The sequence below is a fragment of the Macrotis lagotis genome, chromosome 4, assembly GCF_037893015.1.
Source record: "Macrotis lagotis isolate mMagLag1 chromosome 4, bilby.v1.9.chrom.fasta, whole genome shotgun sequence".
Lineage (NCBI taxonomy): Eukaryota > Metazoa > Chordata > Mammalia > Peramelemorphia > Peramelidae > Macrotis > Macrotis lagotis.
Window position 1 is genome coordinate 191939741 of NC_133661.1, and position 144179 is coordinate 192083919.

Below are 144179 nucleotides of genomic sequence, written 5' to 3' on the forward strand. Positions count from 1 at the left end.
AGATTAAAAGAGAAATATAGGGGTGGCTAAGTGGCGCAGTGGATAGAGCACCAGCCCTGGAGTTAGGAGTACCTGAGTTCAAATCCGGTCTCAGACACTAGCTGTGTGGCCTTGGGCAAGCCACTTAACCCCATTTGCCTTGCAAAAAAAAAGAGAGAAAGAGAGAAATATAGCACAGATCTAGCTGTTAAGGGTTTTGGGGGATGAAATGGCATATAAACAAGAGATAGTGACATAAACTAGAGTGTGATTAATGACCAAGAACAGGTAAAGGAAGATTACCCTGGGAAATCTGAGGAGAAAGCTATCATTTTCAGCTGGGCAGTGAGGGTGATAGCAAGAGCAGAGTAGTGTAAGAAAGTGATGTCAAACTCAAGTGGAAAAGGGACACACTCTAAACTACACATAAGATCGTTGTAGCTGTTTATTTACTTTAAAAAAACAACACTTATAATGCAATTGGAAAAATAAATTTATTTTTAAAAACACATACTTTTCTGTGTTCTATTGTATTTTTATTTATTTTTTCCAGTATTTTCTAATTGCATTTTAATCTGATTCAGATCATACTGAGGAATATTGCTGGCTGCAATTTGGTCAGGGTTTTGTTTGGCAGCTCTGGTATAAGGAAAGCTTTCATGGCAGAGGTGAAAGTTGTGTTTGGGCTTTAAAGAAAAAATTTGATAGATGAAAATTGGGGCAGGTAGGGATCAAAAGAAAAGGCATAGAGCAAAGGAAGATATACTACTGAGTTCATGGAGGTGAATGTTCTGAAATAAACTCCACAATAATATATAATCAGAGTGGAGCCAAGATGAAGGCATGAGAACAGCCTTTCCTAGGAGCTCTCTCAAAAATATACCAAAAACTTTAAAATTATGGCTCTAACTAAATTTTTGAGAGATAGAACCCACAGAAAGTTCCAGTGAGGCAATTCTCCAGCCCAAGGTAACCTGGAACATCATGGAAAAGCTCTGTTCCACAGGGGTGGAGGCAGCAGTAGCACAGTCAGGATCCTGTAAGAGAAAAGGAGCTCTAGTCTTCTGGGAACAGCCCATTAGGAGCCTAGGTGCCTGTGTCCCAGGGAGCATCAGCTCTGGCAGCAGAAGTCATTTCCTTACTCTCAGGGAACACCAAGTACAACTTGGAAGATCTGTAGGGCAACCTCTGTCAGAGTGAGTGGCAGCCAGTGTGGCCCTCAGCAAAGCCATCCCAGAAAACGGAAGCAGGCACACAGAACTGCCTGGCAGCTGCTCCCAGAGCATTCAGCACATGGAAGGTAAGGGGGTGGGGGGAGTCTGTTGAGGTCTCTCCTCTGTCCCTGGGCCAGGACTCTTGTGCTTTGTCCATATTCAGACACTGGTTGCAGTCTGGGCCCCCCATTGCCATAGAGCAGGGACCCTCCTCACAGCTCCAGGGCAGAGGGGAGGGCTTATGGTCATCCACAGACCAAAACAAAGGCCAGGAGAGTAGTCAGTGACTTTCATAAAACCTTGAAGGGACTGAGGTCCTTGCAGGGTGTCCCAATAATACTCAAAAGCTCAGGGAGCACCCCAAAACTAAACATAGACTGGGGAAATGAGAAAACAGAAAAAAGGAACCTGACCACAGACAATTACTTTGATCCCATGGAGTACCAAAACACACACTCAGAAGATGAGAAAGTTCCAGCTTCTGCAGACAAATATTCCAAGAAATACAGAAGTTGGTTGCAGGTTATGACAGAGATCAAAAAAGATTTTGAAAATCAAATAAGGGAAGCAGAGGAAAAATTGAGAAGAAAAATGAGGGAGATGCAGGAAAAAACATGAAAACGAAATCAGCAATTTAGTCAAGGAGATCCAAAAAAAATGCTGAAGAAAATAACATATTAAAAATCAGTTTAGGTCAAATAGAAAAAAACAAAAAAGTTAATGAAGAGAAAAATACCTTAAAAAGCAGAATTGGCCAGATAGAAAAGGAGATAAGAAAACTCTCTAAAGAAACCAAATCCTTCAAATGTAGAATGGAGCTAAAGGAAGCTGATGACTTTGTAAGGAATCAAGACACAATATCAAGTGATAACATGAAATATCTCATTGAAAAAACAAGGAGTTGGAAAAACAAATCCAGAAGAGACAATTTAAAAATTATTGGACTACCTGAAAGTCATGATCAGGAAAAGAGCCTTGACTTCATTTTTTAAAGAATCTCTACAGGAAAGTTATCCTGATAGAAATTGAGAGAATCCACCAATCTCCTCCTGAAAGAGATCCAAAGTTCCAGAACTCCCAAGTCAAAGAGAAAATATTACAAGCAGCCAAAACAAAACAATTCAAATATTGTGGTACTGTAGTCAGGATTACCCAGGACTTAGCAGTATCTTCATCAAGGGCTCACAAGGTTTGGAATATGATGTTCCAGAAGGCAAAGGAGCTTGGAATGCAACTGAAAATCAACTACCCAGAAAAACTGAATATCCTCTTCCAGGGGTAAAAATGAAATAGGGGAATTTCAAATGTTCTCATTGAAATGACCAGAGTGGAACAGAAAGTTTGATCTCCAATACCAGACTCAGGTGGACCATAAAGTGGACAAGAATGGTAAATTATGAGGAATTTAATGATGATGAACTGTATGTATTCCTGAAAGGGAAGACAATACTGATAATACTCATATGAACCTTCTCATTTAACAGAGCAGGTAGGAGCTTTTATAGTCAAGGCACAGGAGAGAGCCTAATTTGAAGGTATAATATATTTTAAAATTGGAGTCAATGGGTAAAAAGGAAATGTACTGGGAGAAAGTAAAGGAGAGGTAGAATAGACTAAGATATTTCATGTAAAAGAGTCAAGAAATAGCTTTTGCAATGGTATGGAAGAGGGAAAGTGGGGGGAATGAGGGCATCCTCATTCTCATTGGAAATAGGTCAGAAAGGAAACAACATATATACTTAATAGGTTATAGACATCTCGAAGAAAACGGAGAGAAAGGGGACAGGGAAAGGGAGTGGGGGAGGTAGGGGATAAAGGAGAGGGTAGATCATGGGAGAGGATAGTCAGATATAACACATTTTATTTTTTACTTTTTGCAGGGTGGTGGGATTGGATGACCTGTCCAGGACCATGGGGCCGGGTACTTGCTGGGATTCTGGGGTGGGATGTAGGCTTGGGGCATTTTGGCCCCAGGGCCGGTACTCTGTCCACTGTGCCACTTGGCTGCCCCACAACAAGCTTTTGAAGAGGGACAGAGTGAAAGGAGAAAGAAAAAATAATAATTGGTAGTGGACAGAAATGGATGGAGGGAATTACAATCAGCAACATTAACTGAAGAAAAATATGGAAGTAACTTCTCTGATGGATTTATGATAAAGAATGTGATTCACCCAAGACAAAGTTGATGGTATCAGAGCACAGAATGAAGCACATTTGTTTCTCTTTCTTTCATTTTATTTCTCATGAGATTTTTTATTTTTGTGGGGGGAGGAGGGATATGCTTACTCTTACAACAAGATTATTTTAATAAAGTATAAATAAATAAAAATGTAAATAAAAAATAATATATGAGAATCAAATAATGGAAAAACTTAAATGTTAAAATCAGGAATTTGTTCTTTATTTGATTGGTAATAGGGAGTTACTGAAGATTTTTTACTTATGTTTTATGATCAAAGAGGTGTGAGGTAGCAGAATGAGATTGGAAATGGAATAGATTGGTGGTCAGGAAAAAAAGAAAGATAGCTATTAAAATAGTCCAGAAAAAGAGTTACTAAGAGTTTAAATGTATGCTCAAAGAGCAATACCTTTTGATCTAGCAATTCCAATACTAGGCCAATATAGAAAAGAAAAAAAAATGGGAAAAGTCCCACTTTACAAAATATTCAAGTTGCTCTTTTTTGTAGTGGCAAAGAGCTGGAAATTGAGGAGTTACCCATCAAGTGGGGAGTGGTTTAACAAGTTATGGTATATAAATTTTATGGAATACTATTGTTCTCTAAGAAATCATAAATGGTTAGACTCTAGAGAAGCATCAAATGAATTACAGTATCTGATGCTGGGTGAAGAGAGCAGAACCAAGAGAACACTCTACACATTAACAACACTGTGAGTTGATCAATCTTGATGGATGCAGCTCCTCCCAGCAGTTCAAAGAGCTAGGATAATCCTATTAGACCAGCTATGGTCAATGCTATCCCCATCCAGAGAAAGAAAAATAAAACAAAACAAGCAAAAAACCCTCAGGATCTGTTATATATATATAGATGTATATAGTAATGTATACTATATTCACTTAATTTTTTTTTCTTATGTATTCCTTTCCCCTAATCCTAATTCCTCATACCGAAAATGACTAACCTATAGACATGTTTAACACTAATTTATATATACAATATTCACCTGACCGCCACTGAGGGGAGGTGGATGGGAAAGGAGGATGGAAGTAAATTATGTAACTTAAATATATATATATATATATATATATATATATATATATATATATATACATATAAATATGCATATGGATGAATGTTGAAAAACTTTCAAAATGTATTTTGAAAAATAAAATATCAATTAAAAAATAAGAGCTTAAATGAGGATGATTATAGAGTAAATAGAAATAAAGGGAATGTATCTTTCCTCTTTTTTTAATTCTTTCTGATCTTTCTATAATATTTGAAGCCATTACCTATCACCTGCCATCTTTCCTCTATAGGTTCTTTCCCTATTCTCCTGCCTCAGACTTCTACTTCTCTATGTCTTTTTTAAAGCTTCATCTTTCTTCTGATGTCATAGGTGAAAAAGAAACAAAAGTAATTTTTATAGATGATATGGTAGTCTACCTAGTGAACCCTAGAAATTAAAAATTATTAAAACATTTAATAATCAGCACAGCACAATAATTCACAAATAATAAACTTTTCTATACATTACTAACAAAACGCAGCAGGAGATGTAATTGAAAAAGGCAGGCCAAAAAAAAAAAGAAAAAAAAGGCAGGCCTCAGAGTCAGGTAGATATAAATTCAGGATCTCACCTGGTACATATTATCTGCATAACTCTGGAAAAATTATATAACCTTTTTTAATCCCAAACAACTCTCTAAGGCTGTAAATTACAGATTAATTCATGATTGTATTGATGGAGGGATTTTCCTTCCTAAGATTACCTATACTGAAGAAATTACAGATCAGTACAAAAAACAAAACAGAAATACAAACCTGTAGGAAGAAAAAAAATAAATTCCATTTAAAATTGGTAAAAAATGTATTAAATATTTGGGATCAAGACTTACACAGAAATTACATGAATGGAAACTAAAAAAATTCTTTTCAGACATAAAGACACACCTGGAAGGATATTCATTGTTTATGGTTGGACTATTCCAATATTACAAAAATGACAAAAATATCTAAATTAGTTTGCTTTTTCAGTAGCATAGCAAACAGCCATAGTAGGGTAGAATCAAACCTTATCACTTGCGTTGCAATAGTACTCAGTCAACACATATATTCTGTCCAATGTGGGGCACCTTAGAGGTTCAAAGTACCTTTACCACTGGTAAGGTATTCAGTAGGCGCAGATCAGGACTCTAATAAAGTGACCTAATGATAGAGAATAGGAGGGCACAGTTGTGGGTCTCAGAGGATTAGATGGCAGACTGGGGCAAGTGAAGTGAAACCTGGACCCCACTAGGAGCAGAAAGAGATCTCAACAGTAGAAGACATTAAGTACTGGGCAGTCCTCAGTGGCAGTGAACAGCAGATCAGTTTCCAGCAGCAGCAGTGTCAACCCAATGGCAAAATAGTGGGTGCTGGCATATGCCATAGCAAAAAAAAAAACAGACCACTCAATCTCATTGACTACTGTAATGTAAAATTGATTTACCTCTCTACATTACTGTTAACATAACACCTAGTGGTTGTTGTATTTCTTTGGTAAGAAGGGCTTAGAGAACTAAGGACTGGTAATATAGGGAAGAAGTTTGCTTTAATGCAACAGGGAGGAGGTCAAGGTATCTAACCAGTATCTACAAAAGAAAAGGAACAGTTTGCTAAAGACTTTTAACAAGGATGAGAATTTCCCTATCCCTCTATACCCAGGGAAGTAGTGGACCTAGTTGGTGGGCTGAACACAGTAAATAACATCAGAGGGCAATTCCCTCTGACCAAAGAGGATTAATGATTTGGCATAAAGTGACAGCAACTTTGCCATGGTTCCAATTTTCCTGGTGCCGTTTCTGTTTCTGGTCACTTCTTTTACAATGAAAGTCCCTCTATGAAGTGCAAAGATTTGACATTATGTTCCATATGACCCCGATCAGTATTGATCCTGCTTGGTACTCCTCCATTTTTACTCCATCCTTCAGAGGACTTAAATAGTTTTTTTTTTAAATTTGTATTTCTGTTTTGGGTTTTCTTTTCTACCTTTTATTTTGCTTGTATCAGACTTCTTGAACACCAGAGTTCAAAGTTGGCCACTAATAACCTTAAAGTTTACCTTAAAGTAGGTGGTTAAAAGATGCTCTGTATAACCTTAAGGATCTTACAGTCAAGGGGTGGATTGTAATGGGAACTAACTAACCCTTTTTCTTTGAAAATTTTGAGATGTTCCTTAAGACTTGATTGGTTCAGTGGAATAAAGGTTCACATTGTTTGAAGTAATTTCTTTATCACCCCTTATCAACAGAACACAAACAACTCCAAAGAATTAGAGGGCCTTTCAGTTACTTGGTTGGTGAATTGGAATGGAAGTTTCATCCATACCAATCAATTCAAGGGATCTCAATGCTTATTGTTGTTGAATTACTTCCATGGACAACTAAGCAGATCTTTTGTTAATACTGAATGGCCTATGAGTGTCTCATTTTGTTCCACTATAAAACCTAAATTACCAGGGTTTTGGCCAGGGTCAGATCTAGCCTGGGAACAGTATGTGTCCAACAAAGCAAAAGAGGGAGGCAGCAAGAAGCAGAGATTCAATGAGATGCTGCAATGGGGTAGGCCCAATGGAAAGCAATAGGATGATATTACTAGATGTCATTATCATTCTTATTGTCAGAGGGAATTTTGAAACTGTAACCCAGAACTTCAGTTCCTTTGTTTTAAATCTCTGCCTTTCTCATACCGTATTGAGGGAACAACCTCTTCAAGCATAATCCTGGAAACCTAACCCTGGCTTTAAGACCTCTCTCTCTCTCTCTCTCTCTCTCTCTCTCTCTCTCTCTCTCTCTCTCTCTCTCTCTCTCTCTCTCTCTCTCCTTCTATATTGTCCTTCATCCAAAATGTTTTCACTCACTTCAGCTGCTCTGAGAAAGAGAAATAATACATTGCACCATTATTACCCCTACATTTGGGACAATCAAAATGGATCTCACCAAAGCATATTGTTTGTATTCTAATTTTATAGATAATTAAAATACTTTGGCAATTATTGGAGAAATAACTACTAAAGATATATCTGCACCAGTAGTTATAGCACTGGAGGGATCACATATGAAGGTAAAAAAGATTGGAGAAAAGAATCTGGATTCAAATCTGCTTAGGTGACAGCCTTCACAGACTGTTGTGGTGCTGCCAACAGATGGTGCATTCATGGCATCCTTGTACCTCTTGTAGAGGATTAATTGCTTGAGATCTGAGTGGAGCTCCATCTCTGTGAAGCTACAATGCCCTATCTAGCTAGTGCTTAAAATGCCATCTGTTACCTTTTGACAGTTTATTTTTTTTTCCTTTTTTTAATCAAGGCCACTCATTACTTGGTGCTTCCTTCTACCCTAATGGATATGACAAAGATACCATTCATCCCTTCCTGATAAGGGCTGCTTATGGAAATAGGAAGGTGAGAAGATGGCAGTGATTTATAGCACAGTGGGGTGGAGTAATGGGTATTAGCTTCATTCTTTTTCACTCCATCTTCAATGTGACTTTTCCATTTTGCAGCTCCTCTAGATTTAACCCAGGAAAACTGAAAGGCACAGTCCAGTTCTGCCAGGGAAAGGGAAAAGGTCATTCCATTTCCAAGGATTTTATTTTAGTGTTGGCTCATCCAGCCTTGTGGACAGAAGCCCCAGCCATTTCTACAGTTGCTGACCCCATGATTTACGTGCTGAAAATCCTTGGGTAAAGACATAGCATGACAAATGGGACCAAACATGAAAGGATGTATGCTTAGTATGCCCAATAGATATTTCAGAAGTCTTTGTGTATATTCTGGGATTAATGATACATCGGGATCCCTCAGGACAGCTAACTAGGCAGCCAAGACAGTCCAAGTTTAGAAGGACTAAAGATGGTTTAGGCCAAGAGAAAGAGATGAAAATTTATTAATTGTTTCAGGCATTGACTATGTCTGGAAGTTGTTGATCTTGAATGTTCTAGGATTTTTCTGGTGCTTTTCTTCAGTTGACGTTGGGCAAAGACCCTTTCTTAAAATTTAAATGAGAGAAAAGTAGTCATGAGTTTGCCCTAAAGAATTAAAAAACTCCTTATAAGTAAGAGACGGAATAGAAGTAACAACATCTAACCCCTAAGTCAGATCTTATTAGCCTATAGTTTTTGGGTTGCTGTGATCACTGAATTTCTTCAAGAATTGGATTACTTTATCTCATAAATTTGTGAGCAGAAATCAAACAGCTAGTTATCATATCAAAGTAATAAAAAATGGTAAACTTCATAATATATCTCTATAGGCATTTAGAAAAGAAATAATGATCACTAAGTGTTCATCAAGTATGGGTCATATTGTGCTAACTTAATTTCCTTTTTTTGATAGACAAACTAGACTGGTAATTCAATTCTAAATCTATGTATAAAGCTATATAAATCTATATATCTAGATTTTAGCAAGATATTTGACAAGATTTCTTATGATATTCTGTTGGACAAAAATAGAAGATTTTAATTAGTTGAACTAGTTAGATAGATTCAGAAATGGTTGAATGATTAGACTAAAAAATTTGTGACATCTTGGAAGCTCTTCAATGGAGTGTCATGGGATTCTGTCCTTGGCCCTGTTCTTTTCTATGCTTATTTAAGTGATTTGGATGAAAGTATAGGTGTCATGTTTATGACATTTACAGATGAATGAAGCTTAGAGGAAAAGATAAAATACTGGATAGCCGGGTCAAGTTTTAGTATTGAATCAATTTGACCTTTTAAAGAGAGATTTCTTTATCCTTTTCTTACTTTCTTCAGATAGTGACATCTCTATCCTACAACTTCAAGGACAATTTACTTTTTGGATAATGTCTAAAGTATCCAAAAAGTGATGGGAGGGTGAAAAGTATTCTGATATGAATCAGGTATGGGACAGTTATTTATTTTCTATATATATAAATGAAATGTAAACTCAAAAGATAAGCACACATTGACAGAAAACAAGATTCAGTAACTTAATATAATCCTAGTTATACTGTCCCCTGAAGAAAGCTATTGAAATATTATCAGAATATCAAACATCAGTTTATGAAAAGGCTGAACAAGTATGGTTATATTTAATCTCATTTCTGTACAACTTTCTTCATGGTAGATGTCTTCTAGCAAGATGGAAGAGACCTTAATTCACAAGTGGTCAATAGGTTAATGTTTTACTTCCTCCCAGATATATATTTAGATTTTGATAAGTAACTTCAATGCCTCCATCATAAGAATAGACTAGTGATGGGAATTTTAAACCCTATGGCATATATGTAAAAGATATGTATTGATGGGGTAGGATGATTTTTGATGTGACTTAAATCCCCCCATATAGGCACCTGCCCAATTACCCTACCCAATGAACCTTTTCTATACAGGTTTACCTGCTATATTTCTGTACTGGCACTAGTATTTAGCTATAATATAACATTAATTAAATTAAGCAAGGCTGTTTATGTCCAAACTCCACTAGGCATCTGTTTTTCCCCCTAGAAACATATAACAAGATGTACTCTCAGAGTGTGCTTGACTGACCACAGGACTGAGAACAATTAATGAAATCCCTGAGGTCCTATTCTCCATGCTCTTGCCAGGATCTGGATCACTTCCAGGTGCAGGTATCCCTCACTCTACAGAAGAGATGATTTTCCTCTAAGAGAGTTCCTATGATGTAGGGATTGATTTCAATGTGAAACTAGAGAAATGTCCCCAGGAAAGCATAAAAAAAAATCCCAACTTCCTTCAATAGCCTGAGAGGTCTGAGAAATAGAAAAAAACTGTCTTACATTACTGTAAAAGTAAACAAGAAACTAGCAGTATCCTATTGGGTAAAATGAGTGAAATAATTTGCTTCACTTGTGAGAAAAGGTTGTGATGTAGTACAAAGGAAGAATTTTTAAGAAGAAATAGTATAAAGGGCATCACAAGAAAAATGTATGACAAAATAAAAAGGGGAGTCTATGTACTTCATTGGTATAAATAAAGTGTCAAGAGAATATGAATAAAGTTCATATTGAATAGGACTCTTGGAACTGATTTCCAGAGGCACATAAACAAGATTGTCTCAAGATGGGACAGGTCACTGATAGATGCAATATCTTTTCTCAGTGATTAGGTTGAAAGACTGGATAATATGCTCAGTTTTTGTTGTATTGTTGAAAATGCCAACTTTTCATAAGTCATATTTCTTTGTGTCATTATACTATAGAGGTAATACTTGGTTCTTGAAGGCTATGACAGCAGAGTGCAACCTTTGACAGGGCCTGCCATGCTGGAAAGCCTTTGAATATAGGCTGAATGACGTAATCACTGTATACTTGCTGTCCAAAGAGCAAACAGCCTAGCTAAATTTAGAGAAGCTCATCAATAGCTGGGCTTCAAGTTGGTCACTTTTTTTGATGGGGAAGGGGCATATCAACTCTCAAACTACATCTAAGAGAGAGTGAGAGAAATTGTGTAAGTAGAGGGAACACTATTTTGATGAACCAGAACTGATTCAGTGTTATAGATCACAGAATCAGAGAATCTTGAGTTATAAGGGATTCCAGAGGCTACCTAATTCTACCTATAACTGAACAACTTCTCCATTATTCAGCCTCTACCAGAAGAAGTTAAGTGATATGGGATATTTATTACATCCTCAGGCAATCTATTTTAGTTTGGGATAGCTCTCTTTCATAAGAATGATTAAGAAGAAAAAAAATGTTACTCTCCCCAGAGAATGAAGATGACAGAGTAAAAGGAAGAAGTGTGGCAAGTTCCCCTACCAAAACTTCTCCAAGCATCTAGAAACTACACTAGATTGACTCTTGTTGTGGAAAGTCAAGGGAAATAAATCACAGTAAGATATTTTTTCCAGCTTAGGTCACATAAGGAGATATATAGAGATGTTTATGGACATTGGAATGAGATCTGGCCATGAGCATGTTGAGTACCCTAGTGTAGGGAGAGATTACGCTCCAGGGAAAGAAGAGGGTCAAAACCCATACTGGGGCATGAAACCACATGAAGAAACCTGGAAGAGATGTATGTCAACTGTCAGTTTTTTAGTTCACTAGACAACTCAATGTCAAAGATCTAAGGTGAGCATAGGTAACCTTCATCACTGAGTGACATTTCTGATTAAAGAGTAGTCATAGATACTAGGCATCCAAGAGAAAAGTTAGAAATAAATAGAAACCTCCTAACTTGGACACAAGGAGCAGAGCAGGATACTGGGTCCAACATCTGGCCTAGTCTGAAGCCTGAGACAGATCAGAAATCTCATAAGATACTTGAAGTTCTCTTACTGAACCAATAGCTTCCCAACTGACTGATGAGTGGCTAAGTCTAGTCTAGAGCTGAAGGCATGTCAGGAACTTAAATAATTTAAACCAAAGGAGCAGTGATCCAATTTTGCTTTGGATCAACTTCCATAGGGAGTACTGATAACTTATAGGTCCCCAGTCTGAGCCTTCTCTGAGAGGCTAGAATAAAATATTACTCAATATCCCAAGAAAGCAACAAAAGGATGAAACCAGAAATTCCTTCCAGAACTGTCCAGGGTCTGGCCCTCTGTCTAAAGTCAGGAAGTAAGCTGAAAGAATGAGCAAATATAAAAGAATAATACCACATAAAGTTTTTTGTGGTAATAGTGATTCTCAAAGCACAAACCCAAAAGAAAGAATGATACCAAAACATCTGTAAGCAAAACTTCAAAGAAACAGCATTGGAAAAAATTTCAACTAGAATTCTTGGAAGATATGAAGTAATAATTAAAAATCATTTTATGAATAATACTAGAGTAAAAATGGGAAAAGAAATGATGGTGGGAAGAAGACAGGAGGCAGTGATAGGAAGCAATATACTGAGTTCCTCTGTATGAACTTTCCCTTACAACTCTAGAAAATAAGTCAGACTGAATTCTAGTGGGGAAATCTAGGAGGAAAAAGTCACAGTGGATCCTTTGTTCAGTCAAATTCAGCATAGGAAGAAAAAAGGGTAAGTCTGTGAACCCCGGGGAGTGGTATGGGGCCAGAAGCTTAATGTGGAATGGTGAACTCCAATGCTGAGGGAGAAGCTATGCATCAGCACAAGAGAAGCTCTCAGATCCATTCCAGGGCAGCCCCAGACCCATATAACATCCTTAGATGGGGTACAGGTGGCAACTGGAAGTTTTGTCACCCATCAGTTTTGGGTTGATGATCAAGGGCAGCATGAGAAGCATTGATGTGTGATGAGGTTCACAGTATCAGAGTAAGGATTTGCACTGTAGGTGCCTAGCACAAGTATGATCTCATTAGATGTGCTCAACCCAATTTGTGAGAGATTATGTAGCTCCACCTCCTCTGCCTTCCCTCATCACATGTCCCTGCATTGAAGTAGTGTTCCTGAGTAAGAAGACCCTAAGAGGGGGTCTCCTTTTGTGGAGAAATGAGGAAGTTAAGAAAACCAGAAGTAGCTGCAGAAGAAGTGGTCTGTTTTCGACCTCAGGTCCAAAGTAGGGCCTCATTTCCAATGTCTAACACAAGTTGCATAAGAACAACTAGGTCAGGGCGCTAGGTGGCGCAGTGGATAAAGCACCGGCCCTGGAGTCAGTAGTACCTGGGTTCAAATCCTGTCTCAGACACTTAATACTTACCTAGCTGTGTGGCCTTGGGCAAGCCACTTTAACCCCATTTGCTTGCAAAAACCTAAAAAAAAAAAAAAAAGAACAACTAGGTCAAGAATCCTAAATCAACAGGCCTTGACCTAATTCTGCTACTCTGAGCCAACAGAGCTTTCCTGTTGGTTGATAGAGGTGAAGTTCAGAAGTAGTCTACTTTTGCTCAGATCCAAACTGAGGTCAAGAATTTCAAAACTCAGACCAAAGGACTAACATATCAAACCACTTGAGGAGTCCTGAAAACTTGCAGCAACCTAACCCATTCCTGAGATCCTAATCTAAACTAAAAACTCTAATAAAGCAACAAGACTAGTGAAGATCTTCTTTTGAAAAGTAACATCATGCAAGACCAAAGTCAGGAAGAAGGCTTGACAAATGAGGTGGGGGGAAAACTCCATCATAACAAACTATTATGTTGCAAAGATGTTCAAGATACAGATGCAGAAGAGAATGAATTCAAAGTATCACAAGAATTGTCTCAGAAAAACACATTTGGGCACAAACTCCACTAGAATTTCTGGGAGAGATTAAACAAGAGTTAATTTTTATAATAAATGAAATAAGAGGACTTGGAAAAAATGAAGAAGAAAAGAGATCTATGGAAGGAAGATTTAGAATGAGAATTAACAACTTAACACAAAATTAGCAAAATCTTGTCCAAATAACAGCCTCCTAGAAAATTCTAATTGCCTAGAAATTAATGACTTCAGGAGGCAGGAAGTCAAAAGTCAAAGTCAAAAGTCAAAAGACTGAAAAAAATAGGAGAAAACTTGCAGTATCTCACAGATAAAAATCAAAGAAACAAGTTGACCTATTTTACAAGTCAAGAAGAAAAAATTTAAGATTATCTAAATATCATGACTAAAAAAAAAGAACCTAGACATCATATTACAAGAAATCTTAAAAGAAAACCTCCCAGATTCTCTTAGAACTAGAAGAGAAAGTAAAAATATGATCTACCAGTTGCTTCCAGTAAGAAAACTGAAAAGAAAACTTCCCAGGGACAACATAGCCAAAATTTTAATTGACTTCCAAGTCAATTAAAAAAAACCACAAGCAGCCAAAAAGAAAGTAATAGTTAAGCACTGAGAGTCAAGCACATCAAGATCACATTCAACTTAGCAGTCATCATTTTGTGGAGAGGAGAACTTAGAATATGATATTCCAGAAAGCAAAAACTATGGACTTACAGTGAATAATAATTCATTAAGCAAAACTGATTATCATGTTACATGGGGGTAAAAGTCATTTTATGAAAAAGACTTCTACATTTATAATGAAAAAACTATAAGGACTACATAGAAACTGTGAATTGTAAACAGAGAAAAAAAGAATTAAAAAGATAGTCATGAATGAAAAAGAAAAGAACTACTTACGTTTAAATATGGAAAAATGATATATGGTGTCGTCTCTAAACACTATACTTATTAGAGTTCATAGAGTACCATTAGACAAGGAATGGTAGTTATTCTGTTATGTCTTGAGGATCTTAAGAAAAGATTGGAAAGAGGGAAACACTATGGGAAGTGGGGAGAAAGAAAAGAAAGGTAAGGGAATTATTTCGTACAATGCAGGTGCACAAGTAGACATTTCTGCAAATAAGGAGTCATTTGATGACTGACACTTGAACATCATTCTTATATGAACTTGTCCATAGAAGGATGATGTGTGATGAGTTGAGTACAGAAGTATATTCCATTGAACATGAAAACAGGAATTAGAGGAAGGGTAGATTAGAATTTGGCCTAAATAAAATAAATCCTAACTAAGGAAGTACAAAAATATTTTTTAGGACTTATCCAGGTGGCAAAGAATGGGAACTTGTGGGAGTGTCCACTAACTAGGGAATGGTTGAACATTATATGGCAAATAGATATGTTGAAATTCTATCATGCTATAGTAAAAGTCATGTTTTCAGAGAAACCTGGGAAGATATGTATGAACTAATTCAGGATGAAGTGAATAGAACCAGGGGAACAATTTAAATAATTATAAATATTAATAAAGTTAAGCAGTTTTGAAAGATTTAGTAACTCTGATCAGGTTAATATCAACCACAGAGAGCTAACTAATGATGAAAACTTCTATTCACCCCTGATAGAAAAGTGAACAGCTTAAGAGTTCAGAATTATAATATATATATATATGCACCTATATATGTAAATATATAAATGTCATATGTTCATGCATATACATGCATATATTCTTCTTCATATTGCCAACAAAGAAATATATTTTGCTTGACTACATGTTTTTAACAGTGTTGTTGTTATTATTGTTTTCAATTGGTTAGGAATAGTAGGGAGAGAAGGAAGATTTTTACTGATCTATAAAAATAAAATTTCATTTATATAATGACATCTTCCTTGTCAAGAGATTCAGAAGAAATAAATAGATTTAATCTCTACCTTCTTTCTGTTTTCATCAGAACTTTAAGACACAAGGATTGACATAACAGGGTAGAATGCCTCATAGAATCCCTCATTTCTGTGCAGATTCAACTCAGGCTCTACCTTCAATGAGAAGTCTTTCCTGATATTCCCTTCCTAAGTGAATTGTATTCATTTTGTATGCAAACATATTGTCTTCTTCTGTGGAATGTAAACTCCCTGAGAGTAGGAGTTCTTTTGTTTTTGTCTTTGTATCCCCAGCACCCAGCATAGTGTCTGATGCATAACAAATCTTTGACAAATATTGATTAACAAGGTGAATTAACTGAAGATGCTCAAACTGAGCAGAAATCAAAGTGTTGCTTCCCTGGTCCTCTACTCTGAGTGACTGAAACAAACCTCTTTTCAGTCTAATGAAGCCTTGCCTGTGCTATGGTATGAAGGTCATCACACTAGCTTGGTGTTATGTTTGTTTGCTGTGGGTCCTGGTGCCAATGGTCTGGCTGAGGGACAGACTTGGCTTTTAGGCTGGAAGCCAGGAAAACGTACTTCTTAATGCCCACATATTCCCAGCATGACACATGCTTTTAGAGTTTGTCACACAGATCACCATGGATGCCTCATTTATCTCCCAGGAAAGATTGTCTTCATGGGATATTATTAGAGGATGAATGTTGTCTGTTGTGGATATGGAATGCATCTGGCTTCAAGAGCCTTCTTTTAGGATCCAGGGATGGGAAGGCAGGGAGGAGAGATTGAGTTTTTTTAAGATTCTTAATCCCAAAGGAATGTTTGAAAATAGTGCCCACTTTTAAAATGATGCATTTGAGAAAAAACTTGGGCCCATGTGCTGATGGAAGGAAATGATTTGTTTGGAATGCAAGGAGACAGGAAAAGATATGTTTTTCATGGCATCCATTTACTGAGTCAATACAAAGCAACATGGATTCAAAATTCATGGATTACTTTGTGGGTTGACTTGGGGGAGTGGGAGTAGTGACCATATATTAAAAAATAACCCCAGGGGCCGCTAGGTGGTATAGTGGATAAAGCACCAGCCTTGGATTCAGGAGTACCTGGGTTCAAATCCGGTCTCAGACACTTAATAATTACCTAGCTGTGTGGCCTTGGGCAAGCCACTTAACCCCATTTGCCTTGCAAAAACCTAAAAAAAAAATAACCCCACTTCTACCAGGCCAAGGGTTTGCCACTTGTCATTCTGGTGCCAACAGGTAGACACATGAATTAGAGTTTAGGCTAAGGAGACATATGTAGAAGAGTTTAGGATAAGAGATTGTCTTAGTTGAACATGTAGGATAGTAAAATAACTAAGCTCTTCATCTTTAAATGGATCTTTCCTTAACAAAAAAAAATATCTATCTAATCTCAAGAGTCAACATTATTTATTTATTGTACTCCTCACTAGCATTTTTGCAAGGCAAATGGGGTTAAGTGGTTTGCCCAAGGCCACACAGCTAGGTAATTATTAAGTCTGAGGTCAGATTTGAACTCAGGTACTCCTGACTCCAGGGCCAGTGACCTATCCACTGTCACCTAGCCACCCCTCTCATAAACTTTTTAAAAGCTAAGGTGTCTATTGAATTACAGGAATTAACATCAGGGTTATCCCTAGATCCCTGAAGAGGAATAATGGACAAACTCTGGAAAACTGATTCATACAAGTGAGTGAAAATCAATGTAGTTACTTCAAAGTACATACTACAGGTGACTTAGATATAAAAGGTCACATCCTATACAAATTAGAGAAACAACACAAAAATATCTTTCAAAAATATGGATAGGGAAGAGTTTATAACCAAATAAGAAATAGAGAGGATCACAAAGAAGAAACATATAGTATCAACTACATAAAATTAAAAATATTTTTGCAAAACCAAAAACAATACAGTATAAATTTGAAGGGAAAACAGGTTGGGTGTGAGGGGAGTGGAATCTTGAAGTATGTTTCTCTGATAAAGGTTTCATACCCATGATATTTAAGGAACTGATACAAATCTAAAAGGCTAAAATCCATTCCCCACTAATAAATGATCAAAGGACACGAACAGGAAATTATCAAAGGAAGAAATCTAAATTCACAATACCATCTGAAAAATTCTTCCAAATCACTAATAATTTGAAAAATGTAAATTAATTATTAAAAAGCTTCCATATATTATATATATTTGTTATAAAACAGATTATCAAGATGATAGTAAAAGAAAATGACAATTGATGGAGATGCCAAGAAAATAAGTAAATTAATGACTTGTTGTTGGGGTTATATATTGGTTCAGATAGTCTAGAAAGCAATTTGGTACTATGCCCCAAAAGTTACTAAACTGTGATCCAGTTATTCTACTACTTATTTTAGGCCTCAAAGAGATTAAAGAAGAGGGACAAGATCTACATTTACAAAGCCATTCATAGCAAAGAACGCTAAGTTAATGGAATGCCCATCAATTGGGAAATAACCAAATATATTATCGTATGTGATTGAAGTGGAATATTATCATACTATACAAGAAATTACTGAAGGGATAATTTTAGAGAAAACCAGGAAGACTTATGTGAACTGGTACAGAGTGAAGTGAGCAAAATCAAAACAATAAAAACAATAATACAATTTTGTAAAGATAAACAACTTAGAAAGACTTAAGAACTCTGCTTAATGCAATGACCAGAGTCCTTGACAACCTGTTATAAAGCAGGTTACCCACTTTCTAACACAGAGAGATGATTGACTCAAGTTACATAATGAGACCTATATATTTGCACAAAGTCTTTGTTGAAGTTTTCTTTGTCTGATTATTAATATTTTAACAAAGTTTCTTTTATTCTGTTTTTTAGGTAGAATGAAAAGGGAAAAGGGATCTAATGATAGGGTTCCCTAAAATAAAGAAAAGAGGATTATTGAGCAAGTTTTTGAAATATACCAGAGAGAACAGAAGGAAGAACAGAAGGAATCCTGGCTAACTCTGAAAGCAACATTCTGAATTTATTAGACTCTTAAAAGCAAAAAGCAAGCAGTACATATGAAATTCATTTTCATGTTCTACATTTTATTTGATGTTTGTTAATTTCTGAATTCTTAAAAATGGCAAAAAAAGAAGACTGCAATACAATTAAATTAGAGGCAGACCAGGGAAGAAGCTGGTTAGAAAGACAGACTAAATATCATCATAGCTGTAACTATCTGACTGATTAGTCTTTATTTCAAAAGAACTTTGTTTCTAGAAATAACGTTCCATATTTATAGTGTCTCTTTTAGTGGTGAGAAAGAACTGGAAATTGTGGGCACGCTCATCAATTGGAAACTGACTAAATAAGTTGTAGTATATGATCACATCTGAATACCTTTGTGCTGTGAAAAATGATGAGCACAAAGATCTTTAAAAAGCAAGGATAGACGTGTACAAAACAAAGAAAAATGAATTGAGCAAAACCAGGAGAACATTGTATATAGCAATACAATATTTATTTAAGAAGTTTTGAGTGAATAAGTCATTTTGACTATTATAAATACCCAAATTAAGAGACATGAAGGCAGGTGCTATCTGCATCCAGAGAAGGCATTGATAAATAGAATTATGTTTAGAATGATTTACTTTCATATATATTGTCAAATGATAACCCTCTCTAGGGTGGGGAGGGGAGACAAAAAGGGGAAAAAGTTTATAAGATAACTTTATTACAGATTTAAAATGAATAGCAAGTTTAATAGAATAGATTTGGAATTTCAGTGTAATCATCTATTATTTTTATTATTGTACTATATCATGGAAATTTTTGTTTTATTTTTATGAATTTAATACATTTATTATTATGATAAAAATGAATGCTTTAAATTAATTTTTTTTAAATTCTAAGATTTAAAAGACTTCTTTCCTTGTGAATAGAAAGCTATACACTTAAATTCCATGCCCCTCCCTCCAGGTGACTAGATTTCTGAAGACACACCTTGCTCACTCAATGAGCTAAAGTTTGGTCTCCAGTTTATAAGCTAAGCAAAGAGGTGGCAGCTAATTCCTTTGGTAACACCTCAGATGATGACTAAAGCAAAGGGTAGAGGAAGAACATCCCATGGTGGTGTGGAGTAGATATAGAAAGGAGAGAGGAAGAGAGGAGGGAAGGAATAGGGAAGGAGAAATAGATGAAGAGAGAATGAGGGAGGGAAAAAGTGATAGAAGAACCAGAACTGGCAGTAGCAGCAGAACAACAACAACAAAAACCAAAGCAAGATGATGATGATGATGATGATGAGAGACAGGGAGAGAGAGAGAGAGAGAGAGAGAGAGAGAGAGAGAGAGAGAGAGAGAGAGAGAGAGAGAGAGAGAGAGATCATCCCTGAAGAGTTTTGGATGACTTCCCCAACATTCTTTTAGAAGTATTTGGATCTATTACTTGCTACTCCACACATCTGCAATCTTTGCCTCATTTATTCCCATGTGTATATACTTTCATGTCTGTATTCACTCCATATATGTGATTTCCATTCATGATTCCTATTTAAGTCCATTCTTTTATCTGATGATATTTGCTAATATTGCTACAGATTTGGAAGTGGGTAAGGTGGGTGGGGAGAAAGGATGCTCCATTGCTACTTAATTATACACTGTTATGCATGTTTGACACAGTGTCCTCTAATTGTGCAAATGAGAATATTAGTAGAGAATCTTGATTCATGGTTTGGAGGGAATGTAGTTACCCTGAAGTTCCACAGAGTATTTGGGAAAGTTTACTATGTGATCCATGAAGAAATGAAGTGCCCCTGGAATTACATTTAAAAACAGGATACTTATTAACTTATAAACAGGGCTGTCTTAAATATCATTTTAAAGGAAGGAGTCTTTTCTCATTCAGCAAGGAATGGCAGGAAGGGCAGTAAAAACACTGGAAAATAACTAACCTAAGGAGCAGAAAATGAGTCCAGAATTGGGTTTTATAACAGAATAATGTAGGATCTCTATGAGAAAGAGAAAGCTTTCTGATCATTGAAATCCCTCCTGTGCCCTGCTCATGTTTCTAAGGGTAACAAATAATATTCCCTTCTAACTAGTGATTAGTTTTCCACTATATCAGCACTACCTCTTCCCTATACCCCAAAGCTTCTTGTCCTATTAATTATTCCATTTCCTTTTCCTTTTAGAAAACCTTGTCCCTACATTTCAGGTTTATATGTGGGTCTGTGTGTGTGTGTGTGTGTGTGTGTGTGTGTGTGTGTGTGTGTGTGTGTGTTGTGGGAGTGGGGGGAGGAATGAAAAAGAAGACAATGTTTTTAGGGAAATAATGTGCTAGACTTGCAATTGGAGTTGTTGGCTTCCAGTTCCATCTCTGTGTAACCTTACTCTTGTGTCATCCCTGGTCTTCAGTTCCTAACCTCTGTAAGTAGACAAGTGAACTGGATAATCTCTGGGAGTGCCTTCATCTCTAAATCTATAATCCCCAAAATTGAATTTGTATGCCAAAAATCTACAGAGACTTTTCAGCTATTACTTCAGAAAGCAGAGATTTGAGAGCAGTAATTAAAAAAAAAACAATTTTTCTTATGAAGGAAAGGTCAAGATTTGTTTACCTCCTCTCACCAAATAAGCCTAACTCATTAATACAAGAACAAGGGACTATAAGGAAGATAATTTGGAGAAAGTTGTAAGGGTGAGTGGGTGGATTGAAGTGAGGGGATGAGAATGTGGCAGGGGACTCTGAAGGCTTATATTTCCTCAACTGCAGTCATATCCCCAATGATTCCCGACCCACCCTACTCCCCATTTAGACACAGCGCTCCTAGTCATCTTTCATGAGACAAATATTTCTTCAAAGATTAGGTCACATCGCCCTCTGGTGGAATAAAAGGAAAAATTGATAGGTGTTAAATGATAGAATAAACAACTCTCACTTTCAGGAAATGGGATATTTTAGTGAATAAGTAACCTGATAAATAATGTGTTCAAGACTGATCTTCACCCAATGCCTACACTTCCTTCCCACTCATTCTTTCCTTCAACTTTTGTGATTTGGCTTCTATCACTGCCCACATCCTCATTCTCCTGAATGCTCTCTCAAAGGTCACCAAGGATCTCCCAATTATCAAAGACAAAACAGCTTTCCTTAGTTCTTCTCCTTTCAGCATTAAATTTGGCACTGGTGTGCATCTCCTCTTTTGGATGTTGTCTGCTTACCTTGGCTTCAGTTTTCTCATTTTATTTGTTTCTCTATGCCTTTGTCTTCTTTTCTAGGTCAATCAATCCACAGGATTTACCAAATGAACCTCATATCAATGAATTAAGTTATAAGGATAAAAAGAAATAAAAATGAAATAAAACAAGCCCTACTCACAAAGAATTTACAATCTAGCCAGGAAAGATAGTCAGTACCTATATGGGTTTATACAAAGTAGATAAAAGGTGATTTGGAGGAAAAGCATAAGCAGCTCTGTGAAGACTCTGTAAAAGGTCATGTTGTAGGTGTCACTTTAATAAAACCAAATGAAATGAGCAATTTTAAGAAATAAAGGAAAGAAGATGTGGCATTCCAGGCTTGGGTGACAGTCAGAGCAAAAGGATGGAAGCAAGAGATGGCATTCCATGTGTATAAGCATAGCCATTTTAGTCAGATCATTTTCTGTATGGAAGGGACCAATGTGCAATAAAGGTGGAGGGATAGGTTGGGAAAGGTTGCAAAAGACTTTAAAAACAAATAGAGCAATTTTTATTTGATGCTGAATAGATTAAGGAGACATTGGTATTCATAGAATAGAAGAGTGACATGGTTAGATCTGTGCTTTAGGAAAATTAATTTGGCAGCTGTGTAAAGGATGGAATGGAGGGAGGAGAGACTTAAGGATGGGAAAAACAGATTAGGAGACTTGTAATAGTTTAGATCAGAAATGACCAGAATATATCTATCCATATGTCTCACTGGCAACTTAAATCCATCCCGTCCAAATGGAGCTTATGAACTTTCTTCTAAAACTTAGTCCTGTATGACCTTAGGTAAGTTAGTAACTTCTCTGAGTTTTAAGTTTCCTCATCTGTAAAGAGGAAGAATTGGATTAAATGATTTTTCTTAAAGGTAAATTGGATGACGACTTTTCTCAAAGGACACTTCTTGCCCTCACCTTCTGAAGGAAAAACTCGGTTATTGAATTGTAAACCCAATTATCTGTGAGATAACTAGAAAGTCAAGTATGAGGTATCTTTTTACTTTAAAAATACTCATTTCTTGGTTGTGGTAACTTGCAATCTCTTAGTGATCAAGGAAATCTAAGTGATTGTCCAATGACACATTTAAGCCCTAGTGTGTATGTTTTAGTAACCATGATGATGACTGGAAGGGAAGGTTAGATATCTTATATTTAGCATTTTGAGTTCAAGGCAGTGTAATGAAGACCATTTTTTGTAATTAATATGGTCTACCCCATGCCACTGAAAGGTTTTATGACATTTTAAAGATATCTCATAAGGAATATAGCATAATAAAACAAAAATTAATTCAACAGATAAAAACACTACTGGAGCTTAAATGCTTGACATAAAATTCAATAACTAGAAAAAAAGTTGGATTTAATAAAAAAGAGTTTCAGATAGGAGTAACTGGCATTAATTGTGGGTGCCATTTCATTATGACAGTACTGTTCCTTTACCCAATTTTTTTGTTTCTTTCACACTTTTAAAAATCTTGATTGTGTATACCTTCTAATAGGAGTGGTAGATGGAAGAGGGGGTTACTGAATTAAGTTCTCTACAAATGTTCTGGCCAAACTGGACTACATGATATATTTCAAACAAGTCACATGTTTTCTACTTCACAGTCTTTGATCATGCCATCTCTTCTCACTGGAATCAGTCTCTTTCCCTCTGGCCACCTCCATCAACACCTCAAAATCCTGCCCCAAATGGTGCCTTTCAAGAAGCCTTTTCTGATTCCCTGAAGTGGTACCCCTGGGGCACAAGTCTGGGATAAATGGAATTTATAGGAACTGGCACAAAAGAACCAAAGCACTTCACTATTGCTAGTTGCCTGGATCTGTAAGAATGAGGAACTTTTGCCAGTAGGTTATGACTTTCCAAGTCATTCCTCCAATGATCTGCGGCCTTACTACTCCAGGATATGATAACCTTTGCCACCACCACCACCACCTTATCACACTGTTCTTCCAATTCTTATACCACAGTATTTATTATTCAAGAGGACTTTCCCAGATCAACCCTGAATACAAATGACTTCCCTTCTCAAATGACCTTTCAATTATTATGTATATAGCTTATATGCATAATTTTTGACATATTTTCTCCATTATATTGTAAATTCCTTGATGGCAGGGGTTCTTTTTCACTTTTTTCTTAATCCCAGCATTTATCCAGGGTCTATATACTGCTTAATGCACTATAACTACTTAATAAATGCTTATTGATTTGACTTAAGGTCTCTCACATAAAAATTATCATATATTGACTTGTCATGGTTTGAATGTTTCATTTTTGTTTCACTTCCTCATATCCTTTAAAAAAAGTACAACTTCCTCGAGGACAGAGTGCATATATTTTTTAAAAAGCATATTTCTTCAAGTACCTAACAAATATCCTACATGTAGGATGTATTTCATAAATATAAATTAACTGAGTGAATTCATAATAATAATAGCTAGCATTTATATATTTATATGTATATGTTATTTCATTTGATCCTTACAATCCTGTAAGGTAGGTGCCATTATTCCTCTCATTTTAGAGCATAGAAAATATGACTTAGATAAATTAAATGACTTGCCCATGGTCAATCAGTCAAAAAACTCCAGCTGACTATCATTTACTATATTAATGGAACCATCAAAAGAAAAGTTCTGTTGAACCATGCAAACAATCTAACCTAAGGATTCTCTCTCAGGAAAGTCATCAAAGTCCATATGATCTCAGGGAAGCATTCCAAAATCTCACTAACTGGGAATCCCATTCTGAAAATCCCCGAGTCTAAACAATTCAAGACTATACCAGTTACCTGGCCACCTGCCAACTCTTTTCTGCCTCATATTTGGTATTTCAATGCTGTATCTTGTATCAAGTATCTACAATGCTAATACCATAAATAAAAAAGATATCAATTTTTGGGAAAGGTTGCAAAAGACTTTAAAAACAATTAGAGCAATTCTTATTTGATCCTGAAGAGATCCAAGTATCTGTGTTTAAATGTATGTGTGCATCTACCCTTAGGCTCAAATGAAGTGAAACATATAAAATCCAAATTTACAAATCCTATATTAGCTATTATATTGTTATTATCATTGTTAAAATTATATTGTTATTATCATTATTAAGATAACATTTAGAAGTAGTTTGGTAATTTTATATTTTTTATTAAACAAAAAATTTCTCAGAAAGTCAATTGAACTTTCCATTTCTCGTTAAATATCCATCTTTCTTCAGAGGAAAGTTTTGTATGTTTTTAAAAAATAAATCTTATGTATAGCATTTGTTTTTTACCCTACCTAAATTTTCCTCTGTATCCCTTCCCATAACTAATTCTAGCAATCCATTTCATATAACAACAAAATAATTTGTGTCTTTTTTTAAAAGCAGAACTCACTGTACTATGCTGCTCTATGTGCCTTTTGCTTTATGTTTTTGAAAATTGCTGAATAGGGAAGAGATCCCTCCCTGAAGTGGTGTTCATAACATTTTCTTAGAAATAGGAAATAAAAGATATTGTCTTGTGACCTATTGTGTGTAGAGTCAGCAAACTGAAGCTTTATAAACTGAAAATTCCATGAATATACTTGTTTTATAAAAAAAGAACTGCAGAGAATGAGATGGATAGATACTATCACAGAAACATGAGCTTTGACTGACTTCAAGAAACAGTGGAGGATAGAAGGACCTGGTGTTCTATGGTCAATGGTGTCATGAAGAGTCAGGTATGACTAAATGATTGAACAGCAAGCAACAAATAGTAATTTTTAGATGGGAAATCCTTATTAGTCTGACTGGTCTTAGGTCTGCTTTCCTTATTTGCCTCTACCCAGAGATCCTAAAATCTCACTAAATTAAATGAGAAGAGAGGTTGACTCAAGACCTAGTTACACTCCAAAAGTATGTGTAGTTGAAATAGAATAGATGACAAATGAATATGAAATAAAGGCAAAATATAAACTCTTTAAAAGTTGGGATGAGAAGCTTTTTCCTGAATCCCCAGCACTTAACACAGGGTATCTATTTAACCTAATCAAGTTGAAATCTAAAATCTATTCTTAACAGGAATAACTAGAAACACCTTCATTTTTTAACTTTATTAAGACAGTCCCACCTATTGTACAATTTTAAGGAATGATGAAGAAGACATTAGGAAAGCATCTGGAACTAACCAAATATATTCTGAAGATATCTCCACTGAAGGAAATAAAAATCTAAAGCCATAGTACGATTAATATTTAAGATATTCCAAAAAGAGGAAGATTCAAAAAGACGTATAGTATTTTTTAAAAAATCTGAAAGGACCTTGGAAACTACCAACTCTTAAACTTAATTTCTTATTTCTATAAAGCATTTATGAGATTGGTCTATTGAGGATATCCTTGATGAAAATGTGAGATTGGAATAGATAAGCTTTCATAGGCAATTTTCTTAAGCCAACCACCTATTGATATTTATGTTAATGACTAAGAGGAATAGAGACTATATAAGATCCTGTTTTCTTTTATTTTGTTAATCACAAACACACAAAATGCCTCTGACTACAAAGAATAAGTTTTAGTTTTTAAGGTTGTTCTGAAACACACATACACACACACACACACACACACACACACACACACACACACACACACGCACTTATATATTAAGTTCATATTTCAACTCAAAGCCTGCATTCAATTGGAGACTTTCTTAAACCTCAGTTTTTAACAAATGACTTCTCCACTGAGATTGCCTCCCATCTCCCCAATATATATTTTGTATATGCCTAGTTATTTCTGTGTTGTCTTTCCCATTAAACTAAGAGCTCTTTGAGAGCAAGATATATTTTTATATTCAGTGCTTAAAGTATAGTGTATATACTATATAGAAAGTACTGAATAAATGTTTCTGTTTGAGTGAAGATTCTTCCAAAGAAAGAGCAGCTTAATTGTAGTTTTGAATCAAAATGCCAAAGAGAAGACACTTTAGACTGAAAAGGTCTAAAGATGACTGATATGGAATTGATATGAAAAATAAATAAAAATATATATGTATCCAAGATAAAAAAAGAGGTACATGATTGTCTTTAACGCTATATTACCTGACCCAGAAGTGTCTTTGGCACTGAAAGGATTCATAGATGTTATTGCTACAGTTAATAATGTTTCAAAGGTTGTCAAAAACAGGAGGCATGGCACTGAATTTGGAAAACTCAGGCATTGTGCTAAACCAGCGGTGGGGCAGACTAAGAAAGGCAAGAGACAGTCCCACCTATTGAAGACTTCATAGTCTAATTGGGAAAAGTTGCATATATATTAATTTTAATCATAAAAGAAAGAGATTAGAATATGCAAACTATTGGCCATTGAACTTTTGTCAATTCTTAAAATCATAGCATGAAGGTGATGCTGGCTATCACACATGGATAACTTAGTTTTATCAAGAATAAGTCACTCCAGAGTAACCTTATTTTCTTTTTTTTAGATCAGTATTATTAGACCAATAGATTAGGAGAATGCTATAAATTTATCCTCCAAATGAAGAGAATAGATGGATTCACACTTAATGGAAAGGGGAGACCTAAAGAATAGTCATTAATAATTTTCTTCAGACTTGAAAGGATATCTCCATTTGGACCTCTGCTCTGTCCTATGCTATTTAACGTTTTTATTACTGATTTGGAGATAAAAATGTCATTCTTATGAAATTAGCAGGTAACAAATTTGGGATTCAGAAATTGCAGCTGACAATCAAGATCCAAAAATATTTTTATAGGTTAGAATATTGGCATGAATATAATTAGATGAAGTTTAATAAGGATTAATGTTAAGTGAGAGGAGAATATAGAAATATATTGTGGTGTGGCCACCAGTTCCTTGGGTTCGATTCTGCCTATGAGGAATCATTATTCAGACTCAGGAAAGCATGGGTGGAAATAAAACAAAATTTATTAAAAAGGTTACAAGACATAGGAAGGCCTAGGGAGAAAGAGAGAGATAAAAAGTCCAGCCAAGTAACCTTGGTTGGGCCGAGGTCAGAGAAGACTGCCAGCCCTGAACCAGGGTCCAAACCAGGTTTTTTAAGTCTTGCCTCTCATCCAGAGGGCAAAAGGTGAACTCCCTTTCTTTATACTGCAACCGGAATTAGGTAGAAGGTAAAGCCTAAGAAGATAAGGATACAAATCAAGAATGGGGGAGAGTCTCCATCCAAAGATTTTTTTAAGATTACAATTATTTCTGTTACAATCATAATTCTCTACTTCAAGTCAATTTACATCTCAAGAGTCAATCTCCACCCAAATTCTTTCTGTTACATTCACAATTCTCTTTATCTTTTCCCCTGCACCAGTGGAACCATGTGAGTTTGTGCTCATACCTTCACTGATCAAGACAGTGGCAGTTCCAAAGCTAAGTGGGTTAAGTGCATCAAAAAAAAATAGGCTATCACATGAAAGAGCGATTATATTTAGTCTATTTAGAAGAACAAATAATAATGAATAGAAGTTACAAAGAGGAGAATTTATTTAATTTTGTTAAAAAATACTTAACAATTTTGTTGTTGTTCAGTTGTGTCCAACTCTTTGTGACCCCATTTCAGTTTTTCTTGGCAAAATCCTAGAGTGGTTTGCTATTTTCTTCCTTTTGGGGAACTAAGGTCAGATTTGATCTCAGAAAGATGAGGCCCTGATTGTAAGCTCTATCCAATATACCACCTAGCTACCATTATTAACCGTTAGTTATGCAAAAGTATATTGGACTGACTTGAGAGGTAGTAGATTCTTTACAGATCTTCTAACAAAGGCTGATCTCAAATATTTTGTAGAGGGATTTCTTGCTCAGATATATGTGGTTACAATAGAAGATCTAGGTGAACTCCTCAAGTCCTTTTTCCAACTATGAAATTCTGTGATTTGACAGACATTGAAATTGGAAATGAGAGAAATGTTTATTAAATAACCAGTTGTTAATCTGGAGAGATCCAGGACTTTTTTGCTTTCCTCATTTGGAGATTAGGTCAATGTCTCAATCTCTGAAAGCTTAGTTCTTAGATGAGATGAAATCATGGAATTGTTATCCCACCCAAATAGAAAAGGAGAAGATCCCCACCCAAATAGAAAAGAAGAAAATCTAACTTTGAATAAATTTTAGTCCATTATGTTCCACTCAGGTAGACTTGGGTGGAGATAGATCCATTGTCTAGATTATCCAGGCTAAAGATGATCTGGTTGTAGAAGAGTGATTGGCTGCTCTCTCCCCAACCCCTCATTGGAATGGACCCACCTGTGATTCAGTTCCTCATCTATTGTTAACTGATCAGAGCTGATTTGTGCCTGTGAGTTAATACCTACTCATCCAAAGGTATATTAGCATAGATTCTTCTTTGTTTTATATATATTATATATATATATATCCCTTTTATTAATTATTCACCAGAAATGATTAATAAAATGATTGTTCAGAAACTAGTTTTTTAATACATCTCAAGAAATTAAGAGGTAAGATCTAGAGGGAGCAATTTCTGACCTAAAGAAAGACCTAGCTTTAAAAACCAAGATCTTCCACTGCATTCAGGACCATCTTTAGTTCTCTCTCTCTCTCTCTCTCTCTCTCTCTCTCTCTCTCTCTCTCTCTCTCTGTCTCTCTCTCTCTTTCTCTCCCTCTCTCTCATATGCCCATATTTGGTCACTGGACCCTAATAAGGTTGGCGACTTTGCACAGCACCTCCTCACTTAAATCCAATTTTACCCACATGTCATGGCATCACCTCCCTGATGTCATAGTCTTCTTTGAGAACAAAGGAGGAACAACAAATAGAGGGAAGGAGATAGGAAGAAGAGAAGGTTAAAGAGTTAATGGATAAAAAAACCCCAAGGGGCAGCTAGGTGGCGCGTAGTGGATAAAGCACTGGCCCTAAGGTCAGGTACCTGGGTTCAAATCTGGTCTCAGACACTTAATAATTACCTAGCTGTGTGGCCTTGGGCAAGCCACTTAACCCCATTTGCCTTGAAAAAAAAAACCTAACAAAAAGGAGTTAAAGGATTAAGAATTTAAGGGTTTAAGAAATAAAGAACTATCTATATTAAAGAAAGATATTTTTAGGATATTGGAAAATTGAACATTTGGAGGAAATTGGTCTCAGATCTAGAAAGCCAGTGATATCCAGTTTTTAAGTCTCAAACTTAAAAAAAGAAAAAATAACATAAAATTAGGGCACAAAAAAACAATGTTAAACTTGTATTTTTATTTAATAAATGCTTTTTTTGGTCTTTTTTTCCCCCTGTGTAACTATATTGGGAAAAATCTAAACTTTGTAATGTCACATTTGATATTAATCATGGTTAAGTCTCTCACATACTTTTATTTCTCAGCTGAGGAATAAAATCACACAGTGATAGTTTCTTACCTACTGAATTTGAGGGCAATTTTCAATTTGAACTAAGGTCAAAAGACACAACACACATACACACACACATAGGTATGTAACCTGCTACCCAGACCAGATTATCAAACTTCTAAGATCCTTTTGATGCAGGAGAAGATGAAGAGAATTTGAATGTAACAGAAAGAATTTGGGTAGAGATGTAAATCAACTCTTGAGATGTAAATTGACTTGAAGTAGAGAATTATGATAGTAACAGAAACAATTGTAATTTTAAAAGCTGCTTGGGGTGGAGACCCTCCCAATTCTTAAGGTACCCTTGATTAAATTTATATCCTGATCCCCTTAGGCTTTACTCTCTACCTAAGTCTAGGTCCAGTATTTGCCCTCTGGGTGACAGGCAAGACATAAAAACCTGGGCTGGGGGCTGGTTCAGGGCCTGAAGTCTTCAGCTGCTTGGCTGGGCTTCTCTCTCTCTCTCTCTCTCTCTCTCTCTCTCTCCTCTCTCTCTCTCTCTCTCTCTCTCTCTCTCTCTCTCTCTAGCTAGTGACTAGCAATAGTTGTTTGCCTTAGTTTCCTCATCTGTAAAATAAATGAAAGAGGAAATGGCAAACCACTCCAAAATTCTTGCCAAAAAACTTCAGTCAGACATGACTGAACAAAAAACAACAGCATTATAGTGCAATTTACCAAAGGATTAATAATAAACAGTTTTAAAGTCAGATACAACTAAACCACAATTTAACAACAACAAAGTGCTCACATGCTAGATTTGGGGAAGAGGAAATGCAAAACTAGGCTAAATTGAAAAAAAAACAGACCCTACCCTTACAATTAGGGATATTAAAATAAAAAGGCTTCTTGTAAAAGTTAACTGGTGAACTGAGTCTTGCTAATGATAGGGATTCTAAGAGAGATAAGAAAATAGTGTATTCCACAAAAACACACATGGAAAATCAAGCATATTATTCTTTCTTCATCATCACCATAACTATAATAAAGACAGTATCATTAACTTACTTTTTTTGTTTTTCTTGTAAGGCAATGGGGTTAAGAGTCTTGCCCAAGGTCACACAGCTAGGCCATTATTAAGTGTCTCAGGCCAAATTTGAACTCAGGTACCTCCTGATTCCAGCATGGGTGCTCTATCCACTGCACCACCTAGCCACCCTATTAACTTACTTTAAAAAAAAAAGAATTAGCTTTGATATTGCCAGTGCAAATGGGGTCCTAATTCAAATTTTTCTTACTTGGGATGATAGCTACTTATTCAGTATTTAGCAGTGACAAGCTTTTAATATTTATCTTTACCAACAGTGGAGGAAAAAATATGACTAACTCTCCCTTATTCAGTAAATGATTATGAATTATTCAGCATAATGGCTTCATTTTTCTGTTAATTAGCACCTCCATCAAAGACAGGAATAGGAAGGGTAAAGAACCAGAATTCAAATGAGTCAATTTGGATCCCAATTTGTGCCCTTCATTCTTGGTTTGATCTAGCTATGTGTCTGCTCCCTCTATGTTTTGGAGAACCGCAGATATTTCTACTTTGGTGACAGAGATACCCCTGGGAAAGTATTGAGGAGTAAAGAATTCCTTATAAGAAAGGTTGAATGGAAAAAATTTCAAATGAGAATGGAGATTCTGTACTGAACTATTTAGTAAAAAGAGGTAGTACAGCTGAAGACTTCAGGCCCTGAACCAGCATCCAGAGGTAATACTTTAGGACAAAAATCTTTTATACTTGGGTTACAAAACTTACTATTGTTGATACTTTCCAGAAAAGCTGCTCAAGCTGACAGGTTTTACCATGAGGCAAATACCTTAACTTTCTTGAGTCTCAGTTTCCTCATCTGTAAAATGGAGGAATTGGACTAGATGACTTCTGAGATTCTAACTCCTGATCTTTGACTCTATTTATGATCCTACTGTAATAATAGATATTTATTCAAACTTTAAGATTTACAAAATATTTCACATATATACTAATTCAAAACTTATAATGACCCTGCGTAGGAGGTGAATACAAAAAGTCTCATACCCATTTCATAAATGTTATGAGATTTTTGTGCAAATGATGACATGGTTTGAGAGGTCATGCTAGAACAGAGAAGAGAAGAGAAACTAGTCTGAAACAAATTCAGAGCAGTTGAAATTGGGATAAATAGGGGGAAACCCCCCACTTATTTTAGATGAGTGGTTTGGGAAACATAAGGGAAATGTTCTTGATGGCCTGAATGATTTTTATATCTGATTTTATTTTGTTCTGGACTGATTTTATTGGTATGAATAACTTTGAGCCAGGAAACTCAGTCTACCAGTGTTAAGTAATCAACTGTTTAGCAATTTACACTCAGATTGTTGGGTAGGGAAAGTGAAATGACTTTCCAACATCACACAGACAATCTGTCAGAGGTAGACCAGTTCTGACCTTCAGCACAGTCAGCTCTGCTGTCACCATCATTTAATTCTATTACCTAATCAAATAGTCAATATACATTATGTACCACCTGTATACCAGGAATTATTCAAAGTGCTAAGAATACAAAGGAAAATGCAAAAATTTATATTCTCAAGGAACTTACTTTCTATTAAGAGAAATTATATAAATACATAAAAATTTCAAGGTAAAATCTGAATCACTTTAGTTGTTACTAATATCTAGGGAATCAGAAAAGGTATCATGTGCCTATGGCATTTGAGCTGGGCTGTAAAAGAAGTTAGGAATTCCTAGAGACTGAGATGAAGATGATGGTACATGTCACACAGAGGAGAAAACCTGTACAAATTGTAGAATTTGTCTTGAAGGAATAGCATGTAAGACAATTTGTTGGGAACATGAAATGATGAAGGGAAATAACGTGTAATAATCTTGGGAAGATAGGTTGAAGTCAGGTTGTGAATGGTTTTAATGCCACACAGAGGCATTTATAAAATAAATTGTGTGTAATTATAAATTGTAGCTAAATGATCTGTTATAGTTTTTCATTTTTCATCCTATCATCATGGGATGATGATTTGTAAGTGAATACAATTTAATTCAGGCAGATTTGCAGAGTCTTCAAAACCCAGTGGCAAGACAAAATCAGGTACATTAAGTCAGGGGAGGCAGAAGAAGCACAGTGTCCCCTGACATCATGAAAAGTAAAAAAATAATGATAAAATAAAATATCAATACTTTCTAACTGATCTGTGTTATATATAGAATTTCTGCATGATTCCAGTCATTTTCCATAAATAAAAACAGCTGAATTTGCATATTTTAACCTCAAATATGAGGAAGGATGCATGGTAGGTAGCAGAAATTGCGCCTCACTTTGGATTGTGCAATTCCTCACAAACTGGATTGAATGTGCACACTGTGTGTACCCATTGGTATTTCTCTGTATATCACCATGATATTTGTAGGCCCTTTTATTATATAAGGTCATTTTTTCATAGTCTAGATGATGCATTTCACATAGGTATATACGAAATTTAGTATTGCTGATTTAGATTTTAAGCATCAAAAAAATAACACTGGGTGAGGCAGTCGGTCATCTGCCTCACTGAAATGGGGGTGCTATCTCTATTAAGTTCATATAATGCAAATCCTGATTCTGATACTGTTTTTGGACTACACCACATACCACTGGTTAATCAGGATGCCTGGTGATGCCTGGGAAGCAGGGGGTGACCTCGACATCTTCAATGTCTAACCAAATGACTTGTTTCAAGTGAATTTATGTCTATTGGAACAAATTGTTCTCATCTGCCTATTCTGCTGGGTGAAATCTTCACATGCTTGGGCTAGACATCCCCCTAACTCACTGACATGTTTGAGGTTTGTCAGTTGCCCAAAACCTAGTTTAGCCCATCTACCTGGACAGTTTTACTGAACTGTGATCACTGTGCTCCCTACAGCTTCTTGTGGGTGTCAGTGAACATCAAAAGTAGATGAGCAGTCCTGAAAAGAACTTGGTAATCCCTCATTCCAGAGGTGCTAGTCCTCCCCAAATACCCCATATATCCCAAAAGTTATCTATTATATAGCACTGCTAAAAGAGAAAGTGGTGTCCGTAGAAATAACAGTTCCTTGAGCAGAGTCCAGATTTGACCCAACATAGTTCATATTTTACTCTAAATTTTATGCCAGCATTCTTAACTTATTTGTATCCTGGACTCCTTTAATAGTCTAGTGAGACTAAAGGATCCCTTCTTAGAATAATGTTTTTAAATAATTGAAAAAAACTAAAACTAAATTTCAGTTAAAGATCAGTGAAAATGAGGACATAATTTTTCCTACTCAAGCTCAAAGACCCTTGGAAATCTATTCCCCAAGATCTGGGTAATCTATGGATCCCATATAAACCCTAGTTCTATGTAATTCTCTCATCACAGTACTTCAATTAGAATGTCTCAGACTTTTTATGAATATTAACTACCATTTAAAACTATCTGAATGTTCTTCACTAGATCTTTCTGTCTCTCTGTCTCTCTGTCTCTCTGTCTGTCTGTCTCTCTCTCTCTCTCTCTCCCCACCCCTCCAGCTTGCCATCAAAAATTATCATGGGCTTGATCATCACATCACTACTTACTGATTGAATTGAGATAACAATGGCTTTGTACTCCTTACATATGTCTCACTTTGCAATATAATATTTCATCAATAAATGCCAATTTATAACATAAATGTATTTTAACTTTAGTCAAACTACCCTTAATTCTCTATTGATCAAGTTCTTTAATTTTTAAAGAGGCAGCATGGAGTAGGTGATACAGTGTAGGACTTCAAGTCAAGGTGAGTTGGGTTCAAATCTCCCTTCAAATATATACTAACTGGATGGCCCTCATCAGATGACTTAACCTCTTTCAATTTCAGTTGTCCATAAAATGTGGATGAAAATACTACCTAACTCATAGGATTATTGTGTGAATGGAATAAATTAACAAAGTACTTTTTAAATCTTAAAGCATTCAATAAATGTTAGTATATATCATCATCATCATCATAGGCCTGCAAACCTTTTAGGACAACATTCTGCAATTTAGTCATCCCTATTGAAGCTAGATTTGGAGAATTGACTCAGAGTTATGGAATGTATTTACTTCCACTGATAATACTCTTTGTGGAAATCTCATTTTCATTGCTGCTATACTAGCCTGTGCCAGAAGCTCTCTTCCTTTGAATCATAGATCAGCTTGGTCCCATCTGTAGGAATCACTATAGCTTCTGAGGCATGAGGATGGAACAAAACATCTGAGCTCACTCTCTTCCTAGCCTGGACTATCAACTGGCCTGAAAGCAAACAATTTGGCAGTCTAGAATATGTCAATAGATTATTTTCTGTCAACAGTTGGATCCATGCTTCATCTCAAAACTTTATAGTAGTAGCCCAGCTTATGACTCCAAATTTTAGCTTGAAAATATCCATCTGGCAAATGCAGCAGGAATTTCTTAGTCATCTGGTACAAAACAATATCTAACTAGACTGTCATTTGTATATAATATAAAGAACTTTACATTTACAGAAAACAACAATAGGGTTTGTATGTGCATGTGATAATTCATAGGACCATAAATCCAGGGTTGAAAGGTCTTCAAAGTTCCCTGATTGTATGAAAGAGGAAGCTGTGGTCTAGGTACGCGATTTGTTTAAGGTCATACTGAGAATGAAGATCAGAACTGGAATTTGAGTCTATTTTCTCTGACTTTAAAATAAGTGCTCTTGACATTGTATCATTCTGCTTCCATATTAAGGATCATTCTGGTCATTGAAGTATAGTCCTTGAATCTGGTCTCACTTCTTATTCAGGGATGGAAACCCAAAGCATACCAAAAGATGATATCGATATTGTTCCCTTTGGTGAGAACATAATTTCTAAGCTTCCCCTCATTGGCTTTTGATTCTGTCCAACAAACTATACTTGCTGAAGTCCTTAAGGGGCTCTGCAATGATGGCAGAGTTTTTCATAAATTTTGAATAATGACAATTGAACCCCAGAAGTATCTTCAGTATGTGACAATTCTTTGCATATGTCCAAGTAATAGGTACTACTTTTTTTATTTAGGATGAGTAATCTCTCCTTGTTAAGATATTATGGAGGCAGCTAGGTGGTGCAGTGGATAAAGCACCAGCCCTGGAGTAAGGAGTACCTGGGTTCAAATCTGGTCTCAGACACTTAATAATTACCTAGCTGTGTGGCCTTGGGCAAGCCACTTAACCCCATTTGCCTTGCAAAAAAACCTAAAAGAAATATGTAAGACTTACATATTTGATAGATGCTCTGTAAAATTCATGCCTGTAAACAGAAGACTAGAAGTCGAGTCATATAATACAATTTTTCTCTTTATCTTGAAGGACAGGATGGTTCAGTGGAAAGAATGCTAGATTCAGAATCAGAGAATCTGGGTTCAAATTCTATCTCTAACTCTTATTGCTTGCTTGATAAGCAAGTCATTTAACCTCTTGGGGACTCAGGTTCCCTATCTACAAAAGGAAGAGGAATGAATTAAATGATCCCCAAAGTCTCTTCCAATTCTACATTCATTATTCTCTAATTCTATGAATACACCAAGTAGTGAGTGGTAAGAACCTTTGTAGAATATGCTCAGATTGGAAAAATTCATTGTATAAATGAAAACTGTCTTTTCCTCATCTTCCATTGCCATGGAAGTTTCCAATCCAAGCCAATCCAATACTTCTTTTTTAATTCTTAATTATTCAAGGCATTAAAGAAATAAAGGAAAAAGGAAAATCTCTGCTCTCAAAGAGAATCTCTTTAATGATACAAATAAATAGGTGAAGGATGGTTTGAGGAAGAAGTCATTCACAACTAGGAGAACAAGGAAAGACTTTTCTTTAAAAGGTAACCACTTTACTGATGCTTGAAAAAACTCAGGAATTTTAAGATGTAGAAGCAAGGAGGAAAAACATTTCAAGCATGAAGAAAAACCTTTGCAAAGTCATTTATTTGGAATATGAAATGCTTAATTCAGGGCATAGCAATCTGTCTAGAATATGTAACAGAGGTATATATTATGCAATAAGCCTGGAGAAGTAGCCTAGAGCCTACTGAGATGTTTTTATTTTATACTAGGAGAAATAGTGAGCCATTGAAATTGCCTGAATGGTAGATTCAAGGCCCATTTCAGGAGGCCCATGAACTTGAATGGGGAAAAATCACATCATTATTTTCAATAACCTCTAACTGACTTTTAGTGTTTCCTTCAGTTATTATAAACATTATTTAAGAAGGTGGCCAAAGGTTTCACCAGATACATGAAAGGGATTATGACATTCAAAAAAGTTATGAACTCTTTTTTTTAGGAAGATTTTTTTTGTGGGGGTAATGCTTGACTTGGAACTTGGAGACCTGAGTTCCAAGCCTGTCTTGAATATCTATTAACTATTGAAACCCTGGGAAAGTCATATAACCTTAATTTCCTCATATGTAAATTCAGGATAATAATTGCATTTTTTGCACAGAGTTTTGTGAGTATTAAATGAGTTAATATATGCAAATCACTTTGAAGACCTTAGAGAGCTATGAAAATATTAGTGAGGATGATGATGGTCATGATAATGATGATGATATTGTGGACTCTGCAGGTAGGAAATAAGGTATATAGTTAGGATAGATATAAAGGTACTGAATACCAATTTTGTCTAGTTCACAATTTTGCCCAGGACAGCATTGACCCAAGGAAACAGATCATGTAAGTTGAAAAATAACATTAATAAATATTTTCATTTTCTCTGTGAAAGAGCTTTATACCCAAACTATTAATAAAACAATAAAACTTCAATAATTTAGGTTAAGGTTAATGTCTATTTGTATTAGCAACACATTATCAGATTAATTGAACTTTTTCCTAATAATAGCTTAATTTAGAATCTCTCCTTATGATACCTAATTTTTAACAGGACATTCCTGAAAAATATGAAGCTATGACTAAAAGAATGAGTGTAATTTTAAACATTGAAACAGGCTAAAATTTTGGAGGCAGAGAGGAACTTTTTACTAATTATTAAATGATTTCATGTTGACAACTACTCCAGGTTAAATTTTTACCTCACAAACATAATCAAAAAGCTATATCCCTTTATTATATACTATTATTTATTAAGTTTTTGATATTTTGTTATCTAGAATTACTGAAACCATATTTTCATCAAACTTTTATAATAGATCCTAAGAAAGAGTCTCACTTCTTTGAATGTTATCATATACTCTAAAGAGGAGTTTCTTTAACCATACAGTTTAAAAAAAAAACCTGATACTTTATCCAGCTTTTTTATCTCTATGAAAAGGAATTTATCGCTATTCTTCTGAGTTATTTTTGATCCAGAAAATGAAATTGTGGTAGAGATGCATTAATTAAATTCTCTAATAAGATTCTTTATCTATTAGCATAGAACTCTAGGGAAAACCTAAGTCCCCAATTACAGAGTATCAATTGCAATTAATTCTTTAAACTGTTCCCTAGTTACATCCAGGAAAAGGAGAAAGAGCTGCTAATAAACATTTTAAAAGATTGAAAAGTTTATTCAATGGCAGTCATGAGTCTTTAGAAGAAAGCCCTAAATGGTCATTTAGAAAGGAAGGATAATTTGCTAACATTTAATCTCCTGAGGCAGAGTCATGTTATGCTTTTTTTTAAATGCAAAATTATAATAAACATACTTCACTGTTTGCTGAATTACTTCTTTATGTTGTTTTAGGATTAGTCATTCAATATTAAAAATTTAAGATATTTCACCAGAGATTAAACGCCTAGGACAAGGCAAGACTATGGTTGTCATGAGTCCAGGGATAAGAGAATACTGGGCAGAATGGATAGTTTGAATATCCAAGGGAGTCCTTGGAAGACCTACAATAAGTCAGCATCAGTTTTCTTTGGAGCCCTCCTTTTGGAGCAACCAGGAAAGACCCCTCCCTGGAGGTTAATCTAATACCTGCCTATTCAACCAAACAAGTACTTTTCCACATGCCTAGCCTGTTTTTCCAGTACCTTTAGAATCCTGGACTGGAAATTGAAACCTGGGTCCTAATCTCAACTCCTCAATGAAGTGAACACTTTACTTTTGAGGCTACTATCCAAACAGCTTGAATATTAATTTGGCAATCATATGGAAATAGATAAGTTAGGAGATTATATTGCAATAATCTAGGTGAGAAGTAATGGGATCATGAACTAGGATGATAGTCATCTGATTAGGAAAAAAGAGAGTAAATAGGAGAAACTTTGTGCATGCATCTGACATACCTTTTTTTCTTACTATAAATAGCACTTGTAGCTCTAGTATCATCCATGCCCATCCATGCCCAAGCTATATAAAGAATGCCAAAAAAAGGTTTCCAGGACTAGAAGTCCAACCCGTTTATTTATGTCATTTTATTTTGATTATTTTATTTTTTAGAAATTAGCCTTGCTTGTTTACACAGACCTACTAACTGCCCAGTAATAATTGATGCAATTGACTTCCCTAGAATTGGCCCCTTAAAGTATGACTAGAACTGTGTTATTATTCAGATGCTTCCTGGAAAGTGTACAACAAAAAAAGGATAGGAAAGAAGTATCTTATAAAATTTTTTTCTACAAAAGTAATGGTGGAACTTCTACACTTGTATTCTAATATCAGAGTTCCAGATGTGCTCATGGAGAAGGCAGAAACAGTCCTAAGAGAACAGGAGATGGGAAAAGCATCTGCACTAGACTAAATGCACATAGAAGACATCTGTGCTGGGAATGGGATATCATAAGTGTGATGTTTTCAGAATAAATACAGAAGGTATGTGAATGAAAGGAAGATGCCAAAAAAGTAGAAAGAGTCTTGAACCTTATTTTAAAAAGGTGATGAACTGATAGAGCCAAGTGGTCAAGTAGCTGGAAGAGATATAATAAATTTCCTATTCCCTATTCCTAAACTCCTCCAAAGAAATCATGAAAATGCATCACACTGAATACTAATTGTGAAATCCAAAAAAAAAATCACAGTGAGATATTTTTTCAGATACATTAGTATAGTGCAGGAGTGGGGAAGTTTTTTTTTTTCTGCCCACAGCCACTTGGATATATGCAGGCCATAGAAAATTATCAATTTAAAAATTAGCCTGCTATTTTTGATCAAACATTTAATTAATTCACCCCTTAAAAACTCCTAATTTTTTTTGAATTTTGAGGCTCACCTGCACTTACCATGACAGCACCACCAAATGATTTCATGGGCCTTATATGGTCCACACTGGATTTTCTCCATCCCTGACAATGGGAGTCATAAAGAGAGGTCTGTGTGGGTATGGAGTCTGTTCAAGAGCATGTTGGCATATTCCAGGCCAGAGAAAGGCTATCCACCAGGACCAGGAGAAAAACCTAGGCATAGATTCTAGCCATTGTGTAGAATGTGAAAGGGGTGTCAGTGGGTAGCTCTGTCACTCATTCCCCAGTTCCAAGTCACAGAGTTATCTTGGAATGAGGGACATGTAGACATCTTTGTATGGCATTCCAGGTTAAGGAGAGTTATGGGTCCTAGGCTATACACTGAGGTAAAGGAAAGTACAGGAGCAAGGAATAGCTGTGTGACTCTGCCCCTGGGAGCAGAGAAGAGTCACAGTTCCAATTTCCAGCCCAGTCTGAAGCCAGAGGAAGAAGCAGGGTAAGAATCCCTGACAAAATGGAAGCCTGTACTATCACACCGAACTTGCAGAGTTTTCCAACTGATTGATAGGGGCTTAGACTAGCAGCAGTCTATTGAAACTCGAAACCGGACAATTCAACAGACCTGTTATTGAGACACAAACCCAGTTCAGGAACTTGCAGAGCTCAGACCAGAGGGACAATAATCAGACCAGGCTCAGAGCATTTAGGAAAACATTGTAAGATTTCAGGTCTCTAGCCTGGGATATCCCTCTGGATATAACACAATATTAAACATCTCCAAAATAGTAGTAACAGTGCACAGGACCTGGACCTAACATAAAGTCTGAAGTTGGGAAGTAGGCTAGAAGTATGAGTAAGCAAACAAGCAAAACAAATACTGCCCCCCGCAAAAAAAGCCTAGTATCTTGACAGTGGTGTTCAAAACTCAAACAGAAGAAGAATATGACTGCAAATCGTCTATAAGCAGAGGCATAAAGAAATACATAGCTCAGGCAAAAATTCAATAGAATTCCCAGAAGAAGAGCTAAAAAATGTTTTTTAGCAATGAGGTGCTTAAGTAAAAAAATGGAAAAGAAATAAGATATATGGACAAAATAACTGGAAAGGGAATTAACAGCTTAGCAGGAGTAGAAATTTTACTTGAGAAACAAACTCTTGGAAACCAGAATGGATTAATAGAAACTAATTATTTCATGATACAGCAATAAATATTTTTGAAAAGTAAAAAGACAAAGAATAGAAGAAAATGGAAAATATCTCATAGTTAAAAATTGACATGGAAAAGAGGTTGAACAGGGAAAATTTAGAATCACTGGACTATTTGAAAGACATGATAAAACAAAAGAGCCTAGATGTCATATTCTAAGAAATTACAAAAGAAAATTGCCCAGATCTCTTAAACACAAAAGGTAAAGTAGAAAAAGAATTCATTGAATCCATGAAAACTCTCAGAAATATAGCTAAAATCTAGATCTTCTACTATGTGTGTAAATATATAGATATATGTACATATATATATATATATATATATATATATATATATATATCTGTACATATGTATATTTTTTCTTTCTGAATGCCTGAAACACACACACACACACACACACACACACACACACACACACACACACATAAATGCTAAGAATCCACAATCAAGAGCAAACATGATTTATCAGTCACTGCTATAAAGGAGCAGATAGTTTATAATATAATGTCCAGAAAGCAAAAGAGACAATCTTACAACCAAGGATAACTTAACTAAGAAACATGAGCATACTCCTATGGGAATGAGAGGTGGGAAATCCTTTAATAAAAGAGAAAAATGGAAGCGTTCTTGATGAAAAAAAAATTCAGATTATGTAGAAATTTTAAAGTTCAAACACAGGAGTCAAGAGAAATATAGAAAGGTAAACATGAATTAATAATCATAAAGGATAAACAAGAATTAATTGCTTATATGAAGAAATAAAACATATGTCTCTTCTGAACCCTATTATCACCTGGCATCATAGAGGGGATCTAATTAGGCAGAAGGCCTGGAAGCAGTTCTATTATGATAATATCTGAAAAGAAGAATGGAAAGGAAAGGAAAGGGGAAGAGGAATACATTAAGGGATGTAAGGGAGAAGAATGAAATAGCTCACATATTAAAGGTATACAAGTAGAAATCTATACAAACAAGTAGAAAGGGGTGGGGAGAACAGGCAATACTTGAACCTCAAGTCTGGATGATCTGGATGATGCAACAAAGAAAGATATTCTTGTACAAAGCTAGATACAGAAATATATTTCACTCAACAGAAAAATAGGAAGGAAAGGGAAGGAGGGAGAAAGGTGAATTAGAGGAAGAACAGGTTAAAAAAGAGAGCAGCACTACACAAAACAAATAATACCTACAGCACAAAAATATTTATAGACTTTTTTTTCAGTGACAAAAAAATGGAAAGTAAGGGGATATCCATAGATTAGGGAATGGTTAAATAACTTATTCTATATAAATGTGATAGGTTACTATTATGCTATAAAAAATTATTAAAGGCATGGTTTCAGAAAAAAATGGGAAGAATTATATGAAATGATAAAGAGTGAAATGAGCAAGACTAGGAAAAATGTATACAACAATATTGTAAAGTCAAACATCTTTGAAAAAGGAGTTCTGATTAGCATAATGACCAACCACTATTACCAATAGACTGATGATGTTGAAACATGTGACCCATTTTTTAATAAAAGGGTGAAAAATTGAGAATGTATAGACTTTTTTTAAAATGACTAATGTGAAAATTTGTTTTACTTGTAACAGAGGTTTTTTACTTGTAACATATTTGTAACAAAGGTTATTTTTCTTTATTTCTCAATTGGAGGAGGATGAGAGGAAGAAAAGGCAAATTTTTTCTTATTAAAACATAAAACTTAATGTGTTTTTTCCTTGAAATAATAAAGGTTCCATTTTCTTAACCCTGATATTCTACCAGTGTTTTTCTGTGACTGCAAGTCATGGAAGTCTACAGTTGCTGAAGACTTAAATCACTCAGAGGACAATGGAGAGCTACATGGTAGGTTTAAGAAAACTTCACTATGTCACATTTAAAATACTACAGAGGGTGGCTAGGTGGTGCAATGGATAGAGCACTGGCTCTGGAGTCAGGAGTACCTGAGTACAAATCAGGCCTCAGACACTTAATAATTACCTAGCTGTTTGGCCTTGGGCAAGCCACTTAATGCCATTGCCTTGTTAAAAAAAAAAAAGTACTACAGAGAGCAATTACTATAAAGGATGCTGCTATCAGAGATGTATGATAGAAAATGAAGATGATATTCATAAGGTGAGAGTGAGGGATAATTGAGAGTCTATAAACAACATTATCAAAAGAAAGCAAAGCAGAACTTTGGTATATTGGGTGATCCCCTGTAGAGAACCTATGGGAAGCCATTGATAAGAGTAGCAAAGAGTGGGCAAGCATGAATGGATTGTTATCTGCATCATTGGAAGGAATATTGATACAAGATTCATCTGTACATTAGAACTTCCTTTTTAGTGGTACTTCTTGTTTTTGTTACTCTCATTATTCCTATCTATGTTACTTTGATCTACTTAATGAGAACATATTTATGAGTTAAATAGAAAATGAGTAATGATTTCACTGAGCCACTAAATGAGGTTAAATTGCTTTTTTAAATTCTCATTGCTTTTCAGCATTGGCAGTAGGACTGCAGTCCTAATCTCTTGGTTCTTCATACTGTAAATTCATTCTAATTATTAAAAATATATTGAAAAGAATAACTTTTCATGACAATGACTTAAAAGAGCTTTTTTTTACTCTCTAGGATAAAGCCTTTCATTATGTATATATGTCTCATTACAAATTATCCAATTCAATAAGTCCATTTTAACAAATTTCTTTTGACATTGTAAAATAAACTGAAGAAGGAAATGGCCAACCACTCTAGTATCTTTGACAAACCCCCCCACTCCCAAGGTGGGGGGAGGGGCGTGTAAAGAGTCAATCACAACTGAAATGACTGAATGGCAACCAAAAAGAGCAATAGTAAAGGTATGACACAACATATTACCAACAGTGATTTGTGAATGAGCAGCAGCATCAAAGGACATATGTGAGCAGTAAAGGACATGGTCCAAGAATGTAGCAAGAGAGAATGATAACAGATGCTAGGCCTTAGTGCAGCTCTTATATCTATACAATATTATAAGTACCAGAGAAATGCCTCTATCAAATGTACTTGGAAGAATGCAGCAGAAAATTTATGATAAGATATGGAGAAAAGTCATACCAAATGAATAGGGTAATATCAAGGTTTTGAACTGAACCAGTGGATTGTTGTTTAATCATTTTTAGCAGTGCCGAACTCTTCTTAACTCCATTTGAGGTTTTCTTGGTGAAGATACTGGAGTAATTTACCATTTCCTTCTCCAGCTCATTTTACAGATGAGGAAACTGAGGCAAATAGTGTTAAGTGAGTTGCCCAGGGTCATACTGCTAGTAAGTGATTGAGGCTGACTCAGGAAGGCAAGTACTCTTGATGCCAGGTCTGGCACTCTTTTCATTAAGTCACCCTGCTATCCACAGTGGAGGGATTATCTACAGTAAATGCATTGTAGATATATTGGAGCAATAAAATACAGTTTACAAAGCATTTTCCTTACAAGATCCTTAAAAGTACAGGTATTATTATTCTCATTTTACAAATAAGAAAATTGAGGTTCAGAATGATTTGCCCATGAAAAAGGTAGAATTTGAACCCAGGACTTTCAACTGTATTCAAGATTCTATTCACCCCATTGCAATATCTCTTATAAATCTACTTTGGAAGACTTGGAAATTTACTATAATTTGGTATTGTCTAGGGTACACATTTGTTGTGTTGCTTAGGTTAGTCAAGTTGATATAAACTACATTTATTTAAGAAATCAGTAATTAAGGGGCAGATAGGTGGCACAGTGGAGAGAGCACCCACCCTGGAGTCAGGAGGATCTGAGTTCAAATTCAGCCTCAGTCACTTAATACTTACCTAGCTGTGTAACCTGGATCAAATCACTTAATCTCATTACTTTGCAAAAACAAATAAACAAACAAACAGACAAAAACAAATAGGCAATTAGAGACAAGAGGATGTAGTGAAAGATCTTCAGGAGTAAGAGGACAATGCTTCAAGTCAGGGTTCTCCTACTGGCTACCCATGTTACCAGGCACAAGACATAATTTCTCTCCATCTCAGTTCTTTATGCATAGAATAAGGGGTTTGAACTAGATGTACAGTAAGATCTCTCTCCCTTCCACACTAGGATGCAATAAACTGAAATAGATAATAAGACAAATGGTTAACATTTATGCAGTACTTTTAAGTTTTCAAAGCACTTTATACATTATCCCATTTGATCTTCACACAATCCTGAGAGACTTGACCATTATTCCCATTTTACAATTGAGGAAACTGAGACAAAGAGAATAAGAGACTTGGCTAGGTAAGTCTTTGAGGCAGGATTTGAACCCACATTTTACTGACTTCAGTTTTTAACTTCTAGACATAATTCCAGTCTAGCTTTCTATTATAGCTACTCTCTGAAGACTGGAGGTTAAGTAATGAATGTCTGTCCATTGTATAGAGTCTTTTCTTAAGCACTGTGGATAGACACTAAAAAATGGAAGACTTGGTATCTGTCCAGAAAATTTTACAGTTAATGGGGATACAATTAATGAAGATACATCAAAAATTTAAAGTACTATATTCATATCTAGGAATATGTTTGCCTACTGTGTACCACAGAGTGGAAAATAGTACCCCTGCCATACTCTAAACAGATGACTGATAATACACAAAAGAAGAAACAGGTACCAACTAAAAGCTGATTTGCATTAAGAATAGTAGAGAAGGCTTTAGAATACAAAAAGCACATTTGGACATAATTTTGAAGAGAATGGGACCTACGAAAGACCTGTTAGTAAGAAAAGAGGTGATCTGAGCAGAAGAAATAGCATCAGCATAGAGAAGAGTGACTTGAATTTGGGAGACTTTTTAAAATACATGCTTTTACCCAACTTTTTTTTCCCTCCCAATAGTTATTGTGTGACCTTCAGTCCGTCAGGTAAACACTACTATTTTCTTTAATATAGATATAGAATCCCTAGTTACCTACTTCAGGCTCAAATGTAGTCTTGTATTTTGCAATGAGGTCTTTGTGTTTTGCAATTCTTAAACTTTTTATATGCTATTACTATTAGCATATGCTATCTACTATTAATATCTAACTCCAGGTGCACATACTAATCTGTTCATTTGTAGATAGGAAGAAAGATTTATTCTAATTTAGGTGACTAGTGGCTAATATCATATCTTATAGATAATTACTTAATAAGAATGGAAAGAAGGAGAGAAAGAAAGAAAAAAGAAAGAGGAAGGGAGGAAGGAAGGAAGAAAGGGAGAGAGGGAGGGAAAGGCAGGAAGGAAGGAAAGGCAGGAAGGAGAGAAGAAAGTAAAAGGAGGGAGGGAGAGAAAGGGGAAGAAAAAAAGCTATACAGAGAGTAAGCCAAGGAAGAAGAAAGGAAGGAAGGAAGGAAGGAAGGAAGGAAGGAAGGAAGGAAGGAAGGAAGGAAGGAAGGAAGGAAGGAAGGGAAGGAGGAAAGGAAGGAAGGAAGTAGCCATGGAATGTATAAGTCTGGTCTACTATTCCATTGAAATGATTCAATGGCAAATCATATGACCAGTCTAGGGGGATGACCAATAAAGTTGAGTCTATATTTTACACTCTTCTCTTCCATTCCCTTTCCCTTTGTTCTATCTCGCAGTTATTTATTTTTCGTTTGTGTGTGTGTGTGTGTGTGTGTGTGTGTGTGTGTGTTGACATTATTCTACTGAGGCCTGACTCTGCTTACAAAATATGCTAATACAATCAGCATCTGTAGGAAGACAGCTCTAAAAAGAAACTACTGGTTTCATCAATTCTACAATCATTTACTGTTGCAGTCCACTCTGGGCAGCCGGGCATCAGCTTAATTTACACAGCTCTTCGGGGCACTGCCGGACATAACCCGCATGTTCAATAATGAAAGTCAGCCAGTGAGAAATAAGCAAGGAGTTTATTGCAGGTATATGCTACATCTCTGACTCACATAGTTGAAATAAGGGTATATATAAGCCTAGTCCCCTTGTATCAGCATTCCTCATCTTCAGGCACTGTGAAAGTGTAATGGGCATGCCACAAAAGGTCTGTATCCTGGAATATGTGGAATCTTCAACAAGATAAGGATGAAAGGCAGAGAGATAAGGACCAAAACTCCTTCCTGAGACACTTGAACAGGATGAGGATGAAAGGCAGAGGGATAAGGACAAGAGGTCCTTCCTGAGAATATTCAACAAGATAAGGATGAAAGGCAGGAGAACAAAGAGAGAGAAGGGCCAGAGCTCCTTCCTGAGTTCAGAGCACTCTGGTATGGACATTCCTGTTGTCCCAGGTCTCAGTGACTCTCAGGATGAACTCCTCATGGCCAGGTACTCTGTCTATTCACCCCTTACAATTTACTAAACACCTATTATATGCCAGGAAAAACCATCCTGGGCTAGTTGTCTCAAGCATTTATACATTACCCCTCCCAGATCACATGAAATTTTGATTCATTAACTGACCACAAAACCTCATGGTTTGAACTTGGGTGTGGTATGGTAGTTTTTCACCTGAACTCAGAGCAACTAAGAAATCAGACCTATCTAATTGACCATTATTACAGGACAGACTCAGTATCTGTAACCCAGTGTACCTTTAACCTGAGGCTGTGGACTCCACTCCCTACTCTTCCTAAAATGATGAGCATGAGCTGTTGCCATTATGACATGTTGCCCCACCCTACCTTGGATGATTTCCTTCCTTTTCAGAAAACCTGTGACAGAAGAAATAAGTCAAGGCTCTCTGGATAGGTAAGTAATGAAAGCAATAAAGAGGGACCAGTAATAGAAACATTTAATAAGAGAATTTTGAAATTATTTTGAAGTTTCTCTGGGAAGCAACTTTAATCTTCTTAATAAGGAATGATTCCATATAAGGTTGGGCAAAGAGTTTTAAACTGGAAAAACCAGTATTTCAGTTCTCACCTCTTTATCAAATCAGTGGTAGAGGAACATCTATGTTGGTTCTTTCTATAGTACTCTATCAGTCTACACTGGAGAGAAGAATATCTTTTACTGTCTAGGTCAGAAGAAGTTAGAACAGTTTACAGGATGGGGTTCTGGAAATCTTCCTGCCCACCTTGACATACCATATAGTTGAGATCTGATTTTAAAAAATGGCCCCAAAATGTGAACTTATAAAGCAAAAGATTCATATCTCAAAGGGATTCTTCATAACTTCGTTTTATTTAGTTTTTAATTAATAAGAGAATTCTTTTAAATATCTATATTTCCTAGTACATTCAATTTGTGATTTCACATTTGTAATATTTTTGACTAATAAAAATTCAATTCATATATAACATTCTAGAACTTATTTATAACATAAATTGAGGTATAGACAAATTGGATAGTGAGGGATAACTTTGGTATATATGTAATACTGACAGAATCCTTTCTAGAACTTATTCTTCATATGGAACAGCAAAGTCTAATAAATTATTTTTCTTGCCTTTACTTTTTGTTTTTTTATTTATTTTTATTAAAGATATTGAGATTTACAATTTTCTCCCCAATCTTACTTCTCTCCCCCCACCCCCCAAGGGAAAGCAATCTGTCAGTCTTTACTTTGTTTCCATTTACTTTGTTTCCATCCAAATTGGGTGTGATGAGAGAGAAATCATATCCTTAAAGAAGAGACAAGAAGTCTAAGGGGTAATAAGATCAGACAATAAAATATCTGTTTTTTTTTTTCTAAATTAAAGGGAATGGTCCTTGCACTTTGTTCAAACTCCACAGCTCCTTATCTGGATACAGATGGCACTCTCCTTTGCAGACAGTCCAAAATTGTTCCCAATTGTTGCACTGATGGAATGAGCGAGTCCTTCAAGGTTGATCATCACTCCCATGTTGCTAGTGTTTTTCTGGTTCTGCTCATCTCACTCAGCATCAGTTCATGCAAATCCCTCCAGGCTTCCCTGAAATCATATCCCTCCTGGTTTCTAATAGAACAATAGTGTTCCATGACATACATATACTACAGTTTGCTAAGCCATTCCCCAATTGAAGGACATTTACTTGATTTCCAATTCTTTGCCACCACAAACAGGGCTGCTATACATATTTTTGTACAAGTAATGTTTTTACCCTTTTTCATCATCTCTTCAGGATATAGACCCAGTAGTGGTATTGCTGGGTCAAAGGGTATGCACATTTTTGTTGCCCTTTGGGCATAATTCCAAATAGCTCTTCAGAAGGGTTGGATGAGTTCACAGCTCCACCAACAATGTAATAGTGTCCCAGATTTCCCACAGCCCTTCCAACAATGATCATTGTCCTTTCTGATCATATTGGCCAATCTGAGAGGAGTGAGGTGGTAACTCAGAGAAGCTTTAATTTGCATTTCTCTAATAATTAACGATTTAGAGCATTTTTTCATATGGCTATGGATTACTTTGATCTCCTCATCCGTAAATTGCCTTTGCGTATCCTTTGACGATTTGTCAATTGGGGAATGGCTTTTTGTTTTAAAAATGTGACTCAGTTCTCTATATATTTTAGATATGAGTCCCTTGTCAGAAGAATCATTAGTTGTAAAGATTGTTTCCCAATTTACTGCATTTCTTTTGATCTTGGTTACAGTGGCTTTATCTGTGCAAAAGCTTTTTAATTTAATGTAATCAAAATCATCTAATTGGTTTTTGGTGATGTTCCCTAACTCTTCCTTAGTCATAAACTACTCCCCTTTCCATAGATCTGACAGGTAAACTAGTCCTTGATCTTCTAATTTGCTTATAGTATTGTTTTTTATGTCTAAGTCCTGCAAACATTTGGATCTTATCTTGGTAAAGGGTGTTAGGTGTTGGTCTGATATTCTAAGTTTCTTCCATACTAACTTCCAATTATCCCCAGTTTTTATCAAAGAGGGAGTTTTTAATCCCAATGGCTGGACTCTTTGGGTTTATCAAACAGCAGATTACTATAATCATCTCCTGCTTTTACACCTAGTCTATTCCACTGGTCTGCCACTCTATTTCTTAGCCAATACCAAACAGTTTTGATGACTGATGCTTTATAATATAATTTTACATCAGGTAGGGCTAAGCCACCTTCTTTTGCACTTTTTTTTCATTAAACTCCTGGAAATTATTGGCTTTTTTATTTCTCCATCTGAATTTACTTAGAATTTTTTCTAACTCATTAAAGTAATCTTTTGGAATTTTGATTGGTAGGCCACTAAACAGATGGCTTAGTTTTGGTAGAATTGTCATTTTTATTATATTAGCTCCACCTATCCATGAACAGTTGATATTCAGTTATTTAAATCCGATTTAAGTTGCATGAGAAGTCTTTTATAATTGTTTTCAAAAAGATTCTGAGTCTGTCTTGGCAAATAGACTCCCAAGTATTTTATATTGTCTAAGGTTACTTTGAATGGGATTTCTCTTTCTAGCTCTTCCTGCTGTATCTTGCTGGACATATATAGAAAAGTTGAGGATTTATCTGCAACTTTGCTAAAATTGCTAGTTGTTACCAGTAGGTTTTTTGCATGATTTCTTGGTATTCTCTAGGTAGGACCATCATGTCATCTGCAAAGTGTGAGAGTTTTGTCTTTTCCTTCCCAATTCTAATTCCTTAATTTCTTTTTCTTCTCTAATTGCTGATGTTAACATTTCTAATACAATATTGAATAGTAATGGTGATGATGGGCATCCTTGTTTCACCCCTGATCTTATTGGGAATGTCTCTAGCCTCTCCCCATTGAATATACTGCTTGTTGATGGTTTCAGATAGATAGTGCTAATTATTTTAAGGAACAGTCCATTTATTCCTACACTCTCTAGTGTTTTTAATAGGAATGAATGCTGTATTTTTGTCAAAGGCTTTTTTCAGCATCTATTGATATGATCATATGATTTCTAATAGGCTTGTTGTTGATATAATGAGTATACTAACAGTTTTCCTAATATTGAACCAACTCTGCATTCCTGGAATAAATCCTACTTGATCATAATGTATTATCCTAGTGATAACTTGTTGTAATCATTTTGCTAAGATTTTATTTCAGATTTTTGCATTTATATTCATCAGGAAAATAGGTTTATAATTTTCTTTCTTTGTTTTAACTCTTCCTGGTTTAGGTAACAGCACCATATTGGTTTCATAGAAAGAGTTAGGCAGAGTTCCATCTTTTTCTATTTTTCCAAACAGTTTATATAGAATTGGAACCAATTGTTCCTTAAATGTTTGGTAGATGGGGGTAGCTAGGTGGCCTAGTGGATAAAGCACCTGCCCTGGAGTCAGGAGTAGCTGGGTTCTAATCAGGTCTCGACACTTAATAATTACCTATCTGTGTGGCCTTGGGCAAGCCACTTAACCCCATTTGCCTTGCAAAAAAAAAACCCTAAAAAAATTGTTTGGTGGAATTCACTTGTGAATCCATCAGGCCCTGGAGATTTTTTCTTAGGGAGTTCAATGATGGCTTGTTGAATTTCTTTTTCTGAGATAGGGTTGTTTAGGTATTTAATCTCTTCTTCATTTAACCTGGGCCATTTATATTTTTGTAAATATTCATCCATTTTACTTTGATTATCAGATTTATTGGCATACAGTTGGGCAAAATAATTTTGAATTATTACTTTTATTTCTTCCTCATTGGTGGTGAGTTCACCTTTTTTCATTTATGATACTAGCAATTTGGTTTTCTTCTTTCTTTTTTTTAATCAGATTGACCAGATGTTTATCAATTTTGTTGGTTTTTTCATAATACCAACTTTTGGTTTTATTTATTAATTCAATAGTTATTTTTGCTTTCAATTTATTAATTCCTCCTTTAATTTTTAGAATTTATAATTTGGTATTTAATTGGGGATTTTTGATTTGTTCTTTCTCTAATTTTTTTAGTTGCATGTTTAGTTCATTGATTTCCTCTTTCTCCAATTTATTCATGTAGGCATTTAGAACTGTAATATATCCCTGAGAGTCACTTTGAATGAATCCCATGGGTTTTGGTGTGTTGTTTCATTATTATCATTATCTAGGATAAAATGGTTAATTATTTCTACAATTTGTTTTTTGGTCCACTCATTTTTTAAAATGAGGTTATTCAGTTTCCAATTTGTTCTGGATCTAGATCTCCTTGGCCCAATATTGCATATGAATTTTATTGCATTGTGATCTGAGAAAGATGTATTCACTATTTCTGCCTTTATACAGTTGATCATTAGGTTTTTAATGTCCTAGTACATGGCCAATTTTTGTATAAGTTCCACGTACTACAGAGAAAAAGGTATATTCCTTTCTATCCCCATTCAGTTTCCTCTGTAAGTCTACCATATCTAATTTTTTCTACCAATCTATTTACCTCCTTAACTTCTTTCTTGTTTATTTTATGATTCGATTTATCTAGATCTGAGAGCAGGAGGATGAGGTCTCCCACTAGTAGATTTTTGCTGTCTATGTCTTCCTGTAGTTCTTTCAGTTTCTCCTCTAAGAATTTGGGTGCTGTCCCACTGGGTGCATATATTTTCAGTATTGAAATAACTTTATTGTTTATGGTACCTTTTAGGAGAATAAAGTTTCCTTCCTTATCTCTTTTAACACTATTTTTGCTGCTGCTTTGTCTGAGATAAGGATTGCTACCCCTGCTTTTTTTACTTCAGCTGAAGCAAAATATATTTTGCTCCAACCTTTTACTTTTACTCTATATGTATCTCTCTGCTTCAAATGAGTTTCTTCTAATCAGCATACTGTAGGATTCTGGTTTTTAATCAGCTCTGCTATTTGCTTATGTTTTAAGGGAGAGTTCATCCCATTCACATTCAAAGTTATGATTACTAACTCTTTATTGCCCTCTGTGCTATCTTCCCTCTGTTTCTATTTCCCCCTCCCCGCTTATCCATATTTCCCAGTATTTTATTTCTGAATATCACCCCTTCAGGGTGTTTGCCCTCCTATATCACACCCTCCTCTTTCTTTCCCCTTTTCCTTTTTCCCTTTTCCCTTCCCTTCCCTTCCTTTTGTTGTTTCCCTTCCCCCCCACTTCCCTTCCCTTTCTCCATCCCCCCTCCCCTTTTCCACTTTTAATACTTGAAAGGTTCGATGTTTTATAAGTTAACTTAGTATGTGTAGGTTGACTTTAAGCCAAGTATGATGAGAGGAAGATTCAGGTGTTGCTCATCTGCTCCTTTCTTCTCCTCTATTACCATAGGTTTTTTGTACTTCTTAGTGTAATGAGATTTACCCCATTCAAGCTCCTCCCTCCTCCCGTCTCTTTACTGTCCCCCTTTTTAAGGAGGTAGTGTTTTTTAGATCATTCTATCAAAGTCATAGAAAATTATGAGTGTCTGTCACTTCTAGCTCAGTATATTCTATTGGATGGAGTTAAAATTCTTGAGAGTTGGGGCGGCTAGTTGGCACAGTGGATAAAGCACCGGCCCTGGAGTCAGGAGTACCTGGGTTCAAATCTGGTCTCAGACATTTAATAATTACCTAGCTGTGTGGCCTTGGGCAAGCCACTTAACCCCATTGCCTTGCAAAAAAACTAAAAAAAAATTCTTGAGAGTTATTAGAGTCTTTCTCCCAAGTGGGGTTAAAGCCAGTTACATCTCTTTAGATAGCAGTCTCATGTATAGATCATTAATGTCCATCATTTCTGGCTAGGTATAGTTACAATTCTCAAGATTTATGAGAATCTTTTTCCCCATGCTTGGATATAGCCAGTTTCAACTTACTAGATAGCAGTTTTTTTTTTCTTTTACCACCCCCCCCCCTTTTTAAACCCTTTTCATGTGTCTCTTGAACCTCCTGTTTGATGTCCAAATTTTCTATTTAGCTCTGGTCTTTTCATCAGGAACTTTTGGAATTCTTCCATTTTGTTAAATGTCCATCTTTTTTCCTGGAAGAGAAGGCTCAGCTTTGTAGGAAAGTAGATTCTTAGCTGCATTTCAAGCTCTCTTGCTCTTCGAATTATCTCATTCCAGGCCCTTCAATCCCTTAATGTTGATGCAGCCAGGTCCTTTGTGATCCTTACTGTGACTCCTTGATATTTAAATTGTTTCTTTCTGGCTGCTTACAGGATTTTCTCTTTTATCTGATAGTTCTGGAATTTGGCCACAACATTACTTGGTGTTTTAATTTTAGGATCTTTTTCTGGATGGGATCGATGTATTCTTTCAGTAACTACTTTGCCCTCTGATTGCATGATATCAGGGCAGTTTTCCATCACTAGATCCTGTAATATTAAGTCCAGGCTTTTTTTTTTCTCTTCAATGTTTTCATGAAGTCCTATAATTTTCAGGTTGCCCCTCCTCCATCTATTCTCAAGGTCAGTGGTTTTGTTGATGAGGTATTTTACATTTTCTTCTATTTTTTCTATTTTTTGATTTTGTTTAATTGACTCTTGCTGTCTCATGGAGTCCTTAGTTCTGTAGACTCCATTCTTTTTTTGGGGGAGGAGTTCTCTTCATTAACCTTTTGCAACTCCTTTTCCAGTTGGTCAGTTCTACTTTTGAAAGAGCTTTCCTTTTGACCAATTGAGGTTTTGAGAGAATTATTTTCTTTTTGCATTTGCCCAATTGAGGATCTGAGAGAATTATTCTCATTTTGTATTTGTCCAATTCATGACGTGAGAGATTTATTCTCATTTTGTATTTGTCCAATTGATGATGTGAGAGATTTATTCTCATTTTGTAATTGTTCAATTGATGATATGAGAGATTTATTCTCATTTTGCATTTGTCCAATTGAGCATCTGAGAGATTTAGTCTCCTTTTGTATTTGTCCAATTGTACTTTCTAAGGATTTGTTTTCTTGTTGTCTCTCCCAAATTTTTAAGCTCCTTCCTTATTTCTTCAAGGAAGTCTTTCTGTGCTGAAGACCAGATCATATTCTCCTCAGAGGTTCTAGGTCTTTCTGAGTTAGGGTCTTTCCCTTCCAAGAATTTTTTATGGATCTACCTTTCCGCTGGCCCTTCTTCATTTTGGTAAGACCTTGAGTTGGGGTGGGGCTGGTTCACAGGGGCTTGGGATCACTAAAGGCTTTACTCACTGAGTGCAATTTCTCTGTCTGGCCAATGGGAGGTGTTGGTTCCTTTCTCTGGGGTGTCTGTGACCTTGATTGATGCCTTCTTCCTTTGCTTGAAGGGAGGAGTTGGAGCTATTGAATTCTTTTGCCTTCAATCAATGGTGCTCTTTACCCTGGCCTGAGGTCATTTGTCAGCTGGGCTGGTTCTTCTGATCACACACCTGGGCCTGAGGCAGAAGTAGTCTGCATTTGTTTGGGGAAGAGGTCTGAGCTGTAATGGAGGTGTGGACTCTGAGTTCCTGGAATGAGAGGATCCCAGGGATGGTGTCTGCAGCTCTCCTGCACCAGAACTCTTCCCCCCAGCCATGTCCACAAGCTCCTGGGGACAGTGCCAACACCAGTGCCTCTACTCCCTACGTGACTCAAGCCCCTGCCACCTAGCTGGCTGGTCCGGCTCTCAGGCCCTCAGACTCCCGGTTCCAATTTAGCTGTTAATCAAGTTGATCCGGGGCTGATCCTCCCTCTGAGCCCAGACTCACTCGCCCGAATTTGGCCAAAGCTGCTGCAGAAGATAAATCCTGAGGTAGATGTTCTTTCTCCTGGCTTTTCTTTCTGGGTTTTGTGGGTCGGATTTCTTTTAAGAGGTTTGTTTCATGTGATAGATGGGGAAGAGATCAGGAGACTTTAGAACTGTGCCTGTCTTCTCTTTGTCATATTGGCTGGAAGTCTTTTTCTTGCCTTTAAAACATAATTTACACATAATACATGCTTTAAAAATTATTATTTTTTCCTTTTAACTGAATTAACGGTTTGAAATAATAATATATCCTGGTAGTTCTCAAGAGAAGGTAATTCTGAGATTGGTGAAGGCAAAAAAGAATCTTGGCCACCTGATTTTGGATTTTGAAAAGGATATGCTGCAACTAGATGAGGAAAACCAGGACCTTCTTAAGGAAATCAAAGAAAAAGAACTACAGATTCAAAGGTCAGAGTTTGGTTTGGACAGGGGAAGTTGTTCTTAGCATCTAGGGATGGGGAGGAATGGATAGAAGGAAGAGAAAGGACAGTCATCTTTATCAGTGGTCATTTTTTCAAATTAATTCTTTCAATGACTCAACCCTAATTTAATTCTCTGAATAACTGAAACCTCAGAATTCAGAGAACTCTGAGAGAATCTAAGATTTTAAAATAGCCCTCCATTCCCCCCCACACAGATAATTTTTTGACATAAGTAGCCTTTCTGTTTTCATATATATATACATACATACATACATACATACATACACACATAGACATTTAAAGAATAAATTATTGTCATATTTGAGGAACTGGCTAGGTTCTCATTGTTCTTACCCCTCATAAATGCCGATTTCACTGGTCTTCATTCAATTTGAGGTTCATATTTTGTCATTATCAAAGCTTCTTTAGGTCTGAACCATACTTTCCCCAGGATGAAACCCTGTAGCTTAATCTTGAAGATTAGTACTTACCTATGTGATATTTTGTTATCCAGTCTAGGAAAAAAGATCACCAACTCAATAGGTCTAGCCAGGGAAAGAGATGAATTTAACTACACAGCATATGAGAGGGAGGAAGTACTGAAAAACCTGAAATTGGAGACCACAAAATTGGTAAGGATGGAACAGGAGAAAGATGAGTCTAATGGATTTAGTTTGTAACTATGCTGTTTTTTCCCCTCTCCTTGGGATATTCCCCTGATTTCACAGGTACTAGAGCAAGTTAACATAATTGAAATCACAGTTGTTTTCAGGCATGGAGGGAGCAGGGAGGGGGAGTTCTGGAAATGTAGTGCTTGGCATCAATGAGATAATATATATACAAGCACTTGGGGTCATATGAGATTAAAGTACTATAAAATTAGTTATTATTGTTATTGTTAGTATTGGAATTAGAAACTCTAATGTTTGGACTCTGTTCTACTCTCATTATGTGAGGTCAGAGCACAGTTTTGTCATTTGATGAAAAAATTGGCAGAAAAGAGGACCAAGAACAGATGGAAAGATATGAACTGCTATGATTTTTGTTTATTTCTGTAGAAAAAGAAAAATGTGATACTGGCTAAGAATGTGAATGAGCTACAGATGAAGGTAAGATCCCCAAGTTCTCTTATGTTTCCCAAAGTCCCCCATGTAGATATCCTTATCCAGACAGAGATGAGTAGTGGGTAGTGGGAAGGCTTATCCCATTTAAAAATGGAACCACATTCTGATAACATATCTGTTTCCCATACCATAGTACTCACTCTGCCTATCAGTTATTTAGATTATGTAATCGACAGTTTTGGGGATCTTTACCCAACCTAAGATTTATTATCAACGAATATAAAATAAACACAGTATTTTCCTATGATTATATTAGGAAAGGTGAAAAAAAAAAGAGGAAAACCCTAAAGAATTTTTCTAATTGGGCAAGATGTGTTTTTCCTGATATATTTCAGAAATGAAGTTGAGGACTCAGCATTCTTCTATGTCGGACATAACAGTTCATGGGAGTTTTGTGGCAGAAGGCAACTGGACAACTAGCTTTGTTTGATTTCCTCAGTAATGATTTATTTATGCCCTTTTACTCACCCAGATAATTTCTCCCTTTGATAAATACCTAAAGCTGAATTTTGCCTGTGACCCATGACCCAATATTTTTAAAAGAGAGGATGTCATATGTAGAGCACTTTGGGCCAAATGGTATATTATTTGTTAAATACTTTGTAAATCTTAAAGGCTTATGTATATATTAACTGTTTAAATGGGAGATAAGAGTTTATGGAAATCTTTCTGGCTTTCTGGTCCAGGTTTGTGGTCCCTAGTCAGAGTTGTGTGCTGCATAGCACAGTTAATATATTGATTAGCCCAAACTAAGTCTTTGGATAAGGTTTTAGCAAGAACAAGAGTAGATAAATAGATTGCTTCAAATGGTTGCAGGGAATCAGATATTTTCATTAGGAAGGAATTGTCTTCTATTGTTACTCCTGTTGGGGATTTGAAGATGCTAATCATTATCAACTGGGAACCCATTGCCTCTGACTTCAAATTCAACAAATTATTTTTCAGTTTTTAGAATTTTATGCTTGCATAAATGTAGCTCATATCTTACTGTATTTCTGGATTGGAATTTTAGCTTTCCAATAAGCCACCAGAGAATTTGAAAGAAGTTGAAAATGAAAATCTACAACAGTTGTTGGAAGAATCAAAGGTACAAATCAAAGGATTCTCTAATCAATGTTTTGACATCTTTAAGTTCCAAAGAAGTGACAACTTTTTAAAAATCAAGTTATTTTCAGTGTTCTTACAGCTGAACTATTAGATTAATTCCTATCCTCATTTAGAGACATTTTCACCTGAAACCAATAAGCATTCTCTTACATCTTCATGGACTTTAGAAGTGCATACTCAAGGGGTGGCTAGGTGGTGAAGTGGATAAAGCACCAGCCTTGGAGTCAGGAGTACCTGGGTTCAAATTCTGTCTCAGACACTTAATAATTACCTAGCTGTGTGGCCTTGGGCAAGCCACTTAACCCCATTTGCCTTGCAAAAACCTAAAAAAAAGTACATACTCAATACTTCACTGGTCAGTCTTTCTGCAATGATAGCCAAAAGAATGGACATAAATCTTAAAGTCTTCACAATTGCTTAATCATTCAATAACATGATGTCTGTTGTGAGAAAAAAGTACTTTAGATAATGCTGTGGTAAGTTAGCAAGGTAGAATTCAGATGATGCGGTCCCTGCCCATAAGAAGGTTCTCAACTAATGGAAAAGATAAATTAATTATAGTTATGATCTATTTTTGTCATTGAGCAATTCACTCTGAGTCTTATTTTCCTATCCATATTTTGAGAAGGTTAAAAATATTACTGTTACTCTATTCGGTGTTCTCTTGGTTCTGCTTCATTATTTTGTGCAAGTCTTTCCATGTTTTTCTAAGATTGTTGAACTCATCATTTCTTAAAGCACAGTAAAGTTACTTAACAATCATATACCACAACTTGTTTAGCCACTTCCCAATCAATTGGCATCTATGCAGTTTCTATTCTTTGCCATCAGAGAAAGAGTTGCTGAAACATTTTAGAAATATAGGTTCTTTTCCTAATCATCTTTGTAAATAGATCTAGTTGTGGTATTGCTGGGTCAAAGAATATAGACATTTTGTTGATCACATTGGGCATAATTCCAGATTACTCTCCAAAATTATTGGATCCATTCACTATTCAACCAACAATGAATTAGCATCCCAATTTTTCAATATCCCCTCCAACATTTGTTGCTTTTTTCCTTCAATAATTTTAGCCAATCTGGTAGGTATAAAATTATATTACAAGATTGATTTAATTTGCATTTTTCTAATCAATAAGTATTTAGATCATTTTTTCACATGACCATAAATTGTAATAACTAAATGACTTCTAGGGTCCTTTCCAGTTCTACACTTGTGACCTTATGGTATATAAAAGGAAATATAATCGACTTAAGCCATGAAGAGCTAATTCTAGAATAACTCACAGCTCATTAACCCATACCAAGGAGTCTTCTTTGGGTTTACAGGAAATAGGACAATTTTGTTTTTTACCTTTATTAGAAGAGCAGTGTGGTGCGAAAAAGTAACTCATCTATTTCATGTAAAGAGAGGCAAGAAAAAGCTTTTGCAATGGAATGGAAGGGGGAGGGGTGGGGGGCACTGAGTGAGCCTTCAATCTCATTAGAAGTGACTCAGAGAGGAAATAATATACACACTCAATAGATTACAGAACTCTATTTAACCCAGAGGGCAAAAGGAGAGGAAAGGGATGGGAAAAAGAAGACTTCGGGTGGGGGGGAGTGTAAGTGATGGAAGAGAGGGAAGATCATGGGAAAGAACAGTCAAATACAACACACTTTTGAGGAGAGACAGAGCAAAAAGAGAGAGAATAAATGGGGCTGAGGAGAAAAAGGATGGAGGGTAATATAGCTAGCAATAGCAACTGTGGGAAAAAATTATGGAGACAACTTCTCTGATGGACTTAGAATAAAGAATGTGATCCATCTCAAAGACAGAACTGATAGTATCTGAATACAGACTGAAGAACATTTTTTTTGTTCTCGCTTTATTTTTCTTAAGATTTCTCTATCTTTGAGGAGGGGAGGGGATATTGTTAAACTAAATAAAACTATACAAGAGACTATTGTTGTAATGTGAAAAAAAGAAATTGTAACTCATCAGGTATAGCTGTTCTGATTTTCTTTTATTTCTTCCATCAAAAGAAGAGGAATAATATTCTCTTTTCTCATTTCTGGGATCTTAGAGATCATGTCATGGTATAATGGTAAAATAATTTTTGGGGTGTTAAATGTCTTAGTTTCTCTGAGGTGAAAGCATGAGATTTTTACAACTGTCCATTTTTCCTCTTGGGTTATCACCAATCTGTTATTTCTTTTTTCTTTCTTCTTCCATAGGTGAAATTACAAAAGACCATAGTCTTCTGTGCAGAACAGGAAAAAGAATTGGCAAAGGTAGTGGTAATGAACTTAACCTTTCAAATCATTCCCTTCTCATGACTTTCTGGCTTGGGGTACAAATTTAGATGGGATACTAAAGGTGCTCAGAACTAAGACCACAAGAAAGACCTAGACTTGAGGAAGGAGGAACTCTGAACAATGTGTACACATAATTGAAAACACCTAAAGGACAGGGACTATGACTTCTTTATCTCTTTAAATCTCTAGCAGCAGTTGGAACTGCTGCTAATAGAAATTCCCACCTCTAGGTGGAAAGAGGAATGGAATTGCAATCAGAATTGAGTTAAGGATTCTGGCTCCTACATTACTAGCTGTGCATGAACATGAGCAAATTATTTAACCAATCTGAGATTCAGTTTCCTTGGCTATCAAATGAGAAAATAATTCCAATCTCACTGACTGTAAATCTTAAAGTACTATATAAATGTAAGCAATTAATTATTGACTACTAAATAAATGGAAAATTAAAAATTAAAAGCAGCATATCTTGGACCAGACAGGAAGAAATAGGTTCAATTCCTACTTCTGACAAATACTAGAGCACCTCTCTGTGCCCTCAAGTCACTTTCTAGTAGACTACAAGTTACAAAGAATTAGGAAAAGGAGTTTTCATACAGGGAGTTTCCCCACTGTAATGAAATAACAGGCTTGAAGGAAAACAAATATTTAATAGGTACTTTTTGAATTTCCTGAATTAAATGCTTATGATGAAGAAAGAAGGATGCTGGATCAAAAGCTCTGGCTTCATCTCTTTAAAACCTGGGGCTGAATGGAATGGAAAGTATTCTGTTGCAATATACTATTGCAGTATTCATAGGCCAATTGGCCAGACACAGTTCGTAAGGTATTCACTTAATTTTTTTATGAATGTATAACTCCTTTTTATTACTGCTTAGTTTGCTCAGAATCAATCATGAAAGTGAATGTAATACTCTCAATTGGGATGCAATTGATTTTTTAAAACTGTTATTAATGGTATCATGAAATACACTGTGACAATCATAATGGTAATTATGGTTAATATTTGCATATTTTTCTTGTTTCTGAATTAACTCAGAGAGCTTAGTTTAGTTTTTTTAAAAAAATTCTGATTTTTCTAGGTAACATCTGAGTGCCGATCTTTGGACAAACACTGCAAAGATACGGTTAATTTCATAAAGGTATTAAATCTGGGGATATTAATGAATTTTGGATACTCATTATGAGACAATACTAAGACATGGCAACCAAAAAAATCATGGCAGGGAAGAACTAGAGAAATAATAGAGCCTGTGGACCTGGTCAGGCTGGATTCAGACCAGAATTTGTTCTTTTTTTGGTACCATATGGGAGTATGTCTACAGAAAGTTGACCAGTATAGTAGAAACCAGAGACCTTTTAAAAGAAAAGTCAGTTGAAGATAATAAGGAATATTTATCTTGGAAAAGAGAAAACTTATAGGTGAGATATGATAATTGTAGGAAAAATGGGTAGAAGCTATTAAGAAACAAATTTACCCTTTAGAAAAACTGTTTAACAATTGGAACTATCTAATACAGGCTGCTTTGGGAAATAGAGTTCCATTTTATTGAGTGAGGGTTTTCAAGTGGAGGCACCTTATTAGAAATATTTGTTGCTATTCATGAAATATTGGATTGGATGACCCCTGAGTTCCTTTCTATCTCTCATATTCAGCAATGATAATGAAATTCCCCAACAGAGAGTCAAGAAATTTCATATAATGTAATGTTAAATAAAGACCCATTTCTCTTATCAGTTCTTGGTTGAACAATGGAATTTTTGGTCTCTCATTAGGCCACTATTTTAAAAATCTTTTAAAAGACACGTCTTCTTGCTCAACTTTCTCACCAATGGCCTCCTTTATTCTATTGCCTAAACTGTATTTAAGAAGTAAATATCAGGGGTGGTTAGGTGGCACAGTGGACAGAGCACAGGCCTTGGAGTCAGGAGTACCTGAGTTCAAATCCAGCCTCAGACACTTAATAATTACCTAGTTGTGTGGCCTTGGGCAAGCCACTTAACCCCATTGCCTTGCAAAAAAAAAAAAACCTAAAAAAAAAAAGGAAATACCCACTGCAGCCTTCTGCAAAGTAAACCTTTTAGGAGAGGGTGTCAAGGATTTTTGGATTATTATAAATTTGCTAATCTACATTGCAATTGAATAATCATGAAATTTTCCTTTTGTTCCTGTGTGTGTGTATGTCTATGTCTATGTGTATGTCTAAGTCTATAGAATAGATATAGATATAGATATAGATATAGATATAGATATAGATGTAGATATAGATGTAGATATAGATATTTAATTTCCATGAGCAGAAACACCAGGAAGTCCTGAGGTTGATGGAGAAGAATAGGGAGATACAGCTCCTTGATAAAGAAGTGTGAGTTTTTTTTAATAGTAATGTTTTGCCCTCAATTACATAGACAATTTTAGCATTCCTATTTACAAGATTTTGAGATCCAAATTTTTCTCTCTCATTCACTCTCCTACATTATTCTGAAAATGGTAGACAGTTTGATATAATTTATATATATGTACTATCATGAAAAACTTTTCCATATTAACCTCAGTTATGGAAGAAGAAATAGATCAAACAAAAAGAATAATTATTAGAAAGAATAAAATAATTGAAAAATATACTTTCTGCATTCAGAGTCTATTCTTTGTCTGTATATGAATAGTATTTCCCTTCATGAGTCCTTTGTATTTGTTTTAGATCATTTATTGCTGAACAAGTTGGATCATTTATATTGATCATCACATAATGTTGCTGATAATGTGTAAAACACTTTCCTGATTCTGTTCATTTCATTTTGCATCAGTTCATACACATCTTTTCAGGTTTTTCTGAAATCTACCCATTCATCATTTCTTATTGCATAATAATATTCCATTACATTCATATACTACAGTTTGTTCAGTCATGTCTCAACTGATGGGCATTCTCTCAATTTCCAATATTTTGTGACCATGAAAAGGGCTGCTTTAAATATTTTTACACATATATATTCGTTCCTTTTTATGATCTTTTTGTGATACAGACCTAATAGTGGTACTGTTGGATCAAATGGTATGCCTGGTTTTATTGTCCTTTGGACAATAATTCCAAAGTGCTCTCCAGATTGGCTGGATCAGTTCATAACTCAAAATAACTGCATTAGTGTCCAATTTTTCCCACATCCTCTCCAACAGTTATAATTTTCCTTTTTTGTCATAATAACCAATCTGCTAGGTATGAGGTGATATCTCAGAGTTATTTTAATTTGCATTTTTCTAATCAAAAGTGACTTGGAGTACTTCTTCATATACTTGTAAGTAGCTTTGATTTCTTCATCAATATCCTCCCTGTTCAATATCCTTTGACCATTTATCAATTGAGGAATGACTTGTATTCTTATAAATTTGATTCAGTTCACTATATATTTGAGAAATGAGGCCTTTATCAAAGGTATTTATTAAAAAGATTGCTGACCAGATTTCTGCTTTCCTTTTATTCTTGGCTACATTGGTTTTGTTTGTACAAAAACTTCTAAATTTAATATAATCAAAATAATGTGTTCCACATTTTGTAATGCACTCTATCTCCTGTTTAATGATGAATTCTCCCCTGCCTCATAGATCTGACAGGTAAACTTTACCTTGATCTTCTAATTTGTATAGTGTTAATTTATGTCTAAATTATGCACCCATTTTGATCTTATTTTGGTACACCTTGTGAAATGTTAGTCTATACCTAGTTTGTGTTCTATTGTTTTCCTGTTTTCCCAGAAGTTTTTTTAAATAGTGAGTTATTGACCCCAAAACAGGGATATTTGGGTTTATAAAACACTAGATTACTATGGTCTTTGACTACTATGTCTTGTGTACCTATCCCACTGATCCACCCTTCTATTTTTTTAACTAATACCAGATAGTTTTAGTGATTATTATATTATATGTGGTTTTGAAATTTGATATTGCTAAACTACCTTTCTTTGCATTTTTATTAATTTTCTTGATATTCTGGACTTTTTTTCTCTTCCAGGTGTAATTTGTTATTTTTTTTGTAGCTCTCTCGAATAATATTTGTTAGTTTAATTGATATGGCATTGAGTAAGTAAATTAACTTAGGTTCAGCATTCCCATGAGCAAATAGTATTTTTCCAACATTTTAAGCTCTGACTTTGTATGAAAAGTTCTTTGTAATTGTATTCATATAGTTCTTGTGTTTGACTTAGCAGATAGATTCTCAAGTATTTTATATTGCTTATAGTTGTTTTAAATGTAATTTTGGTTTTTTTTTAATCTCTTGCTACTGGGCTTTATTGATCACATAGAGAAATGCTGATGCTTTATGTAGATTTATCTTATATCCTGCAACTTTTCTAAAGTTAATTATTTCAAGTAATTTTTTAGTTGATTCTCTAGGGTTCTCTGAGTATACTATCTTATCACCTGCAAAGAGTGATAGTTATGTTTCCTCATTGGTTATTTTAATTTCTTTTTCTTATTGCTATAGTTATCATTTTAGTACTATATAAAATAATAGGGGCATCCTTGCTTCACCCCAGATTTTATTGGGAAGGTATCTAACTTCATTATATCATTATAGGTGATGCTTTTTAGATAGATATATCATTTTAAGGAATGCTCTCTTTATTCTTATGCCCTCTAATCTAAGATAAGATAAGGATTACCATTTTGAGGGCTAACTCTATATTTATGCATATAAATGGATGAAATTAAATGAAATAGTATATATAAAGTGTTTTATAAAACATAAAGTGTTATATACATGTTGACATGCCCAGTTTCATGAAAATTGTATGAGCTATTTCGTATAGGCCTTTTTCTATTTAAAAATTTTTTTATTACAATTAAACATCAATAAACACAAATATTACAATAATCAAAGAACAAAAACCATCATACTTGAAACTTAAATTAAATTTCTATAATAAAATTTCTATATTAAATTTAAGATTGTAACAAAACTGTTTTGTTCATGTTTTCCCTTTGAACTTTCATCTTCTCTCCTCTATGTAATTTCTAACATTTCTTTGACATTCTTTTCATCTTTTTTGTATCACTACTATCATAACCCATTAACCTCCTCCCACATAGAAATGTTGCCTTATAAATAAAAAAGTATTATATATGTAAAGCACTTTGTAAACTTGAAAGCATTTACAAATGTTTGCTGTTTTCTTGTAGATGATATATAGAATGACTTAGTGGATAGAGCTGGCCTCAAAGCCAGGAAGACCTCTGTTCAAACCTTGTCTTTTAACTGGCTATAGGACTCCCGACAAGTTGATTAACTTCTCAGTGGTTCTAAGGAGCCCTCACTATAAGGTGTGCTAACCTACATTCTAAAGGGAATTTCCCCATCTGGGATTTCCCTATGTCAATGAAATTTCAAGTTATTCTATTTATATTTCTTTGAATTACTACTTGAATCAAGCTTTGGCATAGCTATTAATAATCTGAAAGGAAAACAGATAATTGATTAGACTAGAAACCATTTTTATAGAAGTGACTTGCATTTGAAAGTCCTTTAGATATCTATTTTTATTTATTATTCTAGAATAAAAGCTCAGAAGATACATGGTCAATCTGATTTGACTCTGGTAAGTTTTCCTATGCTAATTTTACACTCTTGACTCCATCCCTTCCTTTCATCTATATTCTGTTAGTGAATAAAAGGAAAGCAATAGATCATAGAGATTGTTTGAATCTAATTATCAGCAAATATTACTAAATTCAACAAATTCAACAAATATTTATTAAGCACCCAAGACAAAAAAAAAATAAGCAAACAAACAAGTCACTCCCCTCAGGGAACTTAAATTCTACTTGGAAAAATGTGAGACCCCCATGTACAGAGAAGTAAATGCAAAATAACTTGAGGGAAAAAAAAAGAACATTAACAAAACCTTAAAGGAACTTAAGCTGAAAGGTTGGGGCAGCCTGGTGGCACAATACTATCCCTGGAGTCAGTAGGATCTGAGTTCAGATTTGACCTCAGACACTTAATAGTTACCTAGCTGTGTGACCTTGGCCAAGCCACTTAACCCCATTCTTTTGTAAAAACAAACAAACAAAAAATATGCTGAAAAGTTGAAATGAGGAGGGAATGAATTCCAGGAATGGGAACTCAAAGTTCCCAATATATTTTCTAGAATGTAAATAGTACCTCCTTTTATCATTCCTTTAATCCTGGATGACTGTCAATCCTTACCTCTGAGACAACAAAGACATTTGTAACACAACAATCCCATTCCACCCACCCGTGCCACCTTCCCCAGCCAAAATTATAAAAAGGAGACTCAGGTCCTACAACAGTTGGTGGTACTAGCTTCAACCAGACTCTCCTCCTATGGCTCATGGATCTCTTGCACTTCATACTCTGCTTGCTCTGACCTGAAGCCTACCAGTAGTAGTCCCAACCTTAGCAGGAGTACTGGAGCTGACTACTTCTATTCATTTTAAGCTGTTCCCTGAAGGGATTAGACACTTGCAGAATTCCCTGAAGGGATTAGACACTTGCAGAATCTGGGTGACCCTAAATTCTCTCTTCTTCCACCTGTGCTGACAATATCTTCTCTAGCAACTAATCCAGGGCCTTGAATATAGTTATCAATCAATAAGCATTAAGTGCTATTGTATATTGGTCCTTATTCTAGGCACTAGGAAACAAAACAAAGGAGAGGGAGAAAAAGAAAGCATGAAGGAAAGAAAGGAAGGAAGGAAGAAGGGAAAGGAAAGAAATAAAAGGAGGGAGAGAGGGAGGAATTAGTCTTAAAATCATCTCATTTGTTGTATTTATTGCTTTCATAGGAGGAGAACTTTTTTAGAAAATGGCAAAAACTTTTTTGGTTCAGGTAACCAGAAAGGGCTTGATTTAACTAGCCCAGAATACATTCACACTGAGTTGCCAGGAAGGCAGGGACTCAGTATAGGATGTTTTTATTCTTCAGAAGAGGAATACTTGGCATAGACATAGTAATCTATTAATCACATAGAATTAATCTACTCCACAGAATTCTTCTTGCTCCTTCATACCCAGAGTTAATGCCAGAATAAAGATATATCTCATTGCTAGAAGATGCAAAAGTATTAAGATATACAGGATGAGATTATGGTTCTAGTTTTATTTTACTTGCCCCAAATCAGTAGAGTTACATAGAAATGAAGCCACTAAACCATACATAAACATTCCTTAGGGCTGCATAATGACTTAGAAAACCATATATTAACATTATGTTCTATTGTATACTTATTTTATCAAATATTATCTGATTCCATTTTAATAGGGTTCCAAGAGTAATCGGAAGTATTGCAAGACACAGTTGTGTTTCACACTTCTGCCCTAAGTCTTATTTCATTTAAGATGCATTGTGTTGGTTCAGACCCTGAGTCTTATGTAGCTGTGCTAATTTATATCACTGGGAAAGGAAGCCAGATTCTACTTTGGACATCATTGTCCTACACCAGTGAAAATCAGCACCTTATTAATAACTTAAAGTCTCAAAGAATAAACTGGGCCATTGAGAGGTTAAATGAATTATTCAAGGTCACACAATTTGTATCAGAGACAGGGCTTTATTGCCCTGACTGGCTTTTGATTATCCACTATGATAAATCTCTGCAACCTTGGTCAGTAATAACTTGTCTCACTCTTTTTTGCAGGATTGCCCAGTTTGTCTTCTTGATGGTCCTGTTTCTCACCAAGATGCTGGGCTTTGGGTTTTTGCATTTTCATTTTTATAAGTCTAGATTTTGTACTGGATAATCTGCCCAAGAGTATGCACAGAAATGGCATGTGGAAACTGAGGGACCTTCTACTTTCATTTCTCAATCTCCATGCAGAAGACTTTTTGCCACACTAGTCCAAGAAGGTCTAAATCTCTCCCAGTCACCCAGACTTTGGATGAGAATGGAAAAGTCACAAGGGATAGCAAGAGTTCTTGGGTCAGTTGTTCACAGTTCATCATTGTCTCTTGATTCCCTTTATGATTTCTCTCTTCTAATAAAGAACACCACCATTTAGAAACCCTTTGATCAAGTATTTGCTTTATCATTTGGTATTGCCCAAGGTCACATATGTCTGGGGCAGGAATGAGATAAGGGAGTTTGGTTTCCTTTGGTATAAAGTTTGAATGTTGTAACAGATGTTATCTTGTGTAAAAATGCAGGGGCTTTGTAATTTCTCCCTTGATTGATTGGATCTGACTCCCCAGATATATACTTTTATTTCATCTCAGTGCTTCCAATTCAATTCAATTCAACAGAGTATAGGCCCAGTTTACAATCCTACTTCAATAGATTGCTTGCTTTCCTCCCTCTCCATCCCCCTTTTCTCCTTCCACATCAGTTAGGAAGAAAGTAAATAGCCAATGTTCTGCTAATAGTTTTTTGAAAGGTTGCCAGCTAAATTAATTTGCAATAAAGTGTGAATAGCTGACACAATGTACTGTCTGTCACAAGTCATTTCAATGAAATTGGAATCTAGCAGACTTTTGAATCAGACTGACTCTGGATGCTAAAAGTAACAAGTCTTTATGATAGGTTCACTTTGATTCACAAATGGGAAGGCAGATAGTCTGACAGAAGATAATGAAAAGAGAAAGGGATACAGCTAGGGAGATCATAGGGATTTTCAATGTAAAGATTGTCAGAGTATAATAAGAGAAAGAAAAGGGGGATGGCCCTGTGAGGGATTAAACTTAATATCTCTAAGCTCTTGTCAATTCTCTAGTTATAGATGGAGATTCCTGAGTTCAAGGAGCTTGAGACTACAAGTTAAAGGTCCTTGGGTTTATTATAGGAGAGAAAAGGGTTTTTTGCTCAGATATGCTGGATGACTTTTCTTCTCTGATGTGTCCAAGGAAGAGGGTCCTAAAAATTGGGTCAGTGAGGCATCTTGCCCAAAAACATGGGATAAAGAAGTTTCTAGCATGGAGAATTGCAATAACTGAAGACTTCAGAAAAAGGCAGGTTATGGATGCTAGATATTGCGGGAAGGAGCTAAAGTAGATGTAATCTACCCAAGAAAGAGTAGTTCTAAAATAAGAGCATTTTAAGGGACTATGATAGTATTCCAGGAGTTTTTTGACTTACAAAGGGAAGAATCTGTTAAAGTCCCTATTGGGAGGATTTCAGTGGAGATATGTTTAGGTAAAGAATTCCTCCTGATATCCTTCAAATTGTAGCAAGGCTTTCGGCTTTGGAAAAAACCATAAGATTGAGTCTCATAGTAGAAAGAAAAAGAGACAGGTTTTATAGTTGAGGAAATGGGGCCACAGAATTTAAGTAACTTGCCCAATGTGTCTTACAGTAAGTAATGTGGTAGAGCTGGTCTTCTGACTCCACAAACTGGCATATTTTCACTGGACCAAAATCTAGGTTATGAACACTGGCATATCCAGATTAGTCCAAATCTTGCTCCAAAGAAAACAATAGGGAAATTTTTCAGCCTGAGGTTCATGAGAGTGAACCTTGATCACTAGAAGGTCCATAAGATTGAAGGGCAGATAAAAGGAGAAATCAAACTAAGAAAGTATTTTAAAAATATGAGAATGTTAAGGGAACTTGTTTATTGATAGCAGCTTCAGATTCCTAGGCTACATATTTTGGCTTACAAAGTTTTTTTAGACCTGATTATAGTACACATCCAGTCAGCAGGGCATTCCATGTCATTTGAATGAGTCAATGGGATATAGCCTGTCTCTATAAATAAGTTAGTCTGAAAGGTCCCTCATGGTGGGGCTGCAGTAGGGCTTTGTACATTCAGCCTAAGCAGGATAGAGGGAGTTGAGTTTTGTGTCATCAGTCTTTAACAGAATGAGGTTGAGGGTGGGGAACAGGAGGGTAGGGGTGGTAATAATTAAGTTCAAATGTCACATTCCAATAATAAGGTTTTTCTTTCATATAAAGGAATAATCATTGTGCTATCCACCTTCCTAACTATAGTTCTTTGGTAGTCACAGAGTATAGAACAAAGATGAAAAGCATTATATTATTAACATTTATATAGTTTTTTAAAAGTGTGGTGTGTAGGGCGTCTATATGTGGATGTGTGTGGTATGAGCATATTATGTGGTATGTGTGTAGGCTTGAGAGCAATTTGGGGAATCTGAGTGAGTTTGAGTGAGTGATGTGACATTTTCATGCTGATGCTAAAGGCGGAGGTAGGTCAGAAGAGTGAGAACTTACATATGTCCTGTTGTGCTAATTGATAAGAAAAGTCATACTTCAGAGTCTTACAGAGGTGAATTACAGGGTGTCTCAAAAGTCTTTAAACTGTCAAGATTTAAAACTGCTCTAAGACTTTTGGAACACCTTAAAAATGGCCAACTCACTAACATCAGTAACCATTAACTATCTCTTCCCTGAACACAGAATCCTCATTAGAGATTCTGTAAGGTTATGCCAATTGGATTTTTTTGTATTAATAAATCTATTGGGTTATTTTTGTAGACAAGTTAGGAAAGTTATTTTTGTGAACCAATACAATATCCATAAAATTAATAACCCTGAATATTTTATCAAAAATGAATATGTGCTTCTTGGTTGTTTTTCTAAAAGTAATGAGTACGTGCATTTATAAAAATGTATTTTAAAATGTTTGGAAAAATCAAAAGGGTCCCTTAATCATCACCTCCCTATATTTGGAGTTGTAGCTAGCTATCTCTCTTGTTTATGCCTAGTCCAGGCTGAGTGGGATCATAAAAATCAATTCTGACCCATGTGTCCAGTGTGTCTTCCTTCCCAATCTTCAAAGTGGGTTGCAGATTAAATGAAAGCAATATAAGTAGAAGCATTAATGAAATTCAAATTTCAAAGAAATTAATTATACTCCTTTGTAAAACTGATATTAATGGTGAGAGAGAACACTAAGGGAGGTGTGCAAAGTATTTGTTCCAATTCTTTAAATCTAAAGTAAGGAGGAGGGGGAAAAACACAATGTTGGGAAAAATACATATTATTCTGGTTGAACAAAAATTTTCTGAGTATATAGAAAATTAGCAACAGAAGCAAGATGAATTCTCCCAATATTAGCCTTCAAAAAATTTGGAATATTGTCTCAAAAAGAATTTTAGAGTGACAAAGTCAGAAGAGATCAGGGTGACATTTTGCCAGCCCAAGACAACATAGGCATGAGAAGTCTGTGACATCCCAGAGTATTGTGCAGAAACACCAGCAGCAAGTCTTAAAGGCAGCAGCTTCAAAAAGTTCAATGCCCAGAGATGGAAAGGGGGTCAGACAACTGGTCAGAAATATATTACAGGGGAACCTTTGCTCGTTCTGGGTGCAGGCATTGTTGCATTGACTATATGGAGTTTTTGTCACAGTTCCAAGGAGAGGAAGGCAAGAGTCCTAGTCTTAGTTTGCATCAAAATAAAGGATTGCATTTGCAAATAAAGGGGAGCCAAGGTGTCTTCCTGGGTTAAAACAAGAGTATGGGTCTGGACAGCAGGGACCAAACATTCCCTTGCCTCATAGAATATTGGAAACACTGAAAACTAATAGACCCCCAGAATTCATTATGAAAACAGTTTCCCCTCTACCCTGGGATCAAAGCATCACTTTAACAAAAAAGTTAAAATTTAAGAAATATACTGAGGAAAATAAGCATACAACAACAACAAAAAGATTGTATAGTGACAAAGGTAAGGCAAAAACTATATCAAAACAGCTACAAGCAAAGATTCAAAAGTTTAAAAAAAGTGAATTGGGACAAGAATTCCTAGAAGAGCTCGAAAAGTATTTTAAAACTCAAATAAGAGAGGTAGAAGAATAATTGGGAAAAGAAACGAGAGTGATGCAAGAAAATTGTGAAAAAAGTCAACAACTCGATAAAAGAGGCACACAAAAACTAAAGAAAATAACACAAACACAATTGACTAGAGATTTTTTAAGTTCAAAAGTTCACAATGATAGCAGCAAAGGGGTCCACTTTAATCTTTTTTTTCTGACCAGTTGGCTGATCCCCTTACCATCAAAGATTCTAGAGCCCACAAAGTTTCTGCTGCTGCTGTTGCTATCACTGCTTCCTTCAAGGTTCATAGATGCTCATCCCCCTCTTAAGTATCACAGACCTTTCCTTCTTAGCTTTCCTTCCCAGCTCCTCAATTATCTTATGCTGGAAAAATGTCTTTTGTTAATTCTATTGCTTCAGAATTCAATTTGAGGCATTATTTTAAAATTTTTGGAGGAGAATGTTGGGAGAGTTCATTTTTAATACTTCTACTTTACCATTTTTTTCTGTGGTTCCTTTTTATGTGAAATGGAGGGAACGGATTGCCTGAATGCATCATCTGCTAACCCCAGAAGCTGGAGAAGTGAATAGTATTATGTAAAAGGCAATGTGAGAACATACTGTTCTCCAAATAATGCCTCAACTCAGGTGCTACAGTGTCTGGAATTTTACCATTAGAGATAGATCCTTTAAGATTACTTTATTGCTAATTTTGTCTTAAAATGCAATGAACTACTACTCTAGGGGGGAGTTAATATATTAAGCTAGCCAATGACTTATCAAATCAAGTTGTTCTCCACTAGAACATCTTTAGCTATCAGTTCCAGTGTGATTGTAGGATGGAATCTATGACTGGGGAGGCACAAATAGTATCAGAGTTAGTATTTGCACTGTATGAGCTTCATAGAGGTGGCACACACACACACACACACACACACACCTTTATCAATTACATTATCAATTAGGAGTTATCCCATTATCCTAATCCTTCCACCACATAGGTCCTACAATTTGGGAGACATCTTCTTTGAAAAAGTTCTACACCCTGTAATCTCAATTTGACTCCTCCGTTAGATTGATAGATTCTCCTGATCACCCTAGCATCACTACGAATAATTTCCCACATTATACAGAAATAATCTTACCTTTTGACTTAAAGGCTGAAGTTAAAGACCGAATTAGCTGTATCTTACCACTAGGGGACGCTGCATTTCATTGAGTATACACTATTGACATTAACAGATCTCAGTTGTTTTAGGTAGATCAAGACAAATCTTTTACATTACCTTGTACCTTACTATATCAAAGATTTTTCAGGCATCTATAGGGAGAACCCCAGTTGTTTTCTTAGAAGAAGGGGGTAAAACTACGAGGGCAAAAGAATTAAAGACCAGGGTTTGAGTCAATCAGTTTAGTCATCTTCTAATAGGCATAGATATGCTACAGGGATGAGATCTAGGATTTCTTTGGGTGTAGGGAATTTATGGTGAAGAATGCCCCTTATCAATACAGACTAACACCTTCCTCAAGGATTGCTTCAAGCAGTAAAGTGACTTACCTAGAGTTATATAGACTCTGGTGTATTGAACTTGGGTTTTCCTGGTTTCTAGTCAAGCTCTCTATTCACTACCCCAAGTTGAGATACTAGAATTAAAAAAGACCCTCCCCCTCAAAAATTAAATAGTCTGATCTCAAGAGGTTTGAATTTTACTCAATGAATATAACATGTTTATGGTAAGTGAAAAGTAATTAATTTCACAAGAAAATGCCTTAAATAGGAAAGGATGGTATGATTGACAGGGAATCAAAAAGGGCTTCAAGTAGTAGGTGGCACCTGAGCTGTCCTTTGAAGGAAATTAAGGATCCTAGGAGACAGAGAAAAGGAGGGAGTACATTTGAGGCAAGAGTACAGATGATCCCTAAAGTCCTTTTCTAACAGGTCCATTGCATCTTATTCACTAAGCTGACACCCTAGGGACTGGAATAAAAACTAATTTGTGGTGTTATTTGCTTAGTCATCTAAAGTAGATAAGTATTCTGGCTGCTGGATAACATGGTGTGAAGAAAGATCAAGCCCAGTGAGGATATGCTTGGGAAGGGGTGGGGGGAGGTGGAGAGAGAGAGAGAGAGGGAATAATTTGTTAATTGTAAATAAACTACTCTAAAATTAAAGGTCTTTTCCACCCCTTAGCTAAAATACTCACTGTGCCTTCTTTCTCTACCCAATACCAGTTACAAATGAAATCAACTCTTCTAAAATTCCTTCCTATACAATAATAGCAATCTCCATTGATAAGTATGGGTACCATTTTGGGAATACAGCATCTAGTTGCTTTCCACTTGAGATAGGAGTAAATTCAGAAATGCAAGGGGTTTTAGCTCAGCAGTTTCTAGTTTGATTTCTTCTGGGCTAGCAAATGTAGGAATCTTGATAAGTAAGTGAAAATGAATAGAATGTCATTCATCTTGTTATTTTACTTTGAACAAACACAGCTTTCCCAACCAGGTTGGACATTCCCATTCACCTACTGAATTTATCCCAGGACATGCTCTAGTGAGTGTGTGTATGGGGTGGGGGGGCTAGTGTTTGTCCTTTTTTAGATGAATAAGTTCCAGATTTAATCAAAGGGGAAATTCCCTGAAGTGAGATGTTTAGTATAAAAAGCTGAGAATTGGTAAATTTCCCCAGATCTCTAGTCTAATAAGTTTGCATAAGGACATGATCAGAATGCCAGTTTCTCTACATTGGCAGCTTCTTCCCAGAATCTTTCTCTCCCTTAAAGGACCTAAAGAGAGTCTAGAACTGTATTCTTTCTTGAAGCCAGAAACCAAAGACAAGATCTTTCTTTTCCCACATTCTCAACAACTCCACCCCTCAGTCAAGTATGAAGCATTGATTAATCAATCTCTATCAATGAAGAAAATCACATTTAATTGAACTTTGAGTCTCAGATTACTTCAGTAATTTAAAATACTGAGGTGACATTAAAGTAATCAGCAGGAATAGAAGAGGAAAGGGAGATGGGATTCTGACCCAAGGTAAATATTTCCTGGGTACTGATTATTCCTTTTGTTGCAATTTCTCCTTTATACATTTGCACAGCAGGGAGACTACAAATTTTCTTGGACTCATAGTTACTGGTCTTGAACCACATTAACAATTATCAATAGCAAAAGCTTATGCCTCTTAGGTATCCAGTAGAGACTTAGGGTAAATTCAAAGAATTGGAACAGATCTTATATAACATTAGGCAAAACTTACTAATAATTTGTACCCTCTCAAGGAGGAATAGAATGTCTTGAAAGGGTACTTGAGGTTCTCAAGGTTAAAGTAGTTGACCATTTCTTCAGCATGTCATACAAGTCATCTTTGGTACAGAACTACATGACTTCTGAGGCCCCTTCTGTCAAGTCCTATGATTCTATAATCTAACCCAGTATTCTCATTGCACAAATGAGAAAACTTAACATTCACAAAAAAAGAACTTTCTCAAGGAAATATAGTTAGAAAGAAGAAATACCTTCAAACCCATGTCCTCCAATTAAAAAAATATCCAATATAATTTTCACTCTACTCCTGGCAGCATAACATAATATTCTAACACCAAAACTAGACATCTTTTAAATTTAAGAAAATTATCTAGAATAGTCATTAAAAAATTTCTAAATGCTTCTTTTGTTGTCAGTCACTATCACTCTACTGAACTCTAACTCTCACCTATGACTCCAAGAAGCTGTAGCATGTACAGCAGCACACACCCTGGTAAATCATTTCCACAGGAAGATTAAACCAGGTTGAAGGTAACTGAGGTAGTCTCAAATTCATTGGAGAGTAGTGGGGGGGGGGGTGTCTACCCCAAACATGTGAAGTTTCCCACTGGTGGAATGGGTAGAAGAGAACAATTCCTTCCAACACCTCTGAAGTCAGCTGAAGCAGGTGCTATAGAGTGCTTAGAGCTTGGTTACACATAAAATATGCCAAGGTCATCCACTGTATATAGAGCCATCACCAGCTGTCTTGACTCTGTCTTGCTGTGCTGCGTCATGATGACTCTGGAAGAGAGAATGGGGTGGATGACATTATGCAGCTCTACCTAACTTAAATCCAATTTTCCTATGCAACAATAGTAATCACTCATATCCATTCCTCAATGTGGCAACAGGCAAGTGACAAAGCAGCAGATGCAGATACACTAGAAGCTGTAGTCACAACCCTACACAGAGATAACCATAGAATGGTTTCCCCAGTGAAAGCAATAGTGAGATTTGGCAGCCCCTGGGTGACTGAGCAGCCCTTTTAAGGATTGCACTATTCACCTTCTGATGTGAAGAAGGGGCTAGAAAAGGTGTTTGCTTACCCAATCCTGACCTGATTACCTTGGCAGGTGGGGATCCCACAGTGCAGTCAAGACACACGAAAAAAAAATCTACAGAAACTTCTTCAAGGAAGATTCCACTTGAAGTGCATGGAATGTATACATACTCATAGACAATATAAAATCCAATAGACTTGAAAGATGAGCAGCTATTGTTGCAGAACTCAGCAGGAATCATATCGAAATAACAGCTCTGAATGAAACAAGCCTGGCAAATGAAGGCCAGCTGACTGAAGTTGAAGCTGCATACACATTTTCCTGGCATGACCACAGTGAAGGGGAACACTGTGAAGCAATCAAAACTAATCTAGTCAACATTCTTGAATGCCTATCAAAAGGAGGAAATGACCATCTCATGACAATGAGATTGCCAGTTCCGGGAAAATGCCATGCCACGCTCCCACCAAAAGGAATTTATGAGAATTTGGAGACTTTTCATCAGTGTATCAAAAGAGGACAAGATTATAATCCTGGGAGACTTTAATGCTAGAGTAGGCTCAGATTACCAGACATGGCAGGGAATCCTTGATAGGAATGGAGTCGGAAACAGCAATAGCAATGATCACCTAACCCTGAAGACTTGCATATCTCATAACCTCCTCATCAGAAACAGTCTTCCATTTTCCTAAATGCTATAGAACTTCCTGGATGCACCCATGTTGTAAACATTGGCACCTATTACACTATGTGATCATAAGGAGAAGAGACAGACAGGATGTGAGAGTGACAAAGGCAATGTGTGGTTCAGAGTGCTGGACTGATCACAGACTCATCTTAAATAAATTAAATATTCACTTTTAGGCAAAGCAGCAGCCCCAAGGCAAAATAAATACTAGTAGAATTAATATCAAGAGATTAGAGTGTCTCTAAGCAGGAACAGTTTGTTGCTAACTTGGAAGCAAAACTAAGCCAACACACAGTTGGCAATAATGGAGCTGAAAAGGAGTGGACAACTTTCAGAGATCTGGTATACAGCACTGCATTTGCTCATTTGGGCCAGGACACTGACAAACATCAAAACTGGTTTGATGAAAATGATGGGGAAAACACATAAGTTGCTAAATGAAAAACAAGAACTCCACAGGATTTATTAGCAGGCTAGTTCATTTCTTTCTTTCTTTCTTTCTTTCTTTCTTTCTTTCTTTCTTTCTTTCTTTCTTTCTTTCTTCTTGTTGTTAGGTTTTTGCAAGGCAAATGGGGTTAAATGGCTTGCCCAAGGCCACACAGCTAGGTAATTATTAAGTGTCTGAGATCAGATTTGAACTCAGGTACTTCTGATTCCAGGGCTGGTGCTCTATCTACCTAGCCGCCCAGTTCATTCATTTCTAAGAAGGCAGCATTTAATTCCATTAAAAGTAAAATATAAGTGAAGCTTAGAGAGATGCAGGACTCTTGACTTAGTAAGAAGGTAGATGAAATTCAATTTTATGTAGACAGTAACAAACTAAAATGCTTTTATGATGACCTGAAGGCTATTTATGGGCCAAAGATATATAGTGCATCTCAACATCTCATTGCTGATGGATCCATATTGATTAACGATAGGAACATGTTCCTAGAGAGATGGACTGAATACTTCCATAGTATTCTTAATAGACCATCATCAATCAATGCAGAAGTCATTAATTGTTTACCTCAAGTTGAAATAAATTAGTTCCTAGCTGAAGTTACAACTGAAGAAGAAGCTTGAATGCCATAAGGGTCCTTTCAAGTGGCAAAGCACCTGGTGCTGATTCTATTCCAGCTGAAATCATAAGGTGAGGAGGATATTTAAGCACTTGTATTCTGGTAAATAAATGGAGCTCTTGGAGCACTTGGAGATCTAGGAGATCTTGGAGAACTTGGAGAACTTTTTATCCTTGTCTCTTGCCCCCTTCAACCTTTGCCTGGGTAAGGATAAGCTAGTCACAGGAACCTAACACTTCCTGAGCAGCTAGCTAACTGGAACTTAACAAATGGGGCCCAAACAGGGACACAAAGGCAGAGCTATCTGAGTGGAGTCCCAGATAAGGACCTGCAGATACAAGTAAGAGAAATTCCAGGCGGCATCTTGGAGCAAAGGACTTTGGAGAAGTAACAGGTTGATTGTTACTAGGGGACTGATTTTAAGGAAGTTGGAACAAGTTGTTGTAAAACAAAAGTGGGAAGAAACAGATAAATATTCAGCATTGAGGAGCCAGCAGGAAATGGAGTCTCCTAGGCAGTGCTGCAGGGGCCAGAGCTTCTTCCTCAGCAGCAGTCCACCTCCAGAGCTCCAGGGCCATGAACTGGAAGCAGAGCACTTGCTGGCTGTTCCTTTTGGCCACCAATGCCTGCCTGACTGTATTACGCCTGCTAAGCATGATTCAACCCCCTAAACTATGACCAACTTGCAGAGACTTCTCCTTGGTGTCACAGACCCTGACACCAACCCTGACACCTACAATGAATTCCACTCCTGAAGCCACAACGAATTTCACTCTACAGACTACAATCAAGCACACCAGGACTCTTGCTCCAGCACCAGAATTACACACTGTAATTTGACTCAAACATAGTGGTGTCATTTTGATCTTCTTTGATAATGAAGGACAAGAACCGATTGAACTCTACTAGCAAGGTTGTTTATGAGATTTCTTAGGGATATAACAGATCCTACCTTTTTGTTATTCAGTCATTTTAGTCATGTCCTAACACATTTGGGATTTGCTTAGCAAAGATACTTGGAGCAGTTTGACATTTCCTTCTCCAGCTCATTTTACAGATGAGAAAACTGAGATAAACAGGGTTAGGTGACCTGGCAAAGGGCACACGACTAGTAAGTGTTTGAAGTCAGATTTTAAATCAGGAAGATGAATCTTCATGATTCTAGGTGCAGCACTTTATCCATTGCTCCCCCTCCCTTCGGTCCCTCGGACCCGTTGAAAAGGCAAACAATATTATGCTAATTATACATGCCAAATCAGGCAAAACATAAAGAGGTCTTCTTGAAGAATTGTGGAAAGGGCCACTTATGAATACATTCAGTTCATGGGGAAATTCTCAGTTAATTTCCTATAATGAGTAGCAAGAAACCAGCAAGCCACATAAAGTGAAAAGTCAAATTAAAAGAAAAAGAAATTCATTAGGGTGCCAAGAAAGCTTGTTTGCTGGAAGCTGCTATAACTTCCTAGTGTACAAACTGTGACTTTTATAGCTTGTTCAGGGTCTCTCAGATTACAACCAATTATCAACATTCTTGAACCAATGAACAGCAAACTCAGGAAAGTTGGTCTGGAAAATAATTTTGTTTTTGTGTTGCATTTGTAAGATCATATGCTACTATTGTGCAGCAGGATTTTGCATATTCAGTCTAAATAGTTTATGTTTTATATAATGTCTTCAATAGAATGCGGGTATTGTTGTTCATTTGGTTCAGTTGTGTCTGACTCATTGTAATCCCAATTTAGAGTTTTCTTGGCAAAGATACTGGAGTATTTTGCCATTTCTTGCTCTAGCTCATTTTGCAGATGGGGAAACTGAGGCAAATGGGGTCAAGTGCTTTGCCAGGGTCACACAGCTACTAAGTGTCTGAGATTGGATTTGAATTCAGGTCTTCCTGGCTCAAAGCCCATAATTTTCTTCACTGTACAACCTAGTAGCCCCCAAGAATGAGTGTAATTCAAATACAGTCTCATAACAAGATTATTTTTCTTCCACATTGTACACAACAGAAATTCATATATAATTCTCTTTTTATGAATATTGAAATGTTTTTGTTGATAAGTTTAAAATAATTTTTTAAAACCAAATATTAGAAAAGAGTGGGTGAAGTATAGGAGATTCACTGTCTGATGGAGTCTTGATAGTGAGTCATTCAATGACTCTCTGGGATTCTCAGAATTTTCCTTCCTACTAGTCTGTATTCTTATAACTAACCACCCTGACCTAGAAAAAGAAAGGGTAACAGGAGCCCAAATGGTCCAGATTTTTAAACAGATCAACCTAAATTGCACAAGGTAATTCCACAACCAGATTCTGATCCTTTGACCCAAAACACTGAAAGAAAAATCTCACAGCACAGAAAATTTGGAACAAATGAAATCATATCTGAGGGACAATTTATTTGATTAGTTATTGTTCTATAGGTTTTCAATGTTGTTTCTAGACAGTTGGTACTGTGGTGAATATTTAAAATAGGGTTACCAACCACCTCAGCAACAACAACAGCATAATGAAAGAGTGCAGGAGAAATCCTACTCATCCCAGAAACCTCAGCTCAAATACCATCTTCTCACTTTAGCCTTCTCAGAGTAATATTCCCCCAGTTTCCTCAACTGAGACTGTAACCTGTGTTTTTCACAAAGACTGGGGCATTTTGTATGTGTCTCTCCTAACTGATTAGAAAGAATGCTGATGTAATGCAGCATGAATGCATAAGAATAGCCCTGGCACCAAGATTATGGAGAAGAGCCATTTTTCTTTAAAAAAAAGGACATAGGTAGTTCTACAGGCTCTCTAGGATCAATTTCAGACAACTGGGAACAAAGAAAAGGCCTTTGAGAGCTGAAACTGGCTCCTCGACAAATCCTTGATTCCTAGTTTATCTCCCTAGTGACTGAAGAATTTCTTTTGAGTCATATTGGGGCTTTTCATATGGTTTGAGCTGAGATATGTGACTCCCAGTAAGACAGCTCAATCACTTGGTATATTTTTCTGGTCTATCTTAATCTGTACAATTTCCCCAAATTCTATTTTGTTACTTTCTTCCATAATGGGTATTTGTGATTTTTTTTGTATAACTAGCATTTGGTGGGAAGGACTCAAACAGGCAAATGTAAACTGAGGCCTGTAAAAAAAGAGCAGCCACTAGGAAGCTAGGGTAGTTTTAATTCCGAACCTTTTGTATTATCAGACACCAGAATTTAGAGAAAGATTGATAGATTTCTAGGCCAGTATCACCTTTCTCAATAGAGCAAGGAGGCCAGTCTTATGACCTTTTATTCTATTCCTCACATAGGAGGAATCCTAGTCTCTTTTGTGAAGAGGTGGGCAAAATTCCTGAAGTAATTATCATTGCTTCCTTTTATATTTCTGTCTGTACATTTAAACATCACAATTTCATTGTGAGCATCCTTTACATAAATATGTACTTCCTTGCATATCACATAATTTCTTTTACCTCTCTTCCATGCTAACTAGAAAGTTATCTGGTTCCTGCCCTTTCCTAAGGCAACTAACCCTTTTAAGACAAATCTTATAGATCTTACACTAGAGCTAGAAAAGACCTTGTAAGGAAAACTGAGGAAAAGAGAGTTTAAGTGAGAGGAAAAGAGAGTTTAAAGAGAGAAGAATCACAAAGGTTACACTCAGCCCTGCATAAAACAGCCATTCACTTTAGACTTAAGAAAAATCCTTCAGTCTTAAGTACCATGGTTTGAAACAACCAATAAAGTTTAAATTCAGTTTTTATTTGTGTTAATAAAAAAGATAAAACATTTATTCTTCTGTTCTACTGGATACCACCTGCTTTCTGCCATATGTTGTACCTATATCTTGCTTCCATCAGAAAAGTAAGAAGTGCTTAATAAGTGATCCTGAGGGATGACACCTCACATAGAAGTTCCCAAAGCCAAAAGATGACATTAATATATTGTTTATACCAGTAGGCATAGCTGGATTCCCATAAGAAAGGCAAGCTAAAGACTATCTTAGTAACATCCTTTTATATTACACAATGAAAATGAAAATACAAAAGATATAGAATTTGATATTGGCTTTAAATTTTATAGGCATTAAATTCCATGTAATGAAAAGAAAAATGCTAACCATGTTTTCTGGTAAAGCAATATTGTGACTCCATTGAATAGACCATGGCTGAAAACTTTATTTGTCTGGGACACTAATAGTTGCGAACTGGAGTTGTGAACTGATCCAACCATTCTGAAGAGCAATTTGGAACTATGCCCAAAGCACAATAAAACTGCATTTCCTTTGAACCAACAATACTACTACTACTACTACTACTACTACTACTACTACTACTACTACTACTACTACTACTACATCTATATCCCAAAAAGTCTTAAAAAGGGGGGAAAGACCCACATGTACAAAATTATTAATAACAACTCTTTTTATAGTGGCAAAGAATTAGAAATTGAGGGGATTACCATCAGTTGGAGAATGTCTGAGGATATTATGGAATATTATTGTTTTGTAACAAATCATGAGTAGATGGACTTAAAAAAAAAACCTGAAAAGATTTACACAAACTATTGCTGAGTGAAGTGAGTAGAACCAGGAGAACAGCATACATATACATTAACACCAATTTTGTAAGATGATCAACTATAATGGTTCCTTTCAGCAGTTCACTGATCAAGGACAATCCTGAGAGACCTGTTATGAAAAATGCCATCCATATCGAGAGAAAAACTATGGAGTCTGAATGCAGAGCAAAGTATACTATGTTCACTTTTTAAAATTTCTTTTATATGTTTTTCTTTCTCATGTTTTTCCCCATAGTTATAATTTCTCATTCCCAACATGACTAATATGGAAATATGTTTCAATACAATTGTACATGTACAACCTATATCAGATGATTACTCATTGCCATAGGGAGAGAAAGGAAAAGAGGGACTCAAACGCTTGCAAAAGATGAATGTTGAAAACTATCTTTGCATGCAACTGGAAAAAAATAAAATTAATTATTTAATAAAAAACTAACTTTGTGAAACAAAAAAAATGGAATTACTGGGTGTATCTGTCAAAGCTAGTTCTTTGCCAAAGCCACTTCTTCTGTGAAATATGTTAGGACCATTTTTGCTATAATAATATTTCCATTCCAAACCTTTCATATTATTACTTTGAACTTTTTATATAGATATCATAGAGAATATAGTAGGTAAATTGACTTGTATAGGTATGGGCATATGATACAAAATGACTCAGTTACATTCAGATAACTCACAATAAGTCCTACCCCATTCAGTATTATCAACTTATCATCTTATTATTTCTCTAGTTTCAAAGCCAGGTTAGCAAGTATATTCTGGATTATTATCATAAATTAATAAAATTATAAAATTCTCTCTTGAATCACTTAGCCTAAGCCTCTAGATATTTTTAAAACCAGAGAAATCTCTTTTTCTGTTACTCTTTCTCTCTCAGCCTCAAACTTTGAAGTAAGAAGCATAAACAAAGAACATATTACTTGCACGTTTTATTAACTGTCAAATATAGAAACACAGATGAACATTTAATCACTATACATACTATGATGCAGCTTGTAATCAAACTCACCTCAGTGAAAAGAGAAAGAAAGTGTGATAAGAGTTGTTTTCCCTAATTTTCACTATCATTAGTCCATGGGGCAGTTAGGTGATACAGTAAATAGCATGTCAAGCCTGGAGTGACCCTGAGCAAGTCACTTAACCCTGTTTGCCTCATCTATAAAATGGAGAAGGAAATGAAAAATGACTCTAGTGTTCTAGTCAAGAAAACCCCAAAGGGGGTCATGAAGAATGGAACATGATTGAACATTTACCACCATGGTCACTAATAGTCTAGTTCTACTAAAAATAACAATAGACAGTTTTAGTTTCTTCAGAATTTTAGTTAACAGAGTTTTGCGCAGAAATGTCAGTTAACCATATTTCTCTCCTCAAAAGGCAAGTTAATAATTTTTCTTCTCAGAATTATAGTTAAACCTTATTTTTTTTCTCCTAAGAATGGACTGACATGTCAAAGATTTTCCCTCTTTTCCAGGAAAGTTCTAGAGCTCATTTCCCAAAAATGATTTTCCTAAAGCATATAGATCTTACCACTCACACTACTCTCCTGCTCAGTAAGCTCTTATGGCTCCCTAATGCTTCTATAATCAAATATAAATTCCTGTTTGACATTTAAAGCTTTTTCATAACTTGCCCCCTCTATCTTTTGAGTTTCTTATATTTTATTCCCCTCTATACATTGGATTACATAGCAACAATTCCTATAGTACCTTCTTTCTCTTTTCACTGAGGTGAGTTCTATTACAAGCCCTGCCATAGTACATATAGTGATTAAATGCTCATCTATGTTTCTATATTATTTGACAGTTAATAGAACACGTGCAAGTATGCACATGTCACTCCTCACAAAGAGTATCTCTTATCTCATCTTCAAGCTTTTGCATTCGCTATCTCCAGTGTCCAGAATGCTTTCCTTCCTCAGCCACATCTCTTATTCAAGGCTTGGCTCCTACCTCACAATCTGCAGTAAGCTTTCCTTGATGTCCCACTGCTAGTGCCTTCTCCTATGATATTGCTTTCCAGCTATTTCTCTCACTTTTCTTCTTCTGTCAGTTCTGCTGACATAAGCTTTTCTAAAAATCTCCATACCATGCAAAATTCTGCAATAAACATCACAGGGCTTATGGGAAAGCAAGGTTAGTGCCTCAACACTCAAAAAACTTTGTCAGTGACTCATTAAAGAGAAAAGATAGGAATCTAATTTAAATGGTATCACAGGTTAAGAGATATATCAGTATTACTGTAAACACTGCCTGTGTCCCTGGCCTTGAGCAGCAGCTGTTGAGTCTGTTCCTGAATCCCACAATGTAGGGTTGGTCAAGTCTCTGACTACTGACTTGAGGGCAGCCTCTGATCATATAGTCTGGGTCCTAATGAAGGTGGGGGTGGGGATTGAGGTTGGAGCTCCTACCATACCACAGTATATGCAATAAATGTCATTTCACTTTGAAAATGTGCTAAAATTTGCTTGTAGATGTCAGTGAAGAAAAGGTTGCAACTTGTGAGTTATTGTGAAACAGGATAGTTTTCTGCATACTAATTTTTTTTGCAAAAGAAATCTTGTGTAAGCAAACTGGCAATTTGAATTATGTTCAAACTGTTATCTAACATATTAATTGCATTGGAAAAATACACATTTTTAAAATAAGTATTATAGCAGAACTGTGTACATATCTCTATATTAAAATATAAACAAATCTATCTATTTATAATAAGAATGACCATTAAATTAATGTACATGAGTATAGTACATATTTTAAAACAATAAAAATAAAGAATCTGAGTACTATATAACTATGATTTACAATTTTGGCTTTAAGAAGAAATGTATGTCATCCTTACCTTCTAGAGGCAGAATATGCTGCTTGCAAATTGTTGTATATGCATATGTCAGTAGTGATCTCTACATGTCAGTTTTGGTAACTATTTTTCTTTGTCATGAAGATAACTCATTGAGTGAATAAGTAGGGAACATCTTAAGAAAAAACCATTATGTGTATGATATAGGGGATAGAGTGCTAGGCTTGGAATCAGGAAGGCTCATTTTCTTTAGTACAAACACTATGTGACCCTGGACAAGTTGCTTAACTCTATCTCAGTTTCCTCATCTGTAAAATGAGTTAGAGAAGGAAATAGCAAACAACTTCCAGATCTTTGCCAAGACAGTCCCAAATGGGGTCATGAATACTTGAGCATAATAATAAAACTTAGTTTTTTACCTCCATAATTTCTGCATTGTGGTAAATATATATTTGGAAGCAGTTACCCACCACATGAACTCAGGAGAAATTTCTCCCACAACACCCCTCATTTCCTGAATTGTTACTTGTTGTGTCCCCTATCATAACGGGTATATTTTGTGCAGAGTTTATATTTACTTATTTGTGATGTGTATCTACCTGGTGGAGTGAAAGCTCCTTGAGCATAGAAGCTATCTCATTTTTCTATATTTGTATCTTTGACCTAAAACAGTGTAAGACACATGATAAATCCTTGTGGCTTGATTGGTAGTTAACTTCTCTTGGCCTCTGTTTCCTCATCTGTAAAGTGAAGGGGTTAGAATCAATACTTCAAAGATCTTTTCTGACTTTAAATCTATGATCATTCCATGCTCTATATGGCCCTAGAGGGAAGGTTTAAGAGCAATAATTGAACATTGCAGAGAAGTAAGCTTTGGTTTGATATGAGGACCAACTCTGTAAGGCTTAAATATATCTCAAAGTGAAGGAGGATGCATTGGAGACATTGCTACCTGTTGCTTGTCCTCCATTTTTCAGAGGACCAGTGAAATCACAGGATGATGCCTCCTTGACTCGTGAGTGAATTGGATTCAAATGAGGCAGAGTTGCACAAAGTGATCAGCCTCCCTCTCTCTCTTCCAGAGTCATCCATCTATTCTGCCAGAGAGAAGTCTTAACATGCTTGGGCTATACTGAGTAACTGGATGCTCCTCTATCTATTTCCCAGTAATGAACTCAAATGTAATTAATTTTCTCTAAATTCAAAAGCTTAGAAAAGGGACAGTTGATTCTTTGAATGCTATTAATACCTGTGAAGAGTGAGGGGGTGAGGAGACTGTTGAACTGAAATGAGAAATAGATATATAAGGCACCAGAGAAAACTTAGCAATTTTGCCAAAATTGGTCCTTTCCAGAGCCAAGGATACAAGAGATAAAGAAATATGGAGACCAAGATAAAAAAAAGAAAAGAAAAAATTAGAGAGTTGGGAAGCCATGGGGGAAGAAAAAGTTCTATTCTCTAAGATAGAGATGAGTCTTGATGGGGAGAGTCTTAAGGAAGATAGAGTACATGAAAATGGGATCCCATAAGGTATGTGTTTGTCAAGGGACCTTATCACTTAGCGGGGCTCATAGCATCACTGATAGCTTTGGCATTAAGGAGCCCTCAGGAAAATGATACTAACTTTCACATCTCTTGAATGTGGGACTATTTCCTTATCAGTCTTATTCTCTGAATTTAGAAGGAAAAAATACAGAGGTATGCTCTGAACACATGTATACATTCTGGAAAAATGAATAACAAAGGTTCTTTTTTTTGGCTGTATTCATAACCAGTCTGCACAGGGGAAAAAAGTTAATCAAAATCTTTCCTCATTTAGGTTCTGTCTTTTCCTTTCTCAATACATTTCTATGTATTCATAGTCAGACAAATGTTAAATGTCAACCTAATCTTTCTCAGCTTTTGTTAACTCATCCATAAAATGAGATTATTATGAACAATTACTTTAAAGGACTGTTTTGAGGATAAAATGAGAGTTGAAAATATATATATAGTATATATGTATCATTTATTATAAATATTTATATATTCCTATGCAAGTAGTGTTTTACAAAACCTTAATGAACTCTGTTATTATTTAATCATTCTGTTGTGCTCTATTCTTCATGACCGCTTTTGAGGTTTTTCTTGGCAAAGTTACTAAAATGATTGTCATTTCCTTCTTGAACTCATTTTACAAATGAAGAAACTGAGGTAAACAGAGTTGTGACTTGCCTAGGATCACAATAAGTGTCTTGAGACCAGATATGAACTCAGTTCTTCTTAACACCAGGCCACTCACTCTAGCCACTGCACTGTCTAGCTGCCCCAAAGGACTATATAAATTTTAACTATTGTTATCTAACAAAAATAGTTTAAATAGCAGAAGAATGAGAATAAACATTGAAAAAATAAAGCTTTTGAATGCCAATTGCTTTCGTGATATAGAAAGAGGACACCAAAAACTTTCTCCACTTCAAACTCTTCTTTCTCCCTAAAAACTTAGAAGTAAAAGGTTGAGAAGATAAATAAAGATTGGATTCTCTGCTCTAGGGAGAGGGAGGGAGAGAGAGAGAGAGAAGGAAGATGCTGTAAGGCAATTTTGTTAGTCTACTAGACTTCATGGTTTGGAGTTTCCATCTGCTCTTGATTACTTCCTTTTCTGGTTACTCTGTAAAGGAGGTCTGGCACAGGCAGAGATCCTATCACTTTACTTGTTTGAAGCAACCTATCCAAGTGTAGGATCCTTGGGGCTTTGCTTCCATTAACAAAGTGATGACTTGCAAGGGAATCATCTTAAATTCACTGAAGAAAATGCATAGTCAAACATTGTACCACTAATTCTGGTTGGCTAATCACATGGTGAAAGGAACACTCACTTTGGAAACATTCAAGGTGATTGTCAGCATCCACCATCACTTTTTTTTTGCTTCAGTTTTGCCTCAGGTGCCGGTGTCCTTTTTTTCATGGTATCCAAACTATATGGTAAGGAGAAAGGTCTAAGGGTCTTCTCCTCTCTGAGGTCATGGGTCTCAGTCCTCAGTCTTTTCATTTATTCTTTTTTATATGTTAAGGGAGTGGAGTCTCTGATCTTGGGAGTTTCAAAAGCCTGAATTACAGGAATCAGAGAATTAGAGGCCAGGTCAGAATTTGCAGCCAGAATAAAGAAACAAGGAGGAACTTACTGAAGGATGCTCTAGATCCAAGGCAGCAGAAGCTGAGAGAAGAATTAATGTGGTAATGAATACAATGGGACCTTGCTATGTGGGAACTGAGTTAAATTTTGAGCCCATTCCCCCAGAAACTAAGTTGATATAGGAGAGATTAAGCTCTATAAGGTAAATATTTGGGTAAATGTTTAGACATTTGTTCTTGCTCTTGCTTTGAAGTAAATATCCCTTGGTAAAAGCAGTTACACAATGTAAAGTGATTAAATGTAGCTGTGATACTTGTCACAATCCATCTAACAATAGAGGGAGCACAGATGGTAAGGGCTCAATCTGATCACAACCTTTCAGGGTTACCTGTTAGAACCCTAAGAGGGAAATTTAGCAAACTGGCTCTGGGATAAAGGCCTTGTGTAAAATAGTTACAATGGCCTTGACTGGTAGTAATCATCCTGAGATGCAGTCCAATTTCCTCCATTCTATCATAGCAATTGGGGAAGCTAGTACATCAACACGGATGCTGAGCAGCATTTCTTCTCCTTTCTTTGTCTGTGTAGCCACTGGTTGTTTTTCTGCAGAAGTATGATCAAGGTCAAAAGCTATGAGAACTGAGAACTCTGAATATTGCCTCCCAAAACTTAGGCACACATTTCCAGCTCGTCAAATAACCATGATGATGATTCTATTAAAGGGACAATTTGCACTAAGATGAGGATTGTATTTGACAATTATATATAGTAATTTAATTTGTTGTCTCAGTGCTTGGGTTGAGCAACAGTAGTATAAGTGAATTTCCTGGGTAGCAGATTCTTTCAAAGTCATTAGTTTTGAGGTTTCCCCATTATGTCCCAGTCTATAGGAGATATAGGATTATAGATGCCACTTAGTCTTAACCCTTCTCTTTAAATTTGAGAAAACTGAGGAACTAGGAGATGGGAATGAACAAAAACTTGATAAATACTGTGGAGGACAAAAGGAGAAGGAATGTTCACCAGTAAGAAAACAAATTCATGCTAGATTAAATTCTAGATTCCTTGATGCTTTGAGTAGAAAGGATAAAGAATGTCCTTCTGGGGGGTTATAAACTAAGCAGATCCAAGCCATCCAGGAAAGGGCTTTTTGATTAACATTTAACTGAAGTATCATTTGTAAACAATGCTTTTGAAGCTCAGATAACTCTTGTTAACTTTAAATAAAGTTATTGTGGCAGTACCTAATTTTAGGTAACATTTCTAAGACCATTAAAAAAAAAACCAAGATCTCTTCATTATCTCTTTCTTTTTAAAAAATTATTTTAACTTTTGCTATTGTGTCATTTGCATTTCTTGAAATATCCTTCCCTACCCAAAAGCTATTCTTTATAACAAAAAAGAAAACCAAAAGGAATTTTAAAAATTCTGTAAAACTAACCAACACAAGTAAATCCAATATTAAATGTAATGTTTACATTTTTGCAAGGAAAGGAAGGAGGTGTTTTATTGGAGTCAAAATTATTTATATCCTCTTTTGAAACAGTTTATAAATTCTAATTTAATAAAGGACAATTATTAGTTTGCTAAGGGTCCAATAGAGCAAGTACTAAAGAACACTTTTCTTCTTTCTCATGCAACACCTTCCCCCCAATCAGGTACAAATACTTGCCAAATAATTCTTAAATGTATTACCTTAAATCATTCTAATTCATTACGACACTAAAGCATCATACAGGATTGAAACTTTTAAAAATATAATAATGTAAAATGTAAAGTAAAAACACCTTTTATTCTAAATATCACTTTCTTCATCTTTCAATTTTAAACCTCTTGATCATCTGGGATGCTTTTTTTGTGCTGGTTGAGTTGCTTCTGGCTAGAGCCATAGCATCTGATTCATGATGGAATCCAGATGGCCAGACAGGGGAAATAAGGTGAACTTCAGTAATTTTTAGGACATCTGTTCATCTTAGATTTAACTCCACACCAGGTGTAGACCTACTCTCATCATCCCCACCTATCCTGACCACACTCTTGGGAAGGATGCTGTCACATATTCAATGCATTTTTGTTAATGATCATACTTAGCAAAACAGCTGGCTTTTCAATATTCCACAAACAAAACACTTTTCTCCTTCTTTAGCAGGTGGATTTTGTGTGTGTGTGACGGGAACCAAGACATTTGCAGCAAATATGAAAAGGGAAAGACAATGAGCCATAACCACATATTCCATGTCTTTCCTCTTTTTTCTATTGTCTACAGTCAATTAGGGAAAATTGGTATAGTAGAGGCTGGAGAATAAATGATGAAGTCTGAGATCTGGATTCAAGTCTCTCTTTTGACACACACTGGCTGTTTTACCCTGCACAAGTCCTTTAACCTTTCATTGCCCTATACAGCACTGTTGTACATACATGTGTCTGTGTGCATGTGTATTATGAAAAAGGTACCAACTCACTTTGAAAAAAGGAGTTTCCTTGCCAGGAGTTCCTTACCCTACAAAATAACAAATCCAGTCCCAGTCCTCTTGTTAACTAGGAATGCTCACATCTAATCTCCTACCTTTTGAATGCTCTATATCTCAGCTTCTATCATAACGTTTATTAACCAGAATTACATGAGATCGTGAGAACTTTTTGGTGAATCAAGAAAACTCAAGTTAAAGTTACACTATGTTCTGCTTTAGCTAAACCACATCTCAACTATCTGTTTCAGTTCTGGACTTCTCATATTAGGAAATACATTGAATAGGTAGGGAATATTTAAAGCTAGTTCAATTCCCTGAAAGAGCAAGGGTGTTCATCCTTTTACCTCTTCTGGGCTGCATCACCCAACAAAAACTTATCAAGGAATATGTGGTCCTTGGAAAGTTTTTGTTGGGGCCCAGAAAAGCTAAAAGGATGGACAGCTATGAGCTAGAGAATTTTCATAGTTTGTTGAGTTTATGCTTTACAAAAAAGTTGTGAAGAAATTAGCTATGTTTATTCTAGAGAACTGACTTGAAGGAAGAAAGGGTGTAAGTATAATAACTTTACTACAGTACTTCAGGAGTTGTTATACTTGGCCCCAGAAGGCAGTACCAGAAGGATATGATGGGTAGAAGTTGCCTCTGGGTTTGATAGTAATTTAAACAAAACAAAACTAAAAAACCTTCCTCACAATTTGAGCTATGGAAAAATGAAATGAGCTGTCTAAGCAGTCAATGGATTCCCATCCCCCTCCCAATATTGAAGAAAAACTGGGAAATTTCATATTAGGTATGTTATAGAGGGAATTGTTTTCCTTGTATGGATTTGACTAGATAACCACTTGAGGTTCCTTCCAAACTTGAATTCAATGATTCCACAAAAAAAAAAAAAATTGGAAGTGAATAGTTTGTCATTTAATGAGCCTCTTGGCAATGGTACTTTATAGGAGAGTCATCTTCTGAGGAGAAATATCATTAAGGGAATTGCATGAGGCACTGGAACACAAAAATAAAAGTGAAACAGTTCCTGTCTTCAAAGAACTTTATAGGGTAATGGGGTAGGACTAAGATAACACATATTTTGTCTTATGGTAAGCTTAGTCATCAAAGCAAACATTTCAATTTATAAAAAACAAGAAAGAGGTTTTGACATGAAACTATGACCCTCCATTCCATATATAGATAGATAGATAGACAGATAGTTTTAAAAGAAGCATAGTATTAAATTAAGAAAGGCAATAATGTTTACTGATAAACATAGACATACCTTTTTTATTGCACTTAGTCTTGTTTATTTGTGCTTGTTTATTGTAAGCTGCAGTTTGGGGTTTTTTTTAATGAGTTGAATTTTGTGGTAACCTTGCATTCAGCAAGCCTATCAGCATCATTTTTCCATTAGCATGTGGTGACATGGTTTTTCTGTGTCACATTTTCATTATTCTTACACTATTTCAAACTATTTCATTATTCCTATATTTGTTATGGTGATCTGTGATCAATGATCCTTTATTTTATTGTTGTAATTAATTTGGGGCACCACAAAACATTCTCATATAAGAAAACAAACAATAAATGATGTGTGTGTGTGTGTGTGTGTGTGTGTTTTCTGATTGCTCCACAACATTCTGCCTCTCTATTCTCCAAGACAAAACAATGTTGAAATGAGACCCATTATTAATACTACAATAACCTTAAAGTGTTCAAGTAAAAAGAAGACTTCAATTGATGCAGCAAACTTCATTGTTATCTTATTTTTTAAAAAATTGCCACAGCCACCCCATCCTTCAGTAACCACCACCCCAACAATCAGCAGCCATCCACATCTAGGCAAGACTCTCCACCTGCAAAAAGATTGTGACTTGGGGGCAACTAAGTAGTACAGCAGATAGAGTACCAGCCCTAGAGTCAGGAGAACCTGAGTTTAAATCCACCCTCTGACACTTGATACTTCCTATCTGTGGGACCTTAGGCAAGTCACTTAACCCCATTGCCCCCACACAAATGAATAAATAAATAAATAAATGGATGAATAAATAAATAAATAAACATTATGATTTACTTAAGGTTCAGATGGTGGTTAGCATTTTTTTTTTATTTTTTAGAAAGATTTTATTTATTTATTTTGAATTTTACATTTTCCCCCTAATCTTGCTCCCCCCACCATGTACCTAGCATTTTTAAAGCAATAAAGTATTTTTCAAAGGTATGTACATTTTTTTAGACATAATACTATTGAAAATTTAATAGACTACAGTATAGTGAAAAAATAACTTTTATATGGACTGGGAAACAAAAAATTGTGTCATTCACTTTATTGTGATATTTGTTTTTTGTGATGTTCTAGAAATTAATCTGTTATACTTCTGAGGAATGGCTATAAGTACAAGTGATAAGCAAAATAAATGGGGGGAACTGGCCAGTGAAGATCTGACTCTTAGAGCATTCTGGATATTCTCTGAATGCTGGCGATCAATATAGAGTTTTGGTGAACCTGCTTTCAGAAATGTGTAGCAAAAGGGCTATTCCCTCTGGATTCAGAACATTGCTAGTATCCTCTCCCAGTTATTCCTGTCAATGTACTATGAGGTGATTAAAAACTTTCTAACTAGCTCTTGACTCAGAACTGTATGTTCATTCAAAAGTTTCAAAGACTATATCCCTATTGGGAGACTCATAATATTTACCTCTCACCATAAAGTACATGAAAAAAAGAATTCTTTCTTTCCTATGTCACTCATCAGCCAGTGAAAAGGCAAAATGTTCATCATTCCACAGTAAGTTGGCAAGACCTCTTTCTAGTTCTTGGTCATCACTCAGAGTATTTCATGTATACTATGAAGACTGAGCCCTTTTTTGGCTAGTCCCCCATTAAATAAATACACAATGATATTGGGGAAACTGGATGTAGGGAAGACTTAGGAAAGCCTTTAAAGAAGGAGGAAATTGAACTAATCTTGAAGGATGCTCAAGTTTTGCAATTCAGAGGTAAAGAAGATGCTAATTGCAGATATGTGAAGTATTCTATATGAAGGCATGGTAGCAAAAGATGGATTTTCTTGTTCTGCGAACAGAAAGTATAGCAGGTCTAATGAGGCCTAAAGAGCATGAGAGAGAAAAATGTTAGTATTGGGAGCATAACTATAAAGCACTGACAAGAATTTCCATAAGCTACACTTGAACATGACCATTATCACTTATAATCCAGTTGCCAATCTCTTTTCCTTGAAGGACTATGTATGATTTTATTGTAATGTAAAAAGATGAGAAGATTATGCAGAAAGAGACCTTAAAAGGTTATATCATTCATGCCTCAGAAAGTCTGAGTTTTCTAGAATGACCCTGGGAAAGTCATTTAACATGCGTAAAGTGAGGAGAGTCATGTTTTTCTACTATCTGACCCTACAAGAATATATAATAGTGGGTTTCTCCACAAATGAAACCTACTATTATATATTCTTTCTCGCTATTGGTCCTTCACAGCAGTAGGTTAAATGGTTAATAGAAAAACTAAGGAATATTGTCATATTGTCATATTGATCTAGACTCTCAGGGGAAACAGCAATAAAATTTTTCTCTTCTTACTTGCTTATTCTTTGGTGATTTGCTCTTTCTCATTCTTCTCATGCTGGGTATCTAAAAAAATCTAGCCCCTTCAGATTGTTTAGCTTTGGTAAGAAATCCAAGCAGAACTGCTGGCCAAGATGGCGGAGAGAAGACAGGCACAGTTCTAAAATCTCCTTATCTCTTCCCCATCTATCACATGAAACAAACCTCTTAAAAGAAATCTGAACCAGGAAACCCAGAAAGAAAAGCCAGGAGAGGAAAATATAGCTCAGGATTTGTCTCCCACAGCAGCCTTGGCTGAGTACCAGCAGGTGAGTCTGAGCTCCCAGGGAAGATCAGCCTGGGATCAGCCAGATCAACAGCTGAATTGGAACCGGGAGTCCAAAGGCCTGAGAGCCAGACCTGCTGGATCAGCAGTGGGGCTGGACGAAGGGGGCTTGGGTCCACAGGGAAGCAGAGGTGCTGGTGTTGGTGCTGTCCCCCTGGAGCTTGGAAAGGGGCTGCGGGGAGAGGTCTGGTGCAGGAGAGCTGAGGACACCATCCCTGGGCTCCTCAGGTCTGAGAAACTCTGAGCCCATGACTCCATTGCACTGAGGCCTCCTCCCAAACAAATGCAAATTACTTCTGCCTCAGGCCCAGGTGTGTGAGCAGAAGAACCAGCCCAGCTGAGGAATGACCTCAGGCCAGGGTAAAACCCTCCAGTGATTGAAGGCAAAAAAATTCAATAGCTCCAATTCCCTCCCTCAAGCAAAGGGAGAAGGCCTCACAACCAAGGTCACAGACACTCCAGAGAAAGCAACCAGCACCTCTTACTGGCCAGCCAGAGAAACTGCACTCAATAAAGCCTTTAGAGATCCCAAGCCCAGGTGAACCAGCCCCACCCAACTCAAGGTCTTAGCATAATGAAGAAGGGTCAGCAGAAAGGTGGATCCATAGAAAAATTCCTGGAAGGGAAAGAACCCAACCCAGAGAGACCTGGAACATTTGAGGAGAATACAATCTGGTTTCCAGCATAGAAAGACTTCCTTGAAGAAATAAGGAAGGAGTTTACAAATCAACTGGAAAATTTGGGGGAGACAATTAATACCTTGCAACAAGAAAACAAAACCTTAGAAAGTAGAATTGGACAAACACAAAAGGAGAATAAATCTCTCAGATCATCAATTGGACAATTACAAAATGAGAATAATTCTCTCAGATCCTCAAATGAGCAAATGCAAAAAGAAATTAATTCTCTCAAAACCTCAATTGGTCAAATGGAAAGCTCTTTCAAAAGTATAATTGACCAATTGGAAAAGGTTAATGAAGAAAACTCCTCCCCCCCAAAAATAATGGAGTCTACCGAAACTAATGACTCCATGTGACAGCAAGAGTCAGTTAAACAAAATCAAAAATTAGAAAAAAATAGAAGCAAATGTGAAATACCTCATCAACAAAACCACTGACCTCGAGAATAGATTGAGGAGGGGCACCCTGAAAATTATAGGACTTCCTGAAAACATTGAAGAGAAAAAAAGCCTGGACTTAATATTACAGGATCTAGTGATGGAAAACTGCCCCGACGTCATGGAATCGGAGGGCAAAGTAGTTATTGAAAGAGTACATCAATCCTCACCAGAAAAAGATCCTAAAATGAAAACACCAAGGAATGTTGTGGCCAAACTGCAGAACTATCAGATAAAAGAGAAAATCCTGCAAGCAGCCAGAAAGAAACAATTTAAATATCAAGGAGCCACAGTAAGGATCACGCAGGACCTGGCTGCATCAACTTTAAGGGATCGAAGGACCTGGAACAAGATATTTCGAAGAGCACAGGAGCTTGGAATGCAGCCAAGAATCTACTTTCCTGCAAAGCTGAGCCTTCTCTTCCAGGGAAAAAGATGGGCATTTAACAAAATGGAAGAATTCCAAAAATTTCTGATGAAAAGACCAGAGCTAAACAGAAAATTGGGACATCAAATAGGAGTTTCAAGAGACACATGAAAAGGTAAAAAAAGGGGGGGGGGGGCGGTAAAAGGAAAAAAATGCAATCCAGTAAGTTGAAACTGGCTATATCCCAGCATGGGGGAGGTGGGGGGGAAGAGACTCTCATAAATCCTGAGAAATGTAACTCTAACAGAGAGAATATACCCAGCCAGAAATGATGGACATCCATGACCTATCCATGAGACTGATATCTAATGGGATGTAACTGGCTTTAACTCCACTGGGGAGAAAGACTCTAATAACTCTCAGGAATTTTGACTCTATTCAACAGAATATACTGAACTAGAAGGGACAGACACTAAGAATTTTCTATGACTTAGACAGAATGATCTAAAAAAAATACTACCTCCCTAAAAAGGGGGACAGGAAAGAGACGGGAGGAGGAAGGGGATTGAATGAGACAATCATTACACTAAGAGGTACAGAAAACCTATGGTAATAGAGGGGAAGAAGGGAGCAGAGGAGAAACACCTGAATCTTCTCATCAGACTTGGCTTAAAGTCAACCTACACATACTCAGCTAACTTATAAAACATCTAACCTTTCAAGTATTAAAGGGGGAAAAGGGGAGGGGGGAATGGACAAAGGGAAGGGGAGTGGGGGAAATAAGGGGAAATAACAAAAGGAAGGGAAGGGAAAAGGGAAAGGGGAAAGAAAGGGGAGGGTGTGATATAGGAGGGCAAACACACTGAAGGAGGTGGTATTAAAAACAAAATACTGGGGAATATGGATAAAGGGGGGGAAGAGGGAAAAATACAAACAGAGGGAAGATAGCACAGAGGGCAATAAAGAATTAGTAATCATAACCTTGAATGTGAATGGGATGAACTCTCCCTTAAAATGTAAGCAAATAGCAGAGTGGATTAAAAACCAGAATCCTACAATATGCTGCTTACAAGAAACTCATTTGAAGCAGAGAGATACATATAGAGTAAAGGTAAAAGGTTGGAGAAAAATATATTCTGCTTCAGCTGAAGTAAAAAAAGCAGGGGTAGCAATCCTTATCTCAGACAAAACAGCAGCAAAAATAGATAGCATTAAAAGAGATAAGGAAGGAAACTTTACCCTCCTAAAAGGTACCATAAACAATAAAGTCATTTCTATATTGAATATATATGCACCCAGTGGGACAGCACCCAAATTTTTAGAGGAAAAGCTGAAAGAATTACAGGAAGACATAGACAGCAAAACTCTACTAGTAGGAGACCTCAACCTCCCGCTATCAGATCTAGATAAATCGAATCATAAAACAAACAAGAAAGAAATTAGAGAGGTAAATGGATTGTTAGAAAAATTAGATATGGTAGACTTATGGAGGAAACTGAGTGGGGATAGAAAGGAATATACCTTTTTCTCTGCAGTACAGTGGAACTTATACAAAAATTGACCATGTACTAGGACATAAAAACTTAATGATCAACTGCAGAAAGGCAGAAATTGTGAATACATCTTTCTCAGATCACAATGCAATAAAAGTCATATGCAATACTGGGCCAAGGAGATATAGACCCAGAGCAAATTGGAAACTGAATAACCTCATCTTAAAAAATGAGTGGACCAAAAAACAAATTATAGAAAGAATTAACCATTTTATCCTAGATAATGATAATAATGAAACAACATACCAAAACCTATGGGATTCATTCAAAGCAACTCTCAGGGGATATATTATAGCTCTAAATGCTTATATGAATAAATTGGAGAAAGAGGAAATCAATGAACTAAATATGCAACTAAAAAAATTAGAGAAAGAACAAATCAAAAATCCCCAATCAAATACCAAATTAGAAATTTTAAAAATTAAAGGAGAAATTAATAAAATTGAAAGCAAAAAAACTACTGAATTAATAAATAAAACCAAAAGTTAGTATTATGAAAAAACCAATAAAATTGATAATCCTCTCATCAATTTGATTAAAAAAAAAGAAAGAAGAAAAACAAATTGCTAGTATTATAATTGAAAAAGGTGAACTCACCACCAATGAGGAGGAAATTAAAGTAATAATTCAAAATTATTTTGCCCAACTTTATGCCAATAAATTTGATAATCTAAGTGAAATGGATGAATATTTACAAAAATATAAGTTGCCCTGGTTAAATGAAGAAGAGATTAAATACCTGAACAACCCTATCTCAGAAAAAGAAATTCAACAAGCCATTATTGAACTCCCTAAATAAAAATCTCCAGGGCCTGATGGATTCACAAGTGAATTCTACCAAACATTTAAGGAACAATTGGTTCCAATCCTATATAAACTCTTTGGAAAAATAGGGAAAGATGGAACTCTGCCTAACTCTTTCTATGAAACCTATATGGTACTGTTACCTAAACCAGGAAGAGTTAAAACAGAGAAAGAAAATTATAGACCTCTTTCCCTGATGAATATAGATGCAAAAAATCCTAAATAAAATCTTAGCAAAATGACTACAATAAGTCATCACTAGGATAATACATTATAACCATGTAGGATTTATTCCAGGAATGCAGGAGTTGGTTCAATATTAGGAAAACTGTTAGTATACTCAATTATATCAATAACAAACCTATCAGAAACCATATGATCATATCAATAGATGCTGAAAAAGCTTTTGACAAAATACAGCATCCATTCCTATTAAAAACACTAGAGAGTGTAGGAATAAATGGACTGTTCCTTAAAATAATTAGCAGTATCTATCTGAAACCATCAACAAGCATTATACTCAATGGGGAGAGGCTAGAGGCATTCCCAATAAGATCAGGGGTGAAACAAGGGTGCCCATTATCACCACTACTATTCAATATTGTATTAGAAATGTTAGCATCAGCAATTAGAGAGGAAAAAGAAATTAAAGGAATTAGAATTGGGAAGGAAGAGACAAAACTCTCACTATTCGCAGATGACATGATGGTCTACCTAGATAATCCCTAGAAATCATCTAAAAAACTACTGGAAACAATTAGCAATTTTAGCAAAGTTGCAGGTTATAAAATAAACCCCCATAAATCCTCAACTTTCCTATATATGTCTAGCAAGAAACAGCAGGAAGAGCTAGAAAGAGAAATCCCATTCAAAGTAACCTCAGACAGTGTAAAATACTTGGGAGTCTATTTGCCAAGATAGACTCAGAATCTTTTTGAAAACAATTATAAAACACTTCCTCACACAAATTAAATCAGATTTAAATAACTGGCCAAATATCAACAGCTCATGGATAGGGAGAGCTAATATAATAAAAAAATGACAATTCTACCAAAACTAAACTATCTGTTTGGTGCCCTACCAATCAAAATTCCAAAAAATTACTTTAATGAGTTAGAAAAAATTGTAAGTAAATTCATATGGAGAAATAAAAAGTCAAGAATTGCCAGGAGCTTAATGAAAAAAAATGCAAACGAAGGTGGCTTAGCACTACCCGATCTAAAATTGTATTATAAAGCATCGGTCATCAAGGCTGTTTGGTATTGGCTAAGAAATAGAGTGGTGGACCAGTGGAATAGACTAGGTGTAAAAGCAGGAGAGGATTATAGTAATCTGCTGTTTGATAAACCCAAAGAGTCAGGCCACTGGGATAAAAGCTCCCTCTTTGATAAAAACTGCTGGGATAATTGGAAGTTAGTATGGAAGAAACTTAGATTAGACCAACACCTCACACCCTTTACCAAGATAAGATCCAAATGGTTACAGGACATAGACATAAAAAAACAATACTATAAGCAAATTAGAAGATCAAGGACTAGTCTACCTGTCAGATCTATGGAAAGGGGAACAGTTTATGACTAAGGAAGAGTTGGAGAACATCACTAAAAACCAATTAGATGATTTAGATTACATTAAATTAAAAAGCTTTTGCACAGATAAAACCAATGTAATCAAGATCAAAAGGAAAGTAGTAAATTGGGAAACAATCTTTACAACTAATGATTCTGACAAAGGACTCATTTCTAAAATATACAGAGAACTGAGTCATATTTTTAAAACAAAAAGCCATTCCCCAATTGACAAATGGTCAAAGGATATGCAAAGGCAATTTACAGATGAGGAGATCAAATCAATCCATAGCCATATGAAAAAAATGCTCTAAATCATTAATTATTAGAGAAATGCAAATTAAAGCTTCTCTGAGGTACCACCTCACACCTCTCAGATTGGCCAGTATGACTAGGAAGGATAATCATCATTGTTGGAAGGGATGTGGGAAATCTGGGACACTATTACACTGTTGGTGGAGCTGTGAATTCATCCAACCCTTCTGGAGAGCTATTTGGAACTATGCCCAAAGGGCAACAAAAATGTGCATACCCTTTGACCCAGCAATACCACTACTGGGTCTATACCCTGAAGAGATGAGGAAAAAGGGTAAAAACATTACTTGTACAAAAATATTTATAGCAGCCCTGTTTGTGGTGGCAAAGAATTGGAAATCTAGTAAATGTCCCTCAATTGGGGAATGGTTTAGCAAACTGTGGTATATGTATGTCATGGAACACTATTGTTCTATTAGAAACCAGGAGGGACGGGATTTCAGGGAAACCTGGAGGGATTTGCATGAACTGATGCTGAGTGAGATGAGCAGAACCAGAAAAACACTGTAACAGCAACATGGGAGTGATGTTCAACCTTGAAGGACTTGCTCATTCCATCAGCACAACAATTGGGAACAAGTCTTGGCTGTCTGCAAAGGAGAGTACCATCTGTGTCCAGATAAGGAGCTGTGGAGTTTGACAAAGTACAAGGACTATTCCCTTTAATTTGGAAAAAAAAACCCAGATGTCTTATTGTCTGATCTGGTTACCTCTGAGAATTCTGTTCTCTTTAAGGATATGATTTCTCTCTCATCACACCCAATTTGGATCAAGGTACAACATGGAAACAAAGTAAAGACTGACGGAGTGCTATCTGTGGGGTGGGGGTGGGGGGAGGGAAGCAAGATTGAGGGAAAATTGTAAAACTCAAATAATATCTTTAATAAAAATTAAAAAAAGAAAAACAGAAAAAAAGAAGAAGAAATCCAAGCAGAGAAAGAATCTGATGCCTGAGTGAAGCGATGTGGGCTAGTGATCTTGGGGGGTATAAGTTTGATTCCAGTGGAGCTAAAGGCACAAATATCTAAGAAAAAGAGATTAAACTTGAAAAATCAGCAAAACCAACCTCATTTCATAAAGAGAGAAATTGAACTCCAGAGAAGGGAACGAACTTGACCAAGATGACATAACAAGTAAGTAAGCCCAATGATAAATATTAGTTATAATTTTTTATCAGATGGATATCTGATGAAATATATTAAAGAAGCCCTGTGAGAAGTATTTCTTTTAGATTGCAAAGGGAGTAAGGATAGTTATTGAATTCTTGAGGTCAGCTTACTGGATTACTCTGATTCTTTTTATCCTGAAGAGTTAGGTGCACATACTCAGCAATCTTGAATAGACTTCTTGAACCTGACATAAGTAGGCTGGGCTAGGTGAACTCTGAGTTCCCTTCTGAATTTGAGATTGTGATTCTGTTCTTTCCACAAACTGTACTTTAGGGTAATTATATTTCAATCATCTAGGTTTGTTTTCATCTTCTCCAACTTCCAAGATGGTAGGTGGGTGTAATATGTCATAGTTGTGTTGGTGGGGAAGTTACATATAAAAAAGCATGATAGTGATTTACAATGCTTACTTAGGATAGTTGTGTTCTAATCATAATGTTTGGAGTTATTGAGATTTGGTGGGACAACTAGGTGACTCAGTGAATGGAGAGCTGGATCTGAAGTCAGACTCTTCTTCCTGATTTCAAATCTAACCTCAAATACTTATGAGTTGGGCAAGTCACTTAACCCTGTTGGCCTCAGTTTCCTCATCTGTAAAGTGAACTGAAGAAGGAAATAACAAACCATTTCAGTGTCTTTGCCAAGAAAACCCTAAATGGGGTCACATGAAATCAGAAAATACTAAAATATTATTGAACAACAAAAAAGAATTGTAATAAATAAACTCTTAAGATTGGTTCCCTATTAATGGCTACTATGTACCTTAGGTATAGTCCTGAGGGAGAAGGCTATATCTTTTCTAATGGTTTAGTTCAGAAGCCTCACTGGTATGCTTCCAATCATGACTTTCAGTTGGACAGACTAAATTAGGTTTTAGAAAGGGACCTGTGAGTAATTCATTTTGTTCTAATATCTAATACAAACTGCTAGGGAACTGACCTGAGTCAGACTTAGACTAGAAAAATTGGTAGAGTCAGAAAAGGTTGGATGTAATGATTTTATTGAATGCACACAGCTTTTAAGTATCTGAGACCAGGTCTAAACTCAGGAAAAAGAGCTTTGCTGACTGTGCCTGGCACTCTATCCACTGAACTACCTAGCAGGCCCTTCCGGTTATCAATAGTCACCAAAGATTATGATTGAAATACAACTATCCCAAGTGGACATTTCAGGATGGGTAACACAGAGGAAGCTGATCCTAGATTGTCTTCCAAGATCTGGAGTATGCATTCTGTGATGCCTTTTAAGGTGATAGTTGCTAACTGTGACTACAACTCCTATGAGATTAGAGAAGAAACTGTCTGTGGACATTCCGCAGGGAGAGACTCATGTGACTATTCTCTGTTTTACTAAGAATTATACCCTGAAGAAAAATGCCACAAACTGTTGGTGATCAAATTGAAATAATGCCTCTACCACCAGCTGGCAGGTCTAGGCTTGGTTCTCTGCCACATCCCATCTCCCCCAATCTCCAGACAAGGACAGTTTGAAAAACTGTGCTGAAAAAACCGTTTGGTATTCTTTATGTGACATTTGGGAGGCTCTTGAGAGCTGTGTCGTGCAGAATTTTTTGAGAGACACTTGAATAGAAATTGCTTGATTCTCCCCAGGAACATAGAAACTTTTCTGTAATTCAGGACACAGTCAAAGGCTCCAAATGCACCACAATGAATTTGTTAATATCTACTGACTCCCCAGGACATTCTCCTTCTTTCTTCAATGAGTTCAACAAGTGATTCATAGTCTTTCTTTCTTCTTTAGCTCCAGCCCTCATACTAGAGGATTTCAACTTACATATTGATGCTCCCTCAAACATCCTAACAATCTAATTCTGTAATTTATTCCCATTTCACTGCATCTAAGTTAGATACAAAGATGTCCATGTCCTGGATCTTGTCATCACACAAATGTGGGTCATTTCCATAATCAGAAACTGAAATTCCTTTATCTGATCTATCACTCTTCCAACCTTGAAACATCTAAGTCTCTAAGTCTATTCTTCACCCTTCCTCTTAACTCTCACTTCAAATCCCTCTACCACTCAATTCTTTCACAGGTCATCTAGTCTGCACTCTCCTCCCTTTCCCTTCTTGACCCCTTGGTCCCTTGGTACATCAATTTAACTCTATATTTATATCTCTCCAATCTCATATTACTTTATTATATTGAAGATATTTCCCTGATAAGCCTCAGTCTTAGATGACTCCCATGATCTACTGACTTCATTTCTACTCATATGCTACTGAATAAAGTCAGAAAAAATCATGAAACTGTATTCCCTGGGTCCACACTACCAATATATTGCATAATCTCAACTGGGGCCTCACCACACTTTCCTAATTATTTTACTTTGACATACTGCAGTACTTTTCCTAAATATTTTTGCCTCCTCAAATCTTCCATATCTCTTTCCTTCTGCCCTTTGAAATGAGAACCTTGCCTCATGAGGCAAATTGTTGAGAGTTTTCACTTATCCTCTCCTCTTCATGTCACACAAATTAATTACCTTCAAAATTCTATCTCCTCCTTTACCCCATCTCATATGAAGTTAACTAATGCTAATCTCTCTACATGATCCTATTCTATTTAGTCTTCTTCAACAGATGGCCCCTTCTAACAATCCTACTCTTTTACTAATCTTCAACCTCTCCCTGTCTGCTGGTAACTTCCCATAGCCTACAAACACATTCAAATTTCCCCCTTTCTTAAAAAGTCTGCATTTGATCCCTCCATCCTCACAAGCTATAACAAATCTTTACCTCCTTTCGAAAAGGTCGTTTGTAATATGTGTGCTTCCATTTTTGTCTTCTATCCCTCTTCTAAACATTACCTGCTAGCTTCTGATCTTATCATTCAACTGAAACTATTTAATCCAACTTTACCAATGAATTCTCTTAGTTACAAAATTTGTATCTTCCTGCTTGATTTCTCTATTGCCTTTAACACTGTTGATCAATCTCTTCTCTTTGATACTTTTCTTTTTTCTAGGTTTTCATAACCCTACTCTCTCTTTGTTCTCTTACCTATCTGACCACTCCTTTGCTATCTCAACCTCTTTTGCTGGATTTCCCCCTCCCCCAGTTCTGGTCCACTAATCATAAATGTCCTCTAAGCCTCTGCCCTGGGCCCATTTTTCTTCTCTCCATATACTGTTTTGGTTGGTGGCTTATCAGTTTCTGTAGATTCAATTATCATGCTGATGGTTCCCAGAACTATTTATTCAGCACTAATTTTTCTGTTAACCTCCATTCTTTCAACTCTAACTGCCTATTGTAGATATTGAACAGGATGTCCTATAGACAATATATTTTCAACATATCCAAAATTGACCTCATTAACTTTCTCTCCAAATATTTATTTCATGAAATTTCTTTATTATTGTTGAGGATATTACCATCCTCCCAGTCCCTAAGTTCATAAACTAGATATCATTCTTGACTCCTTACTCTCTCTTACCTTCTATATCCAATATGCTACCAAATTCTCTTGGTATGGGCCTTCATCATCTCATGCCAATCCTATTGTAATACTGTGCTGGTTGGAGGCAACTAGGTGACAGAGGACAGAGTACTGAGTTTGAGACCAGGAATATCTGAGAAATAAAATTTAGGATTTGGGGTTTTACTTCTCCCATCTTGAGGTCTGTTACATTGTTTGATTTTCATTTTTGTTATGTTTTTATTTTCAAATTGAATTTTCTGCTTTAGTACTGATCATATGAGCCTTATTGAACTACCAGGTCATGACCAATAATAATCTTAAAATCATAAGTGATCATTGATCCTCTAGAAGACCTCAAAGACCTTGCACCAAGAGGTGGGATAGGGTAGGATCAATATTCCATCTGACCCTTCCATGCAAGTTAGGCTAATTTTTCTTTAAGAGGTATTGCAACTATCCTCAAAATTTAATTGGCTTAGGAGACTAAAGGTTCATCACTTCCTCATTGACTAAACAAAAAAAATAACTATGAAGAGCTCCAGTTGCTATTGTGTGCTTGACTGTCAAAATACTACTGACAAATCAGAGCCAAGAGAGTTTAGTTCAGCTGAATCAACTTGCAATCATACATAGCCTTGTTGAATATCCTTCTTCTGTTATGATTAAATAAATATTTTAATAGTTGAATGACCTATGAATATCTGGTTTAGTTCCAATATCAAACAATTGCTACCAAGAGACTGGTCTGAGTCAGGGTCAGTCCAGAAGTCAAGCCTAGCTCAGAACAAAGGGAGAATTTTACTATGGCAGCACAGGTTAAAAATAAAGCCTATGATACATTCTCCTACAAGTATATAGAGAAAGCAGGCTCAAGTTTTGAAAACAGAAGTGGTAAAGGGGTAACTCATAGTACCTGGTTCCTGGAAGTACAGTGTTCCCCTTAGATAAGATATGGTTTTTCTTCTGAAACTTTTGTGGATCCTTGATTCTGCTTGCCTTATCTTGTCCAGTCTGGTTTTTTTTTTGTCTTGATGCAGATATTGCCATTAGCTATTCAAGGGCTTCTACTACTAGTATACAATTAGGATGATGGTTTAAGTCTCAAATCCTTCAGATCATCCAAAGTTCTCAGGAGCCTTTTTAACTAAGGTGTTGTGGAGGAGTGGCAGAGAGAAAATCCAAGTCAAGGTCAATGATCTTAACCACCATCCTCCATGCTCTCTCCTGTTAGACACTTAAATCTCATGCTTTCCAAATTGTTGAATGATTTTAAACAGGCTCCAGAAGAAGTGTTCAAGTTATTCAGTTAATCCAGATGAGGATCAAATGAGATAATTACAAATTGCATAGGATAGTGTCAGAGACATAGAAAACACTATATGATTATATGAGAATTATTGAATCCCCAAGGTCAGACTTGACCAGTAATAGTCATAAAATCAAAAGTAATCAATTGTCCTCTGGAAGACCTTAAAGACCTTGCCACCAACAAGTAGTATGTTATAGTTGATGTTTCTATACCTAGGGAGATGATTAGGTTTTATTCTTAGCTAGTAAAAAATCAAGTTGTGTTCTCACATTTTGGTCCTGATGCAGATACTGACATTAACTATTCAAGAGTTGTTATTACTGGGATACAATTGGGAAGAGTTTAAGTCCCAAATCCTTCAGATCATCCAAAGTTCTCAGGGGCCTTTTTATTATATGATTATATGATTAAATCTATTAGCATTCTATTATTTCTTTCAAGTAGGGTGGTGTTAATTTCATAGGTTCACCTCCATCATGACACCCTAATGAACCAATTCATCAAAACCAAACTGTCAACCTAACTTTGTCACTTATTACATATGGAATCTTGGGCAAGTCTTTTAATTCTCTAGGCTTCAGTTTTCTTGTCTTTAAAACAAGCAGATATAATTTTATATCTGTGATTCTATAATTCTATGACTACTGTGAAGAAGGGAAGAAAAGGAAGTGAGGCAAGGATGAAAGTAAAAGAAGAAAGGAAGAGGGGTGGAAGATGGGAGTGAAGGGCAAAGAAAGGAAAGGGAGGAAGGATAGAAGAGCAGGAGAGAGGAAGAGAGGAAGGGAAGTGGGAGGAAAGAAAGAAAGGAGGGAGAGAGGGAAGAAGAAAAGGAGAGAAGGAAGAAGGGAAGGAGTCATGAATGAGGAAAGGGAGAAAGTGTGGAGATGGAAGGAGGGAGGAAAGAAGAGAGGGATACAGGAAAGGAAAGAAGAAGAGAATGAGGGAGAGAGGAGGGAAAGAAGGAGAGAAGAAAGAAAAAAGAAGGGAGAAGAGAAGAAATAAAGGGAAGAAGGGAGGAAGAAAGGAATGGAAGAAGGAATGAAGGAGGAAGTGAAGCAGTGGAGAGAAGAAGGAAGGGAGAGAGAAACAAGAAAGGGAGGAAGGAAGGAAGGGAAGGAAAGAAGGAAGAGAGGAAGGAATGGAGAGATGGAGGAATGAAGGGAAGGGATAAGGAAGAAGAAATCAAAGAGAACATTAAACATTGAAATGGTCAAAGAACAAAAATATTCTCTTATTTATTAATTTGTTTTTATTTTGTGAAATGTTGTTAATTCTTAATTCTTGAAGAGAACTCTCATCACAAAGATGCTGTCTTGACTTACATGTAAATTCAGTTTGAGTGAGGCAGACTCCTCCAGAGTCATGGCAAGACAAAGCTCAATACCCTTGAAATACTAATAGTTTTATGTAAAAATTTTTGCCTTATTTTGTTTGATCATTTATTTTTGTTAAGTGTTAACTTTTTAAATTTTATTTTAAATTTATTTTTTCATCCATATGCATATATATATTCTTAAGTTATAAAATTTTCTTCCATCCTCCCTTCCCACCCCTCCCCCACAGCAAACAGGTTCTATACGTGAAAATTTTTTGCCTTATTTTGTTTGATTATTTATTTTTGTTGAATGTTAACTTTTTTTACTTTATTTTAAATTTATTTTTTTCATTCACATGCACATTTATATTTAATAAACATTCACAAATGAATAATTTTCAGTATGAGGAATCAGGATTAAGGGAAAGAGATACATAAGAGAATTTTTATGAAGTGTTCAAAAGATTGAGAAGGGGTGTGTGTGTGTGTGTGTGTGTGTGTGTGTGTGTGTGTGTGTGTGTGTGTGTTTTGTTTTGTTTTGTTTTGTTTATCTTTCTCTGAATGGGGATAGTCCATAGTCAGTCAAATACAGTTGTTTGTCCTGGCTCTCTGGACTACTGAGAGGAGCTGCTTCCATCAAGATAGTTCATCTCACAATGTTGTTGCTGATGTGTGAATAGCTCTCTTTGCTCAGCATCAGAACCTGTAAGTCACTCCATGCTTCTCTAGAGTCCGATCATTTATGGTTTCTTATAGAAAAATAGCATTCCTTAGTATTCATGTACCATAACTTGTTTAGCCATTCCGCAGTTGATGGGAATCCCCTCAATTTCCACTTTGCCACTACTAAAAGAACTGCTAGAATATTTTGGAACATGTAGGACTTTGGAACAGTTTTATTGCTCTTTTGGTATAATTCCATATTGCTCTACAGAAAGGTTGGATCCATTCAGAACTCCACCAGCAATGCATCAATGTCCCAATCCTCCCAAAACCTCTCCAACATTGCCCATTTTCCCTTTTTCTCATCTTGGCCAATCTAATAGATGTGAAATGATACCTCATTGCCTTTCTCTAATCAATAAAAATTTGTAGGATCTTTTCATATGATTGTATATAGCTTTAATTTCTTCATTTGGAAACTGTTCATCTCTTTTGACTATTTATCATTTGGGGGATGACTTGCAGCCTTACAAATTTGATGCAATTCTCTATATATTTGAGAAATGAGACTTTTATCAAAACTTCTATTTGTGAAGATTGTTTCCCAACTTTCCACTTTTCCTTCTAATTTTCACAGCATTGATTTTATTAGTGCAAAACATTTTTAATTTAATATAGTTAAAATCATTCATTTTGCAGATTATACTGTGTTCTAATACTTGTTTGGTCATAAATTTATCCCCTTTCCAAAGATCTGATAAAGTATTTCTTCATCTATTAATATATCTATGGTATCACTTTTTATGTCTAAATTCTGTAATCATTCTGACCTTATTTTTATATAGGGTGTGAAATGTGGATCTATGCCTAGGTTTTGCCAAAATATTTTTCAGTTTTCCAAACAATTTTTGTTAAATACTGAGTTCTTATCCCAGAGGCTGATGTCTTTGAGTTTGTCAAATAGTAGATTGCTGTAATTATTTACTGTGACTTCTTTTGAATCTATCCTGATCCACTGATCCATTACTGTGTAGCTTAACCAGTACCAGGCAGGTTTGATGACTGCTGCTTAATAATATAGTTTTAGATCTAGTAGATCTTTACATTTATTCTTGACCTTTTGTTGCTCCAGATGAATTTTGTTACTATTTTTTATAGCTTGGTAAAGTAGGTTGATTGGTATAGCACCAAATAAGTAATTTACTTTGGGTAGAATTGTCATTTTTATTAAATTAGCCCAGCCCAATCATGAGCATTTGACATTGTTCCAATTATTTAACTCTATCTTTGTGTGAGAAGTGCTTTATAATTGTGTTCATACAGTTTCTGGGTTTGTCTTGGAAGGTAGATTCCCAAATATTTAATGTTGTCTATAGTTATTTTAAATGGAATTTCTCTTTCTAACTCCTGTTCTTGGGCTTTGTTGTTCATATATAGAAAAGCTGATGATTTATGTGGGTTTATTTTATATCCTGCCACTTTGTTGAATTTGTAAATTGTTTCAAGGAGTTTTTTAGCATGATTTTCTCTAGGTATACCATTATATCATCTGCAAAGAGTGAAAGTTTTGCTTCCTCATTGTCAATTCTGATTCCTTCAATTTCTTTTTCTTCTCTTATTGCTAAAGTTAGCATTTCTAATACTATATTGAATAGTCATGGTGATAATGGGCATCCTTGTTTCACCCTTGATTTTATTGGAAATGCTCCGAGTTTATTCCCATTACATATAATATTGTTGGATATTTTCAATTGATACTATTTATTATTTTAAGGAAAACTCCATTTATGCCAAAATTTTCTAGTATTTTTAATAGGAATGGATGTTGTACTTTCTCAAAGGATTTTTCAGTATTTATCGAGATAATTATATGATTTCTGTTGGTTTTGCTATTGATATGTTTAATTATGTTGAGTGTTTTCCTAATGTTGCACAATCCCTGCCCACCTAATATAAGTCTTACCTAACCATGGTGAATTATCCTAGTAATAACTTGCTGTATACACATTGCTAAAATTTTATTTAAGATTTTTTGCATCAATATTCCTTTGGGAGATTGGTCTAAAATATTCTTTGTCTGTTTTGTTTCTTCCTGGTTTAGGTATCAGCACCATATTGGTGTCATAAAAGGAGTTTGGCAGAACTCCTTCCTCTCCAATTTTTAAATAGTTTATGTAGAAGAGGAATTAATTGCTCCTGCTTTGGTAGAATTCACTTGTAAATCCATTTGTACCTGGAGATTTTTTCTTAGGGAGTTCATTGATCATTTCTTCAATTTCTTTTTCTGTAATGTGGCTATTTAAGTAATTTATTTCCTCTTCTGTTAATCTGGGCTAAATATTCATCCTTTTCACTCAAGTTATCCAATTTATTAGCATAGTTCAGCAAAGTAGATCCAAATTATCTCTTTAATTTTCTCCTCATTGGTGGTTAGTTTACTCTTTTCAATTTTTGATACTGGTAATTTAGGTATCTTTCTTTTTTTAATCAGATGAACCAAAAGTTTGTTTATTTTATTGGCTTGTTCATTAAAAAAACTCTTAGTTTTATTTATAAGATTGATGGTTTTCTTGCTTTCAATTTTATTAATCTCTCCCTTGATTTTAGAATTTCTGGTTTAGTCTTTAGTTGGAGATCTTTAATTTATTCTTTTCCTAGCTGTTTTAGTATACCCAATTCATTGATATCCTTTTCCTCTATTTTATTCATATAAGCATTAGAGATATAAAGTTTCCCCTCAAAACTGCCTTGGCTGCATCCCATAAATTTTTGGATGGTGTGTCTCATTATTATAATTTTATTGGATAAGATTATTGATTATTTCTATTATTTGCTGTTTGATCCATCCATTATTTAAATTAAAGTTATTTAATTTCCAATTAATTTTTGGTTTATCTTTCCATGACCCTTTATTACATGTAGTTTTTAATTGCATCATGATCTGAGAAATGTGTATTTATTTATTTCTGCCTTTATGCATTTGATTATAAGGTTTTTGTGCCCTAGGACATGGTCAATTTTGTTGTGGGTGCCATGTACTGCTGAAAAAAAGCTTTATTCTTTTCTATCCCCATTAAGTTTTCTCCAGAGGTCTCTCATATCTAAGTTTTCAAAGATTTCATTCAACTTCTTACTTTCTTCTTGTTTATTTTGTTCTTGGATTTATTTAGGTCCAAGAGAGGGAGGTTGAGGTCTCTCATTATTAAAGTTTTGCTTTCTATGTCTCCTGGTAATTCACTCAATTTTTCCTCTAGGAATTTGAATGCTATACCACTAGGTGCATACATGTTTAGAAATGATATAGCTTTATTACCACTCTATCTCTTAGCCAATACCAGACAGTTTTAATGACTGATGCTTTATAATATAATTTTAGATCAGATAGGGCTAAGCCCCCTACTTTTATACTTTTTTTCCATTAAATCCCTGGACATTTTTGACTTTATATTTCTCCATATGAATTTACTTACAATTTTTTCTAACTCATTAAAGTAAATTGTTTGGAATTTTGATTGGTAGGGCACTAAATAGGTAGCTTAGTTTTGGTAGAATTGTCATTTTTATTATATTAGCTCATCCTATCCATGAGCAGTTGATGTTTGTCCAGTTATTTAAATATGATTTGTGTGAGAAGTGTTTTATAATTGTATTCAAAAAGTTTTTGAGTCTACCTTGGCAAATGGACTCCCAGGTATTTTATATTGTCTGAAGTTATTTTGAATGGGATTTCTCTTTCTAGATCTTCCTGCTGTAATTTGCTAGTCATATATAGAAAAGTTGAGGGTTTTTTATATTTTATAACCTGCAACTTTGCTAAAATTTCTAAGTAGTTTTTTGGATTATTTCTTGGGATTCTCTAGGTATCCCATCATGTCATCTCCAAATAATGAGAGTTTTGTTTCTTCCTACAGCTTTATTACCAATGGTGCCATTTAAGAAGATGTAGTTTCCTTCTTTATCCCTTTTAATGAGATTTATTTTTGCTTTGCTCCAACCTTTTACCTTTACCTTGTATATATCTATCTGCTTCAAATGTGTTTCTTGTAAACAACACATTGTAGGATTCTGGTTTTTAATACATTCTGCTATCTGCTTCCATTTTATGGGACAGTTCATCCCGTTCACATTTACAGTTAAGATTACTAATTCTGAATTTCCTTCCTTCCTTTCTTTCTCCATTTATACTTTTTCTCTTTCCTTTTCTCTTATTCCTCCTCACCAAAATTTTACTACCTTTCCCCTTTGACTTTTCTTTTAAAAATTTAACTTTCAGTTTATTTTCACTTATACTTTGCCTTCCCTTTTATCAGTCCCTTCTTCCTTAACTTTCCCTTTCCCAGTCCCCTCCTTCCCTATAGATTAGGATAGATTTTTAAAACCCAAGTGGCAATGTATCTTATTCCCTCTCTGGGCTAAATTTATTGAATAGAATTTACTCAGCATTCACATTCTCCCTTCTTTCCCTCCTAAAATTAAAAATCTTTGTGCCTCTTCCCATGGTGTTATTTATTGCTCAAATACTATTAATCAGGTATCATCAATCACAGTTTGATTATTTGCTTGATAAGCTCAATAACCAGTTGGTTATTTTTACTTTTAATGGAGTTGATTTCTTATCAAGCTGTCATCACAGATTGTTTGCTTGATTGCTTGATAAGCAGCATTGACTGAAATTGCATTAAATTATAATTATAATCATTTTTACCCTACCCTCTTTTCAAGTATCTTTCAAGTAACACACAATTCTCCTTATGAGCCAAATTATCATCCAAAGCCATATCATTTCTTGAACTATTTATAAACAACCCCACAACCCCCCCCACCCCCCACCCCAGCCCCAGGCCTATTTTCTCTCACAAAGGGTCAAAGGATAATGAGACACTTAAGGTTAAAGTTAACACCCCTGCTTTTCTTCAGGACTTTTTGTCTCAAACATAGTGAAGTTATCTTAGACCTCTTCATTGGAAAGATAAGACCCAATTATACCCATATCCTTTAGGTTCATTCTCTTCAATTATATTCTACCTTTAATTATCCTAAGAGAAGTAAAACTCTGATTGTCTTGACCAACACTTGTTTTGTTTTGTTTTTTTTCCCTTCCCTTTTTCATTTGCCTTTTTGATACAACTCTTGAGTCATGTATTTGGTGATTAAATTCTGTATTTAGTGCTGGTCTTTGTGTCAGGAAATTCTGGAAGTCCTCTATTTCGTTGAACATCCACCTTTTCCCCTGACAATATATGGTGAATTTTGTAGGGTAGTACATTCTGGGTTGTAATGCCAGGTCCTTTGCTTCTAAAATATGCTATTCCAGTTCTTCTGATCCCTCAGTGTTGAGGCTGATAGGTCCTATGTGCATCTGATTGTGTTTCCTTTGTATTTGAATTTTTGCTTCTTGCAATATTCTCTCCTTTGGTTGAGAGTTCTGGAATTTGGTTATTACAGCCCTTGAAGTTTTTATATTGGGGTCTCTTTCTTGAGGGGTTCTATGGATTCTTTAAATGGTTCCTGTATGATGTTTTCCAGGTTCTTCTTTTGATCCAGGCTTTCTGGTAATCTGATGATTTGTAGATTGTCTGTCCTGGATCTATTTTCCAGGTCATTCATTTTTCTTAAAAAGATATTTTAGGGAGGCTAGATGGCATAGTGGATAAAGCACTGGCCTTAGAGTCAGGAGTACCTGGGTTCAAATCTGGTCTCAGGCGCTTAATAATTACCTGGCTGTGTGGCCTTGGGCAAACCACTTAACCCCATTTGCCTTGCAAAAACCTAAAAAAAAAATATTTTATATTTTCTTCAATTTTTTTCAGCCTTTTTATTTTGTTTGATGGAATCCTGAAGTCTTATAGATTCATTGGTTTCTATTTGGTTTTCATTGGTTTCTAATTTTTAAGGTTTTATTTTCTTCAATTAGCTTTTGTGTTTCTTTTTCCAGTTGGTTATTTTTACTTTTAATGGAGTTGATTTCTTTGGTCAACTTTTCATAATTTTTTTTTGCATGACTTTCATTTCTTTTTTCCATTTTTTGTTTTTCCTCTCTTCTTTAGTTTTTAAATTCTTTTTTAAGCTCTTCAAAGAGTTTTTGTATTTGTGTCCAATTTATAACCTGTTTTGATAATTCCCCTGTGAATGGTTTTTCCTGCTTTCTTCTTCAGACATGGCATTGTTATCATCTTTATCTACAAATAGTTTTCTATAGTGAGTTCTCTTTCAGCTTTTTTGCTCATCTTTGTTGTTTTAGCTCTGCTTCTGGGGTACAGGGAGTATAGAACCAAGCTTTTTTTTTTTTTTCTCCTGGTGCTGGAGTCAGAAACTGGAAATAAAGGAAGAGAACAATCTCTGCAAAAGCAAGGCCTGGACTATATAGGCAACATCTTGGCCAACAACAAGCTATAGATCAGACCCCAGCTCCAACAATAACAAAAAATAGTTTTTTCATTTTAACAGTACAGTAATAAAAAAAATTTCAAAATACTTGTGATGGAAAATACCATCCACATCCAGAGAAGGAACTGTGTAGTTTAAATGAAGACCAAAGCTTATTATCTCCAACTTTTAAAAATGTCTCTTATGTATTATGTCACTTTTTTCCTCTCTGTTCTCTTTTCTGTTTGGATCTGATTCTTCTCTCACAACAAGTTCAATATAGATCTATGTTTAACATGGTTATAATTATAGATTTTTTATCAGATTCTTTCTATTAAGGGGAAGGGAAGGAAAATAACTGTAAAACACAAAACCTTGCAAAAAATAATTGATTAAAAACTACTACCACATGTAGTTGGATTAACAAATAAATAAAATATTTAAATATTTTTAAAAATGTGTCTGCTGCAGATTCCTCAAGTTTAAGAGGCTGCAAAGATTTGATTTTTGTGACAAACTAAATGATGATTTGCTTTGCTTTAAAGAGACATCATGTGAATGTGTTGCCTCAGGACTCTTCCAGTTTTTATATTGACCCAAGATTGAAATCATGTCCAAATGTTCACATAGTGTTTTTTTCTCTCTACCCTTGTATTAGTTGTCCTACTTCATTTTAAGAGAGCAGATGCTTAGGAATTCCATTTATTCATAAACTAAGAGAGTTGAAAGGGACCTTCTCTGTCATCTAGTAGAACCCCCTCAGTTTCAAGAAGATGCAATGTTAAGGGATTTGCTCAGTCACAGGGTTGGTCAGTAGCAAAGTGAAGACTAGAATTCATTGCCCATTCCACCATATCACATCTCTGTTCACACATTTTGGATTCATTAAATTTTATGTATCTGTGATTTATTCGAGTTCTTTTATGTTTTATCCCCTAATGAGAAGTCAGTAAGATTTCTTCAAGTGCAAGGAATCTTGCAGTATCTGAGAATATCTCTAATGGAGTAAAACTCCCACACTCAGTCCAGTTAGGCAGACAATAACTATAATCACTATGATTATTCCTGTTAAGTTGAGCCTGAGATTTTTCAGGAAATTTATTTGGTTGCTTTTCTGATCCTCCACTTCTTGTTATCTCCCAACAAGGAAATACAACATAAATTATGCTTACTGACCAATGAGAGTGATTTTTTAATGTTATGCCTCCCATGACATCATACCTGAGATATTTTAATAATACCTATTATTATAGATAAATCTTGTTATTCTAAGAGCATTTTAATAGCTCCCACAGCATTCAGTATTCACTAATACTTCTTACCAGTATGAAGAGGATACAGAGCTAGTCTTCAATCTGTTGGTCACTAAACCTTTATTAAGTATCTACTATGGACCAAGCACTTGGATAAACTCTTCATCTGCAGTTGTATTGTTGTATTTTGGACAGCTACAAGGAGAGAGTACTAGGTGTGGATTCAGGAAGAATTGAGTTAAAATATGACCTCAGACACTAGATGAGTGACTCTGAGCAAGTCATTGTTTTGTTTTTTTAGGTTTTTGCAAGGCAAACGGGGTTAAGTGACTTGCCCAAGGCCACACAGCTAGGTAATTGTTAAGTGTCTGAGACTGGATTTGAACCCAGGTACTCCTGACTCCAAGGCCAGTGCTTTATCCACTACACCACCTAGCCGCCCCTGAGCAAGTCATTGAAACCTGTTTGCCTCAGTTTCTGCAATATGAGCTGGAGAAGGAGATGGCAAACCACTCCAGTACTGCCAATGAAGCCCTAAATGGGGTCACAAAGAGTTGAACATGATTGAAAAAATGATTGAATTTATTTTACATGAATCTGGACTGTAGTGGTTTTTTGTTTGCCTCTTTTTTTCATTTGTACTTAGCACAGTGCATAGCACATAGAAGACACTTAATAAATGTTTATTGACTGATTAATTGCCTCTAAGACCTCCTATGGTTCTTTGCTTAGTATCTCTCCAATGCACTTACTGTGTTACAGTATTTATAGTTCACCCCCCTCCAGAAATGTGAAATTCATAAAGGCAAGGAAATTGTCTTATTTAAATTTTTTTCTCTCCCTCAACATCTAGAGGAGCACTCTGAAAATACTAGGAGTCTAATAAAGGTTTATTGAATAAATGAATGAGTAAAAAAATTGATATGTCTACTGCCTGCTTTCATTTAGGAATTTTCTTAAGGCTGAGCATTGAGGCTAGCTGAGATGGATATGGTATAATAAGACTTTCCAAAATGAAATTCATCACAATTTTTCTCAAATCCATCTTTCCTCTGGATTTCTTTTTGTTGAGAATAAAGTATTTCTTCCAAGTCATCACAACCATAGAGTCATTTTTGATTATTATCTCTCTTTTAATTCTTCATCCTTTAGCTTATCAGTTGATTAATCTTTTGGCTTCTATCTAGGAATATGTCAATACATGTTTAGTAATTAACTCTCTAAATGTAAATTGAATCTTCATTATTAACATTTTCTTTATCACTTTCTCAAGTCCAATGTAAGCAGTCAACAAAACATATAGCACATTTGTTAGTTTATCAGCTCTAAATAATCACATTGAAAATTTAACATTTGTTTCTCTAGAGCAGTTTCAAAGTACTCCTGCTTCTACCTCCATGTTATTCTCTTGTCCTTTACCTTTTTCCTGCTCACAAAACCTCTCTGTCTAGTCCAGGTCTTTATCACTTGTTACCTCAACTATTACTAAAGCTTCTAATTGGACACTCTCATTCTGGTTTCTCTTTTCTCCAATCCATAGTTCCTGAATTGATAATTCTAAAACTCACTTCTGACTAAGTTATTCCCTTACATCTTTTATTTTGAAGAAGTCAGACTGATACTTTGTTTTTACAAGGCAATGGGGTTAAGTGACTTGTCTTAGGTCACACAGCTAGGTCATTATCATTGTCTGAGGCCTGATTTGAACTCAGGACTCCAGGGTCATTGCTTTATCCACTGCACCACCTAGCTGCCCCCATTCCCTTACATCTTTATTAGTTCCCCAAAGTACAGAATTCTAAACTTGGAATTTAAATATCTCAACCAGCTGATTTCCCCATATCTATCCTTTGTGATTTCACATTACTCCTCTATGTGTATGCTCTATTTTAATCAAACTGATCTATTGGCTGTTCCTCATATAAAGTATCCCATCTCTTACCTTTGTGACTTATTATAGATGATCCTCCAGGTCTATAATATATTCCTTCCTTATCTATCTGTTAGAACTTAGCTTAGGTCTAATCTTTTAATTTTCTCTCCCCTTGGTTATTAGTGCTCTCGTCTTCCTCCTGTCCATTTTGAATTATACACACATCTACACATATATTAATACAAATATATTTTATGTATACATGCATTATATACATATTCATACACATTCATATATATGCTTTTACATATAGTGTAGATATGTGTGTGTGTATATGTGTATGTGTGTATTTTTATTTGGGTATATACCATATCTTCCTGGTAGAATGTTAGCTCTCCTATTGGAGGGATTGTCTAATTTAGGAAGTCTTAATAAATGTTCATTGAATTCATTTCAATACTATAACCCAAATGATTTAATATCTTACAGGGATCAGAATTTTAATATCTCTTTAAGCAGTTATAGAGAATTTAGGGCAATGAATGACTGTCTATGGAAATGTTTCCTTCCTCTGTTTTCAGTAGAGACTATATATACTAGAGTGAATGCAGTAGCAGGCAGTTTGCATTTATTCTGAGCCTAGATGAAAAGCTGATTATGCAGCTGAGTGCAAATGAGGTGGAAACATCTTAGAGATTAGGTTTGCTCCCAGGATCCTGCATTGCAAATGGATTTGATCATTTGTCTCTGTTTAATGACTCCCACAGATGTCCTTCCTTTCACATAAAATGTCAGTCTCTAGGATGAAACAGATAATCTGTCCTGAAAGATGTTAATGAGTTCATTTGATGTCTATAGGAACAGAGAGACTATGAAGTCCATGGAGAAGCATTAACATCCATGATCCAGTGGTTTGAGCATTCAGAATCACAGAACCTTATAGAAAATCTAGTTTAATGTTCTCAATCAATCATTTCACAAGCATTGATGAAGTTCCTAATATAGTACCAGGTTATATTCTGGGGATACAACTACTATGAATGAAACAATTCCTGATCTCAAGAAATCTACATTTTAATAGAAAAGACTATCTGTGTGGATATATTTTTGTGCACACAAACATATATATATATATATGCATATATGTCTCATCTGTGTATTGATGCCTATTTGTAATATACACGTGTATCATGTATGTATGCATGTGGACATACATGCATGCATATATCAGTATATGCAGAATATCCAGAAAGTAAATTAAAAACAATGGTTTGGTCTTGGGGAAAGTCTACCAAGACTTTGGAGGGAATCAAGGTAGGCTTTAGGCAGAAAGACGTGCTTGTGATGCCTCTGAAAGGAAGACTGGGACTCTACCATTTGGAGATGAAGAGGAAACATATTCTAGGCATAGGGGACAGCTGATACAAAGGCATGCAGGTACAAAGATACAAAGATAAAGGCTGTGACTTCTATGAGGAACTTAAAGGACAGTTTGACTGGTTTGGTTTAGATTAAGTCCATAGGAGTTACTCTTCAGATGGGCAAGTTAAGGCCTGGGAAGGTGAATTAATAAACATGCATAAACTTCTTTCATGAGTCAAGTACTGTGGTGGGCATTGGGAATATAAGTGTGAAGATAATGCAGCAATTCTTCCTCTCAAGACACTTAATAGTCTATTAGAATGGAAGAAAATATGTGTTTATTAAACACCTATTGTATATATCAGGCACTGTTCTAAGCCTTTAACAAATATTATTCCATTTTTGTATTCACAACAGCCTTGGGAGGTGGGTACTATTTTTATTTCCATTTTAAAGTTATAGAAACTGAGGCAGCAAAGATTAGGTGACTTGCCCTAGTTCACACAGTTATTAAGTATCTGAGATCAAATTTGAATTTAGATTTTCCTCCTGACTCCAATCCCAGCTCTTTATTTACTGAGCCACCACTAGCTGCCTCTATTAGGGGAATGTAGTATAATCAAAGTGAAATTCATACAAAAATACATACAGAATAAAAAGAAAGTGAACATTGGAAGGAAGGAAAGGACTCTTGAAGAAGATGCTTAAAAGCCTCCCAAACATGGGGGGGGAATAAATCAATGCAATGCATGAAGGAAGAATATGGAATGTTGTATAGAAGGAAAAACCAGTAGGCTACTTTGAAGTATAGAATGTGTGAATAGCAATAATATGTAATCAGCCTGTAAAGACAAGTTGAAGTCAAATAGGAAGGGTTGTAATTTGTCTTAGAGGGAATAGGGAGTCACTGAAGCTTCTTGAGTAAGGAAGTGGCATGGTCATATCATTTGAGGAACTATGTATTAGAAAAACAAGAGATGGCAGCCAATTAGTCCAAATAAGAGCTCTTGCGTTGGAATGATTATGGTTCAAAAGAAGAACTAAAGAACAAGATATATGTTGATCAAGTAATCAATATTTATTAAATGTCTACTATATTCAAGACATTATTCTAAGTTTGCTTTTGTTGTTAGTTGTATCTAACTCTTTGTTATACCTTAGACCACAGCATGCCAAAAATGTCTGTGAGGTTTTCTTGGAAAAAATATTGGAACAGTTTGTTATTTCTTTCTCCTATGTATTAAGGCAAACAGAGGGTTCAGTTTTTCTGGAAGTTGGGAGCTGTATTGGCAGAATAACTTCATGGTGCCCACAAGTGATCATGTTTATGATACTTTCCATATTCCCTCCCAATTCCCTAGTAAATTTCCTCTTAAATTCTAATATTCATTCATTCTCATAGTACTCTCATCATCCACAGAAGTTCCCACCTGAGTACAAAAGAAACATTTAACTCAAGGTTGATTACTTAATACTAAACTTCATCATTTGAAAGCTTCTGGGAGACAACTTTGTTCATATTTCATCCCCTCCCTTGACCCAACCTCCCTTGACCATCTCAAGAGCTATGATCATAGTACAATCTCAACTGTCTCCTCTGCTTTGATCCATGGTCTCCTCTTTCCTGAAATATCCAAAATCTGTGCATAAGGAATAACTCACCTCAACTCTGATAGGTCTCCAACTTCTAGTCTTTTCTTGCTGAAAGATTAGGAGAACATGATTATGTATTTTTCTTCAGAGAGAGAATCTAGCTATTCTTCTTCCTAGAAAAACTGTCTGAGAATTACTTTATATCTAGGACTTACTATGAATAAATCTCTAGCCAATGATTACTTTATGAATGGGGAAAAGGGAGTTGTTCTAGCAAAGCTGAGAAGGATTTATTCTAGACTGGGGTCAAAAATCTTGGAGATCAGCACTCTTTGGAGGAAAATGAAGATGCCTTATTCATTAATAAAGAATCTTCCCCCTCTCCTCCTTGTCTGTGTTGTCTTATCATGGTCATGAAATACCAAACTTAGGATGTTTGAATGAATGAATGAATGAATGAATGAATGAAAAGGCATGTAAAAAATCACCATAAAACAAATAGAAAAGTAAGGCAATCCCTGCTCTCAAGGAGGTTATATTCTAATGGAGGAGTCAGCCCATAAAGGTTTCAGCTGCAAGTCAGATGAGAAGGTCCCATTTAGGCAGCAAAGGTTCATCCTATATTGGTGATAACTTCAATCTACCTTCTTAACATTGCAAATTGGTGAGGTCAGTATGGTTGGGTAAAAAGATTCATTAGACTAAGAGAAGACATGGAATTGAATTTCCAGTTCTTACACTTAGTATTATAGATTTCAAGATGGAAGAGACCTTAGAGATTATTCTAGTTCAACTCTCCCATTCCTCCACTCTCTATTTTATGTGTTGAAACCAAAATCTAGAAAGTTAACTTGCCTAGAGTAAGAGAAATAGTAAGACTAAAAACCTGAAGAGGTACTCTGAATCCAAATGTAGTGTCCTTTGTAGCATACTTGTAGAATGTACAAAATTGTGAAAGTCAACTTTTTTGAAATGTAGGTTGCTCATATATAAAATAGGATGAACCTGATATTATATCCATTTCTCAGGCTTGTCAACGTAAAGATCTCAGTTTCCCCACTCTGTTAAGTGAAGGGATTCAAATTCTCTGAATCTCTCTTTCAAAATAATGTATCTGGTTAAATCCCCTTTCAAATAGCCAACAATTCGCAGGAACTCAAGAATCTCTCTCCTCAACCCCCAGAATAAATCAGTATTAAACCTAGACCTGTATGGCAGGTCCAGGCTCCTCCCTCTCTCCCTGACCCAAATGTCTGCTCCAGCTTGATTTTAGCTATTGTGCCTAAAATCAGGTCTCTGATGGTTCTAATACTGTTGTTCTTGTCTACCTTTCTTATTGTACTTCCCCTCAAGCAACTTTGCTTTATTTTCTCTGTTTTTGTGTTCTGGTTTTTTGTGCTGTGGTCTTCTTTGTTGAACTTTGGAAATTTTGAAATTGATTCAAACTGCCTTAAGACAAGCATGAACATTAAATGAAGGTGCTTGTGAAATCTCAAGATGTTATAGAAATGAGTTTTTATTCATATTCATAATTATTATGAGATCGTGCAAAAGCCCTAAAAGCATGATACATACAAAGCCTGGTCCCTTGGTTGGGACTTTCTGAGAAACCAAAGGTCATCGGGCAGTAGGCTTCTGTACTAGTGAATACTTGTTAATGTCCTAATATGCACAGGGAGCAAATAGCTTGGTATGTCTCTTGTCTCACTTGTCAGGGTATTAATGAAAAGCACTACAAGTCAGGGGAAGAGGAGACATTTTCAGGGATAACAAGGATTTCATGAATTTCCTCTTCTATACCTCCAGAGGCTCAAAGAGTAACTTTGAAGAGTATCTTCTAAGCTTCTTAACCTAAGTTCAGAGGGTCCTTGTACCTGTATGGGAGAAAAAAAATTCTCTGACTTCTAACCAAAATGTAGCATTTCCTTTAATTATGAATGTAGACCACAGAATAAAACATTATTCTGAGAAGAGGTCCACAGGTTTCACTTTTTTAATTCCCTGGATTGTCTTAAAGGCAGAGACTTCATGATACCCTTTTTTCTTCTCCACAGCTAGCACAGAGCTCAATACATATCTGTTGATTTGATCTGATTTAATTAAAAAAACAGGCAGAGTTTATTTAGAAAGCTCTGGAGGCAATGCCAAGCAACTCTGGATTAAATCTTTCTTCTTTTCCAGAATTAATACTGTGCACTCTCAGGCATAATACTTGTTGCTGTCAGTTTATTTTAAAATACCCCTAATCAAGCAAAATCTTGGCTCTCCCCATTTCCTTTCATACCCCTCTATTCAATCATTTGCTAAATCTTGTTTAATCTCATTCTTCTCTTTCCCTCATCCCCCCTTCCCTTGCTGTGCTACTGTTGTTTAAATCTCTATATCAGACTTCCAGTTTTCCAGTTTCTCTCTCTCTCTCTCTCTCTCTCTCTCTCTCTCTCTCTCTCTCTCTCTCTCTCTCTCTCTCTCTCTCCCTCTCTCTCCCCTTTGTCCTCTTCTCTCTTCTTCTCCCTCCCTTATTGTTTCATTTAATTTAAATTTCCTTGTTCATCCACCACACCACTCTAAGAGTTGTTTTTCTCTATTAAAATGTATACTCCTTAAAGCTAGGATTGACTCACTTTGGATCTGTATTTCTTGTGATTAGCATAGTAGCTAGCATATACTTAGCAATAATAAATGCTTCTGCATTTATTTATTTGGTAGGTTAATTAGGTAGATCATTCATTCATCCATTCAACCTGTTAATATTTGTCACATCCATCCCCTGGCTCCTCCACTAAGATTACATACACAGGCTAATACAAGCTTTTGTTATCTTTTACCTTGAGTATTACTGAAAACTTTCACCATTCTCTTTATCTAATACACCTTGCACACAGCTGACAAATTGTCATTCCTAAAGTGTTTCCTCAACATTTCACAGTCTTAAGAAGCTATAATGACTCTAATACCTCTAGAATATAGAATAAATTCCTCTATTTGGGCAGTTAAAATATTTTATAATCTGACTCGGTTTAGTCAGATGGCCTACATGCTTTGTCATCATATTGAACTATAAGTTTCTAGACCTCAGGGGCTGCCTTATTTTTCATCTTTATATACTCAGTGCCTTTCATAAGAGATGCATCATGTGTTTGCTGAACTGAACTGAGTCTGATCATTTTAATCATATGAGATAGATAAGGAAGGTATTATTGTTGTTTTATAGCTTATTAATCTTAACTAGGTTGTGCAGTGTATTGAGCACTAAGTTTGGAGTCAGGAAGATCTGAATTCAAATTTTGCCTCAGATATTTACTGGTTTTGTGACTCTGGGCAAGTTACTTAACCCTGTTGCCTCAGGTTCCTGTAAAATGAGTTGGAGGAGAAAAATGACAAAACTTGAAATGGGATCATGAAAGTCAGACATTACTAAAAAATGATTAGACAACAACAAAACAAGATTAGTGACTTTAAGAACCATTTTAAGAATTTCTAGTCCAATATTCTTCTCATTATAAATCTATGGCTTTCTAAGATATCATACATGTCACATATTTAAATATAAATAATGGGAAAATTCATGTGAAAGCCCTTGATGGAGTTTTATCTACTGTACAAATGCACAGAACTGTACAAATGTACTGTACAAATACACTGTACAAATGCTAGAACAATAAAAAAATTGTAATGAATCTAGTTCAAACTTTTTATCCAACAGATAAGACCCTGAAACATTAAGTAATTGACCAAGGTCATGCAGCTAGTTAATGGAAGAAAGAAAGAATATAGGTGACTTGACTCCCAACCTAGTATGTTTTCTACCTACAGATTTCCTCAACATTAATTATAATAATAAAGAGATTGCTCTGAGGAGCAAGGAAACAATCTTTGAGAAGAGCCTTGGGAAATGATTTATCTGGTAACAAATACCACTTTGCTACCTGAATTTGATTATATGTGCATTGGTGGGACCACAGTTATAGAGGAACTGAGTTAAGTTTGAGCCTCTTGACTTTTAAATTTTTTAAAATTTATTTAAGGCAATGGGATTAAGTTCACACAGTTGGGCAATTATTAAGTGTCTGAGGTCACATTTGAACTCAGGTCCTCCTGACTCTAGGTCCGGTACTCTATCCATTGTGCCACCTAGCTGGCTGAGTAAATTCACTTTCAATGACTGATGCCCATAAATCACAATGAACTGAGAAAATAATTTTCAAATTAAGTAAAAGTATCAAGAGTATTCTTAAAGATATCAGGTAGGTTACCTAGCTGTGTGGCCTTGGGCAATCCCATTGCCTAGCAAAAACTTAAAAAAAAAATATCAGGTAGAATGTGATAAAATGGAAGAAAATACTCTATACAAAAAATTATTAAAGAATTTAAAGGGGGGGCGGCTAGGTGGCAATGGATAGAGCACCGGCCCTGGAGTCAGGAGTACCTGAGTTCAAATCCGACCTCGGACACTTAATAATTACCTAGCTGTGTGGCCTTGGGCAAGCCACTTAGCCCCAATGCCTTACAAAAAATAAAAAATTAAAAAAAAAGAATCTAAAGAACACTAGACCTGGAGTCAGAAAGATCAGTGTTCAAATATCCAAGGGATGAAGTGAGAAGTGAAGAACTTCGATAATCCAGGAAAAAAAGAATCAGTCTGATCATAAGTAAGTCACGTACAGTTAGCAAATGATCTGTTTATATTTTTGGTGCATTTTTTCTCACTCCAAAGGGCGGGTGAAATTAAAGTATTTTTTTTTATTATCAGTTCTGGTAACAGGTGGGGAAAGACAGAGACAGACAGAAAGATGAGAGAGAGAGAGAGAGAGAGAGAGAGAGAGAGAGAGAGAGAGAGAGAGAGAGAGAGACAAAGAGACAGATAGAAAGAAACAGAGTCAGAGACAGAGGGAGAAGGTGTATGTTTATGCGCCTGCAGGTGTCGGGGTCGGGGATGGAGTGGAAGTTGAACGCCTTAGTGGCTTGAATTTACTCTTGATTTCATTGCTTGGATCTTTTTTCCTTTTTCCCATACAGACGAGGCTTAGTGCAGTAAGACTTTTGGGACATCCCGTATAATAGAGAGCTAGTCGGGCAGATGTGCGTGTCTGGGGACAGAGGGGTTTGAGGACACCCCTGGAGCATTCCTGGCGTTCCAGGTTCACTTAGTCTTAATTATGTGCGCAGCAACCCTGTCCTTCCCGTTACTCTCCTGGAAAATACTCTGCCAGGCCTGGTCTTTGATTTCTGCTGCGCAGCAGCACCGCTGGGAAGATGTCTGCTCCTCTTTGGTGTCAAAATGAGCCCCGCACTGAAAGGCAGACGTGGGGAGGTCCAAGTCCAAATGTTCCAGGATGAAGGAGCCTGGACAGCTCTCTCGGGGACAGGCTCCACGGTACCCCTGCCTGACCAGCCCACTGACCCGAGGCTTGACTTCCAGCTCGGGCTTCTCCCAGCCTCAGCCCCCTAGTCCCGGTGACAAGTGCGGATTGGTCAGCAGTTGCTCGGACCCTCCCTCTTTCCTTCCTCCCCTAAACAGAAGGCCAAGGGCATGTGAGTCCCGGCCCTGCTTGGAGGCGGACCTAGGGGGCCGGGGGTGTGGCGGAGGAGGGGCAGGGGCGGGGCCGCGGCCGCGGCGGTGGCAGCAGCAGTCCGGGCGGCTTCTGGCTCCAGCTCGGGACCGACCCCGCCGCAGCATCTTCGCTGCAGCCACCGCGGCCGCCACACCTGGCCAGGTAAAGGAAAGCCCTGCCCATCCACTTCTCCCCAGGTTCTGCCTTGTAGTCGGCCCGCCTCCCCTCCCCCACTACCTGCTCTCCCCAGAAGGAGCTTTGCTTTAAAACCTGTCCTACCTTATTACTCCAGCCACCCAGAACTGCCCCCCTCACCCGTCGCCTCTGCCCTTTTACCCTCCCTGTGCAACCCTATTGGCTCCTAAAGTCTACTAGCATCCTTCCCCTGGCAACCCTGCCAGTGAGGTTGCTCGCGGCTGGGCCAAGCTGTTGTCCTTCTTCTTGCCCCTCAAACCCTAAGAGTAGACCCTTTCACCTGACACATAAGTCTCAAGTCTTGAACTCTGCCTAACAAGACAGGCATAAGAAAGATGGGAGGGAATGGCTGCAGAGCCTTATTCTGAGGCTATTACCCAGTTCAGTTAGGAGCACTGCAGTGGGCTGGCTGAGGAATCTGGGGACTGTCAGTTATACAGGCCTGGGCTGGAAAACTGTGTGTCTCTATATTTTTCTTCATTCTCATTATGATGGAATCAAGTTACTTTCTCTGTGGGTGACCTTGGGCAAGTCACTTCCTCTTTGAGGCTCAGTTTTTTTTTAACCTCTAAAAATCAGGGTTTTGGATTTCGCAGTCTCTTAAGGCTCCCTCAGAGTTCTAAATCTATGATTCTTTGATGGTGATGATCACCAAATCTCTCCCCTCAACCCCACAAAACTTAGAGGAAGATTCTGTTCAGACACATAAAGATTGACCTCAAAAAGTATCCATGACTCTTATATCCTGAAACTGAGACCTAACCCCTCCATCTCAATGACAAGTAGTAAAATGCATATGTGTGGGTACATATGTGAGGAAAGTGTATATATACATGGAGGAATGGGAATTGGGGAAAGGGGATTGTATTAGTTCAGTATCTCCCATTACAGGAAACTGACACCTACCAATTAAGGCTGCTGGAACATCTCTTTACTTCTATCAGTTTGACACAATTATTTCCTGAATTCTTGGGGAATCTGATAACCTCACCACAATGGAAAGAACACTGGACTTGGGAGTCATGAGAGGCCTGACCTAAAATCCAGTTCTCACATTTACTAATTATTTGACCTCTGGTCAAGTCACTTAACCTCTGAGGCCCAGTTTCCTGTTTTCTAAAACAAGAATAATAAATACTTGAACTACCTACCTTTAATTGTGGTTGTGAGTAAGATGGTTCACAAACCTTAAGTTATCATATAATTGTCATTTATTACTCTGCCCATTTGTGACAGAAATCAGAAATAATGAATAATTATCTTATTTGAGAGAATTAAGGAAATATGAGTAAAAATCACCCTGACAAGGTACTAACAGTTAAAAAATCATACATTTTCCCTCCTTTTCTTTAATCATCCCTTTCAGAACCTAGAGATGATACTGGATGGAAGTAGAAGCTTCAATTTAATTACAGGACCTTCTTTAGAGTCTTTTTGCAGGTGGGATGTCACCTCTTTTTAGAATTCATTTCTCTTACTACTAGCCTACAGGTATTAGGGAAGTTAGAGAAAGGCCTATAAAACTAGCGAACTCTTAGTTCAAATGAATTGAAGATACACTTTTAGTGGAAGATTTATTAGGGTGTCCTGGGTCACAGAGTCTGTTTTATTCCTTTTGCACTGGCCGTTTCTGCATGGCCACAGTTTAATGTGTTCTTTTCAGAAAGTTGATGAATACAATGACCTTTTTCTATATGAGCAGATCAAAAGTTTGTTATTTTTCCTCCTTCAAAGGTCATTAAATATTGGTTCAACAAGTTTTTCAAACATCCACAGTATATAAGACATTGTGTTAGGTTTGGGCATATAAAAACTATTTAATTTGAGAATTGGTCATATGAGTATACAATTGTGCTTTTGACTTTATTGGTAATGAGTACCCTAGGAAGGATACTCCTAAAGATGAAGATGGAAATCTGGTTTATCACTCATAGTCTTAGGCACTGAACAGTTATTTGGCTCAAGGTCATTCACATGATATCTGTTATAAGTAATCCATACATATAAAACCCAGATTTTTTAATGAGGTCATATGCCATATTAATCAGCATAAATATGACTATAACTGCTTTGTTAGAACTTTATCAACACAAATATAAACACAGAGAAGTTTAATTTCCTTTAAAGTTAGTCTATTGATGCAACTTTTAGGAATATCTTACTTGGAGAAGAGATCTAGTTGATCCTCTCTTCAAAGATTTCAGGAGCTGTTATCGTGAAAGATGTATGAAATTTGTTCTACCTGGACATAGATGATATAAGCAGGAATAATTGAAATAAGTTGTAGATCAGCAGATTTCAGCTCATTAGAAGGAAAAACTAAAAGTGATATCTATTAGAAATAGGAATGGGGGGCTGTGGCAGAAACCTAATATTGATCATCTTCAAGTGGAGGCTGGTCCAATTATAGGTTGGACTAGGTTACCTGTAAAGTTCCTTCTAATTTAGGGATTCTAATGACCCAGTTACTGCCTTCAAGGAGTTTATAATCTAATGGTAGATTAGATGTATGTACATATAAAACAAATAGTACAAAACTCAAGAGGAGAAGTACCTATGAAAAAATAAATTACTATGAGAAATATGGCAGGGAACATTATATGGTAACATTGAAGAAGAAAAATATGATTATGTCATGTTATATTTACAGTATACTGTCTTTCACATAAAATACTTTCTAGGACATTGTTATAAAAGATTCATAAGTCATCTCATTTCTACATAACTTTAATTTCCTTATTTAAGGAAATGAGAATAATTGCAAGCTCTTTCACTGAGGCTCCAAAGTTAAAAATGATGGTAAATCATATTGTCAATATGAAGGGATATATGAAGACTTAATTTGAGGAACATCAATCTAATTTAATGTTTTTTGCTTCATAGTGAAGAACAGAATTTATTTCTCTTATGCATCTTGCCTAAAGTCTTGGACTTAGTATTAAGTTTGAAATCTTTGGGGCTCTTGAAATTTATTCTAGGTAGGACTGAATTTTAGACATTCATGCCTTTAGTAACTGTCTCACTAAACTTTTCTTTATCCAATTTGTGAAATTTTATTAAAGTTGTTTAATGATATCAACCAAAATTATTGACATGTTGGGCTAATTTTCATAGGATCATAGATTTTCCATGTGTGAGCTGGATGTTATGGTTAATAATGAAAATCACAAGAACATAGATTTAGATCTGAAAATGATCTTAAAGGTAATCTGTTCCAATACCTTCCTTCTTCAGATGAGGACACAGAAGCCCAGAAAGGCAAAATTTCTAGTCCAAGGTCATAGCTCATAAGTAACAGAGCCATTATGAGTTGTTTATTTTTTGATATTGCTCTATGCTCTCATAGCATTTTGTCTTCAAAGGTATCCATTATTTCTTGATTATATACATATGTACATTAAAAATAAGATACTCAGCAGATCCTGGCTTGCCTGCTGACAAAGTTTCAGTCATTAATTTGATTTCCTTGATCTTTCACTATTGATACATGATGGGAACTGAATCCTTCTGAACCTAATATGAGCTTGCATCAACAAACTAGCTTTGTAAGGGAATTTAAACTTCTCTGTATTTAGGTTTATATGATGAAGAGCTGACAAAGCAGTTATAGTCATATTTGTGCTGGGTAATAGTCAATATGGTATGGTGTGTAGAGAGCTACCTCAAAGTCAGAAAGACTCTAGTCTTGGACAGAAAGATTCTTAAGAATCACTTCTTGTACATATCATATATATTGACCTTGGGCTATTAGCATCTCACTGTACCCAACAACTCATTAAGACTTTTAGTTATAAACTAGATGCCCATCAATAGTGTTAAAGGGTGTATCCTTATAAGGAATGTCTATACTAATAAAATCACAGGTCCAACTGCAAGCCCAAACAGACCATATATATAAAGATATATATATATATAATATATATATATATATATATTATATATATATATATTTGTATATACATATGTGTATATAAACACACTATTGATATCTTGGAATAATACCCATATGATCACCCATAAATAGATCTTCCTCGTGTGAACTAGGTATCAGGGTTAATAATAGTGATCATAAGATCTGGAACATACATACATGCCCACACATTTCTTCTGGGATAGTACTGTTTCTATCAATTCAGATAGGCACTAGACTTATATAGTCCAAGAATTGCTTGTGGTACTGAATGTTAAGTGATTTGCCTGGGTTCAAACAGTCTGTAGGTTGTCAGAGGTAGGATTTGAACCCAATTCTTCCTATATTGTCTCTTATAAAAATAATTTAGTAAAGGGCAGCTAGGTGGCATAGTGGATAAAGCACCGGCCTTGGAGTCAGGAGTACCTGGGTTCAAATCAGGTCTCAGACATTTAATAATTACCTAGATGTGTGGCCTTGGACAAGCCACTTAACCCCATTTGCCTTGCAAAAACAAACAAACAAACAAATAAATAAATGAAAGTAATTTAGTAAAGATGGGATATGGTATAGTGGGAACTGGAAATAAGCATTAAGTTGGGAGTTGAAGACCTGAATTCTAGTTTTGGTTCAGATACTTAATAACTGTATGACCCTTGGGACATTTAATTTCTCCAGGTTTCAATTTGCTTATCTTTAAAAGAAATAAGAACTAGATCTGTTATTTCTATAGTATATAAAAGTCTTAGGAAAAGAAACTCTTGTCAATGAAGGTCAATACCTTCTCTGCAACAAAGAGTCTCTAAGAGCTGCCTAGAACACTGAGATGTGAAGGGTCATACAATTAATCTGAGAAGTGGAACTTAAGCACAGTTCTTCCTGATTTGGGGACTGTCTTTCTGACCACTAATCATTAATCACATTGTCTTTCAGCTTTAAAATGGGGGCAATCTAAGTAATTTTTGAGGTTGTTTTGAGGATTAGAGTAGATAATGTACATGAAAGCATTTTGTAATCAGAAAGCACTATTTAATCACACCCTATACAGAATTATAAAATGATTGTGAGAAAACCTAATAGGAAGTTATAAGAAGTAGATTGTAGTTCCAGTAATACCCAAGGATCTTGCCAGTCAGATCTATCAACCTCAAATATGATTCAGACATTCCAGGAATTGTCAATAGATCATAGAGAACTTCCCAAAGGGGTCTCCTCTTGGGCAAATGAAAGAGATAATCATGAAAACGTTCAACTCACTTAGTCTAACCTTTAGTCAGAAAATGAATCCTTTATATATATAGACTCAAAAGGAAGCATGATTAAAGTAAAGGAATGTCACATGGAAGAAGAAATAGATTCATCCTCTGGGATACCCAAGGGCAGAACTAAGAGCAAAGCATAAAAATTATAAAGAGACAAATTTGTATTTGATGCAAAGAAAATCTTCCCCACAACTAGAACTATTCAGAAATAGAGCAAATTCCCTCTCACTTGGAGTTTTCAAGCAAAGGTTAAATAGTTCATGTGATAGAAGAGGTTGTCAAGTTAATCAGAGGTTGGTCAGTTATAAGTTAGACCAGTTCCTCTCTGAAATCTTTCCCAACACTGAGATTCTGTGATTCTGTGAACTGTCATTTAATGGATTCACTTTTTAAAAATTAAACCATCTTAATATTATGGAAGACCAATCCTTCCTAAATGAATCTCTTGAATGACTCATTTTAATAGAACCCTTGAAGTACTGTCTTAACTCTAAAGAGTGACAGGTCAGTTTATCAGTTCTGTGAGAGTGTACATGTAGGGTGGAGGTGAACAATATTTGGGGAGTAGGCAGGACCTCCTGGCAACATGCAGGAGGAGATGGTAGGCAATGAAGAAATAGAGTAGGAGCCTTAGAGCTGTCCACCTGATCTTTGAGGGATGTAAAAAAGCTAAAAATAGAAGTCAGGGATAAGCTTAAGAATAGTAGAATCCTAATAGCCCATGTAAGGAAATAAGGAATAGAAATAATAAAGTTATATTTATATAAATAAATTTCATATATGTGTACTTTTTACAATAGGCAACATGATATGATCTGTGGTTCTCTATAACAAAATTCAATTTATCTATCTATCTATCTATCTATCTATCTATCTATTATCTATCTGTGTACTTATCTAGCTAGCTATGTTTTTATTATTCTTTAAAGGTAGTCAGGGTGTTACTACCTCTGTTGTCCCAGTCATAAATTTTAAAACAGAAAAATGTGAATTTCGATGAAATATTAAATTTGAATCCCTTGGAAAATCACAGGCTGCTACTACTTTGAAATTTGAACATTGATTCTAGTGTATTCAAATGAAGCTGACTGAATGAAAGAAGAGTATCTATTTCAAATACACTAAATGAAGTACAGAATGCAATGACAGAATTATCTGGATAGAGTGGATAGAGCACTAGGCCTGGAGTCAGGAAGACTTGTGAACAAATCCAACCTCAGATACTTATTAAGTTTGTGACCCTGAGCAAGTCACTTAACCTCAATCTGCCTCAATTTCTCCAGCTGTAAAATGGGGACAATATCAACACCTCCCCATCAGAATTGTTGTGAGGATCAAATGACATAATAATAATAATGATAAAGCATTTAGTATAGTATCTGGCACATGCTAGGTGCTTTATAAAAGCTGATTCACTCCCTCTCTTTGCTGTTTGCTTAACATGATTTTTCTTCTATAATCAATCTTCCCACTCTAATTATGAAAAGAAAATCAATCATACCCTTTGTAGAGTGCCAAGAATATTGCTGAATTGAAATGATTACTCCCAAGTTTAAAATGCTTTGAAGTTTTTAGGTAAAGGTTTTTAGGTGAAGATTTCCCTTCTCTATGAAATTATGTTGAGAAATCACAAGACTGGTTACAAATTGCAATATATTCATACTCTACAGGAAGCAATAAATAACCTGTTTTATTTAATATTGTTTTCAAACAGTGTATTTGTAACTTCAGTCTTTTCACTGATGTGCCACTGCTTTTCTAGAAGTGTCAAAGGTATTTCCACAGCAAGAACTAATAAAGCTGATTTTGTGCCACTCTTCAACAAAGTCAGTACCTGTGTTACATAGCTTTTGGTAACTTGACTATAAATGTCCTATCCAGGCTAAAAATTTCCCGTGGTGTTTATTCCAGGGGCCTGAATAGTCTGTATCTATTCTGCTAAGTCTTAGATTTCATACAAAAAAAAGCATTTACAATCCTTCCTGCATTTTGTTAATCTGAATGAGTCCTATTGGTAGTAGGTAAATAATATTATCTCTGTTTTGTAGAGGAGAAAAAAACAGGAGAAGGAAAGGTCGAAATGATTTGCTCAAGGTTAAGACTCTGAATATCATCTTGGTGGTATTTACTGAACTTGCTAAACTTATATCCTACCTTCTCTCTGTGGCATATTAAGCCATATTATTAAATTTCTGAATTCCCTCTCCCCTATTTTGTGAATGCTTCAATACTTATAAGTCTAATGTAATGTGCTGAATATGAACATAATGGCACATTCATAATTCTTTCATTTTTATTATAAAATGTTTGTGCTAAAAAGATAAAATCCTTTTGAAAAATCTCCATGTGACTAGTAGCTCCTTAAGCTTTACAAATCTGTAAGTGTATTGAAATGGAAGTTTATCTACAGTTTTTGTTGGTGTAAGAAAAATGAACCATATCAATGACCTTCTTGGCTCTTTTTCCATTTCTGCTCCTTTTATCATTAGACCAAGAAACAAACTTTTGTCAAAGGGCAAATCTATCTTCCTAGTACCATACCTCCTGTCCTGATAGCAAACAGACATGGATGTATTATAAGGCCATTACTTGATTTTCATTAGGTCTGCCCTGATTTCTTGCAGTATTTGGATATAGAGGTTAGTTCTTATTTTCATGGTGTTTGCATCCAGTTGGGTCAGGTAAGCTAAGGGAAACCAAGTCACAGGTAGAAAGTTATATGGAATGTTATACCTTTGTTGAACTTCACCTTCCATTCATTATCCTCTAATCCTTCTATACAAATAATTCACTAGGTAAGGTCACAAGCTGTTGTCCCAGTTACCTGGAAGAGAAAGTTGAGAAAGGAAGAGAGTAAGATCAAGTTTACACTTGGTCAGTGGCACAGCTAATAATAGAACCCAGGTCACCTGATTTCTTTCCCTGTCCTCTCTCCATTACCTCATACTAATCTTCTCCTGGAAACAATGTCATTATTGATTCTAAAAATTTACATGATATAGTCACTGCTCAGATTAATTTTTTTTGTGTGTGTGCGCTTTGAATATTACCATCTTTAGTCAGGACATTTCATAGCTTCCAAATTTAGAAACTTCATTTAAACACAATAAATGAGCTCAAACTTAAAATGTAAATAATATAATTACAAATGATTCCATTGATAGGGAAAAGGCAAAAACATCTAAATAAACAGATGTGGTTACACAGGAAGCTCTCTGATGAGTTCAGTTTAAAAAGTTAAAGAAAAATCGGAGTGGGAGCATCTACAAACTATTACCATGATTCTGTTAGAATGGAATTCACTAAAAAAGGTGATTTTAGAGCAAGAAGAAGAAGAAGAAGGAAGGGGTGGCTAGGTAGCACAGTGGATAGAGTACCTGCCCTGGAGTCAAGAGTAACTGAGTTCAAGTCTGGCCTCAGACACTTAATAATTACCTAGCTGGGTGACCTTGGGCAAGCCACTTAACCCCCATTGCCTTGCAAAAAAACTTTAAAAAAAGGAAGGTGTAGAGCCACTAGGGCAGAGGAGATAATGTTAACAGTTATTAAAAACAAAGTAAAACTAATAAATTGCTATTTTGTATCTGCCTTTTCCACAAAGGAAAAATATTTTTGAACTGCAAAGTAAAATAAACATTAGGTAGTTGGGGTAAGTGAAGAGATAGTAAGAAAACAATAAGCATTTCAAATGAAACTGAGAAAGGATTTATTAAGAACAAGTCATGATAAACTCATCTCATTTCTTTTTTGGAAAGGGTTATTAGGCTGGCATTCTGGGGACCTCTCTAGTCAACTAGTTAGTCTCAACCACCATTTGTTTAACATATGTTGGTAACTATAATCACTTCCAGAGATTCAATGGAAAGCAATGTGTGTATTTATTCTATATAGACATATATATGCATATATTATATATATATACATATACACATTATATATACCCACATCCTCTCTCTCTCTCTCTCTCTCTCTCTGAGGCTTGTCCACAAAGAAGCCAAGAAGACAGAGATGAGGAGGGAAAACAGTTCTAGGAATGGGAATCAGTCAATGAAAACTCTTGGATTCAGGAGATGGAGACATTTTAGAAATGCATTAAAACAAAGTGTTCAACAGTTTTGTGCTTAAGGTGAAGAAATGTAATCTGCATGATTTATACAATCATCCATCTACTTTACACATAAGCCTTCGTTATTAAATGATCATATGCACTAAAATGTTGATGAATGAGTTGATATAAAACTGAATTGAAATATTTAGTGGTACATAGTAGAACTTTTTCCTCAGGCTTGTCTTGCTAAATTCTTTTAACAGTGACTGAGATAGACACAAGAAACATGAGTATTGATTCAAGTCAATTTGAGAGAACATGCTGTGACAGAAAGAACCATGGACTTAAAAATAATATGCAAATGTGAAATATCATCTTAATTATTATTTTAATTATTAATTACTAATAATTTAAAATATTTCAATAGGGTGCAACAATGGTCCAAAAATCAGGGGGTTAAATTTAAAGTTGTACTTAATTTAATAAAAATCAATTTCATAAGATTAGGATGAGGAGATTTGGCTTAATGGTAGTTAATTTTAGTTGGCTGTAGCTTCAGCATGAGTCAATGGCATCTATGTAGCTAATTAAAGAATTGATGTGATTTTATGTAGTATTAAAAAATGTAACATTCAAACATAGGAGATATAAATTTGCTTCATCCTATATATATATATATATATATATATATATATATATATATATATATATATATATATATATATATGTATATATATGCCATTCAATTCTGGAAACTGTTATCACTGATTTGGAATTAAATTCTTATCCATGTGACCTGGAGTTCTTAATGGTGAACAATCACTTCACTTCATCCTGGTCTCAGGCTTACACAGTAACTTTTAGATATCTCCATGACATGCCTTCCTCCTTTATCATCTTCCCTTGCAACTCTAGCTCTCAGGGTAACAAATCAGCATGACCCTTCTATAAAAGGACATAGCAATTGTTTGCCTTATTTATTCAAATCACTATTTGCTCTCATTTCCTTGTCTAAAACACTCCTCCTTAGTTACCACTCCTCTATATTTGTCATCACTTCTTGTCTTCTTTTAAAATGTAAGCTCTTTGAGGTCAGAGTCTCATTTCTTTGTATTCAAATGCCTATTGCTTAATATGATGCCTTATTAAGGTAATTGTGTAATAAATGTCTTTTCATTCATTAGCTGTTTATTTAAGTATCATTAGGTATCAGAGTGAAATGGAGTTTAGGACCCAGAATCAGGGAGACCTCAGTTCAAACCCAGTCTCAAACATTAACTAGGTATGTGACCTATGGCAAATCACTTTATCTTTATCTTGGTTTCCTCATCTATAAAATGAAAATAATAATACCAACTACTTCCCAGGGCTGTTTTGAGAATGAAATGAGATAATATTTGTAAGGTACTTTGGAAACCTTAATCAACACATAAATACCCAGCTTTTTTATTTTTTATTTTTGTTGATAAATTGCATTTCCAAATGACAAATGTGGTAATGGGACTTAAAGCTATGACAGATAAGGAAAGAGATATTTACCTTGAGAAAAAGAAGTATTGCTATGTACAGAGAATACATATAAACATAGAATCACACAGATGTAAGTTTCCTCAGAAACTATTGAGTTCTTGAATTCTATCTTTGCTACAATCCTGGCAATTGGTTACCTTGTCTATCCTTTAATATTTTCAATGGTGAGGATCTCACTATCTGTTGAGGTAGTCCATTTCCTTTTTTTTAAGAACACTAATTAGAGAAATTTTTTTTTATAATAAATGGAACTCTTCAAGTCATTTTAGCCATTGATTCTTGTTCTGTCAAATGAAGTTAAACAGAAAAAGGTTAATCTCTTTTTTGTGACAACACTTTAAAATATTTGAAGATTACATACCAGTCCCCTATGTTCGTTCCTCTAGAGCTAAACATCCTCAATTTTTTCTATTGATTTTTGCATGGCATGGTTTCTTGTATTCAAGTAATCTATCAACAATCAAACTTATTAAGTACCTATTTGTTCTAAGTGTTGGGCATACAAAAAGCAAAACAATTTCTCTTTTCAAGAGAATTCTAACCCAAGAAATCTGTGAAATGTGGATAATAATAACACCGTTTCCTAATGTAAGGATCAAATGAGATAAATGTGAAATGGCTTAGTACAGTCTGACATAGTATTATAATATAAATATTATTGTTGCTGCTATATAGTCATTGTCATGTTAATGCTCAACATATATGGATAACAGGATAAAAATATGTGGTAATCTTGGTATGGAAGGTGCAAACATCTGAGATGATCCTAGTAACAGGTGGTACCTAAGTAGAGTTCAAGAGATGAAAGCATTTTAGATCTGAGAGGTGTTCAGTGGAAAAGCATGGAGATTTAACAAAGAATTCTATGTGTATGAGGAATAGCTAGTAAATTGGTATAGTCAGACTGTAGAATAGAGGGGAATAATGTGATTAAATAGGGATCTAATGATAGGGTTCCCTAAAATAAAGAAAAGAGGATTATTGAGCAAGTTTTTGAAATATACCAGAGAGAACAGAAGGAAGAACTAGAAGGAATCCTGGCTAACTCTGAAAGCAACATTCTGAATTTATTAGACTCTTAAAAGCAAAAAGCAAGCAGTACATATGAAATTCATTTTCATGTTCTACATTTTATTTGATGTTTTGTTAATTTCTGAATTCTTAAAAATGGCAAAAAAAGAAGACTGCAATACAATTAAATTAGAGGCAGACCAGGGAAGAAGCTGGTTAGAAAGACAGACTAAATATCATCATAGCTGTAACTATCTGACTGATTAGTCTTTATTTCAAAAGAACTTTGTTTCTAGAAATAACGTTCCATATTTATAGTGTCTCTTTTAGTGGTGAGAAAGAACTGGAAATTGTGGGCACGCTCATCAATTGGAAACTGACTAAATAAGTTGTAGTATATGATCACATCTGAATACCTTTGTGCTGTGAAAAATGATGAGCACAAAGATCTTTAAAAAGCAAGGATAGACGTGTACAAAACAAAGAAAAATGAATTGAGCAAAACCAGGAGAACATTGTATATAGCAATACAATATTTATTTAAGAAGTTTTGAGTGAATAAGTCATTTTGACTATTATAAATACCCAAATTAAGAGACATGAAGGCAGGTGCTATCTGCATCCAGAGAAGGCATTGATAAATAGAATTATGTTTAGAATGATTTACTTTCATATATATTGTCAAATGATAACCCTCTCTAGGGTGGGGAGGGGAGACAAAAAGGGGAAAAAGTTTATAAGATAACTTTATTACAGATTTAAAATGAATAGCAAGTTTAATAGAATAGATTTGGAATTTCAGTGTAATCATCTATTATTTTTATTATTGTACTATATCATGGAAATTTTTGTTTTATTTTTATGAATTTAATACATTTATTATTATGATAAAAATGAATGCTTTAAATTAATTTTTTTTAAATTCTAAGATTTAAAAGACTTCTTTCCTTGTGAATAGAAAGCTATACACTTAAATTCCATGCCCCTCCCTCCAGGTGACTAGATTTCTGAAGACACACCTTGCTCACTCAATGAGCTAAAGTTTGGTCTCCAGTTTATAAGCTAAGCAAAGAGGTGGCAGCTAATTCCTTTGGTAACACCTCAGATGATGACTAAAGCAAAGGGTAGAGGAAGAACATCCCATGGTGGTGTGGAGTAGATATAGAAAGGAGAGAGGAAGAGAGGAGGGAAGGAATAGGGAAGGAGAAATAGATGAAGAGAGAATGAGGGAGGGAAAAAGTGATAGAAGAACCAGAACTGGCAGTAGCAGCAGAACAACAACAACAAAAACCAAAGCAAGATGATGATGATGATGATGATGAGAGACAGGGAGAGAGAGAGAGAGAGAGAGAGAGAGAGAGAGAGAGAGATCATCCCTGAAGAGTTTTGGATGACTTCCCCAACATTCTTTTAGAAGTATTTGGATCTATTACTTGCTACTCCACACATCTGCAATCTTTGCCTCATTTATTCCCATGTGTATATACTTTCATGTCTGTATTCACTCCATATATGTGATTTCCATTCATGATTCCTATTTAAGTCCATTCTTTTATCTGATGATATTTGCTAATATTGCTACAGATTTGGAAGTGGGTAAGGTGGGTGGGGAGAAAGGATGCTCCATTGCTACTTAATTATACACTGTTATGCATGTTTGACACAGTGTCCTCTAATTGTGCAAATGAGAATATTAGTAGAGAATCTTGATTCATGGTTTGGAGGGAATGTAGTTACCCTGAAGTTCCACAGAGTATTTGGGAAAGTTTACTATGTGATCCATGAAGAAATGAAGTGCCCCTGGAATTACATTTAAAAACAGGATACTTATTAACTTATAAACAGGGCTGTCTTAAATATCATTTTAAAGGAAGGAGTCTTTTCTCATTCAGCAAGGAATGGCAGGAAGGGCAGTAAAAACACTGGAAAATAACTAACCTAAGGAGCAGAAAATGAGTCCAGAATTGGGTTTTATAACAGAATAATGTAGGATCTCTATGAGAAAGAGAAAGCTTTCTGATCATTGAAATCCCTCCTGTGCCCTGCTCATGTTTCTAAGGGTAACAAATAATATTCCCTTCTAACTAGTGATTAGTTTTCCACTATATCAGCACTACCTCTTCCCTATACCCCAAAGCTTCTTGTCCTATTAATTATTCCATTTCCTTTTCCTTTTAGAAAACCTTGTCCCTACATTTCAGGTTTATATGTGGGTCTGTGTGTGTGTGTGTGTGTGTGTGTGTGTGTGTGTGTGTGTGTGTGTGTGTGTGTGTGTTGTGGGAGTGGGGGGAGGAATGAAAAAGAAGACAATGTTTTTAGGGAAATAATGTGCTAGACTTGCAATTGGAGTTGTTGGCTTCCAGTTCCATCTCTGTGTAACCTTACTCTTGTGTCATCCCTGGTCTTCAGTTCCTAACCTCTGTAAGTAGACAAGTGAACTGGATAATCTCTGGGAGTGCCTTCATCTCTAAATCTATAATCCCCAAAATTGAATTTGTATGCCAAAAATCTACAGAGACTTTTCAGCTATTACTTCAGAAAGCAGAGATTTGAGAGCAGTAATTAAAAAAAAACAATTTTTCTTATGAAGGAAAGGTCAAGATTTGTTTATCTCCTCTCACCAAATAAGCCTAACTCATTAATACAAGAACAAGGGACTATAAGGAAGATAATTTGGAGAAAGTTGTAAGGGTGAGTGGGTGGATTGAAGTGAGGGGATGAGAATGTGGCAGGGGACTCTGAAGGCTTATATTTCCTCAACTGCAGTCATATCCCCAATGATTCCCGACCCACCCTACTCCCCATTTAGACACAGCGCTCCTAGTCATCTTTCATGAGACAAATATTTCTTCAAAGATTAGGTCACATCGCCCTCTGGTGGAATAAAAGGAAAAATTGATAGGTGTTAAATGATAGAATAAACAACTCTCACTTTCAGGAAATGGGATATTTTAGTGAATAAGTAACCTGATAAATAATGTGTTCAAGACTGATCTTCACCCAATGCCTACACTTCCTTCCCACTCATTCTTTCCTTCAACTTTTGTGATTTGGCTTCTATCACTGCCCACATCCTCATTCTCCTGAATGCTCTCTCAAAGGTCACCAAGGATCTCCCAATTATCAAAGACAAAACAGCTTTCCTTAGTTCTTCTCCTTTCAGCATTAAATTTGGCACTGGTGTGCATCTCCTCTTTTGGATGTTGTCTGCTTACCTTGGCTTCAGTTTTCTCATTTTATTTGTTTCTCTATGCCTTTGTCTTCTTTTCTAGGTCAATCAATCCACAGGATTTACCAAATGAACCTCATATCAATGAATTAAGTTATAAGGATAAAAAGAAATAAAAATGAAATAAAACAAGCCCTACTCACAAAGAATTTACAATCTAGCCAGGAAAGATAGTCAGTACCTATATGGGTTTATACAGAGTAGATAAAAGGTGATTTGGAGGAAAAGCATAAGCAGCTCTGTGAAGACTCTGTAAAAGGTCATGTTGTAGGTGTCACTTTAATAAAACCAAATGAAATGAGCAATTTTAAGAAATAAAGGAAAGAAGATGTGGCATTCCAGGCTTGGGTGACAGTCAGAGCAAAAGGATGGAAGCAAGAGATGGCATTCCATGTGTATAAGCATAGCCATTTTAGTCAGATCATTTTCTGTATGGAAGGGACCAATGTGCAATAAAGGTGGAGGGATAGGTTGGGAAAGGTTGCAAAAGACTTTAAAAACAAATAGAGCAATTTTTATTTGATGCTGAATAGATTAAGGAGACATTGGTATTCATAGAATAGAAGAGTGACATGGTTAGATCTGTGCTTTAGGAAAATTAATTTGGCAGCTGTGTAAAGGATGGAATGGAGGGAGGAGAGACTTAAGGATGGGAAAAACAGATTAGGAGACTTGTAATAGTTTAGATCAGAAATGACCAGAATATATCTATCCATATGTCTCACTGGCAACTTAAATCCATCCCGTCCAAATGGAGCTTATGAACTTTCTTCTAAAACTTAGTCCTGTATGACCTTAGGTAAGTTAGTAACTTCTCTGAGTTTTAAGTTTCCTCATCTGTAAAGAGGAAGAATTGGATTAAATGATTTTTCTTAAAGGTAAATTGGATGACGACTTTTCTCAAAGGACACTTCTTGCCCTCACCTTCTGAAGGAAAAACTCGGTTATTGAATTGTAAACCCAATTATCTGTGAGATAACTAGAAAGTCAAGTATGAGGTATCTTTTTACTTTAAAAATACTCATTTCTTGGTTGTGGTAACTTGCAGTCTCTTAGTGATCAAGGAAATCTAAGTGATTGTCCAATGACACATTTAAGCCCTAGTGTGTATGTTTTAGTAACCATGATGATGACTGGAAGGGAAGGTTAGATATCTTATATTTAGCATTTTGAGTTCAAGGCAGTGTAATGAAGACCATTTTTTGTAATTAATATGGTCTACCCCATGCCACTGAAAGGTTTTATGACATTTTAAAGATTTCTCATAAGGAATATAGCATAATAAAACAAAAATTAATTCAACAGATAAAAACACTACTGGAGCTTAAATGCTTGACATAAAATTCAATAACTAGAAAAAAAAGTTGGATTTAATAAAAAAGAGTTTCAGATAGGAGTAACTGGCATTAATTGTGGGTGCCATTTCATTATGACAGTACTGTTCCTTTACCCAATTTTTTTGTTTCTTTCACACTTTTAAAATCTTGATTGTGTATACCTTCTAATAGGAGTGGTAGATGGAAGAGGGGGTTACTGAATTAAGTTCTCTACAAATGTTCTGGCCAAACTGGACTACATGATATATTTCAAACAAGTCACATGTTTTCTACTTCACAGTCTTTGATCATGCCATCTCTTCTCACTGGAATCAGTCTCTTTCCCTCTGGCCACCTCCATCAACACCTCAAAATCCTGCCCCAAATGGTGCCTTTCAAGAAGCCTTTTCTGATTCCCTGAAGTGGTACCCTGGGGCACAAGTCTGGGATAAATGGAATTTATAGGAACTGGCACAAAAGAACCAAAGCACTTCACTATTGCTAGTTGCCTGGATCTGTAAGAATGAGGAACTTTTGCCAGTAGGTTATGACTTTCCAAGTCATTCCTCCAATGATCTGCGGCCTTACTACTCCAGGATATGATAACCTTTGCCACCACCACCACCA

General features: G+C 35.8%; 1 protein-coding gene across 6 annotated transcripts; it reads left to right on the top strand.

Annotated features, from left to right (window-relative positions):
* Positions 1–25093: 25093 nt before the first annotated feature.
* Positions 25094–69211, top strand: LOC141521986 (transmembrane and coiled-coil domain-containing protein 5B-like). Of its 6 annotated transcripts, XR_012478098.1 has the most exons (10): positions 25094–25337; positions 43096–48052; positions 56100–56249; positions 56778–56895; positions 57322–57372; positions 58400–58474; positions 60712–60768; positions 65972–66112; positions 66345–66387; positions 68450–68492. XR_012478098.1 is itself a non-coding variant. In XM_074235028.1 (9 exons), the coding sequence occupies exons 1-8, from the start codon at positions 47964–47966 to the stop codon at positions 66375–66377; spliced, it is 633 nt and encodes a 210-aa protein (XP_074091129.1). In that variant the 5' UTR covers positions 46732–47963; the 3' UTR covers positions 66378–66387; positions 68450–68536. The 6 variants fall into 6 exon arrangements, 5 of the variants coding, with proteins under 5 accessions (XP_074091131.1, XP_074091129.1, XP_074091128.1 ...); XM_074235028.1 differs by lacking the exons at positions 25094–25337; positions 65972–66112 and adding an exon at positions 61875–61934 and having other exon boundaries at positions 46732–48052; positions 68450–68536; XM_074235030.1 differs by lacking the exons at positions 25094–25337; positions 65972–66112 and having other exon boundaries at positions 46730–48052; positions 68450–68536.
* The last annotated feature ends 74968 nt before the right edge of the window (positions 69212–144179 follow it).

Coding starts and splice junctions, on each gene's coding strand:
- LOC141521986 (XM_074235027.1), top strand. CDS start 47,964: ATGACATGTTGCCCCACCCTACCTTGGATGATTTCCTTCCTTTTCAGA. Junction 56,250..56,777: donor AAAGAACTACAGATTCAAAG/GTCAGAGTTTGG, acceptor TTTGTTATCCAG/TCTAGGAAAAAAGATCACCA. Junction 56,896..57,321: donor AATTGGAGACCACAAAATTG/GTAAGGATGGAA, acceptor TTATTTCTGTAG/AAAAAGAAAAATGTGATACT.